This window comes from Notamacropus eugenii, chromosome 1 (genome assembly GCF_028372415.1).
Source record: "Notamacropus eugenii isolate mMacEug1 chromosome 1, mMacEug1.pri_v2, whole genome shotgun sequence".
Classification (NCBI taxonomy): Eukaryota; Metazoa; Chordata; class Mammalia; order Diprotodontia; family Macropodidae; genus Notamacropus; species Notamacropus eugenii.
In genome coordinates this window covers 438,849,926-438,994,104 of record NC_092872.1, presented here as the reverse complement: position 1 = coordinate 438,994,104, position 144,179 = coordinate 438,849,926, and the positions used below count along the sequence as shown (strand labels likewise).

Here is a 144,179-nt window from a genome sequence, read left to right as displayed (position 1 = left end):
AACCATATTTTCTCAAGTTCATTGCTACAGACTGTTGAAATCTTTTTACATCCTTCCTCTATCATTATGTTAGCAGTCTCTCCTAGCTTTGTGTTATCTAAAATTTATTAAACACAGCGTCTCTGCCTTTATCCAAGACATTTACAACAATGTTAAATATCAGAACAAAGACAATGCAACCAAGATTAGAAGGAAAGTAGGAAGCTGGAAAACAATCTTTATAGCAACTATCCCTGATAAGGCATCATTTTTCAAGTATATAGAGAATTGAGTCAAATTTATAAGTCATTTCCCAATCGACAAATAGTCAAAAGATACGAACAGGCAGTTTTAAGATAAAGAAATTAAAGCTATCTATAGTCATATGATAAAATGCTCTAGATCACTATTTTTTGCAGAAATGCAAACTAAAACAACTTTGAGGTACCATCTCACACCTATCAGATTGGCTAATACTACAGAAAAGAAAAAGTTATAAATGTTGGAAAATATGGGGGAAAATTGGAACACTAACACATTGTTGGTAAAGTTGTGAACTAATTCAACCATTCTGGAGAGCAATTTGGAACTATGCTCAAAGGGTAATAAAACTATGCATACTTTTGGATCCAGCAATACCACTACTAGATGAGCATCCCAAAGAGATCATAAAAAAGGGAAAAGGATCCATATGTGCAAAAATATTTATAGTAGCTCTTTTTGTGTTAGTCAAGAATCGGAAATTGAGGGGATGCCCATCAACTGTGTAAGAACTGAACAAGTTGTGGTATATAATGTAATGGAATACTATTGTTCCATAGGAAATGATGAGAAGGCAGATTTCAGAAAAACCTGGAAAGATTTACATGAACTGATGCTGAGTGAAGTGAATGGAATCGGGAAAACATTGTACACAGTGAAAGCAATATTGTACAATGATCAACTATGATTGTTTTTTCTCAGCAATGCAGTGATCTGAGACAATTCCAAAAGACTCATGATGGAAAATGTTATCCACATCCAGAGGAAGAACTATGGAGTTTGAATGAGGATTGAAGCATAATTATTTTTGCTATTTTTTTCTTTTTTTGTGCTTTTTCCCCTTTTGGTCTGATTCTTCTTTCAAAACATGACTAAAGTGGAAATATGTTTAATATGATTGTACATGTATAACCTATAACAGGTTGCTTGTCTTCTTGGGGAGGAAGAAATGAAGCAATGAAGGGAGAAAATAAATTTGGAACTCAAAATCTTATAAAAGTGAATGGAAAAAAAACTATCTTTATATGTAATTAGAAAAAATAAAGTACTATGAAGTGGAAAAAGACATATTAAATAGGAGAACCAAACACAGGTTCCTGGGTAGTCAATGGGCTCAAAGTTAACCTGGGATGAGAACCCATGACTTGTGACTTTTTGTTCAATGTTCTTTACTCTCCATCACAAATTGTCCTAGGACCAAATGTTTGCAAAATATAACAAATTCCTCTCAGAGACTGAGAGAGCAATACTTCTCTTAGGACATTGTGCCAAAGGGTTGATTTTGTCATTTGTTTCCTCACTTCCATATAATTCTTTTTGATTAATCTAGTATTTTGACACAGATTGTCTCATTTGGTCCTCAAAGTTCTCTTGTGAGTATAGGCCTATTCCCAAAATGATTCTAAAAACTAGGTTATACTTAAGTAAAATATACCTGACATAGTTTAAAGGGTATCACAATGGTTCCTTGCCCCGATATATGTCCCTCACCTAATTGTTGTGGAGTCTGAAATGCATGCCAGTAGAATCATTAGATAATCATTCACAGGATGTTAGATCTGTAAGGAACCTTAGGAACCATCTTTTGATTTCCACTTAGTTTGCACTCCTGGGACTAGACTCCATCATGCCCCCTTGAAAAACCTGTCAGACAATTTATCATCCTTTGAGATTGGTTGCATCAGCTTTGGTACTAACTCCTCCTCAGTCCTCTCAGTCCCATCTACCCCTCTGATTGGAGGACTGGAGAGTAAAACAAAGAACTCCTCCTAAAGACTCCATTTAAACAATGTTACTAGATTAGTTCTTTATTTCCTCTCAGCTTTCCCTTCTTGGACTGGACTCCACCATTCCCTTAGATGCCTTAGAAGATGCCATCTTCCCCAGCAGATTTTCATTTGTCAGTTTCCTGTTTGTGTACTGAATTTGTGTATTGAGGGCAAGGATTATCTTTCTTTTTTCATATTTCTATCACTATAACTTAGCCTTATGCTTGATACATAATAAACTCTTAATAGATGATTATTGGCTGACTGAGTCACTGACATTCAGTCATCTAATCAAAGTCAGAGCCACAGAACCTGAAGACAAGTCCTTAATTCTATTGCTTTGGACAAGCCATTCAACCTTTCTAGTTCGAAGTCTCCTCAATTTTAAATTTAAGAGGATGGATCACATGATCTCTAAATTTCCTCTAGCTCTAGGTCTCTGGTCTTTTGATACTTTAGACCAGGCAGTCTAAAGTATCACCTAATTGGTACAAAGTCATAGAGCAAGTTAGTGGCAGAGCTGAGAGTAGAACATAAATCTCATAGTTTTGTATTTTCACAAGATACCTTAGGTATGGGCTCTCCATACTTGAACTTTTGGAATAACTAGCTATGTACCTTTTTATCTTTTGGGTCAAACTTTTAAAATAATTTTTCCTTTAGAGTTTGATTGATGCTTTTTGATTTTGCATCATATTCATTTCCAAACATATTTATCTCTTCTCTCTTACCCAATTACCTTTCCCATTAAACAAGGATTTAAAAATGAAACAACAATCCAGCAAAATGAACCAACACATTAAAACTCTTTCTGATAGAGTACACAACATTTTGTGCCAATATACAACCTCTTCATGGAGTTGCATTTCCTTATGTCACTTCTGGAGCCAAGCCTGGCCTTTGTAATACAATATGTTGCTTTAGCCATGGCTAAAAGAAATGTTTTCATGGTTCTGCTTACTTCACTCTGAATCAAATAGATATATTTCTCCATTTCTCTGAATTTCTCTTCTTTGTTTCTTACTAAGCAACAATATTCTAATTAACATTCATATGCCACAATTTGTTTAACTATTCCCTGATTAAGAGCATATACTTTATTTTCAGTTCTTTGCTATTATAAAATAGTCTTGCTGTAACTATTTTAAAATACATGATATATTTATTTCTCTTACTGATTTTCTTGGAGTATACGCCCAACATGGAGATCTCTGAGTCAAAATGCTTTGGCACATTTAAGTATTTTTGCTCATAATCCCAAACTGTTCTCTAGAATTGCTGGAATAATTCACAGCCTCTAAGTTTATCCTTTAGGTCAGTCTTTCATGTAGTCCATTTCTCCCTCTTCATTTTCCCTGATCTCTTTGCAGCATCAGACATTGCTGATCACCCCCTCTCCTTTGTACCTTCTCTTATGGTTTCTGAAATTCTACACTTTACTGGTTCTCTTTGTCTCTGGTAGTTTCGTGTTTACTTCTCTAGTGACTTCTCTTCCTCCCATCTTTTAAAAGAAAACATTCACCAAGCATTGTTTATATCTGCCTATCCAAATTCTCCCCATTCTTCAGGACCCAAATCAAATGGAGTGGGATTGTTGGGTTTCCCAGAACCCCAGACCCAATCATTAAAATTCCTATTGCTGACATTCTAGCTGAATTGGAGGCTTAATAAATTCATCAAAGGTAATCTCCACAACTCGGAGGTTTCCTCATCACCAGGAACCTCATAAGCCTTCATGAATACCACACATGAGCAAAGGAAATTAACTTTCAATCACTGGGCAGATAATTAAGCATTAGACTCCCTGGCCTTTCTCCTTCATGTTTATTAGATGCTGTTCATTAATCAGATATGAACCTGATGGGGTCTGTCACTGTCAGTTGGTGAATGTTTCAGGAAAGACTTGTAAGTCTTTATATCAGATTCCCCCTCTTCCCCCCGTATATTAATGGTTTCAATAGCAAAAAACTTGGTGAGCATCAGGTCTCTCATGCTTGGTTTCTCTTGACTGGAAATCCATTTCCACCATGGCTAAGTCCTTTTTTCTTTCATGTGGTTTTCAATGAAACCTGTAATCTGGATTCATGCTACTTCATGAGGCTTACCTTCTACCACTTCAAGCTGACTTTGAAACAGAGAGAGAGAGAATCACATAATGTTAAAATTGAAAGAAAAGTTCATCTTGTCAAACTTTCCATTCTATGCTGGGGTCTCTTCTCTCATGTATTGCTGGCTGATGGACATCACTCATCTGCTGCTTGAACCTCGTTCATGTCAAAGAGCCCATTAATTTTGTTTGTTTGGTTTTCAGACTGGGTGTCCCTACCTCACCTGAGCTCTAAGACCTATGGCTACTCAAGTCCCTTTCTCAAAGCTGCTTGGTACAGAAGCTTTAAGCTGCTCCACTTTTCAGACCTGGGTTTGGTTTGCCCTTCTGTAGTTAATTTGGTGACCCTCAAAATATTGGTTCGAGACATAGTGTGGACACCCAAGTGGTCCACATGGAATCCTGAACATTCAAGTGATCCACTAACCACAGTCTTCTCCTATAGCAGGAAATATTAATGTGTCACTATGCTTAGTTAGAGCTTACTACTCTTGCAAGATCTTCCATCTGGGGTTTTAACAGCTCTAAAAGAAAATAAAGTTGAAAATCTGCTTCCCTATAACTTCCATCTATTGGTCCTTATTATGCCTCATGGAATTATATGCAATAAATTCCATTTCTCTCACAAAGACAAATATTCAGATATTTGAAGAAAAACATATTATTCTTAAGGTAGTCCCTATAGATGATACATCCTTCCTTTTTCCCCCAACCAATATTAATATGACTATTTTTAGACTCTTCACCATCATAGCGGCCCTTCGGTGGACACGCTCCAATTTGTCAATGCCATTCTTAAACATGGCACACAAAATTAAATACAGTTTTCTAGCAGTAGTAATGGAATCTCAGAAATTCAGTACGTCTGAGTTGTCAGGGACCTCAGAGTCACCTGTATTTGAAGAAAACCTACTACATAAAACATGAAAATAAGCATGAAGTGAGTGACTACTGGTGTTCTATCTCCATTAGGGTTAGAAGTCCAGAGACCTAACTTCAGGTTTACTAATTCAACGTGTAATTTTGGGAAAAACAAAGAAACAAAACCATCCAACTTCTGCCCTAGGTGATCAATTCTTAGAAGGGATACTTCATCCAGAAACAATCCAGTTAACTTTTTGGACATATTATATTTTTCACAAAATTATGATTTACATATGAGGAAACCTAGGGTCACATGGCTAGTAGTGTCTGAAGCAGAATTTGAACCAAGATCTTCCTGATTTAAGTCCAGTGCTCTATCCACTGTGCTTAACTTCCTCTAGATACAAGTGTTAGAAAACATTTTCTATGTGATATTGGAATCTGAATCCTAGCATCTTAATAACTCTTTCTCTGCTTCTTCTTCCCCAACTTCTGTCAGGTACCCTCTTTTGTTCTAGACTCCAAATTGATTGCAACCTAAAAGTGCATTTGCTTTTTGGTGACCATTTGTATTTTAGCTGAGTTAAATTTCTAGTTCTTCTTTTTTCATGTGGAATATTGTCCAATCATTGCTTCTTATGTCTCCTTTACTGACTTTTTTAGCCTATGTGTAGGACTTTGCATTTATCTAAATTTATAAGCATCTATAATCTTGTCAGTATGTATTTTTTTCCCCGTAATTTGGTAGGTGATCTGAGTGTTACTGTGACCAAAAAATTCATTGCCTTTTTGTTAGTTAGGCAGTGAGACCCCATGAACTTAACTACTTTGTTCCTTAGGCAATATGCACTGCTCATCACCAGACCCATATTTAGTTAAAACCTATCAGATTAGCCTGCAAATGTTTGTTTCAATCTTGATTCTTTCATCTAATTATCCCTGGAGAAAAAGAACTGAGTTTTTACAATTTAATAGTTTATTACCTGCCCATTCAGGGAGAGAGATGACCTGGAACTGGGGCATTTCAAAGAGGATTGCTGGCCCTCATGGGCATGAAGTGCATAACTACCGGTGTAGTAATGTCCCCAACCAAGTCTGGAAGCCTAACTGCAGGTCTACTAATCCAATGTGTAATCTTTAGGGGGTAAACAGCAACAGTAAAACTTGTGGTCTTTTTTTAATTGAATTTCTGACTTGATTCTCAGAACTCAAAGTTATTTTTTCCCCCTACCTCTTCATTTTCTACCAGAGAACATTATCACTTTGGATCTTTCCTCCCTCCCCATCCCCTGTCACTTACATTTTAATACGCTAATCTATAGAAATGTTACATTGTCTGTAGTAGAACAAAAGTTTCTTGAGGTCAGGGACCAGCATTTGTTTTAATCTCTAAGCACACAGAAGCATGAAGGTGACACATGAGACAGAACACTGGACCTGAAGTCAGGAAGACCTGAGCTTAAATCTGGCCTCAGGCACTTCCTGGCTATGCTACCCTGGGCAAGTGACTTAACCTCTGAATTCCTCAGTTTCTTTGTCTGTAAAATGGGGCACATAACAGCACCTACCTCCTTGGGTTTTTGTGCAGATATAATGAAAAACTATTTGTAAAGCACTTAGTACAGTGCCTGGCACAGAGTAAGTTCTTAATAAATGATTGCACCTTGTATAGAAAGATACTTCATAAGTATTTGTTGAATTTTGTAGTGTTCTTTTAAGGCTTGAAAAAAATTAGATGCATGATGACATTTTATAGTCGCCAAAATCCTGAGAAATAAATATTATGAAGTATTACTAATGAAGTAACAGACAAAAAGGTGAATGGATTTGTCTATGGTTACAGGCTAATAGATGTCAGATTTGAGACTTGAATTTTGGTCGTCTGACTCCAAACCCAGTTTTTTTTTTTCACTACCTCACTCTTCTCAAAGTATCAATATTAATTATTTCATAAGGTTAATGTGAGGATCAAATGAGATTAAGGATTAGAAAGTATTCTCAAAATTATAATGTGTTACATATAAGTATGACAATAATAAAACTAATAATAATAATGATAGCAATAAAAATAATGCTTCTTCCTGGAACATACATTTGACAGTGCTCCACCCATTGACAAGATGATCTCCTGGACAGATGAGGAGGAGAGCAGGAAAAGGGCCACTTTTTTCCAGGCAGGAGGTCAGATTCTTTTTTTCTTGCAAGACAGCACTGAGGGGAGGGAGGAGGGACACAACTGGCACAGGGATTTGCTTTCTTGGCTGCAGCAGGGGCCCCTGGGGGGATCCCAGGGAGGCATCTCCATTGCTTTTATTGGAGTTTTGGGCTGGTGCTATAAACCCTCAGAATGAGTAGAGAGCATTAGGAAAGCTCCACTGATCACTGATGAAAAAATATAGCAATTAAAGTCAGAGGCCTAGAAGTGGAATGGAGGGGACAGGCAGGGCAGCATTACTGGGGAGGAGAATGGATGGGAGTGACTCAATACTTAATAACAAATCCTAATAATGGCACAGTCCCGGACTAATTAGCAGTTTCTAAAAGGAGATATGGGAGAGCAGTAGAGTCCAATATACATAGTGTAGTTTGCTGTCTTATTCTTTCTGTGGAGAGAGGAAGCTGCCAGACTCATCACGCGTTTAGGCAGAATAGGTCGCTATGAACTGAGATTCTGAGAAGGCTTGCCCTACCAGCATGGCCTGGTGCTTGAAATTTTACCATTGGTTCTTTATTTGATTTTGTGGTTGTCTATTACTTTCAGTAGTGTCTGGCTCTTTGCGACACTATTTGAGATTTTCTTCACAAGTATACTAGAGTAGTTTGCCATTTCCTTCTTCAGCTCATTTTACAGATAAGGAAAACTAAGGCAAACTGGGTTAAGTGACTTGCCCAGGGGTCACGCAGCAGCTAATAAATGTTGGAGGCCAGATTTGAACTTAGAAAAATGAATCACTGTGACTCTAGCACTAGGGCTCTATCAACTCTATTACGTATCTGCCCAGTTATTTGATTTAGTTTGAAGATTTCTATTTCTAGTAGTGTCATATTCGAACAGGAATTTTAGATGAAGGTATCCCAACAAGTCACTATCAGCTGTTGATACCTTAGGAATTCTTTATCAGATAAACCATTAGCATCTCAGTGAGGATTAGTTTATCAGATAAAGTATTATTGACCATTAAGCATATTAGTAGGTAACGCTTTATGAGATAAGCCATTATCAACTATTAACACTTTAGTCTGTTTAGTATAACAAATGAGCCATTCTAAGTCATGAATCCTGGGGGTAATTAGTTTATCAGATAAACCACTATCAGCCCTTAAATTCCTTTGTGGGGATTAGTCTATCAGATAAACTAAAATCAGTCACTAATGTCTAGGAAAAAGTATATTTGTTGGAGAAGCCATAATATCTTAGTGGATATTCTGGGTAGATGGTCCATTATTTGCCATTGAACACAATGGTTAGAATCACTTTATTGAATGATTACATAATCATTAACACTTCAATCAAGCAAATATGTCAATATCCATAATTAATATCTAAGTGGTGATTGGTTTAGCCATTAATCATTAGCCATCATTAAATTTAATTGGGATTATGGGTACTGGATATCATTATCATATACTTACCTTTTAAAGGAGATTGTTTTATTAAGATGAGAATGAGAGGATAGTATGTGCTAGTCGTTGTGCTAAGTGCTTGACAAATATCTCATTTGATCCTCACACAAATCCTGGGTGGATTTTATTTTACAGTTGATGTAAAGGCAGATGAAGTTGAAGTGACTTGTCCAGGTTCACACAGCTAAACATGAACTTGAACTGAACTTGAAGATGTTTGAACTCAGATCTTCTTGAATACAGGCCCAGAGTTCATCCATTTCCACCTTGTTTCTTTATTCGGCCACAGAAACAAAAGAGGGAGGGAATGGGACATAAAGGAAATTATGTTTGAGGAGTAGGTCAAAGGAAAAACCTGTAGCATGGGGTTATTTTTGGAATGGTGAGGCATCTTAATAATGAGCCCTTGAAAATTATGAGAGGAGGGAGAAGTGGGTACGCGAGCAAATAAGTACAATGGGAAAAGAGAAGGGCATAGAAACATCAGAAGGTGGAGCAGAGAATGGCAAAGGCATATTTCATATAAATGAGTGTAAATGCCTTTAGATCAAGGGCACAATCTCAACTTTGTCTCCCCAATAGCCTAACACAATGCTGTTCACACGGCAAACACATTATAAATGATCACTCATTCATTCATAAGTGCATTCTCAATTTCTTGGAGGATAAAAACAGTACATATTTAATAAATATGTATTGTACCTGTAGAACTCCATCCCAGGCTTTTGGGCCGATAGAAAGCTGAGAAAAGAAATGAACTTTAATCTCAAAGGGGCTCACTCACCAGTGAGACCTCAGAAGACACATCTAGAGTCAGTCCATTTCGTTTGGGGAATTTAGGATGATCGGCCAGCAGGCTAGGAGGGATCAGGTCAATCTGTCAGTCATTCAGATTTGGAATAAACAATAAGCTTGATTTGCCTGAAGAGGATCTCCCCCCACCTCCCTTCTTCTTTCAGTGCTTAAAACCCAAACACATTTCAAGGGAAATTTAATCCCTATGCCTCTTACTCATTTACTCTTAAATCATCCAGATATTATTGGATGAAGCTATTTGATGTCCAAAGAGAAATATGAGAGAATCATAACAAGATTTTTTAAAAGCTCTTCTCTGCCAGAAAGGAGCTTCGTGTTGGTAAACAAACTTGTCAACCCACATTGAAATGAAGAATTTTTATCATCTTTATGTCTTTCTACCACCCTTGAGTCACAATGTTTTTAAATCACTTTTACAGTTTGTTTTTTTTGGTGGGTTCTGTTTTTTGTTTTGTTTTGGTTGGTTTGGTTTAATGAGGGAGGGTTGTTTGGTTTTCTTGTCCATCCTTTTATAAACTCCCTTAAACTCAGGTAGGTTTATTTTCCTTATTTTATACTTAAGGATGTAGAAATCATGTTTTTCTGACTGAGAAAAGATTGAGAAAGACTGAGGTATAGTGAGAAGCAAGGCCTCATTATGGAAAGAGAAACAGATCTGGAGTAAGCAAGATCTGGTTTGGAATCCCACTTTTCACACTTATTATCTGTGACCCCAGGTCTATTATGTAACCTCTCAGTGACTGTTTTCTCATCTATAAAAAGAGGACAGTAATATCTACCTCACAGAATTGTTGTGATCTAATAACAATAATAGCTAGAATCTATATGATAGTTTAAGGTCTGCAATGCAATTTCCACAATTTATTTCACTTGATTCTTACAAGACTTCTATGAAATAGCTAATATTATTATCTTCATTTTACAGATGAAGTCACTAGGAATGCAGGAGATTAAGTGATTTGTGCAAGATCACACCGCTAAGTAAGCGTTCGAAGCATGCTTTGAACCCAAGTCCAGCACCAACTGTGCTATTCAGCTGATCAGATATGATGATGATAGGAACATGTAGAGGAAAACTGAAGAATATCAGTCATTTCTTTATAATTTTTAAAAATTAATATCATATTTGCATAACATTTCTCAGTCCAGGCAGTGTGGTCTAATGAAAAGAGCCCTGGGCATAGATGGAGTTAGGAGACATTTGTTCAAGTACTGTGTTATGGGAGACAGAGAATTAGTTCTTTAACATATTGCAATCTTGCACACTCCTCTGAGGTCATAAAATTTAAAGAGAAAATAGATCCAAAATTCCAAAGATTCTTCAATGTCATAAAAACTAATAAACTTAGTGAAGAATCATAATCATAAAGAATCATAAAATAACAAACTTTGGGTTCAAATCAGGCCCCAGATACTTTATTTGTGTGACCTTGGGCAAATCAATTCACCTTTGTCTGCCTCAGTTCTTTTAAAAGTAAAATGGTGGTCTCCCAAGGTTGTTGTGAGGGTCAAGTGGGATATTTGTAAAGCACTTAGTGCAACGTCTAACATGGAGTAAATATTAGAGAAATCCTTGTTCCCTCTCTTCCTCTCTCTGTCCCCCCATTTTAAAGACAGGGAAACTGAGGACCAAAGAAAATAAATGGAACAGCTAAGACTGAAACCCAGATTCCTAACTCCTACTCCCATGGAAAACTTCCTAAATTATTTCATAATTGACCGGTAGAGCGATGTACACTTTTATTTAAGAAAGTTACAGAGAAGCTAACAATAAGCTAATAAGCATGTATCAGGTGTCTACTATGTGCTTGGCAATTTGCATGGAGGATACAGCATCAAGAAGTGGAACAGTCCCTAAGTTTACATTATACCAAAGGAGATGACAGGCATACATATAAATATTCACAGAAAATATATGCAAAATTAACATATGGTAATTTCAGGGGAGAAGATACTGGTACCTGAGGAATTAGAAAAGGTTTCATGTAGGTAGTGGCTTTGGAAACTACCTGTTCTGAAAGGGCAAGCTGGGGAGAGAGGACATCCCAATCCTGGGGAATCTTGCACAGCTTATGTAAAGGTACAGAATTGGGAAATAGAATGCTGAATTTGGAGCTGGAACGGAGAGTTCATGAAAAGGAGAAATACGCAGTATACACAGAAAGGTGAATGAAGACCTGTTGTGAAAAGCTTTAAATGCCAAGCTAAGGAGTTTATATTTTATCTAAAGGCAATAGCATAGGATAATCACGCAGGATGTCCGGTGTTAGACTCTGACAAGTTTTAAATATGAGAGTACCTATTTCTCCCTTCAGGGCACTTCAAATCTCTTTGGAAGTCTGAGATAAGAGCTCAAATAACAAACAAAGATATAAAATACAGCGTGAGAGCAAAAGAGATCCGCAAAACATGTAAGTTGGTATCTACAGAGGGAGGGAATTGGGAGCTGTGATAATGTGGTTGAGAAACAGTCAGAAAGTCATTTCAGCTGGATTTTGCGGAGTATAAAGGGGGTAATATGTAGTAAGCCCACATCTAGGAGCAAAACTGTATCAGAAATATGTAGAAGCAAACTGGTATAGGGAAAACACAATGGAATTGGAGCCAGAAGACAGAGGTTTTTACCCTGACAGTTATTAGATGAGCAAAAAAAGTCACTCAGTTGAGCTCTCTTGAACCTTAGTTTTCTCGTCAGCAAAATGGGCATATTTGCACTACCTACCTCCTAGGGCTGTTGTGTTGAAAGTGCTTTGTAAATTTTAAAGCACCGTATGTACGGAAGTTGTTACAATCTGAAAGCAGGATTCTCAGATGAGATGGAAAAACACTGCTGAGAGAGACCATTTAGTACAAAAGGGATGTGGTTTTGCCACTGACTTGTGCTTTCAGATGAAAACCAGAGAAACCTTGTTTTCAGCTCTTACAGGGTGGGAATAATAATGACCCTCCTCTCTGGAGTGTTGCTTGGGTTAATTAGTTAAGTGCACTTGGAGGAATGCAAAATCTACAGAAAGGGTAGAAGGCCAGTTAACTTTGGAAAGCAGAGAGAAAACTATATAATAATAGGGCTTTTTGGAGAATGTGTAACAGACTAGCCTGGGAATGAGCAAACCTAGGATCACACAGTTCAGAGCTTGAAGGAACCTTGGAGATGTCTTTTCCAGTCCTTTCATTTTAGAAATGGATCATCAATTTAGATCTAAAAATTATAATATAATTCAACTCCTGAGTTTTACAGATGGGGAAGATGAAGCTCAGAGAGCTGAGATCTCTTGCTAAAGATCACATTGGTAATAAGTAGCAGAATTGGGATTTGAATTTAAATGTTCGGACTATAAACCCAGTACTCTTTCTCTTTCTATTGCAGCATTTGAGTTTAGATTCAGCATCTATACGAAGTAGTGTGATTAGAATAAGTCACTTCACCCTTTTGGTCCTCATCTTCCTCAACTGTAAAATGGAAAGAATCATTCAGATATATATATATGTGTATTTACATATATGTATATGAATGCACACACATATAATATGTGTGTGCGTATGTATCTATCTAGATGTACAAATAAGTATACATATGCACATATATGGACAACATATATACTATATAATATATATGTATGGGGGTATGTAAAATCTATTCATCATGTCAACAGAATATATGCACATATAAGTTAACTGCTTTATAAACGACAGATTTGTATGGAAATAACATATTTCCTGAGAAGATGGAATGAAGACGGAAGGAGAGAGAGAAGCCTTTTCAATCTCACCACTGGCCTTTAGCCTGAACTTGGGGTGATGTTGTCTTCTCCTTTTTTCAGCCCTCTGTTTCCCCCTTCCTGAGAGAAGGCTTTTCTCAAAGAGTGTAAACTCCTCTGAATGCTATTTGAAAAGAAAACCTAATTGATTTTACAGCTCCTTGAACCTCTCCTATCAGGAATTGATTTTTTTCCTTCTGTTCTGTTTTACACACTTGAAAGTGGTTTGAGTGATGACAGAGAGAGAATCTCATGCATAATACCCTTCATTGCTTCCATCCTTCTCCTCCCCCACTCCCTTTCACTCTCCTCCTCCTTCTCTCTCTCTCTCTCCTCTTTCTTCTCTCCTCTCCCTCTTTCCTTGTTCTCCTCCCCCTCCTCCTCCTTCTCTCTTTTCTCTTTTTTCTCTCTCTGCTCTCTCCTCTCTCCCTCACCCTCTCTCCTCTCTCCGTCTCTCCTCATTGTCCTCCTCCTCCTTCTCCTCCTCTTCCTACTCCTCTTCTCTCTTCCTTTCCCTTCCCACACCCCCTTAATAGCCGCGGGGGGGGGGGGGAAGGAAAAGGGATTAAATTGGCATTCAAAACCATACTTCACAAAATCCCTCAGCCCATTAAAAAAGATGGGTTGGGCCAACTCCTGTGGATTCCTATAGCAATACGCTGCCACCAAGGCAAGGGTCCAGCTGCCAACCCAATATTAGTTGCCACTTCCTCAGGCAGAATAAGGATACCCAACTGGAATAGAGCCTAATTATCTGGCAACTAAGAATGGGATGGCCAACAATGCAGATGGAGCTGGCCACTCCTTTCGTTAGGACCAAAACTGTATCAGCTTGAGGATTAACTGAGCTATACTCTAATATCTGATGCTCCAAAGTGCCTTCCAAGTATTGCATTCTATATTCTAGGGTCTTTTCCTGACCTAAAACTATATGTTCAAATATTGTATTTTCTAATTTAAGTCCTCTTTCAGATTTATCACTCTATATTTTAAAGTTCTTTCTAGCATTCTGTGTTCTAAGATTTTTGCCAGATCCAACATTCTGTTTTTTGTGGTCCTTGGTATGTGTGAGTTGTGATATTTCTGAGTGACATCAGCCCCAGGTTTCTAGACCTGCCAATTGAAGTGTTGTGCCAACCAAGGCTGTCAGACTAAGGCAGGCTTTAGCACAAACATTCTCTCCCCCTCTCCTGCAATGTGCCCAGTGCCTGAAGGTGTGAGAGACAGGTTCATTTTCTATGTCAACCTGTCAGCACCTGGTCGGCAGCAACCTCAGGAGGGTCAGTCAGTGATGGTGAGGGTTGGCAGGGAAGAAGACAGGCTTATGTCAAAACAGGAACTAAGCCTAGAATGTCAGCTAAAGAAGCCTTTGAGTATGGCTGTTTTCCTATGTTGGGAGACAGGTGGGATGTAATGAGCCTTATGATCTTTTCCAAAGATAAGATTCCAAGTATAAGGGAGCCTAAACCTTCCCAGCTGATCACCAGGAGGCCAGGCCAGTGGGCAGAGTTTCTAGGAACTTTGTTGCTTTCTCCTTCACAAAAGAGTCCATAGACACAACAAGCCCAGGCCGAAGTGGAAAAGTAGTGCAAATTTATTGAGGGTATTGAAAACCAAGACCTTGGAGTTGGAAGGGAAAAATTATAAAAGTCTTCTAGCCTATGAAGAAATCCCTCAGTAAAGTTCTCCATACTCATTTGCCTCTCGTTCCACTCCTTTTCTAGGCTTCCTTTCTATGAGGTTTTAAATCCTTATTTTGTCTTGGGGCTCCTACTGTTTACTTCTACCTCTTCTTTCCCAATCAAAACATCTCTAACTCATATCAAGTGCCCTAAGTAACCTTCTTTTCTGAGGCCTGATCTGTTATTTTACCTTAAATGTTAAACTATTCTTGTTACCCTTCTCAGATTCCATATTTTCACTGTGTAAGAGGGCCTGTCCATGATTTAAGTAAGGTAAAGCAATGATTAATATTTCAGACTCTCCTAAAGAGTATAAGAAATTAGAATTGTAGTGTACTTCAGAAACCATCTAGTCAAACCCCAACATTTGATGATAGAACTGAACCCCAGGTTGGTTTACTGAGTTGCCCTCTTCTCTCAGATGCTGAAGCCAGTACATGGATTCCAAAACGAATGGATTTTGTTGGGAATACATACCTCCTTGGTGGACTGGTTGGGTAAGGTGGCCAGAATATTATTCTCTCCCACACACCCCACAGTTCAATTTCTACCAGTTCCTACTCTTAAGACTTGTCATGAAAGAGAAGTCATTTTGGAAAAGCTCTCAGAAAAAGAGTGAGGGAAACACCAAGTTCTCCAAAGGATAACCACAGAAAGCTTCTCTCTGAAGGCTTATAATACATTTAAGTGACTAAAATATTTGTTATCGATAATAGGCCTTAGGATATAAAATGTTAGAAATAATAAGAACAGCAACAGCAATAGCTAGTATTTATAGAATGCTTTAAGTTTACAAAGCCCTTTACATATGGTAAGTCAATTGATGCAATAATTCTGCAAAATAGATGTTATTATTCCCATTTTACAGATGAGAAAATTGAGACACAGGCAAATTAGATTAAGTGATTTACCTAGGGTCACAAAGGGAGTCACTGAGGTAGGATTTGAATTCAGGTTTTTTGTTTTGCTTTTTGACCCTAGTACTTGTGCTCTTTCCACTGAGCCACCTTGCTGCCTAAGATGATGAAAAGGAACTTGTATCATGAAAAGCTGGAACTGGAAACAACCTACGACCATCCATATGATTTAAAAACAGAATGTTAGAGAATAGAAAATGTGGCCAAAGAAGATGCTCAGTTTTGGAGGTTGAAGGGACCTTAAAAGTCAGCTAGTCTGACTGCTTCATTTTGCAAGGAAGGAACTGAAACCCAGAAAAATATAGTGATTTGGCCTCAGTTACCCACTAGTAAATAGAAGGTTCTGGTGCTACTGATTTCCAAAGCATCCATCACTCCATCAGAAGCAGATTATTATACTTGTATAGGTGTTTAATTTGTATAGGAGTGGAATACAAGAAAAGGGTAGAGGGGTAAAGTTGCTTAGAAGTAAAAAGGAAAGATAGGCAATAAAACTATACACATGAATTTTTTTTAATGTCTAAGAGGGTATGAGTGTCTTGTTATAAATTTAACTCCAAAGTGACTAAATTTAATAGAACACCCAACACCAGGCCTCATAACTACATTTTTGCTGGGCCTCTGGGTTGTTTTTTTTTTTCTCCCTCCAAAGGCACCCAGCCAGACCACTGGGCTCAGTCAGCCACTGAGGGCCATGAGATATGACTTCATTATAATGTGGTATTTATAATTCATTCACCATGTCAATGGAATGGTGACAAATGGCTGACTTACTTAGAAGGATCATTTCCTCACATTTCATAGGGAGAGTTTTTATTTTATTTTATTTTCCCCATGACGACCTTCCTCATTTCCCACTGGCTGAACATCAACATCATCCCTGAAGACTTTCTGAGCTCTTGCAGGGGATGTGTCATAGTAACAAGCACTCTGAGGCATACCAGATTTGAAGGAGCCCTGGTCCCTGCCTTGCTGGTATTTACAGGGTAGTGGAAGGAGAGAAAATATTGACATGAAAAATATAACATAAGAAAAAAACACCTAAAATTCAGATAAAATAAGAAAGGTAGCATGGATTAGTGAGAAAGAGTTCTGGACTTAAAGCCAGGAGACCTAGGTTCAAATTCTGATTGAGTCACATTATCTGAAGCAACTACTTTAAGTCTCATTTATAAAATGAGTATAATGCTACTCTCCCTGCCTATACCCCTATCGGACTCTAACGTAATCTGTAAGCATGCATTAGTAAATGGACAACCCAAGTACCACATTTATATTTTAAAGATATTAATAACAAAAACCACAAAACCCCAAGGAATGTTGAGTAGATTCCCTGTGCAATATGGCCTTGAAATCAGGAAGGCTTGGGTTCACAAGCCTAATCTTTGACCTCAGACATATCTTTTAATTCAGCATACCTCAGGCACCTTTCTAAGACAGAATAGTTGCAGACCTGCTTTGGTTTTCTTCATGAGTGAGTTCCCTATAATGATGAAATCATAGATAAAGACCAAAAACAGACAACAAAGAATGAGATTCACACAAGAAGGCAAGGCTATGGAAGAATTTTGATCTGTAATATTGAAATGATAACCAAGACCAAAGACATCCAAGAGTAACCCACCTATATAGTCAGAATAACAACAAATCATCTTTTTATAATGCTTTAAAGGTTTTAAACATTTCTCCCATCACAACCCTGTACAATATGTAGTTTATTTCCCCCACTTTCATGGAGAAATAGACTCTGAGAAGTAAACTGATTTCTCCATTGTCATACAATAAATAATCAGAATCCAGATATGGACACAGGTTTCCTGAATTCAGATTCAGGACTCAGTCTACCACAACATACTCCCTCACATCACAAAATCAAAACAAAATAACAACAATAAGACAAAATCAAATCTCACATAATGAATTAATTGCAGAGTTATAAGGAGAATCTAGACTTCCTAACTTGCAGACACATCATAGAAGTAATAATCTTCTTTGACACAATTTTTAAACAAAACAGTGTAGATTTTGGGAAGTGAATCCATTTCTTCATCAATGTTGCTTCCTCTAAGGGGACAATCAATTTTCCAGCCACATCTTTGAAAACTTTGTCCACTCCTGAGAAAGAGGTAAAAGTGTACAATGAAGTAGAAATCGTACTGGTTTTAGATCTAAAAAATAAAATAAAGTTTATTGGGAGACTCAGTAGGAGCAAACAATATGACCTTGTAGAGTCAGAACAAGACTTCTGAAGCCAATTGAGAAAGGAAGTCAGAGACCAATACCATGTAAATCAGCTGAGGAAAACAAATACATAATTTCCACTGCAGACACTGGAGAGCCAGAGAGATACCTGAACGATTTTGGAAAATCGCTGAAGGAAAAGGAATACTTAAGATAGTTAAAAGAGGTTTTATTCCACACATAGCTCTAATGTCTTAGTTAAGTTCTCTAACTTCTTTGATTTATCAAATTTAAAGGAAAAATTCTTCTTCTATTTTCACATACCCAACTGAATGAATCAGTCTGCTTCTTCTCTGCTCCCCCTTTAATATTGCCACCTGAGCCCATCTTTAGTAAGTGGGCACAGGAGTTGAATTAGGATGAAGTTATTCTTTTTTTTCATAGCTTATGACACATTTCTTTTCTTCACTGTCCCTCTTCTCTCTCTCCATGAGCTTTGCATTAAGTTATTCAACTTCACTAATGATTTGGAAAAGGGGACAAATTGCTGGCTAATTAAATTCATAAATGATACTCAATAGGGAGTCCTCAGAAAGATAGGGAATCACGTGAAATATTCAGAAAAGAGACAAAAAAACCCCCAAAAAACCATGAGTCACTGTGCAAGGTATAACTCATGAATTGGGGAGTTATGAAAAAAGATACTTTAGAAATAAAACTGACTTCTAAGTCTAAATGGATCTAAATAAATGTTTTCCTTTATCCCTTTGTGGAGGGTATCCATACATAGACACTGATACTAACTTTTCTTTTTTGCTTAGATTTTTTAAAATTATGGATTTTTAACATAATTTTTACAATATATCCCTCTTCCCCCCAACTACTGAGTAACCTTTGAAACAAAGAATTACACACACACACATACATACACATATATATTTAAAGAAAGTGGAAAAAGCAGTTCAACAAAACCAAACATCAACTGAAACTTTGAGTATATACAATATTCCTCACCCATAATTCCCCACTTCTGCATAGAATGGACAGAGGTACATTTTTCTCCATTCTTCTCCAAGGCTAATCTTGGTAAGGTATGTACACAATGTCAGTTGTGCTTTTCTTCTTGTTATTGTTTTTGTCATTTACTTTATTATAGAGGTATGCTGGAACCAGCTCAAGTCTACTTTTAAGAAGGGATTATAAGTTTTTTAGTCTTTTGAAATCAGCAAGCACCGCAAATCAGGGCTTGGTTTATTGTTTTGTTGACTATCAAGACTTAAGAAAATGATAGAGAAAGTGGTAATAATACAGATTAAAATTAAAAGTGTGTCCTTATTCCTCCACCTCTCACCCCTTTTGCCAAGCTAGAGTACCAGTTGTTAAATCCTTCTGGATAAGCATTATATATGTTATTTTTGTGATTCTGTTCTTTTTTGCACTATTATTATTTCATATGTCATCGAAAATATCTCGAAATTCTCCATATCCATCATTTCCTATGGTGCAATTATATCGAGTTACATTCATTTACTGTCCATAGTCATTGCTTAATTGATGACATCTACGTGGTTTATGGTACTTTCTTTCCCTTAAGGTGCAGCCAAGAATATGTTGGTGTATAAGGAAATATTCTGTCTTTGACCTATATAGAATATGTACCTATACTTTCATTTCTAGAGCACATATTAGGATGCTCTTTTTTTACCAAGGCCTATGAAGTAGATAAAAGGAGTTGCATTATGCCTCCATTTTACAGATGTGGAAATTAAGGCTAAGAGCCACTGTGTGATTTAGTCAAGGTGAAATTTCTTGCAGTGGTTCATCAGCACACAAACTCAAGTGTCTTGACTCTAGGGCTAATCTTTCCACTGCCTTTCTAAAATAGCATACTAAATAATTTCTGTTATTGTAAGGAATAAGAATAAACATTCCTTCTATAGGTTTTACAGTTTATAAAATATTCTCTCAGGGACTCTGTGAAATAGATAAGTAGGGATAGGGAGTGGACCTATGATTCCATGGTCTTGGAAATGTGCAGTTAAGGAAATGCCTTCTCTGCAATTTATAATCTTAGAGAAATTCCTAGAAGATGAAGAAGTTAAGTTCTTTGCCCATCATCTCACAGCCGATGTTTCAGAGGTGTTATTTGAAAACAGTTTACCTTGTTGCATCTTGTACGTGCAAGCTGTATAAATGTTGATATCCTCCTTTGACAGTTGAAAAAACTAAGTACCAGAGAGGAGATCAATATCTCTAGATTTGCACAGATAATAAGGCTCAAGAGCAGAATTCAAACTCAGACTTTTCTACTCCAAGTCTAGTTTACCAAGGTATAAAACTAATGGAACCATAAGAGTGATAGAAGAGCCCCTTGGATAGAAGGTCTACTTGGACTTGTAGTAGCCTCTAAATTAATCATCCTGTTTTCATTATCTACTTTATCCAATCAAACTTTCATGAAGTTAACAAATTGATGTTTCTTTAGTACACTCTTCTACCCATTTTTTTCAATAGCTCCTGGTTGCCTCCCAGATGAAAGCCAAATTTCTCAGGTGGTCTTGTAGAATCCTCCACAAACAACCTCTTATCTACCCTTGCATTCTTACCTCTTATTGCTCTCTTTACTTGGTTCCAGTCAAACTGGTCTATCAATTATTCAATGTAAATTCCATTCAGCTTGCTAACTGTGCCTTTCAATGGGCTATCCCTGAAGTCTGGAATGCACTTCTACCTTACCTCAGATATTTACTGTCTTTCAAAAGTGTAACTCAAATGTCTGCCAACTCAAAGTTTTTCCTGATCATACCAGGTAACAGTGTGTTCTACCTTCTGAAATTACATGCATTAAGTATATACTGTGTATTTCCTTATCTGTGTACGCAGTAGTTCACTGTACCCAGCTCAAACAGGCTCTGGAAAACTAATTGTTAAATTTTCAGTGGGTGCACTTACAACTTAGAAATTGGTAAATGCTATATAAATCAGGGCTTGATCTATTGTTTTGCTGATTGTCTAGACTTAAGAAAATGATGGAGAAAATATTAGTATTGCAAATTGAACTTTTAAAAATGTATCATGCATGCATTTCCCCACCACTACAACCAGAGATTCAGTCTTCAAACATTTACCAACACCCCACAATGTGAACACTTTGTATCATCAGAGAAGAGTGACAGTGGACCCCCAGGCAAGGTTTCTTGATCTTTTATCATGGATCCCTTTGGAAGTTTGGTGAAGTTTATAGAACCCTCCTCAAAAGTGATATTGTTGATTAATTGAAGGAAATGCTAAATTTCAGTTAGAAGTTAGTATAAATAATGATGTAATTCTTTTATCCATTTAAATTCAGAGGTCACCTGAAATCATTTCACATAATTCTGTGGATCCCATGTTAAGAATTGCTCTGTAAAAACATGAGGAAAGGGCAAGAGGGATAGAAGGCCTCTTAACTCTCAGACAGGAGGTGAGAATACCTGTTCTTCTGAGAAGGTTGTCAAAAGCCTTGGCAAATTAGGAGTGGAATCAATACTGTTGTTGCTTGGAACAAGCTCAGGTTTTGATGTGCAAAAAGAAATGCTCCAGAGAAGGAGTGGGAAGATGGAGAAAAGGACTCAGAACTTCTTTAAATTGAAGTGCCATGGGTTGTCATCCATTTAATAATAATAGGTGATACTATAGTATAATTCAAAGAACACTGGCTTTGGAGTCAGAGAACTGGGCTTCAGTCTTGTTTTTGTATTGATTGAAGTTGCACAAATTATTTATTCACCCTGAATTTCAATATCTTCATCTATGAAATGAGGAAGCTGGCCTCTGAGGTCCCTTTTATCTCTACACTCATATTTCAGGATATATGCTTTAAAGTGTACAAACTAATTCAATGAACATTTCCATCTAAATGATTCTCAGGTCATTATATCCAGCTCTAAACCCTGTCCTGAGCCCTACTCACATAGCTCCAGTTGCCTACTGGAATCTCCATTTGGATGTCCCTTCAATAGGAATCTCAAATTAGACTTCATTCTCTTTCTACAAACAAACAAAAAAAGATTCCTCCTTCATATTTCTTTCTCCTAAGGGCTCTTTCATACTGACTTGGAACCTTTGAGTCCTTTTCAAGCATTCACTCCACCTTACTGCTCAACTCCATATCTAATAATTTGCCAAATTTTGTTATTTCTGGCACTACAACATCTCTGTCCCCTCTTTTTTTCCTATTCATGTGATATAACCACCTTATTTCAGGCACTCATCACCTCTTGTCTAGGCTATTGTATCCTTCCAGGATAACATAAAGCTTTTGGGGATAAATGACAATTTCTTCTTCTTCTACTTCTCCCTTTTCTTCTTCTTCTTATTATTTTTTTCATTTGTATAATCAAGACCCAGTACAATGTCATTCAAATTTTAACTGACGTACCACATAGGATCTGGAACTGGGAATGATGTGTGAAATTTTTCAAAAATCTAAAATTTTTGGAATTATAGAACCTGTTGTCCAATACTGACTCTGCCATTTGATATTTGTGTTATCTCAAACAAGTTACACAAGATCTCTCAGCCTCAATTATTCCATCTGCAAAAACAGAGGCTTGGAATAAATTACTTTTAAGGTCCATTCTGGCTTTAAATTCTATGAAACTATATATTCCAGATCTTTTTTATTACACATGTGAAAGTAAACCTCTGTGAACTGAGACTTGTCCAAGGTTACAGAGCTACTGATCAGCAAGTTGGAACCCAATCCCAGCTCATCATCTTCTTCCAGTTTTTTCTCCCATTATATTTCACTGTAGTAGAGCCAGCAACTCATCCTAATCAGTAGCTCTTGTTCTGTCAGAAGGTGGAGGCTATTAAGGTACCAGGAATTCATTTTTTTCTATCTGAAAAGTACAATGCATTTGCAAAATAGTTTTAATAATAAAAAAAAACCACTGACCCAGAAAAAAAGAAATAAAAGGATAGGTAAGCAGTTTGGGAGAAAATAACATGTGACCTAAACTTCAAGTCCAAATGATAAACATGGTCTTATTTGAAAATAGTGGAAATAACAAGGATAGCCCTTTTAAATAGCAGTTTTAGTTTGTCAGTGACTTCCTGGCAATGGAGATCTTAAAGGCAATATGAGCAAGCCTTATAGGAAAAGAACCATTCTCATTGGTTGTGTAGTTAAAATGGAAGTGCTGTATTTGGAAAATATTCCTTTGGGAGACCAGATTTCTCCTTCTGAAAGTCTTGGCACTGTTGGGCTTAACAAAGACCCACTGGAACAAGAAAGAAGCTGCCATCACCACAATGCTCAGGTAGATGGTGATATGGAGCAGTCATCTAGTTAAGAGATCATAAAATCCTATACTCTTAGAGCTGGGTGGGACCAAAGAGGCCATCCTGCACAGTAGTACATTTCTCTGCCTTTCTAATGCAACTATTTCTGCCAGAGCTCAGCAGAATATGGAGTGATCTGCCTGAATGATCTGCCAGCCTCACTGAACAAAAGTGACCCTGAGCAGCCTGAGGCACTGACAGAGCAAGTATTTGGAGCAACAAGGAAACAGGCTGGACCTTAGGAGCCCAGGACAGAGTTCTGACCTTAGGCCACTGCCTCTAACAGTTCTTGGTAGAGGGAACTGGGGATGAGCTATCACATGGGTGTCTCAGGCAAGACACAGTTCCTGTTTTCACAGAATTTACTCACTAGTTGGGGAATAGATTGTAGGTATAAATAGTTATAGTCCACATTTATTAAGTGTGCAGAGAAGCATGTTAAGCGCTGGTGCTGGAGATATAAAATTTAGATAACATGGTCTCCACCTTAAGGAAGCTTGGGATATCTTCAAGTAACAGCTAGATTACTACTCAAGGGGCAGCTAGGTGGTGCAGTGGATAGAGCACCAGTGCAGGTGTCAGGAGGACCTGAGTTCAAATCTCACCTCAGACACTTGACACTCACTAGCTGTGTGACCTTGGGCAAGTCACTTAACCCCAATTGCCTCATCCTGGGTCATCTCCAGCCATCCTGATGAATATCTGGTCACTGGATTCAGATGGCTCTGGAGGAGAAGTGAGGCTGGTGACCTGCACAGTCCTCCCTCACTCAAAACAAAGTCAAGTGCAAGTCATGTTCTCTGATGGCATGGTCTTCTTCAGCAACGAAGGACGAACACACATACATTTCTGCCATGAAGTTCACCCTTGGTTGCAAACCATGTAGTCATCGCTGGTTCCTATTCCTCTCCCCAATAATATAGTCACTCACTAATCCTGTGAAGTTTCCTTCCACACAGTTTTCATCATTTTCTCTTCATCACCATTGTGACTGTATTAGTTTAGTTCCTTATCACCTTACCTTCAGGTCATTGAGAAAGCTTCCTGACTGGGCCTCTTACCTTCAGTTTCTTCTCCTCAAAGTGATCCTTCTACACAGGCTGCCAGAATAATCTCCCTCAAGCATTGTTTTTAGCATAGCACTTCTGTAAATTGACAATAATAGGAGCTATTTCTATAGCGCTTTCAAGTTAATAAACTGGTTTTCTGATGACAACCTTATGAAGCAAAGTACATATAACTGAGTCCATTTAACACATGATAAACTTGAAGATCCCAGTGCTTGGCATGTACCTGGCACACGGAAGTTGTTCAAAAAGCACTAGCTGATTTTTCACTGAAATAAACGTCTCAAGGTTACATGACTACTAAGTGCAGGGGCAAGATGTGAATTCACGTTTTGACTCCAAATTTTGTGGTCTTTTTCTGGGCTACATCCTTTTCAAGCTCCAAATCCTATGGATTGTAACTCAATTCAATTTTTTAAATATTAATTAAAGGCCAAATTATCTGCTTCACTTTGTAAGAACAAAAGGTGTCATATACTGGCATGAAAGCAGGAAAAGCCGAGACTGGGATTGAAGAGGTCAGGGTTTCTACACCAAGCACTGCCATAAAATAGATGTGTGGCTTTAGGCAAACCACGTAACCACTGTGATCCTGAGTGCCCTTCTGTGTAATATGGGTTTGGAATTGGATGAGGTGTACTACACAGACCTTTAAGGTCTTTTACAGTTCTAATATTCTGTAAGTGTTGAAGGCCAAGTACAAAGATTGACACTAGAAATTAACCAGTGTTCAGCCATTTATAACTGCATCTCAACTCATCAAAATAGGGTTGGACTTTAAGGGACAATATGTCCTCATTTAGAAGAGATAGGAAAGGTATCACTTGTTAATGTCTGCTTATCTTGTCTCCATCTCAGCTCCCTCTCCTGTCCTCCAACAGATACACTATTATGCTCAGTGTTTTGGCAGCACTGATGCAAACCAGCGCAAATGGTTGACTAGAACAGAGAAGACAGTAACCTTAATGGAAAGAATTTAGAAGCTGTGAGACAACAGATTGTATTAGAAGAAATGAAATAATATTTAATTTCTCTGGTCATAAATAATCTGTCTGCCCACGTTACAAGCACATCAGAGTTGACAGGGAAAATATTCACCAATGTGAAAAAAGAATCTACACCATTATTCCTCCATTATTATTTTTTGGGGTAATTTCAAGTATGACATTTTCTGACAGATGGAACTGCAGCTGATGATTGGCTCAGGGTGTCTGATAGTACTTGAGTGTGTGTCAGCAACAGGGTAATAATGACCATAGCCATAGTAGTTCCTATTTGTATAATGTTGAAGAGTTGATTATATATTTTCCCATTCATTTTTTCATTAGATCTTCAGAAGCATAATACGAGATAGATAACACCTACCCCCCAATTACACATGGGGAAACTGAGGCTTAAATTGAGGAAGTGACTAAATTCATATTACAGTTTAGGGGACAGACCTGAGGTCTCAACATAGGTCTTCTGACTCCCCATTGTCTCTTTTTTAAATAAGATTTTTATTGATACCTTCTATTTCTTGTATCCTAACTATCCTCCCCCTTCTCACTTTAAGAGTCATCCCACATAAAAAATATATAGTATTATTTATAGAGGAAAAAAATCAGGGAAACAGTTCAATACATTGAAAATAAATCTGAAAACATGTGCAATGTGTAACACTTGCGGACCTCCACTCTTCATGAAGACGTGAGTTGAGGTGTTCTTTCTTTTTAATTCATTTGAATCCTGCTTGATCTTAACATTTACCTTTGATTTCATTTTTTTTTTTGGTGTGCAGTTATTATTTCCATGTCCATTGTTGTACTTACTGTGTATATTGCCTTCTTACCTCTGCTTATTTCATTCTGCATAAGTTAATATAGGTATTTACATGCTTATCTGTATTTATCACATTCATCATTTATTATAACACAGTAATATTCCATTAAATTCATGTACCACAATTTGTTTATCCATTCCCCAATTGATGGGCATTTACTATGTTTCCAATTCTTAGCTATTACAAAAAGTGCTGCTATACATATTTTGGAGTATAGGGGACTTTTTTCTCTCTTATCAATGACTTGAGGTATAAGACCAGTTATGAAATCTCTGGTTGAAAAGTTATGAACACTTTAGTGACATTTTTTTTTTGCATAATTCCAAAATGCTTTCCAAAAGAATTGTACCATTTTATAGTTGAACCAAGAGTATATTAATGTGCTTATCATTCCACATCTCCAACACTGACTGTTGCCTTTTGCTGAAGCTAGTGTCATAGTTAGTAATCTTTTCTGATTCACTAGAATTTTTCCATATATACCATTAGATTATCAAGTAAGGATATTTTTATCTCTCCTTTATCTTTTTTCCTTTAATTTATATCTCATCATTCTTGCTAGTGTTGCTACTATTTCCAAAATTACATCAAACAGTAGTTGAGAGAGTGAACACTCTTGCTTCACTCCTGTGTTTATTATAAAAGATTCTAGTATATTTCTGCATCTGTTGAGATGATCAGGTAATTTTGGTTGCTTTGGTTTTTAATATGATTAATTATGTTTTTCTTCCTGATGCTGAACCATCCTTGCATTGTGGTCATAATAATTTCTTGGAAAAATCACTGTAGCCTGTTTGATAGGATTATGTTCTAATTTTTGAGTTAATAATTTTTAATGATTTTGGCCTAATTTGTGTGTGTGTATCTTTCCCTGATTTAGGCGTTACAACTATATTTGTCTCATAAAAGAATTCTGGTAAGATGCTTTCTTTTTCAATTTTTGAGAATAATTTCTGAAGTATGGATACTATTATTTACAAGTTTGATCGAATACTCTTATGGATCTATCAAGTTCACTTGGGATCAGTTCTTTTATTTTTTTAATTTAAAAAAATTAGCTTTTATTTAGTATTTTATTTTTCTCTAGTTACCTGTAGAAAGTTTTTAACACTCATTTTTAGAACTTTGAGTTCCAAATTCCCTCCCTTCTTCCCTCTCCACCCCATTTCAGTGAGAAAGTAACAATTCAATATAAGTTATACATGTGCAGTTATACAAAACATATTCATAATATTCACGTTGTGAAAGAACATAGACAGTCTCGGGGGCCGCCTCCAAGAGCTTGCGAGTCTGGCCCAAGCAGGTTGCTGCAGCTCAAGTAACTGCGACCTCCGTCTCCACGATCCGAGCTCCGGCGGCAGGGATGACAGGACCAAGGCCAGTTGTTCTCAGTGGACTGTCAGGTGGTGGGGAAAGCACCTTGTTGAAAAAACTTCTTCCAGAATATGGCAACATTTTTGGCCTCAGCTTCTCCCATACCACAAGGAGCCCGAGATCTGGAGAAGAAAATGGCAAAGATTATTACTCTGTGACGAGCGAAGAGATGCAAAGAGAAATCGACGCTGGAGAATTCACCCAACACGCTGAATTCTCAGGGAACATGGACGGGACAAGCAAAGCCGCTGTGCAGGCGGTGCAGGCCATGAACCAGATCTGTATGCTGGATATAGACCTGAAGAGGGTCAGGAGCATCAACAAGACCGAGATGCATCCCAGCTATATCTCCATCCAGGCGCTATCCCTGGACATCTTGGAAAAGCGACTGTGAGACAGGAAGACTGAGACAAAGGAGAGCTTATGGAAGAGGCTGGCTGCTGCCACCGCCCACATGGAAAGCAGCAAGGAGCCTGATTTGTTCGACCTGATCATTATCAAAACGACTTGGACCAGGCTTATTTGATGCTGAGGAAGGTCCTGGCTGAGGAAATCAGGACCCAGCAGTTCATCGACTCATGAACTACCTTCCTCCACCCCTTTACATTCCAAGAGAGACATTCCCTTTCATCTGACTCCTCCCTACTCCAAACCACAAAGGAGCCTGTGTGTGCATCAACTGGAACTTTGGGCATCTTGGGCCAGGGCAAAGGTAGGTGACTGCCCATTTTGGACCCCCACATCTTCTCTCACCATCAAGACGCCCAAGGGCATCCTCAGAGCACCACCACACCACCCAGGGAGAGACACTCTGTGCCCAAGGCTCCATTACCCCCTTTGGCTAAGGCTGGGAACCTCTAGGCCAGGTTGGTCATAGGCAACTAGCCCTAGAATGTCCTTTGGACCAGGCAGAGGGTGTACAGACCCTATAGAGAAAGGAGACTCTTAGAGCCTGGAGACCATTTGAGCCCTAGATCTTTGGATTCCTATATGCCCCATGCCACAAGCCTGATCATGTCAAGGTAGTCACTTAGATGCCAGTCAGTACCACAACGCTATTTGGATTGGAGGACAAGAATCTTGTTGTCCTTTGATCTCCACTATAGCTTCTCTGGGGAATCTGTCCACTCAGGTTCCTCCTTTGAGGGGAAGACCTGCCTTGTATTTGGCAGCGAAGGCTCACACCAGTGCATCGGCTGCCAGGTTCTGGAAAACATCCCCTGAGTGGTAAATCACTCTGGACTGCCAGCTTGACCCTCCAGCTTGGAAGATGCAGTGGGTTTATGAACAATTTGGAATTTGGGAAAGCATTCTGGGGACCAATGGCCACACATCCCCACATACCCACACATCTGCCCTCACACCTCAGACATTTGGACTCATTTCCTGACTCCTGTTAACCCATCGGGAGGATTCATTACCAGCCCATCCCTCCCTGCCCCAGTCTTCTCCACTCCCAGAAGACTAGAGCAGCCCAGACTGTGTTGAGCAGTACAGCCAGGTCATGACCACGTGTCCAGAGGTCACCCTAAAAGCAGTCATGAAGCTTTGTGTCCTGGTTCCTCACCATCCTGGTCTCTGAGACAAGAACCCAGCTTGTAATAAAATACATTTTATTTTTAAAAGAAGAAAGAAAACAGACAAAAAACTCAAGAAAAAAGAAGAAAGTTAAAAAAAAAGTATGCTTCAATCTGTATCTGTATCTGAATACCATTTTCTGGGAATAGACAGCATTCTTCATCACAAGTCCCTAAGAGTTGTCCTGGATCATCGTATTGCTGAGAATTACCAAGTCATTCACAGCTGATCATCCCACAATGCTGCTGTTACATTGTATATAGTCCATTTCAGTTTGCATCACTTCATGCAAGTCTTTCCTATTGTTTTTTTTTTTTCTGAGAGTATCTTGCTCATCCTATAGTAGAATAGTATTCCATCATAACCACACACTACAACTGATGGGCATCCCCTCAACTTTTAATTCCCTGCTTCCAGAAAAGAGCTACTATAAATATCTCTGCACACATTGATCCTTTTTGCCTTTTTAAAAATCTCTTTTGTGATACAGACCTAGTAGTGTACTGTTAGGTCAAAGGGCATACATGGCTTCATAGCCCTTTGGGTAAAGTTCTAAATTGCTCTAGAGAATGGTTGAATCAGTTTACAACTCCATCAATAGGGAATTAATGTGTCATTTTCTCTACATTCCCTCCAAAATTAGTCAATTATCTTTTCTGTCCTATTAGTCAGTCTAATAGGTATGAAGTAGTACCTCAGAATTGTTTTAGTCTGTATTTCTATAATGAATAATGAGTTAGAATTTTTTTTAATATGGCTGTACTTGATTTTGATTTCTTCATCTGAAAACTAATCATATCTTTTGATCATTTATCAATAAGGAAATGGCTCTTTTCTCAATTCTCTATATACTTGAGAAATAAGGCCTTTATCAAAGAAATTTACTTCAATTTTTTCACAGTTACTATTGATAACTGTATTTCCCTCTATCCTATTCCCTATTCCATTTATTTCATTCTTTCTCTCCTTTAACCCTGTCCCTCCTCAGAAGTGTTTTGATTTTGATTACCTTGTCCCCCAATCTACCATCCCTTCCATCACCAGCCCCATTTGTTTTATTCCCTGCCCCCCCTACTTTCCAATAGGGTAGGATAGATTCCTACACCTGATTTGGTGTGTATATTATTCCCTCTTTGGGCCAATTCTGATGAAAGTAAGTTTCATTCACTTTCCCGTACCTTATTTTCTCTTTCCCTCTACTGTAAAAGCTTTTTCTAGCCTCTTTTATGTAAGATGATTTACCCTATTCTACCTCTCCCTTTCTCTTTCTTCCTGTACATTCCTCTCTTACCTCTTAATTTTATTTTTTATATCATCCCTCCATATTCAACTCATACCTGTGTCCTCTGTCTATGCATACTCTTCTAACTACCTTAATAATGAGAAAGTTTCTATGCATCACAAGTATTATCTTCCCATGTAGCAACGTAAATAGTTTAACCTTATTAATGCACTTATTTCTCTTTCCTGTTTATTGTTTTATGCTTCTCTTGAATCTTGTATTTGAAAGTCACATTTTCAGGTCTGGTCTTTTCATCAAGAATTCTTGAAACTCCCCTGTCTTGTTGAATTTCCCCTTTTTGGATTGAAGGATTATACTCCTTTTTCTGGGTAGGTGAGTCTTGGTTGTAATTCTAGATTCTTTACCCTCTGGAATATCATATTCCAAGTCCTCTGATCCCTTAATGTCAAAGATGATAAATCTCATGTTATCCTTACTGTGGATCCACAATACTTGAATTGTTTCTTTTCTGTTGCTTGCAAATTTTTCTCCTTGACCAAGGAATTTAGCTATAATATTCCTGGGGGTTTTCTTTTTGGGGATCTCTTTCAGGAGGTGATCAGTGAATTCTTTAAATTTCTAGTTTATCCTCTTATTCTGTAATATCAGGGCAGGTTTCCTTGATAATTTCTTCTTCTCCTCCTTCTCCTTCTTCCTTAGCTTTGGGACTTTTATTGAAGTGTGCTTCCAGGTTGTGTGAATCTATGTTATTTTAGTTCTTGTGAGATAATGTCAATCCCAGATGTCCCTTAGAGTTCTTCTGACCCAAGCCCAGAATTCTGGTTCCTCTCTCACCCAAACTCCATGAGGTGCACTTGCCTCCTGGTGGCCCTGGACCTGGCAAGTGTCTGGATCTCTTCCCTAAAGTGCTGCTGTAGCTCCTGGAAGCCAGAGGGGGCTGGAGAGCAGGAGAGACCCAGGAACCTGTCTTCCTGCGATGGGCTCTGGGGTTCTACTCCAGTGTCTCAGCACACTCTTCGATATTGCTCCTGTAAAAGCTGCAGGAGCTCCCACAGCTGGCTCCATCCAGCTCAGCCCAGGGCTCCAAGCCAGCCATCCGAAATCATCCTTTTTCTCTGCTGTCAGTTTGTACCAGTGGCCACCTTCTGCAGAGGCCAGGATGGTGAAGGCATAGGGCTAAGTGGTACTGTCTCAGAGCTCCACCCGGCAGTTGTCTAACAAGATAAGACCCAGTAGAGTTCGATCCCCTCGGTGCTCCAGGTAGTAGAGGAGATTCCCACTGAGTATTCACAGCGGCATTGGTAGCTGGAATTGCAGGTCTCTTTCTTCAACAAGATTCCCTCCTGGTCTGGGGCCTGGGCTCCTGTTCTCCAAAGGTGGCTAAGCACAGGCTTCCAGTGTAGTTTCTTGGTAGCCACACCTGAGAAGAGACCATGGGTTCAAGGAAGGCGTGGGGGAAAAGTAATCATGGGATTGGTGGAGCAAGGGCAAAGGACATAATACAGGGGGAGCGCCAGCTTGTGCTGTAGTCTGCTCCGGATCCTCTGGGAAGAAGGCTGTCCCTGCCTTTATGGAAGTTCTAATCTAACACAAGACAGACTAGTTTTGACATTACGTCAGTAACTCCCACCAGTGCTCTGAGCTGTTCTCGGTACCCCCAGTGCTTGAGGCACCAGTGAGCAAGGTGGTCAGCGGAAACCTGAGGTGAGCCGGGGGCACTTCAAGGGCTACAACGGATGGAGCACTAGGCAACTGGGGCTACAGCCTGATGGGATGCAGCTGCAGAGGAAGCTGATGCTGGGGGACCCTGGCTCTACTCTGGGCCTACCTGAGAGAAGGGGGCGCAAGGGTGGCTGTGGGCTGGGACCGTGGGAACAGGTGTGGGGGCAGGGCAGTTGTCCTAAAATTTCTTGAAAGATGATGTTTAGGCTCTGTTTTTCTTTGTTTGTTTTTATCATGGCTCTCGGGTAGTCCAATCCTTTTAAAATTATTTCTTGTGACTCTATTTTCCAGGTCAGTTGTTTTTCCAATGTACCTCTTACATTTTGGTATATTGCTCATGATTATAATTTTTATACAGCAATTTTTTTTGTTTTGATTCATATTTTGAAATATTTATGATTCCATTGTTAAGTTGTCATTTGGGTCAGTATCTTTTTTTTTGTGGTCCCTGAACCAACTGCTATTTTTGTTGTGTTATGGTCTATAAAGGATGTCTTGACTTGTTTGCAATATCACTATGCCCTAGTACATGGTCAGTTTTTAGTAAGATTTTCATGTGCTGTTGAGAAATCGATATGTTCTTTTGCTGTCCCATTTAAAAGACACTATAGGTCTTTTAACTCTGACTTCTCCAGAATTTCACTCCGTTTCATAATTTCCCTTTTCTTTACTTTACTGTTAGACTTCTCTAAACCTGAGAGAAAGAAGTTGGAGTTTACTATAATGACTGCATTATAGTCTATAACTTTTTGTAGATCAAATAAGATTTCCTTCATGAATTTGGATGCTGAGACATTTTACACACACACACACACACACACACACACACACACACACACACACACATACACACAGAATGATGTGTTTTAAATAGCAATGAAGCTCAGGATGCAGCATAGGGTGTCTGACCTGACCTGAAAATCCGAGCTTAACCATCCTTAAAAACGATGAATGTTCAGTAAAGAGATATTTAAAATACTTTCTAGAGACATATTAAAATATTTATAGGAAGAATACCATAATTAAAAACATTTTTGAACACACTAAACAACAGAAATATAAGATTTCTAAAAAATGCAACAGCAGAGGATAGCAGCAAGAGTGACAGCAGAGAGAACAGTAACAAACTTCTTTTTAAATGTACACAAGGAGAAAGGGTGAGAATATATGTTATATGTGGTTCCTTTCAGCATAGCTCAGTTTCTTTGTTTTCCGCTTTTATATTTTTTGTTCATTTGTTTTTGCTTTCTAAGATTGCATGATTACAATTCATACTTTTTAAATTCAGTTGATATATAGTTTTTCTCCCCATATGCTGTTTTATATTTTTTTCAAGCACCAAATCTCCAAGGCTACAGCCACAGGAAGGTCCCTATCTGCCTTCACAGACTTTCTCTCTTCATCAATTGGTCCATCCATCAGTCAAACCCTCTCCCCCAACCAAAGACTTCTTTTTTCCCCTGCCCAACTTTTCATTCATTCCTCACTCTTCTTCTACTCTTCTGTAGGTTTTTCTCTTTCTGGGATCCCAGGGATCACTTTCCCCTCATTGCTAGCTCTTGATTTAACCCCAGCACATCACATATTCCTCTCTATTCCCCTACCCCCCTCCCCACTTTCATGTACTTTCCATGTTGTAATATAATGCCACAAAAAGTAAGCAAAAGCAATAGTAACAACAACAAAATCTTTAATTTACCTGTAGGCAGGGTATTGTTGGGTTATGTTCATAATGTCCCATGTCTACATCTTCACTGTTACCTCCACTAAATATTTCCTTTCACCTCTGTGTACATTTAAAAAGAAGTTTGTTATTGGTCTCTCTGTGTGCTGTTACTGTCCTTGGATGTTGCATTTTTAAAAATCTTCTTACATTTCTGTTGTCTGGAGTGTTCAAGAAACAAATAGTTTCTTTAATTCTGGTTTTCTTTCTAGAAATGTTATAAATACGTCTTCATTATTGAATATTCAGCATTTTACAAGTATGATTCTGCTCAAAATTGCAGGTCGTTTCACCCAATGATATTTAGGACAAATCATTCCATTCCCTCCTACTTTGTCTGGTGACTGTAGAATCAATCTAATTTCCTTTCCTTTCTATTTGAAGATCTTTCTCCTGATCACTTGCAAAGCTTGCATTTCTGAATTTCAACTGTTGAGTTTAACTACTATGTATCTTGGAATGTGTAGCTTCTTTTGTTTGTTTACTTCTTTTCTGATGATGATGTGTTAAGTCTACCAAATGATATATCATCAAATGATATATCTCTTTATATGTTCATAAGTTCTTAGAAGTTTTTTTCTATGATTTCTTACATTATAGCTTTAAACTTCCTATTGTGCTCTTCTAGGAGATTTTAGTTCTTAGATTTTTCTCTAAGCATCGTATCTTTTAAGAACAATATCTTTCTGTTTTTTGGATAATAGACATATTGTCTTTTAATGTTAGTGTTTTTACTTAATTTTTTGCCTTGATTTTCTTTCTTGTTTTTTTTATTTGATTTTCTTGATTTTCCTGCCCTTATGAGTATTTGCATTTCTAATCTCCAGTTCTTTTTTTTTTTTCTTCAGGAGACTCACTATTAGAAATTTAATATTTTTTTTTCTATTCTGTCCATTATTTTTGCTCTGTAGGCCACATATTCTGCTTTCATAATTTTCATTTCTTTTTTGAAACGCTCAGGTATAGTATGTTGTAGTTCTACATTCTCCTTGAATTCTACTGGGTCTTCTGTCTTATCAAGTGTTGGATTGTGTTCCTTTGTTTTACAGTATTTATTCATAGATTGCTGAACAAATTGACTATATCTTAAGGATATTTTTCATTCTGTTGTTCCTGTTTTGCCTTTTGAGTTTTCTACTTATATTCAAAATCATTGAGCTTTCTGTTTTCTGAGGTCTTTGGTAATTTCAGTCTTTTCTCCTTCACTCTCTCCCCCGCCCCCCAAATTTTACCCCATTCACTCTTTGACTTTGTCTCCTGTGATGTTGGTTTCCTAGGCAGCTAGATCTCAAAGTGTCTCAACCACTTCCCATGTTGGGAAACTTTTGGTTGGTTACAACTATCCCTAATGGATATTGTGCTCTTTTCCTCAGATTTAGTAGGGTGTTGAGCAGTGTGCCCCAGTTCCTCCTCAACCCCCAACACACATCACACACACTCAATGTATTGTCCTGGTGTCCTCTCTTGCTCTCTTGGGTCCTTAGTTCTTTGTCTTCACAGCAGTAGAATTGCTGTGCTTATGTCCCACAGTTGTCTGCCCCCTTCATAGCAGTTCCAATCTTTGCACAACTGGCATTGTGGGGTTGAAGTGTCCAGGTAAGCTTTTGCTCCTCAAGGACTATGTCAGTACTATTTGTATGTCATTACCTGAACAAATTTCCACCGCCTGAAGCTGGAATCTACCTGGCATTGGAAAGAGGAAGAAAGGACTGGACTGTGGGGGTAGGTTTTTATTTTAAGCTTGTGTTGGGTCCCTGAGTCTGCCAGTGTGGCCTTCATACTAGTAAGCATGGGAAGTATGTGTATGTGCTGAGTGAGATTATCATCAGTGAGCATAAGTTCATGTTTTTTTTTTTAATGTTATTTTTAATTTTGGGTGTCCTGGGACACGGAGATATAGATTGTTTTATCTCTAGTACATACATTCTATTTTGGACAGGTTTGAGAGGTCATGAGGATGAGAGAAAATGTCTAGTTCTTCATCTTGTTTCCATTGACCCTTTATTTCTTCATTGCATTGAAGGAATGAGATTTAAGTTAAAGGCTTGCTTTTTTTCCAAGAAGAAATGATCCTTTTTGTAGTTTCAACAAGCTTACCTGTCTATATTCTTGTAATTTTCAGGATAATTTCTGATTTTGAGCACTTCCATAAGAAGAATAAAGTAGTCAGCAGTCAGGCAGCTGATCAATTTCTCAGTCAATCAGTTGCCCAGGCAAGCATTAATTTAGTACTTGCAGTAAGAGGGTACAATTTAGGATCAGAAGGAGATTCTAAAATGTTCTATGACTTGGTCCCTCTGCCCATGGAACTTACAGATTAATTGAAAGGATGAATCACAATTGGGGGCAAAGCAATCCCACAAGAGGACAACTTGCTGATAAGTGGCAATAAAATCTAATAAAGCACAGAGAGCTCACAGCTTCAGAAGTCCAACGAAAACAGTGGAGAATAGTAGGGTTTCTCAGGAAAGTTTTCTTCTTGCCCACTGCACTCTAGCTGAAGTCTTCTACGTCTTTCAAAAATAGGAATGGTGGCTATGTAGAAAGTCTGGTAACTGATGGCATGGTTGATTTTATTGACACAACTAGACAAAAAAAGATGGTGCTCCACTTTCATCAGTAGAGATTGCCATCATCGTTGCACATATCATATGATCTTAGAGTAAAAATGTACAGAGCTGAAGGGAACCTAAGAACAAAGAGTAGTAGGGTCAGAAGGGACCTTCAAGGTCATCCAGTTTTTTCTTATCTTAAAATATGGAAAGTGAGGCCTGGCCAGTGGAGAACAGGGGAAGAGGGAAGTACTTGTCCAAGATCACACGGCAAGTCAGTGACATAGCTAGTACTCTGACAAGACTTCTTCCTATTTCATTGCCTTTAAAATTGCATTTTGCTAATCCAACTTTTTCCCAGAGCTATTAGTAGAACAAGGTCACTGGAGTTATAAGCGTGCTGGCATCTGCATTGAGGGTTTTTTTGTTTGTTTGTTTTTGTTTCTTTCCCCCTATGGCTTCCTCCTTGTGCCAGGTTGTTTGTGCCTTGGGATGTAATTTTGGTACCTTGCCTGGCCCCACCCTAATCCCTGCTGGGGTATAAGTAAAACAATGGCATACCAGCCACTTTATCTCCCATTGCAGCTGCACTCTTGGTGTGTGCCATCACTCCAGTTATTACTGCCACTTACTCTCACCTCTCGCTTACATGCCTTCCAATTCCTAATTGTGGTTCTGGTCCTACCTCACTTCCCTAAACACATATGCCATTCTTTCTTTAGAGGAAAACAAAACAAAACTAAAATTGTGAAAGGAAATGAAATCTGAGTGTCAAAGATCTCTGTCTGGAAAAGAAATACGTAGATCGTCTAATCTCTCTTACTGTCTCCTATAATTACTGATTAACCAAGTCTCTCTTGCTATTTTCTTCCCTGGTGGCCACAGCATTATCTCATTCCCTCCCATGCTAGATTGAGACATCAAGGTCACAAGCCCTTCCTTCCCCATCCGTGTAAATGTATTTCTTTCATTTAACTGACTGCTCTTCCCCATTTCTACTGCTCCCTAGACTCCCCAAAACATCCTCCTCCTCACTAATGGCATCATAACCTTTCTCTCCAGATTGTTTAACAGATACTTTTGATAAATTCTGAAGCAACTGAAATTCTGTAGGAAATGAAGCAAGGCCTTCTAATATCTGTGGTTACTGGTAAAGGATAGAAGACACTCACAAGGTCTTTAGAATATGAATCACTTAGAGTGTTGCAGCACAGAAGATGGTTTGCGGGTGGTTCTGGGAAGCTAGAAAGGTGAGGGATGAAGTGACTCTAATAAATCTGGGTAGGTACACAGAATCCACTTGACACCTTAAATCTTGGTAGAAAACTCAAGAATTTGGTTCATGTCAGTGAGAGAGTTAAAACACTACAAGTAATTGTTGTCATTATTCTTACATTCTTGACTAAGTTCTACTCTTGCAACTTATTGTAGTATAGAGGTAGCACTGTTTTTATTGGTTATATCCATGAACATAAACGTTGATATATCCTAGAACCTGAAAAAGTTTCAAGTATAAGTCCAATGACAGCATGTCTACTGTTTGAAAATGAGCTTAGAAAACATTTAATCAATGTTTATTGAATTGATTTGGCTAATTTATCTGAATATGACTATAACAGTCCCTAAAGACAATCTTTTGATCTGCATTAGTGCAAAGAGTACCTTTTAAAAATCAGTTATCATGACAGTGATGACGATAATCATTATTATGAAAGAAAAGAAGCTGGAGAGGAAAAAGGAGGAGGAGGTGGTAAAAGAGAAGAAAATAGAGGAGATAAAGGAGGAGTAGAAAAAGAAAAGGAGAAGAAACAGAAGCAGGAAAAAAAGGAGAAAAAAACAGGAGGAGGAGAAAGAAGAAAAGAAGGAGGAAAGAAGGAAGAGAAGAAAAAGGAGAAGGGGAAGAAGAAGGAATAATAGAGGCAAAGGGGCAGGAAATAGAAAGACCAGTTCAGGGAAGGGCTATTGGGTCAGCTTGTCTGGAACATCAAGTACTTGAAGGAATTGTAGGCTGAAGCCCACTTGTGCATTTAAATGGCAAACTGGGGTATTACAGTCAGTTTTGTCTGTAATATTTTAAGGATATTCAAAAGTTAAGATCACAGAGGTGGGCAACCAGATAGTGAAAATCTTCAGTAAGTTAAAAGGGCTCAGGTTCATACCATTAAAGAAACAGTTGAAGGACTTGAGGTATTGAATATGGTGAAGAAAATATTTAATGGGGACTTTCATGTAGAAGTAGGGTAAGATTTACTTTAGAAGATAGAGCTAAGAACAAAGGATAAAAATGGCAAAAATAAAAGTATGGACTGATACAATTTAGGACAAGTTATAATTATCACAGGTACCTATGATTTGCCTCTTGGGGCAGTAGGTTCTCTCTTACTGGAGGGCCTCAAGTGAGAAGGTATTGCATATTGAGGTATGGACTGGACTAACTTTCCTCCGAGGTTCATTCCAACTCTGAAAATCTTTGATTTATGAAAATATTTATGAAACTTCTAACATAGCTATTGTTATATCCACTTTATATATGTGGACACTATGATGCAAGAGAAGCTAAGTGTCTTTAGACTCAATTCTTCTAATTCTAAATTCAGAGATATGCCTTTGCCTGTGCATTTCCTTTGCTTCATGTTCTGTGCTGGACATGACTCAGGTTAGCCTGATAGTAGTTTGTGTTTCATATTAGGATAAAATGAGACCTTTGTAGGTCTTTCAGCAGTTAACTAAAGAAGATTTACTTTGGAAGAGTAGCAAAATGATATGCTACAAGGGCAAGTATTGAGGATACTTTTAGTTCATTAGGGTTAGCTTTAAAACTCCAATTCCTGAGCTGGCCATTTTCCCCACAAGCACCAGAATGCTCTTGAAGGTCATTTTGCACTTAGGTGACTATAAAGTGATGTGAACGACCAGAGGCATATATACATACACACACACACACACACACACACACACACACACACATATGTCTGTTCTCTGGTGAAAATTGTAAGTAAGGAGAGGCTGGTGATTATTATTTACTAATTTTGCACTATGGTAGACATCACTGAATTTTTATTTGAAGAGTGAGAACCTTGAAAGGATTCTACCACATGTTCATGAAAACAAGTGATCATGGCACATACCTGGGATTATGGATGGAGATTGTAAGAGTTTTGGAATAAAATTATGGGAACCTGGTTTTGACTAGAGCTGTGCCCTTAACTCTTTTTTACAGTCTAGGATCCTCACTTTCCTCATAATTAAATTGACAGAATTGGTTTAGATAATCTCTAAGATTTTTTACATCTCTAGCATTCTATTCTCACACAGGTGTCCTAAATTTAACTCCAGCTCTCTTTCTTCTGGATTGTAAGGAAATTCAAATCATAATAACTGGTTTTTAGGGATAGAGGAGACATCATAGTTTTCCTCAAGTATTTGAAAGGCTGCCATATGGAAGAGGGATTTCACTTGCTTTATTTGAGCCCAGATGAAAGTTCTAGGAGCAATGAGGGGGAAGTTATAGAGAGGCAAATTTAGGATCTATATAAAGAAATAGTTTAGAGCCCAGCATGGGGTGGAGTGGAGCACAGCCCAGCATAGGTGTGGAGCAGAGAGCAACCCAGCATAGGCACAGAGTAGAGCACAGCAGCAAGAACAGGACTGGAGTGGGCTTCAAGGTACTGTGTCACTGGCAGAAGCTGTGGGTCCCAGATTCCTCAAATCACAAATGCCAAAGACAACTTCAAAGGTCAGTGAGAATACTCTTTCACTTGGGTGAGAAGGGAATGCGGCACAGAGTTCTAGCCCTGGCCCCAGGCAGAGGCAGCTTCCATTGTTGAAGCCCTGGCCTAAAGCCCCTGAAGAAAATTGAGCAGCTGATCTGAATTTCAGCCTTGAGTGGGGGTGCTGGGGTGAGGAGAATTGCTGGCTGGCATGGTAGAGTTGGTGGAGGTTCTGGAGAGGGGATCCTGCAGGCCAGGAGAGAAATAAACTCCTCTCCCTTGATTGTGCAATGTTGGAGGAACTGAGAAATTGCAGGTCCCCAGAGTATACTCTCCCCTTGACAAAGAACTCAAAAGTCAGGTAACTGGCTGGGAAAATGTCCAAAAAAGGAAAAAAGAATAAGACAATAGAGGATTACTTTCTTGGTGAGTAAGTATTTTCTTCCATCCTTTCAGATGAGGAGGAACAATTTAAGTCTTCCTAAAATGACTAACCCAAATGAAGAAAGAGGTCCAAAAAACCAATGAGGAGAAAAATTCTTTAAAAAACAGAAATTAGTCAAATGGAAAAGGAGGTTCAAAAGCTCACTGAAGAAAATAGTTCTTTAAAAATTAGAATTAAACAGATGGAAGCTAATGACTTTATGAGAAACTAGGAAATTACAAAACAAAACCAAAAGAATGAAAAAAATGGAAGATAATGTGAAATATCACATTGGAAAAACAACTGACCTGGAAAATATATCCAGGAGAGATAACTTAAAAATTATGGGACTACTTAAAAGCTATGATCAGAAAAAAAGCCTAGACATCATCTTTCATGAAATTATCAAGGAAAACTGCCCTGATATTCTGGAGCCAGAGGGTAAAATAAATATTGAAAGAATTCACGGATCACCTCCTGAAAGAGATCTGAAAAAAAAAAAAAAACTTCTAGGAATTTTGTAGCCAAATTTAATAGTTCCCAGGTTAAGGAGAAAATATTGCAAGCAACCCGAAAGAAAGAATTAAAGTATTGTGAAACTGCAATAAGGATAACACAGAATCTGGCAGCTTCTACATTAAGGGATCAGAGGGCTTGGAATATGATATTCCAGAAGTCAAAGGAACTAGGACTAAAAACAAGAATCACTTACCCAGCAAAATTGAATATAATACTTCAAAGGAAAAAAATGGTCATTCAATGAAATAGAGGACTTTCAAGTATTCTTGATGAAAAGACCAGAGATGAACAGAAAATCTGACTTTCAAACATGAGAATCAAGAGAAGCATGAAAAGGTAAACAGGAAAGAGAAATCATAGGGGACTTACTAAAGCTGAACTGTTTACATTCCTACATGGAAAGATAACACTTGTGACTCTTAAAACTTTTCTCAGTATTTGGGTAGTTGGAGGAATTATATGCATACACACACACACACACACACACACACACACACACACAGGGGCACAGGATGAGTTGAATAGGAAGGGATGATATCTAAATAAATAAAATTAAGTGATGAGGGAGTAATATATTGGGAGGAGAAAGGGATAAATGGAACGGGGCAAGTTATCTCTCATGAAAAAGGCAAGAAAAAGCTTTTTCAATGGAGGGGGAAAGGGGAAGGTGAGAGGGAAAAAGTGAAGCTTACTCTCATCACATTAGACTTAAAGAGGGAATAACACGTACAGTCAATTTGGTATGAAAATTTACCTAACACTACAGGAAAGCAAAGGAGAAAGGAATAAATGGGGTGTGGGCAAGGATGATAGAAGGGAGGGTAAATGAGAGGAGGAGGGTAATTAGAAGTAAACACTCTTGGGAAGGGAGAAGGTCAAAAGAGAGAATAGAATAAGTGGGGTGGGATAGGATGGAGGGAAATATAGGTAGTTTTTCACAACATGTCTGTTATGGAAGTGTTTAGCAAAACTTCAAATATATAGCCTATATTGAATTGCTGGCCTTCTTAGCAGGGATGAGTAAGGAGGGAGGAAGAGAGAGAACTTGAAACTCAAAATTTTCGGTATGAATGTTGAGAATTGTTTTTGCATGTAACTGGGAGATGAGAAATGCAGGTAATGGGGTATAGGAATCTATCTTACATTTCTTCTCTCCTCTCCACTCACATGGATGCCATCTTTGCTTAGACCCTTCTCACCTTACTGAGAGGATTGAAATAGCATCTAAATAGTAACCTTACATTGAGTCTCCGGGCTATAAAATCCATTTTCATATAGCTGTCTAAAAAGTATTATAAAAGTACAGGACCAACCCTGTTACTCCCCAGTTCTAAAATTTTCAGTGGCTCTGTTTCCTCTAAGACAACATCCAAATTCCTCATCTGGACATTTAAAATCCTTGATAGTTCTGCTTTTACCTTCTTATTTTATATTACTCAACTATACTTAATGTTATGGTTGAAGTAGCATGCTTTTTCTTCTTTGAACACAACTTTCCATCTCTCACTTCAGCATCTTTCCCCAGGACATCTCAGATGTTTAGAATTCTTTCATTCTTCACTAAGCAGTAGTTTAGAACTCCATAACTTCTTCAAGTTTCAAGTCAGGTGCCATCTTCCAGGGGAAACCTTTTCTGATTCCCCAAGTGCTCTGTTCTCCCTTGAGTTATCTTGTATTTATTTTACTGGTATGAATTTTGTAATCTCCAAGTAGAATGCGAATTTCTTGAGCTCAGGGGCTATTTTTTCATTTTCTTTTTTAAACCCCAGAATCTACTAGAGTTTTAAGCTTATTGTATTTATGAATGATCAAACAAATCAAACAAATGAAAATGGAGTGGTGTAGGGATGAATCCTATTTTACTGTAAGTTAGACTGAATATTGCTCACCAGGGTGGTTGAATCAGTTCACAAATCTACCAATACTGCATTTCAATTTTCAATTGAATTTTTTCATTTCTCTCCAATATTTGCCATTTTTTCTTTTCTATCACATCAGCCAGTCTGATAGGTATTGAGTAGTACCTCAGAGTTGTTTTAAATTGCATTTCTCAAATCAATAGTATTTAGAGCATTTTTATATAACTATAGGTAGCTTTAATTATTTTGTCTGAAAACTGCTGTTGGCTCTTATTTGACTCCATTCTCTATGTATTTGAGAAATGAGGACTGTATCAGAGAAGTTTGCCATAAAATGTTTTCATAGTTATGATTACTAACTGTATTTATTTCTATCCTGTTCACCCCTTTTATTCTACTTGCTCTCTCCTTTCACCTGTCTATCCTCAGAAGCATTTTGCTTCTACTCTTACCTCCTTCAATTCACCCTCTCTTCCAACCACCTCTCTTCTTCTTTTATCCACTCCCTCTCCTATTTTCCTGAAGGGTAAGATAGATTTCTATATCCAACTGAGTGTGTATGTTACTCCCTCTTTGAGCCAACTCCAATGAGAGTAAGGTTCATACATTTCCATATTCCCCTCCACTGTAAAAAGTTCTTTTACATTTCTTTAATATGAGATAATTTACTATATTCTATCTCTCCAGTTCATTTCTCTTTGTCACCCTTAATTTTATTTATTTTAGATGTCATGTCATCATACTCAGCACATACACATGACCTCTATCTATGCATTCTCTGCCTACCTGCCCTAATAATGAGAAATTTTTTAAGAGTTACAAATATCTTCCCATGGTAGAATGTAAACACTTTATCCTTATTGAATACCTTATGAATTCTCTTTCCTATTTACCTGTTTATGTTTTTGTTGAGTCATATTTGAAAGTCAGATTTTCTAGTGAGTTCTGGTCTTTTTCTCAGGCATGTTAAAAGTCCTCTCTTTCACTGAATATCAGTTTCTTTTCATCCCCCATCCCAAAAGATTATATGGATAGGTGAGTCTTGGTTTTAATTCTAGTTCCTTTGCCCTCTGGAATATTATATTCCAAACTCTGTGATCCCTTAATGTAGAAGGTGCTAAAGCTTATGTTATCTTCACTATGGCGACACAATATTTGAATTATTTATTTCTAACTGCTTGCAGTATTTTCTACTTGACCTGAGAGATCTAGAATTTGGGTATAATATTTCTGAGAGTATTCATTTTTGGATCTGTTTCAAAAGGTATTGATTGGATTTTTTTCAATTTCTATTTTACCCTCTGGATCTAGAATATCTAAGCAGTTTTCCTCAATAATTTCATGAAATATGCTCTTTAGCCTTAATTCTTCCATCATGGCTTTCAGGTAGTCCAAAAAATTCTTTAATTTTCTCTGTTCTATTGTTTTTCCAAGTCAGTTGTTGTTCCAATGTGATATTTCATATTTTCTTCTATTTTTCCTATTCTTTGGATTTCATTTCTTTGTTTTTTATGGCTTCTTGCTGTCTCGTGGAGTCATTAGTTTCCATTTGTCCAGCTGTAATTTTTAAAGAATTATTTTTTGAATGCTTGCTTTGCTCATTTGTTTTTAGCACAGCATCCATCACAGTGTCATGAAATGAAGCACTTAGATTGTTTAGGATAAGGAATATAATCATTATCAGTAACTGAAGACTGCTTAGTTAAAAATCTGAACCGTCCCAATTCAATTATCATTTTTTGTGCCTATTTATTTATTTTTTCTTTAAATATATAATTTATTTCTTTTTCAGTTTTCAACATTCATTTCCACAAGAATTTGAATTCCAAAATTTCTTTGCATCTCTTCCCACCACCACCTCAAAACACCACCCCATCCACTCCTTCCTCCAGTCTGTCCTCCCTTCTATCATTCCCCTTTTTCCATCTCCCTCTCCTTTATTTTCCTGTAGGGCAAAATAGATTTCTATACTCCATCACCTGTACATCTTATTTTACAGATGCATACAAAAACAATTTTAACATCCAATTTTAAAGCTTTAAGTTCCATGTTGTCTTCCTTTCTTCATCCCCACCCACCCTCATTGAGAAAGCAAGCAATTTGATATAGATCATACATGTGTAGCTATGCAAAACACTTCCTTAACAGCTGTGTTGCAAAAGACTAACCACAATTTCCTCTGTCTTATCTTTCCCTCCACTTATTCCATTCTCTCCCTTGACCTGTCTCTTTTTGCTTTTAATTATTGATTTCCCCAATTTGCTGTTCCTTCTGTTATCTTCCCTCTCCTATCCTCTTCCCCCCTGCCTTCCTGCAGTGTAAAATAGATTTCCATACCCCATTGAGTGTGTTATTCCCTCTTTAAGCCAAATCTCATGAGAGTAAGGCTCACTTATTCCCTTTCATCTCTACCCTCTTCCCCTCCATTATAGAAGCTCTTTCTTACCATTTTTATGCAAGATGATTTGCTACATTCTACCTCTCCCTTTCTCTTGCTCCTAGTATGTTCCACTCAACAGTAAATTTTATTTTTTAGGTGTTCTCCCTTCCTATACAGCTCACCCTGTGCCCTCTATGTGTACATATATATATAGATATAGATATAGATAGATATGTACACATATATGTATATTGATATGTACACACATGAACAACACACCAATATACATACCTACATGTGTACATACACATGTGTAATACATACATACATACATACCCATTTGCACCTATATATTTAGATTTCCTCTGATTGATCTAATACTAAAAAAAAGTGTCCTGAGTTACAAATGTCATCCTTCAATGTGGAATGTAAACAGTTCAGCTTTGATGAGTTCCTTATGGTTTCTCTTTCCTATTTACTTTTTCATGTTTCTCTTGATTCTTGTATATGAAAGTTAAATCATCTACTCAGCTCTGATATTTTCAACAAAAATGCTTGGAAGTCCTCCATTTCATTGAAATTCCATTTTTTTCTCTGATGTATTATATTCAGTTTTGCAGGGTGGGTGATTCTTGATTTTAATCCTGCCTCCTTTGACCTATGGAATATCATATTTAAAACCCTTCTATCCATTAGTTTAGAATCTGCTAAATCCTGTGTCATCTTGATTGTATTTCCACAGTACTTGAATTGTTACTTTCAAGTTGTTTGTAATATTTTCTCTTTGCCTTGGGAACTCAGGAATTTGGCTACAATATTCCTAGGAGTTTTCATTTTTGGGTCTCTTTCAGGAGATGATCAGTGAATTCTTTCCATTTCTGTTTTAACCTCTGGTTCTAGAATATCAGGGCAGTTTTCCTTGATAATTTCTTGAAAGATGATGTCTAGGCTCTTTTTGTTTTATCATGGTTTTCAGGCAGACCAATAGTTTTTAAATTATCTCTCCAGGATTTATTTTCCAGGTCAGTTGTTTTCCAATGAGATATGTAACACTGTCTTCTTTTCCTCTATTTTTTCTTGTTTTATTTTATAATTTCTTGGTTTCTCTTAAAGTCATTAGCTTCTATCTGTTCCATTATAATTTTTTTAAAATTATTTTCTTCAGTAAGCTTTTGGACCTCCTTTTCCATTTGACCAATTTTTCTTCTTAAGAATTCTTCTCATTAGCTTTTTGGACCTCTTTTGCCATTTGGGTTAGTCTATTTTTAAAGGTACTATTTTCTTCAGCAATTTTGTTGACTCTTTTTTCATGATTTTCTTCCATTGCTCTTATTTTTCTTCTCAATTTTTCCTCCACCTCTTTTACTTGATTTTCAAACTCCTTTTTGAGCTTCTCCATGGCCTGAGACCATTTCATGTTTTTTGGAAGTTTTGGATATAGGAGCCTTGACTTTGCTGTCTTCCTCCAGTTGTATGCTTTCCTCTTTTTATCTGAAAGGATGAAAGAATATCTTTTCATCAAGAAAGTAGCCTTCTACTGTCTTATTTTTCCCCCTTTGGGGGCATTTCCTAGCAAGTTACTTGACTTTTGAGCCCTTTGTCAAGTGGAGGGCATACTACGCCAGGCTTCAGAGGTTTTGTGCAGATGCTTTCAGAGATATCTCTAGAAATCTATAAGTTCTCAGTTCATTCCAGGTGGCTTAATCAAGACAGAGGTGTTTACTCCTTTCCTGACCTGTGCTCTGGTCTGTAAGCAGCTGCAGGCACTCTTTTCTGTCCTGGAACTGTGAGCAGGATTCCCTTTCCAAAGCTGCCACTCGTTCTGCTATGCCAATGCTCCTCCTCACCTCAGGACTGCCACTCAGGACTGAGACCCAGATCAGACACTCAGTTCCCTCACTGTATGTAGGCTGAGAGCTACAGAAGTGGCTGCTGCCACCCTGGGGCTGGGGCTGAGATTGGACCATATTCTCCTTTCACCCATGTGAAAGAGCTTTCTCACTGACCTTTGAAGCAGTCTTTGGTGTTTGTGGGTTGAGTAATCTGAAAACTGCATCAGGATCTTGTTTTTCTTGTTTCCTCATTTTATAGCCTTCTTCTTGACTTGTAACTTGATGTTAAAATTGGGCTCTGTTCCTGGGGTGGAGGGGACACTGTTCCAAACTTCAAGCTTTGATGTTGCTGTTTTCAGAGCTAGTTCTTGGAGATTTTTAAGTTTTCAGTTCTTCTAAGGTGTTATTTTCTAAGGAGCAGTGTATTTACTATTCTTTTGGCCTTTGCTCTGATCTGTGAGTGACCATGAGAATTCTTTTCTGCCCTGGAACTGTGACCACGTTTTTTGTTCCTCTGAAACCACAGGGTTTGGTGTGCTAGTTCTTTGTTGCCTTTAAACAGCAACTCAGGACCATAACCTGGATTCAAGTCTCTGCAAAGCAACAGAGTCCTTCACCCAGTGCTAGCAAAAGAACTCTTATAACTTCCTTCTGACTGGTGGTAGGAAACCGTTATTCTTTATGATCTGAGAACTCTGGAAGTAGTCACTAGCCCTGCAATTCAGTAGCCATACATGCTGCTACTGGTTTGCTTGGCACAGTCTGTGTTGGCATAGCTTGTGCTGGACTGTACTTAGCTCTAATTTGTTGAGACAGAAATTTCTGCTGATCCTCCAAGTTGTTTGGGTTGGAAAACTTTTTCACCCCATTCTTATTTTTGGTCTTGCAATTCTAGAATATTTTAAGGCACTATTTAAAATTGTTTGGAGGAGAATTTGGGAAAATTCAGATAAGAAACTGCCTTTTTTAAAAAAAAATATTGATTCCCTCCCTTTATAGTTATTTTCATATTGTCTCCTCAGTACTCTGTGAGCCTTTTGAAAGCAGGGGTTCTTTTTTTATAACCTTGTTTATAAGTCTATTGCTTAGCATGGTGCTTGGCAGAAAGTAGGCACTAAAATGTTTGTTGACTGACTGATTGCAAGTAAGTTACTTTTCTGAGGCTCAGCTTCTTCATCTCTATAAAAAAGAAATTATCTGTCTCACAAGATTGCTGTGATAATCTAATTGGGTGTCATATATGTTTGGAAATATATTCTGATAATATCTTCAAATATCAGTCTTTCCCCTCCCTTTCCATCTTCTTCTCCATGCCCTCTTTTCCCTTCCTCCTCTCTTTCCCCTTCTTTCTATTTTCTTTTCCTTCTCTTCTGTAGTCTTTATCTTTCCTATAATCCTACATTTTTCTCTTTTTCTCTTTCCTTCCACTCGAATCTTTCTTCTTTCCATATATCTTTCTTTTAAAAAAAGATATCTAGACTTCTTTCCAGGACCTTTGTTTTTCCCAATGTGTCTACACCTTTCACCTTTAAAAAAACCACTCAGAACTTATGTCCCTTTCTTACTCTTCCCGATTTTACCCAGACCCCACAGGTCCCAGAGTTTTGCTCCTTTCTAATCTGCTATAAACACTATTTCCAAACATTAACAACAAAATGAGGGCATCTAATGTAGTGCAGGCTCCTGGATGGTCAGAGAACATACACCCAGTCATGGGGCTATTAGTCACACAGTGGAAAGAGAAGATGAAGTATGTGAGAGGCCCTGGGTGCTGGCTGGGGGAACAGTCTTGAGGCCAACCAGCGAATGAAGTGTTTGGAAACAGAGAGGGAGGCAGTGTGTAATGAAATGGAAATAAAATAGGTGAGAGAAAATGAGATGGAAAAGGAGAGATGTAAGACACAAGAGAATTTAGTCGAAATGAGATTGTCATCAAATCAGCTGGGGGGATAGAATGGGAAAACAAACCTGTTAAAGTGAATTCTTTGTCATAAACACAAACCTTTTATTCTATGTCCTCTTGCTCGCTCTTCTGTACTCTTTCAAATGCATTTATTTTGATCCTTCCTCTCTTGATTCCCTTTTTTGTTCTCGCAGGCTTGACCTTATCTCATTTGTTTTTTTCCAAATTTTTGAGTTTCTGTGTTTGGGGTCTCTAACATCCTTTGCAGTTTTAAAATTCTGTGACTTTTTTATATGGAAGCAACATGGTATACTGGAAGGAATTTTCAATTGGGAGTCAGGACACCAGGGTTCTAGTCCGGGAGCTACCACTAACTCCTCATATTACTTTGGAGGTCATACAGCTCAACTTTTTAGTCAAAAGGAAACTAAGGACAAGTTATTGAAAATAACTTGCTCAAGTCAGACTAAATTATTGATAGTGCCAGAATTTGAATACTGGCATCCTGTTTTCCAATCCAGTGTTCTTCCCAATGTACCATGCTGCATTCCTATGTAGGATTTTACAGTTAAATATAAGACCATGAAATGTTAAAATTTAAAGTACATCTTATAACAGGAAAAGATCTTAGAACAAAGAATATTAGAGAATGTTAGAAACAATCTTCTCCAACGCCCTTATTTACAGATGGGAAACTGAGGCCCTATGAGAAGTGTGTTTCCAGAGTGTGTACAGTGAATGAAAAGTGGTGATGGCAGGATAAGAACTACTCAGTTTTTCTGACTCCCAATCTAATCCTCTTTCCACTAAATCTTGAATCCCTTGTTGAATAGAGAACCAGAATAAAATATAGATCAAATATCCACCCTTTCCCCTCACCCTTCACTCCAGGGTTGTTTTGATTATTTTGTGATAAGAATCTCATCACAAAAATCTTTCTTCATTTAAAAAAATTCTTACTCCTTTTTCTCTTTTCCAGTCCCGTCATCTCCTAATGTCCATTGGCAGTACTCCTTTCTCTCACCTCCTGCCTGTATCCCCAACATTATAAGAGAACAGCTCAGCTGGGAACTTCCAAAGACACCCTTCAATCACATGGCTTCAGCCAACTCCAATACTGGGGAACAATGCATCACCAGAACCGAAGGCAATGCAGCCCTCTAAATATAATAGATATCCTGCTTGAAGCTTCCTACTCTGCAAGAGACTTAGCTGCCTTTCAGATCATAGCATGCAGGCTACAACATGTATGTATGTCACCTCCTAAATGGATCCTGAGTATTGCAATCCTTTTGAGGTATGAGTGAAGATCAGAAAGACAGAGAGCAGGAAAAGAAGTGATTCTGGGACAAGTATATGGGGAGGGCTCAGTCACAATAAGTAGTTTCTGTTCTATGAGGGGGAAATATAGAATGGTGGAAAGAGTCCTGGCCTTGGAGATAGGTAAGTCAGCATTTTACTTATTGGCTATATGGTTCTGGGCAAATCACAAAATCTTGAAGCTGAATAGGCATCTCCTCTAAACCATGATAAACAAATTGTTTTTAGATAAATATTTAATAAACAGGTATATGCCAATGACTATGTGCTAACAAGTTTTGTAATAATTACTAGGGTTTACAAAGAAATGTGAAATCAGTCTGCCCTCAAGGATCTCACAGTTTAGTGGAGGAGATAACATACAAACAAATATTTGCAGACAAGATAAGATGTATACAGGATAATCAGAATGTTTCTCAGAGAGAAGGCACTGGAAAAGGCTTCTTGCAGAAGATGGGAATTTAGCTGTGGTTTGAAGGAATCCAGGAGGGAGAACCAAGGAAAGCAAGAGAGTTCACATATGAGGAATAGCCAGTGAAGATGTGAGAATTAGAGGGGTGGAGGGTCTTGTTCAGGGGACAACAAAGAGCCATGTCCCTAACAGCAGTAGAAGCAAAGGAGGTATAAGAAGACAGGAAGAGCAGGAAGGGGGCCAGGTTATGTAGGTCTCCAATATCCAAACAGAGAATTTTATATTACATAGATCCTGAAGCAAAGCGGAAGGAGTCACTGAAGTTTATTTAATATAGAAGTGACAACAAGCATGCACTTTGCTTTCAGCAACCTTCTTTTCTGTTGCTATGACATCATCATCATCATCATCATCATCATCATCATCATCACCACCACTACCACCTCCACCACCACCTCCACCATATTAATTAACATTTATATAAAGGTTCAAATTTTTCAAAGCATTTTACATAGGCTCTCATTTGATCTTCACTTTACTTTCCTTACTTTATCCATGAGGAAACCAAGACCTATCAAGGGATTTACCCAGGGTCACATAACTAAGTTAGTGCATGAAACAGGTATTCCTGGTTCTAAATTGAGAATTCTATTTCCTATACCACCTTGAGGTACCAACACCTTATCTTGGAGTACTTGAACTTTCCATGTCTGGATAATCTGCCCTTCTTTCCCTCTCCCTCTGTCTTCACCCTTCAATCCTAACTGATAAATGCCTTGAATGGCCCACACCATCTAAGTAGTATCCAGTTATGGTTTACTCTCCAGTCACCTTGTAGCAGTGCTTCATCCTCTCTTCCTTTATGCCTGGTATCAGGATATGAAAAGACAATCAGATTAATACTCATATTATTACTCAAAATAATGTATAAATATGCTGCTATAAAATTTTGCTTACCCCTATCATATTATCCCACTCTGACCAATACTCCTTCATGTGAATTGGCTTCCCTATTAGAATGTAAGATCCTTGAGGGCAGAAACTGTCTTTGGTTTTCAGTATGTGTGTGTTGTGTGTGTGTGTGTGTGTGTGTGTGTGTGTGTGCATGTGTGATTGTGTGTAGTATTTATGCACAAAATGTATTCTTAATGTTTAGGGCAATGATTGGTACATAGTAAGTTATTTATTAATGCATTTTCCTCATTTCTTTTCTCCTTTTTTTATTCATTCATTCAATTTACATAATCTGAGTGAAGGAGAACTCAGTATCTTGTAAGATAGCCCTATTTATATTTTTTATTATTAGGAATATTTTCTCCTTTTCCTTATATGGGGCTAAAATCTGTTCCCTCAGTCAACTCAGTTTCAATTTTACAGTACTCCCCCCATGCACTCTAAGTAGGATAGGGTCATCAGGGCACTGCAATTTAGAGAGTATTGTTAGGTCCTGTTCTCCTTTAGGAGGAAGGAAGAAGAAAATCTGAATTTAAAACCTAGCTGTCTAGAATGATCATTCAAAACAGTAAGCTACCAAAGGGAATGATCCCCTGTTAACCTCCAACGTTGCCAAATTTTTCTCTTCTTCTGACAGTGAGCAGTGTTCTGGTGTCTCTTCTTCACAATGTGCCTTATGTCTTAAGTTCCAGATTTTGTGCCTCCTCCCTTTTTCCTTAAAAGTTCATTTGTGGATACCTTTTCATGTCACTTGATCCAGACATGTTTTGTGGCCATTTATTCCAGTCATCATATATATATATATATATATATATATATATATATATATATATATATATATATATATATATATATATCCATATTTCAATGTCTCTTCATTTTCCAGGGTTCTCTTTTTGTAGCCTGTGCATCCCACTGGTGTGCTCTTCATTATATATCAACCAATAGGTTGCCATAAGCCTTTTTTAGAAGGTATAATGGTATAATGGTAGCAGTTGACAGAAAACACCGCCCCCCCCCCCCCCATCACCAGAGGAAATATATACTCCCTTTATACACGCATAAATTCCCTAAAGACATTTGGCTCAGACCTAAAGTTCAAAGGTACTGAGGTGTGTAGAAAAGGTACCTCCTGGAACTGGGAAACCTTTTTTCTCTATGCAGAGGCCTCTTAAAGTGTCTCTGATGGGCTCTGAAGATCAGTGCCTTTCCATACATAGTACTTTTCTTCTTCCCAATGTAAAAAGCTATCACTATCCTTGGGTGAGTGTCTTTCAACATCCGTCTTCAGGTGCTTCTCTCTTCAGTTATAGCTATTCTTGGTGTCATTGTAGTTGTTTCTGTTCAATTCTGCTACTAATTCTGGCTGCCAGTGGGATATCTGATGGGACCTCTCCATTTCCTGAACTCACAAAGTCAATTCCTAGACATGTACATTTTATACTACTCATTCTTGCATTATCATAAAAGCATAAACACAAAAGAAATTTAGTTATCATGTGCTCATGTACACATGAAAGCTAAGTGGGTGATGTAGTTTAGGACTAAAATCTCAGAGAAGCCCTTTCATTACTTGCCACTAGGAAGAAAAAAAAAGACTGACAGATGCATGGGTTGCATCCTTTGTACACACATGGTCCTGGCTCAGTTGTTCCTTTATTGTTGGCTCTTCTGGCTCTGTAATCAATTAGGAAATTTTTCATTATCATATTGTAGAGAACTTAAATCATCATACTTGGAAACAAACTCCCAAAAGTCTCCATATCGACTGAATGGAGGCGGAGAATATTTGTGTATGCTTCAAGGAGAAGGACCTCATTGACCAATATCCCCATTATATAAATCTAACACTTCTGAATGATCTCAAGATGAAGGGTGTGACATTCACATGTACACTTCAGGTGGCATAAGGAAATAGATCATTGCAAGTTGAGTAGATTGAAGAACTGAAATTTTAGTGCCATCGAGGAAACATAGTCATGATGCAAGAATTGGTTGGGGAGGAGGGAAAGATTTTGAATCAAGCCATGAAATCACTAAGAAAGAAGGGAGAATGCTCTGAGTACTAATAGATATCAGTAACTAGACCTGGCTTGGGTGATAGATTTGGATACAAGAAATGTCTAAGATTTCTGAATTACTGCAGTGAAAGAAGAGTCTACAAGTGGTAATGGGGACAAAGAAGTTCTATCTTTGCAGTCAGTAAGTTGGTATTATACATGAAAGTGCAACTAATAATCAAAAGGATGCCAAAGATATAGTGTTATCTCTGTTGAACCAAGTCTTAGTGAGTGACAGAATATGGAGGGGACAGGAGATGAAGAGGTTCAGAAAGAAGTTTTTTGTTTACAGTTTCAGAGTTTGAGAGGGTACAAAAAATGGGCAAGCAGAGTTGTGGGGTGTGAGGTTGAGATAGAAAAGATAGTAGGCAGCATGAATTGGAGGAGAGTATTGACTCTAAGACAGCTGGAGATGCATTATCACAAGTATTGGGAAAGTATCCAGGAATTTGCTAAGCCCTGGAGAATGGGTCCAAGAAGAGTATAGGTGGATGGAAGGCTCTTTGCTGCAAAAATAAGGTGAGTAAAATATTCAAGGTAATGACTTAACCTTAAGGTCTTCTACCTGCAACAACTAACTGCTTTTCAAATGAAATAATATATATCAATGCTTTTTACACCCTAAAGTGCTAAGTAAATGCTAATAGTTCCCAGGAGAGTTGGCTCTGTCCTTCACTCATCTGCTGTTTCTGTTGGGGTTGGGGGTGGGGAGGGAGGTACTACAAATAGCTATCTGCATTATGTATCAGAAGTGGTTAAACAAACAGCTCCCCTTACCTAAGGTCACATAACAGAATCAGAACTATAACTCTTGAGTCCTCTGTAGAGCTTGAAAATTCACATATTATGGCATTCTTCCATCTTTTGCTTCCCCCATTCTTCTGCCCCTTCATTCATTTCTCTTTCTGTGGTTCCATTTACTTTTTAAATTTTAATTTTTAATAGTATTTTGTTGTTGTTGTTTTTCTAGGTTCCATTCACTTTTATTTCTCTTTTGTATTGGGAATGGAAAAAATAGCAAAAAAGGATCAGAAGTCAAGGAACTAGTAAACAACCTGCCTTTGGCTCTTCTGGGTTTCTTGTTCCACATTTTGTTTTGCTCCAGGACAGTGTCCAACATTTTAGTTCACTATAGCTCTGGCAGCTTTTATATGGGCAAATGTCCTAATAAAAGAGGATATACAGCTCATTTGCTTCAATTTACCAACAAGATCAATTTCACATTTGTTTGCACCCTGTAACATCTTTCCCCTACAAGGGCTTGTCTAATTCTTTTTAAACACTCTATATTCTCCAGCACAGTTTCCATTTCTGCCTTTGATAGGGTCTTTTCTACTCACTAATTGCCCTGCGGATAAAATCTCTTCTCTTAAACTCTCCCATTACATTAGGGTTATTCCTTCCACTCAGTTGTCCTTCTCTTAATGCTCATTTCCTGTAGCAGTGGAGTACCTCTTAGAATTGTATACACTTTCTCTGAATCTGCTGCTCATCTCCCCTTCTATAGCTTGGACACCAGAGTCTATTAGTCTTTTCTGAGTTTTAATATGTCTGGTAAAGGTTGAATAACCACTTGTCACTTATGATGTAGAGGGAATTTTTTCTTCAGATATGGTTTGGGATAGATAGCCTCTGAGATTCATTCCAACTGTGAGATTCTGTGACTCTTTTGTTCCATGAACTAACTGGGAATGCTTACATGGCCAGAATAAAGATTCATTCATCCACGCATCTATCTATTCATACATACATACATACATATATACATCCATCCATCCATTCAACAGAAATCAATTAAGCAGTTGCTATTTGCAAATTGCTGAATGAGATGCAGACTAAAATATCTCTGTGTTCATTATTTACTAAATATTTATTAAATGCTTCTTACAGAAAAAAATCCTTGAGGCAGGTTCTGGAAATGAAAGACAAAAATAAAACAGACTCTATCTTCAAGGAGCTTACATTCTATTGGTTGCTGTTTATGTTGTTTGTGCTTTATTCTAGATGAGAACCTTGACATCAGCAAAGTGATGCTTTGACAAGTAAGTGAATTGGATTTAAGTGAAGGAGGGCTGTGCAAACTCACCAGCCTCACTTTCTCTTCCACAGCCATCTGTGTCCAGTGGTGAGATATAGATCAGGATGCCTGGAGATGGGCCTGGATGCAGGGACAGTGGCAGAATACAACAGATATTCAAATAAGTAGATACAATGAAATTTGAGGGGAAAAAACAGTAACAATTAGAATAATCTAGATATGCTACAGAAGAAATTGATGCCTTGAAGATAAATAAAGATTATGAGATGGAAACCAAGACGGCATGCATTTCATTAATAGGGGAAAACTACAAATGTACAGAGGTAGGAAATGGAATGCCAAGTTCATGAATTGTAGTAGAATAGTCTGACTGAAATATAGAGTGTTTATTCAGGTCCCCATGGACTCTTGCCTAAGTCAATAGTTTCCTAATTGGCCTCCCTGCCTCAATTCTTGTCTTTGCATTTATCCTCCACACAGCTGGCAAATTAATTTCCTAAATGATGTTTTGGCCATATCTTTCTTCTACTCAATAAACCTAAATGGTTCCTTATGAACCTATTAAACTTTGCTGTCATTTGAAGTCATTCACAACTTGGCTTTAATCCTTTAATAATCATTTTTATTCATGTATAGTCAGAGGTATCACACTCCTAGAACCTTCAGAAGACAATCTCAAACAAAAAATAACTGAAAAAAGTTTGACAAAATAAATAAAAATGCAACCTAGATAATATTAATTTGTGGTTTTCTAAATCATCATGTGGCTGGCAGATATGTTTCTATTTGAGTTTGACAACACAAAGATCTTTCTGTTCTTCCCACATGACACTCAATTCTTACTTCCATACAATTGCATTCACTTGTTTTGAATGTACCACCTCCTCATCTTTGTTTCTTAGAATATCTAATTTCTTATGATACAAATATGGTGCTGATACCTAAACCAGGAAGAGTCAAAACAGAGAAAGAAAATTATGGACCAATTTCCCTAATGAATATTGGTACAAAAATTTTAAATAAGATTACAACAACTTATCACAAAAATAATACATTTTCATCAGTTAGTATTTATACCAAGAATGCAGGATGGCTTAATATTAGGAAAACTATCAGCATAATTGATCATATAAACAAAAAAACTAACAGAAACCATATGATTATCTCAATAGATGCAGAAAAAGCTTTTGACTAGTCGCAACACCTATTCCCATAGAAAACACTGGAAAGCATAGGAATAAATGGAGCCTTCCTTAAAATAATAAGTAGCATGTACTAAAACCATCAGCGAGCATTATATATAATGGAGATAAACTAGATGCATTTCCAATAAGATCAGGGGTTTAACAAGGATGTCCATTATTGCCACTATTATTCCATATGGTACTGGAAATGTTAGCTTTAGCAAAAAGAGAAGGAAAAAGAAATTGAAGGAAATAGAACAGACAAAGAAGGAACTAAGTTATCACTGTTTTTAGATGACATGATGATATACTTAGAGAATCCTAGAGAACAGGTAAAAAACCACTTGAAATAATAAAAAACTTTGGCAAAATTACAGGATACAGAATAAACTCACATAAATCATCCTCATTTCTATATATTACTAACAAAGCCCTATAGCAAGAGCTAGAAAGAGAATTCTATTTAAAGTTACTGTGGACACTATAAAATATTTGGGAGTCTTCTTGCCAAACAAACCCCAGGGACTATATGAACACAATTACAAAACTTTTTTCACACAAATAAAGTCAGACCTAAATAATTGGGAAAAACATCAGGTGCTTATGGGTAGGCTGAGCTAATATAATAAAAATGACAATTTTACCTAAATTAATTTAAGTATTCAGTACAATACCAATTAAACTACCAAAATTATTTTCTAGAGCTACAAAAAATAATATCAAAATTCATCTGGAAGAATAAGGGTCCAGAATATCAAGAAAATTAATGAAAAGAAATGCTAGCGAAGGTAACCTAGCCGTACCAGACTTTAAATTGTATTATAAAACAGCAATCATCAAAATCACTTGGTACTGGCCAACAAATAGAGGGGTTTGACAAAAACTGCTGTGAAAATTGAAAAATAGTGTGGTAAAAACTGGGCATAGATCAATGTCTGACACCATATTCCAGGATAAAGTCCAAATGGGTACATGACCTAGATATAAAGGCTGATACTATAAACAAATCAGGGGAGTAAGTAATAATTTTTTTGTCAGATATATAGAGAATGGAGGAATTTATGGCCATACAAGAGATAGAGAACATTATGAAATGAAAATAGATAACTCTGATTACATCAAATTAAAAAGCTTCTTCACAAAGTCAATACAACCAAGATTAGGAAGGGAGAAGAAAATTGGGAAAGAATTTTTATAATCAATGTCTGTGATACAGGTCTCATTTCTAAAATATATAGAGAACTGAGTCAAATGTACAAGAATAAAAATCATTCCCCAATTGGTAAATGCTCAAAGGATATGAATAGCCAGTTCTAAGAGGAAGAAATTAAAGTTATCTATAGTGATATACAAAAATGCTCTAAAGCAATATTGATTAGAGAGATGTGAATCAAAACAGCTCTCAGGTACCACATCAAACCTATCAGATAGGCTAACAGGACAAAAGAGAAAAATGATCCAAGTTAGAGAAGATGTGGATAAGTTGGAAAACTAATTCATTGTTGGTGGAACTGTGAGCTTATTCCACCATTCTGGAGAGCAACATGGTCTGTGCCCAAAAAGCTATTAAAATGTGCCTTTGACCTAGTAATACCCCTTCTAGGGCTGTATCCCAAAGAGATCATACAAGTGGGAAAAGGATGTACATGTACAAAAGTATCTATAGTGGCTCTTTCTGAGTGGCTAAGTACTGCAAATTGAGGGGATGACCATCAGTTGGGGAATAGTTGATCAAATTGTGTTATATGAATGTAATGGAATATCATTTTGCTGTAAGAAATGACAAACAGGTGAACTTCATAAAAACCTGGAAAGACTTATATGAACTGATACTAAATGAAGTGAGCAGAACTAAGAGAACATTGTACACAGTAACAGTCACAGTGTGCAAAGACTGTTTTGGATAGACTTAGACCTTCACACAATACAAGGACCTAAAACATTTCCCAAGGACTCATGATACAAAATGACATCCACATCCAGAGAAAGAACTATGGAGTCAGAATGCAGCATGAAACAGACTGTTTTCTCTTTTGTTATGTTTTCTTTTGTTTTTCTCATAGTTTCTCCCATTTATTTTAGTTCTTCTATGCAACATTACTAATGTGAAAATGTGTTTAATAGGAATGTATGTGTAGAGCCCATATAAAATTGTATGCCCTCTTGGGGAGTAAGGGGGAGAAAATTTGGAACTTATGAAAGCAATCATTGAAAACTGAAAACAAATAAATTAATAAATTTGGAAAAATGGAAGAAAAAAGAATCCCTAATTTCTGTCAGAACAGTCCTAGAACTACTTTCCATGTGTACCCTTTGCAGATTCAGTTTCTGCAAAATTAATATTTTATGTACACTTATATATACATCTACTAGTTCCACCAATGAGATAGAAACTCTCTCATCATTTTTATCTCTGTATCCCTAGTATTTTGCACAATCACTGGCACATAGTAGGATTGAATATGCCTGGCATGTAGTAGGTGCTGATTAAATACTTGTTGAATGACTGATGAAATAAGATTAAAAAGATAGATCAAAGTTGCATTTTATCTTGGAGGTGGTACTGGATCCTTTATACTGATAATTTTGCCTTCCAACCCATATAGCCAAAGTCTAGGAAAGACTGCTTCCCTACCCAGATATATGCACATGTACACACACATGCATACATATGCATACACATATATACATATTTCCAGCACTTCTAGCTTTTACAGTACCTGATATTACTTGATGTCTCATCATTAACTCTCTCCTTTGAATTAAACACTACATTTTGTAGACTTCTCCTTTAAAGTGAGGCTACATAGATCATTAGTATATAACGAGAGTTTAAAATTTTGAATGTTAGAGTTGGGAGGGACCTTATACCATGAGGTATTAGAACAAAGAATTTCAGAAGTAGGTAGAACATTACAGAATCTTAGATATAATGCTGGAAGCAATTTTGGAGGCCATCAAGGCCAATTCCCTACTTTGAGACAGATGAGAACATCTCACTAGGCCCAGGAAGTTGGGATGACTTATCTGAGCTTATTCCAATAGTAACTATCAGAGTGGGGTTTAAACCCAAGTCTTCCCTAGTCCTCTGGTTTTGAAGCTTCAGATATAATCCCATCCCGCTGCCTCACAAAGTTTTAGAACACTAAACATGGAATGTTTAAAACAAAAGGACTTTAGAGGTCATCTAATCAACTCATTCATGTAACAGGATAAAAGAGAATATGAAATATGATAATAGGAAATAGAGTTTGGCCTGTGCAAGCAACCCTGAAAATCAGCACTGGCTGCTGTGCTTGGCAAAATGGAATCTTAATGACTTCATGCATGTTTATCTCATTTGGTATCCAAAACAATCCTAGGAGGTAGTCAGGGCTACCCCATTTATTCCCATTTTCTGGATGATGGAGCAGAGACCAAGACCGGTAAAGTTCAATGCTTATGAGATCATGGGCTCATAAATATTTGGAACTATAAGAGACCTTAGAAATCATTCAATCTAATATATTCATTTTACAGCTGAAGAAACTGAGTCTCCGTGAAATGAGATCTTCTGACCTCTCAAGCCAGTATACTTTCAATTGCACCAATTGCTGCCTATGATGTGTCCAATGTCAAATAGGAAGTTAATGATATAAGTGATGTTAGAACCAAGGTCTCCTAACTCTTAATCCAGTGATCTTTCCTGGCCTCTGGCCTATTAAAAAGGGAAAAAAAACAAACAAAATTTTTATACCTACTTTTCCTCCTCAGACAATTCCAAAGTTAAAAGAATTTTCCTTGACATCCTATGGACCTAGGTCACTTATTTAACAAATAACCTGAATGATTGACAGAGACATGGCTATCTATTTTGGCACTTATAAAAAACAAAAAACAAAAAAATGATTTGGAGCTAGTATGTGGTGAAGGAGGGAGGGAGAGCATTGTGCCATGGATGGTCTCCACTTATGACAGCAACTACAGATAATAGCCTAGTTTCATGAAAGGAAGCAGGAACACTCATGTTATGCATGTGCAATATATTGTGAGTGGATGGTGGGCAACCATGGAGTCACGGGGGATATACCCTGGATGTTGGTAACCTGAGAACATTGTTGGTTGTTCCATTCAAGGTATATCTCTGGTTTGGCTATTATTTTGTTCTTTCTACTGAATTCAACTGCCTTTGTCTTCACCGGACTCTGGAGTCTATCTCTCAGAGAAAGCCTAGGCAAGAAAGGTAGGCTGATCCCAAGGTCAAACAGCTGCCATTCACAAACAAAGGGGAGGCTTAATGAAGCTGATCCCCAGGAACAGAGGGATCAGGGGAACAGGGGGGCTGTTTATTTCCATTTCCTAATGTACAGTGCTGCTGTGATAAAAAGTCTTTATAAAGCCTCGAGTGCTACACAAATGTTGAACGATTGCCTAGCCAAAAGACCCTCCCATTATTGTTCTGAAGCAACATCCAAAGAGGTCATTAGAGAACCAGGGAATCCTGCCCCTCATGGTCCTGCAAAGTCCAGCCAGATTAATTCATATGCACATTGGTCAAGGTAGATTTTTCACAAGAACCTGGTTAAAAAGTGAGAGAGAAAAAAGAAACAAAGAAAAAAAGAGCATGAAAAACCCCACCACCCAACCAGTCCTACAATTAACTAAGGGCACAAGGGTCACTGGAAATGGTTTGACAAGAGCATCCAAGAATAGTAACACTTGGCTCTCACAGGAGGAGTTGTGGCTCTTAGTGACTCAAGGAAGTATTGAGGTACTGCCATTATGGGGAACGATACAGGGAGAGCTTTATTGTATGATGACCTCCCTCTCCCAGCTCTGAGACTCTCTTCCTCATTTATTTTCTGCTTTCTTGGTGATCTCTCTCCAACTCTCCTTCTCTAGCATTATAAGATAAATTTCAGGGCACCAAACTGACCTTCTTATTAGAAACTAGTTACATCGCAGTTGTTTTTTGCTATGTGTACTTGAAAACATAAAATGAGGGAATGTTAGAGTTGGAAGGGATCTTAGAACTCATCGAATCCACCTCGTAATTTTACAGAGGAAGAAACTGAGTCACAATATAAAGGGAAAAACAAGAACTAGACCGCCTCACCCAGTCTTTTGACTTCTGGGCCAGCATCCCTTACATTAAATTCATGTTATTTCCAAAATAAAAGTGACTTCTCCAAGGTCATAGAGCTAATGGATGGCACAACTGAGAAAAGAAACCATTTGTTCTGGATTTCAAGGCAATTCTCTCTTTCAATTAACCCTGCTAGCTTTTAACAGGATATGCCAAAATTAGAGGTATGAGAGACTCTACCAATTGTTGGAGTTTCCCACAAAGAGCAATCAGAACAAGGGAACTAGAACTAAAAGGAACATTAAAGCATAGGCTAACAGATATGAAATGAACATTAGATATCATATATTCTAATCCTCTCATTTTACAGAGGAAGAAACTCAAGACCAAGAAGAAGTGAATGGCCCTGGATTAGATTCTCATTATAAGAATCAGTGATAGAGCAAGGATCAGAACTCAGTTCTTCTGACTCATCAAGTCTCATGATCCTTTATGACACCATATTTCTTATCCTTTATTTATATTACTCCTAATGCATATTGGATGACAATTCAAGAAAAAGAGAAACTAAACCTTTTACTTATCTCTTAGCATTGCTCTCAGCTTTTTACACCATTGTTCAGATTTCTTTGAGATGGAATCATCATCATCATCATCATTATCATCATCATCATCATCATCATCATCACATTTATCATAGATTATATCTTGCCCATTTTATAGTTGAGAAATTTAAGTACTTAAAAGGTTAAGTGACTTGTTCATGATCTCTTAGCCGGAAAACATCTGGAACCTGACTCTTGGGTCCAAGGTTTGCACCTTTCTACTATGCTAAGCTGCCTCTCAAAAATGTCATATAGACTTACATTACTCTGGGCAAGCAATAACAGGTATTAATATATAGACATTGATTCTCAATGTGTGGTTAGGAACTTTGGGAGTCTCATGACCTTTTTAGGTGGTTATGAGGTCAAAATTATTTTCATAATACTAAGATTTTTCAATGCCTAATAAAATAAATATTGATAGTTATGACCCATATAACAAAAGCTCTTTGGGGCTTTGTGGGGTGGGGTAGTCCCTTATTTTTCAGAATATGAAGGAATCCTAAAACCAAAAAGTTTGAAAAATACTAATCTAGCCTAACAATGTGTTATGATAAAATGAGATTTTTCTAAACCAATTTCTATCTTCTTTCTCTTTGTGTGTCTCTCTCTGACTCTATCTCTCTGTCTCTGTGTGTATCTCTAATCTCTCTTTTACTATTTTTATTTCCCTCTTCATTCCTCTTTATGTCTCTGTGTCTCTCTCTTTCCTCACTGTTATTCTAATCCATTTTTCTTTTTGATTCCTGAATTCTTCTTTATCCATTCCCACCCCCTCCATCCCTTTCTCCTCTTGTTTCTTTACATGGCCACAGATGACAGTTACCCCCAGTGCTGGTAGCTGTGATTTCTGCTAACTGCTTGGCCAGGGTCAAGGAGTTTTCTTCATTATCTTTTTTATTGCAAACAGCTTCTGCATGCAAGAAGCTTCATTAGCAAATATCGACATCGACCGGGCTGGGTGTGCATAGATTACCTCAAGCCGTCAAACAGCCAGAATGACAAATTGTCAGTTTGGCGGCTGGCACGAGAGAAGCCATGTTCGTGGGGAGAAGAAAACAGAGTCAAATGTAACCAAAAGAACAAGCAAACAAAGCCATCCACAAAGTGGGGTGGGTGGGTGGGTGTGTGGGGGAACCTGACATGAGACCTCAGAATGTGTTGTTATGTAAAAAAAGATATAATCTTTGAAAATTTTACTCTGTGAAAAAATAAAATGATGAAGTTCAAAGATGTGGGATGGTGAAGGGCTATTCAAGCAATACCAGTGTTTGGAGGAACCTTAAAACATGAATTGCCTGAGGAAAAAGTAGCCTTTAGTTAATTTCATTATCATCAGATTAAATTAATATCACAGTCAATTTATCATGATATATCATCATCACCACCACCACCATCATCATCATCATCACCACAGTAAATCCATGTGAATGGTAATTCACATTTTTAAGGTTCCTCCTATGACCAGGCATTGTACTCAGCTTTGGGGATGCAATACGGAGTGAAACACCCTGTCTTTGAAAAATAGGATTTCGGTTGTATGCAGGTTACATATAAACATGTGTATACACATGTATATATGTATATATTATGCATGTTTTGCATGAAAGACAGGGTGGTAAGGAAAAAGAGAAATGTGATCATGAATGTTGGATAAGAGCAAACAGAATATAGACTGCCATTGTTGCTGAGAGGAAAACTTTAGAATATAGAATATTAGTACAGACAGTTATGGCTAGAAAGGATTTTAAATCTAGTGTCAGAGTGGGAAGGACAAATAAATACTAAAAAATAGAATGCAAGAGTTGGAAATTTCCTTAAAGCATAGCAAGGTCTCAGGGACCTTATGATTTCATTTTATGAATGAGGAAGCTGAGTCCCAGAAAAGTTAAATGCTATGAACAAAGTAGTTAGTTGCATAGCCAAGACTATAATTCAGGTGTCCTAAAGCAGTGTGCTGTTTTTGTTGTTTTTTGCCCCAGTATGTAGTCCTTAAACCCCAGGCCTGTGCCACCACAGAGTAGATCAGGCATTCTTAACCATTTTGGTTTCAAGGACTGCTTTGGCAGTTTAGGGAATCCTTCTCAAAATAATGTTTATTATGGATATTCATAATTGGAGGAAATACTAAGTTTAACACAGATATTATTGAAAATAAAGATTTATTGTTCCCCATCCAGGTAGACAGGCCTGCTACAATCTGTCAGGAGGGCTATAGGGAGCTGAAATTAAGAACTGTAATAGATGTTTAATAAATATTTCCTGACTGATAACACAAAAGTAGCTAATAACTTCATGTGTTAATGACATTTACAAACAACAATATTCTTTGTATTCGTTCTGGGGAAGTGTTTTTGTGTTTTCCTAGCAATTAGTAGGTAATAGTGACTTGTGTAAAGGATACATTGGATCTTTGGTTGAAAGATATAAGGATCCCCAGACCAAAGTTTGAGAACTATTACCCAATAGAATCCCTATGGGAAATTTAATAGAATCTGTTGCAATGCCTTTGATATTGTAAGGGCTCAAAATCTATTTTTGAGTATAAAAATGGGAATAAATAACCTCATTAAATAATGAATTCCCTATCATTGAACCATTCAGGTAGAGGGTATATTGTTGCTTATAAGAGATGCTATGAAGGGGTTTTTATTTTGTCTATGGGCTAGTTTAGATGACATATGAGCTCTATTTCAGTGCTAGAGTTCTATAACTTATACAAACTGTTTTAAATAAAATTGATTCAGTCCCTTGAATAAGGCAGTATGATTCAATAGAAAGAACACTGGCTCTGGGATCAGAAGACTTCATTTCATATTCTGATTCTGATAGTTATTACCTACATGACTGTTGCCATGTCATTCACTTTCCTGCACCTCAGTATAATAATTTGAACATTGTAGGAGGGTAGACAGACTAGGAAACCATTGAAGTCCCTCTTAATCATAGAACTATGGATTTTAGAACCACTGTAGAGGAGACATTAGAGATAATGTGGTCCAGTCTCCTCATTTATATGTTTATACCTAAAGACTATATACTACATACATACATACATTTATACCTAAAGGCTATGAAATCCAAATTTTCAGATATTAAAAAAAAAAACCTCACCAAACAAAAGTGAGTCTCAGAGAAGTGACTTCACTGTTGCAACTAAAGTTTTAGAAAAACTGTAAAAGTCCTCCCCCCAATGTGATTTTGATGATAAGAGTAGCTCCCAAGAAAAGGAAAATGTGGTTGCTTAGTCCCTCTATGAAATTATTTGGCTCATTGACATTCTACCTCCCCCTCCCCCCTTTTCTTTTCATTTCTACTTCATCACTGTTGTTGCAAGCACACTTTCAAGCAGAGGAGCCAAAACATATCTCCAAATAGCCTGACGTGAGGCACAGTAGAAATGAAGCTTCTGGGAAGATGGCACCAAGAACCATATGACCCATGCTCAGAATCATTAGTGAACCCTCTTTGATGTCTTGGATGTTAGTTCTGTAGAGGCGTTAAGCCCATTACCCAAATCGCTGGACTCCTCCCTACTAATGTGACTTCTGAGAATCCTGTCTCCTTTGGCAGCTCCACATTTGCCCTTGAACTGACTTTTTCACTTATCAATTTTCACTTTTTTACTTTGTCTTGGTAAATGGCAGAAGACTTGGTTTTGAGTATATGTGAAGAAGGTAAAGACAACGAATGAAAGTGAGATATTCTGTGGATGTGTGTGTGTGTATGTGTGTTCAATGATGTATCACCATCTTTCTTCTATGACTCATATCTTGAATCCCATGTCTACCCTTATTATGCCTTTGATGCAAGTGGAAATTGTCATACCAGAAGCCAAGGATGAGAGTCAAAGTTATTGCATGGTAAAGCAAAGTTACTTTGGCAAATTTGTAAGAGACATGCCACTCTGGGAATGGGAGAGCATCTGGTCAGCCATGGGAAAATCTGATTAAGAATCAGGTCTTCTATTCGCAAAGATGGACATCACAGTCTAGCAAAACAATCATCCTTTTGAGGAAATCATGAATTAATTTGTTGGAGAATGAATTACATGGTTCAAGGTTTGGTCCATCAACCCTCAGATTTTCATGATATTAGGGTTACCCTAATGGTATCTTAGATATTAGAGTTTGTTGAGTAAACTCAGACCTTTGTTAACAAGCTTTCAGATTTCTGTCTTCCAACTCCAAACCAACCAACACTAAAGTGCAGGGTACTTGATGTCTAGACCCAATATAGATTACAAAGTTTCACCCAATTTTAGGGCTGAAAGGCAACATTTCTGACAAAAGGTTATTAATTTGTGGATTTCCTGTGATGACCAATTTGCTTTTTCTAAAACATCCTCTTCTGTCCTTGGGAATTTCCCATTTCAAAGACATTCTTCCTTAAATGTATCCATAATTTGTGTCCCTTTTACTCTCCCCTCTTTTCCCACTTGGTCTTAGTTCTAGGATATGAGGCCCCACAGAATAAATTAATTCTTTATTCACTTGACATTTGTAAGATAGCTTATATATTCCGGAGTTCTTTCTCAGACATATTATCATGTGTGATCTTCATAACTACCCTGTCAGGGACAGGGAAGCAAGGCATTTATTTATTATCTTACAATCAAAACAATTAGAACTAAACAGGACCCTAGACATCTTCCAGTTTGACCCCTTTATTTTCAAAATGAAGAAACTGGGACTCAGAAATGCTTTGGTCACTGTTGCAAAACTATTTAGTAGAAGATACTGGGTAATAATCTGTGTTACCCACCACATGCAGAAGCTCTTTTCACTACATCACATTGTCTCTCAAAAGTTCCCATGAGGACAAACTAAAAATTAAGAGGGATTCTGTGTTGATCAATGTAAAAACATATGAACAAAATGCAATAGCTTTCACTTGGAAACCTCCCAGTTATAAACTGTGTTTGTGTTTTATTTTTACAGTGCTGAAATATTTTATGACACCTTCTTTCACTTATGTAGTATAGCAGAGTTCTGGATTTTATGCTCTACTTTGGACATTGAAGTCAGTGGGATCCAAAAGAAATGGGAAAATAGGACCTATAGGACACCTTAGAAACACTGGAACTATTTAGCTCAGAGAAGATGAGGTGGATTGGGAAATTAGTAATAATCTTCAAACTTTATTAAAAAAAAACAGCTGTTACCAATCTCCACTGAGGGACATAAGGGAGGAAACTGTACCCAGGAAGACTTAGTTTTGACACAATGAAGAATTCCATTTTTAGATTGTAAGGGCTGTTAGACAACAAAAGAGCTTTACTATGAGAATTTCTGGATTTTTGTACCTCAGATATCATACTACTATCAAAATAAAGCTGTAGGAAAACAGAAATGTAAGACAACCTCCTTGTTTTACATATGAGGAAATGAAGGGAGAGGGAGCATCTGAGTTCCCTTTTGAGAGGGAACTAAGTTCCATTTCTCTAAGTAAATTTGATGTTCCTTAAGGACTGAATCTCCTTATAGTATCTAGTGAATTGTTAGGTAAAATTAGCAGTCAGGACTTGAAACTAGAATCAAGAAATGAAATGGGAGAATTGTAGTTAAAATCCAGGTTTTTTGATGCCAATTTCAGGGTACTGCCAACTATATCATATTGCCTCTCTATCTTGAAGAATAAGGTATATAGCCTGTTCTGTATAAGTGTATTTACTAATGTCCATAACAATGAATGAATCTTGGACTGGGAGTTCAAAGACTTAATCCCGCTCTGCTCAGTCACTAATATTGCTTGTGACCTTTCTTGAGTCATTTCCCTTCCAGGGTCCTCAGTTTACTCCTCTGCAAACTGAAGCTGTTGAATTAAATCATCTTTAAGGTCCCTTACAATTGTGAAATTCAATTATTCTACCCTAAGGACATTTGGGATTAAATAATAACTCTACATTCATATAGCCCTTGTGTTTTACAGACATTATGCCTTCTGATTCTGATAAGAACTCTATCCAGTTAATAATGCAAATATTACAACCTCTTTTTGCAGAAGAGGAACCCAAAACTTAGGAAGGCACCTAAGGTGTCCACTTCATCCCAGGTAACTAAATGTTCTAAACTTCACACCATTTAAAATAATGAATTTCTTTTTCCTTTCAGGATGCCCCAAGTTATGATATAAATAATTAAGTGCCAAGGATTCACAAGAAAGAAAGAGATGAATGTTTTGGGATTCTCTAGAAAGTTTCCATGGACTGACCTTTGAAAAATAAGTTGGACTTTGTAGAATTTTGCCAATATGGAGAAAGAGTGTCTCAAGAAGAAAGAAAGGCAGAGAGCTTGAGAATCTGGGATAAGCATGACTTCTGTCTACATGTCCTTGTGTATATTTGTGGGGGATAGTGAGGGAGAAGACAGTGAAAGCTAGTCTGGAAATCATGGAGGGTGAACACTGAGATCTAGTGGGAAAAAAGTATAGAGAGACAAGATGGCATCAGTTATGAAGAACTTTGAATGGCAGGATTTGGTTCTTCTTCAAGAAAGCTGGCATAGAAGAATTCATGATTTAGTGGGAAAAAATAATTTGGAGTCAAAAGATCTACTTTCAGATCCCTGCACTGCTACATATTGTCTCTGCAATGTTTTTGGGAAAAATATTCTTTTGGTCCTCATTTCCTCTTCGCTTTATCCTTCTATCTCTTTTCCTTACCTATAAAATGAAGTTTGGAGTAGTTAATTTCTAATGATCTTTCCAACTTTAAATCTTATCATACTATGCTAAGGAACCTCCTAACACTAAGTTTCAAATAAAATCATCACAATGAAAATTCAATTCATTTAAATAAAAAACCTTCTTAGTTTCAAGAATTATGCTAGATGCAATGGATTCAGACTATCTCTGAATGTGTATTTCTCTGTCTCTGTCTTTCTATCTCTCTGTCTCTTTGTTGTCTCTTTCTCTTTACCTGTGTCTATGTATCTGTTTATGTTTTTCACTCTCTCTTACACACACACACACACACACACACACACACACACACACACACACACACATACACACATACACACACACACACAATAGCTCCCTGAAAAAGTCCCTGACTTTGAGGAGCTTACATTCTTCTGAGAGATAAAATATAAGGATATAAATTGAAGAAACACACAGGAAAGAAAGAAAAAAAATGTATGCTAGTTAGTGTGTTAGTGTTCAGTAAGCTACAGATTCTAATTTGCAGAGGTGAAGGGGGAGATCATTCAAAGAATAGGGTTGGATGTGTACAAAGGCATGGAGGCAAAAGACGGAATGCCAACCTAGGGAAACAGCATGTCCTAGAGTTAAAGAAATGTATATGTATTGTGCAATAAAATAATGAGATCTGAGGGGAACCCCTGACTGACTCCACTTCACAATTGAAAGATGGGACACAGTAGGCCTGAAGGAACTCTGTGATCATTTGTGCAAGTGGCAATTTTTGTATTTGATCTCTCATATTCATAAACATAAAGTGGTGGAGGCTGACATGAGTTACGGTGAGGCCCTCTCCCAGGAGTCTTCATGCCACTTTGATACAAAGCTGAGTCTGGCCAAGATCTGGAGAATGGCATTGGCTCTGTTCCAATCCCTCTGTCTGTGAGCTCTGGGGCATATAGGCATATACAGTCTGATGGCAGATAGGGAGAAGGGAACAAATAGGACAGCCGTGGTGGAACGAAAAGAGTTTCATAATCAGGAACAATGTGTTTGTATTTCAGATTTTCAAAATAAATTTTTGTTGGACATTGGGTAAATCAATTTATTTCTGGGTTTCAATTCTCTATGTACTAATGGGGTTGAAGGCAGGTTGGGAGGTAGGTGGATTAGATCCTCTATAAAGTCCCTTTCAGGTATAAGTTTTGTGAAATTCACTTATCATGTTGACATAGTGTTTCCTTACAATATCTGTCTATCTATCTATCTATCTATCTATCTATCTATCTATCTATCTATCTATCTATCTATCTATCTATATCTATCTATCTATATGCATGTATGTATGTTCCTCTTATTTTGGTCCATATGCATTGCTCATATAAGTGTGAGTTTGAGTTAACATAGACATGAGGCAAGATTTAGCATTAAATAGAGTTTTAAGATTTGAAAACTCCCTAGTATGCCTTATTTCATTGGATCCTAAATAATCCCGTTCTACAGATTAAAAGGTAAATAGAGTAGGTTTGGAGTCAGGAAGTCTTGAGTTTAAATCCTGTCTCAGATAGTTACTCACTTTATAACCCTTGGCAAGTTACTTAACTTGTCTGATTCAGTTTCCTTATCTATTAACAGGGATTATAATATCTCTTACCTTATAGGGTCATTACAAGGACTAAATAAGATCCTTAGAAAACACTGCTCAAACCTTAAGACACTATGTAAATGTTCACCACTTCCTCCTTCTCCTCCTTCACCATCATCATCATTATCATCGTCTTTGACTAGGGTCACATGATTATTAAGCATTTGAAGTGCGATGGAAACCTAGGTTTCCTGATTTCAACTCTTTCCCTCTATTCGTTATATGCTAATGCCTCTATAATAGTATTTACAAATGAAAAAAAACTTAGAAATCATCTGTTTCAACCCTCTCATTAGGTAGTACAGTGCTCAACACAGAGGAAATGTTTCATAAATGTTTGTTAACTTATTGGATTGATTGATAGATGAGAAAGGATAAAATAATTAGTATTAGGGTCAGTATTCTAACCTAAATCCTTTGCATACAAATGCAGAGCACTTTCCACTAATACACATTTCCTTTTGCATATATGCAGATACATGCGCACATCCATATGTATACGTACCTATGTGTGCATTTGCACAAAAACATTCATATATATGTATGACATACATACATACACAAATACATACGTACACAATTTAATTTTGTAATGCCAGGCAACATATTCAGAACCTAACATGAAAGAGGAAGAAAACACTCCATAGGATTAATCTGGAGACTAGAAACATGGATACGTGCCCCTCTTCTTCCCCTGACTTTCAGGATGACCTTTGGGAATGTTAATTCATCTTCCTCAATGCCTTAGTTTCTTCATTAGTAAAACAAAGGAGATGATTTAGAGCGGTCTCTAAAGTGCTTTCTGAGTCTGATAATCTGTTCTAATTTTCTATCATGTAAAGATAATTTGGGCCTAAAATTTATGTTATATATACATACATATATATTTACATATGTGTGTATTTACATATACATACATACATACATACACAAAACAACTGCCAATAGCCTCAGTGCTATAACATTTAATATTTCCTAATGGGTCCCTTCATACTCTTCCCTCCCAGATTGTTATCCCATATTATTAAGAATAAAAAAATAGGAAAAAATAATAGCTCAGCAAAATGAACACATTAACACATGTGTGATATTAGACATAGTACTCCAATCTGTTCAGCGAAGTTCAATGAATAGTTCCATAAATCTTCAATGAAGGCAGGGAGGTATATTCTTATATATATTCTTTGTGGTCAAGTTTGGACACCATAATTTCAGAACATTTGGTATTAATTGCTTTGCTTTTACTGTTGTTATTTTTCTCACTTACATTGTTGCAGTTTTCATGTTTATAGTTCTTCTGATTCTTTTAGTTTTGTTTTGTATTACTCCAAATATATCTTCACATACTCTTGTGTATCTCTCTTTTAGTAGAGTGTTATTCCATTATATTACAGCAATGTATTTAACCATTACCCATATTACGGATATCTACTTTGTGTACAATTCTTTGCAACTCAAAAAAGGCTTCTCTAAGTATTTGATTGGATATGGAACTTTCCTTTCAATCATTATCTTTCTTGAATTATGTACCAAACAATAGAATCTCTGAGTCAAAAGGTACTGATGTTTTTCAAAATTTCTTTTCAAATTTTTAAAAAATTGAGTTCTAAATCCTCTTCCTCTCTCCAACTCCTGTGCCACCCACTGTGCAGGCAAATAATATTATATTCATTGTACATGTGAAATCATGCAAGTCATACTTCAATATTAGCCATGTCACAAAAAAAAAAGGAAAAAAACAAAGTGAAAAACAATATTCAATTTGACTCAGAGGTGGATAGCAATTTTAATCATGAGTCCTTCCTGAAGTGTCGTAGATCACTCTTTTTGATTAGATAAGTCTGTCATGGATGATCATCACTATAATATTGCTGTTCCTGTGTAAAGTGATATTCTGGTTCTGCTCATTTCACTTTGCATCCATTTTTATTCATATAGGTTTTCCCAGGTTTTTCTGAAACTATTCTTCTCTTTATTTCTTATTTCAAAATACTATTCCATCACTATCATATACCCCAACTTGTTCAGCCCTTCCCCAGGTGATGGTTGCTATTGTTTAGTTGTGTCCTACCTTTCATGACTCCATTTGGGGTTTTTCAGCAAAGATACTGGAATGGTTTGCCAGGTTTTTTTTCCTCCAGGGAAACCTGTGGATTCATTTTGTTAGGAAATCAGAGGCTAAATGTCTTGCCCAGGGTCACATAGCTAGAAAGTCTCTGAGGACTCCGGGCTTAGCGCTCTATCCACTAGATGCCTCTAGGCAGCCCCCCAAATTCTTTCTTTCTTTCTTTCTTTCTTTCTTTCTTTCTTTCTTTCTTTCTTTCTTTCTTTCTTTCTTTCTTTCTTTCTTTCCTTCCTTCCTTCCTTCCTTCCTTCCTTCCTTCCTTCCTTCCTTCCTTCCTTCCTTCCTTCTTTCTTTCTTTCTTTTCTTTCTTTCTTTCTTTCTTTCTTTCTCTCTCTCTTTCTCTCTTCCTTTCTTTCTCTCTCTCTTTCTTTCTTCCTTTCTTTCTTTCTTTCTTTCTTTCTTTCTTTCTTTCTTTCTTTCTTTCTTTCTTTCTTTCTTTCTTTCTTTCTTTCTTTCTTTCTTCCTTTCTCTCTCTCTTTCTTTCTTTCTCTTTCTTTCTTTTTCTTCCTTTCTTTCCTTCTTTCTTTCTTTCTTTCCTATTTTTTGCCACAAAAAGAAGTCCTGTAAGTACTTTTGTAAACAAAGGTTCAAGGTTCTTTTCCTTTTTCTTTGCACTCTTTTCCATACTGACCTAGTGATGGTTTTGCTGGCTAGCCCTTTAGGCATAGTTCCAAGTTGTTCTCCAGAATAGTTGGACTGATTCATAGTTCCATCAACAATTCATTAGTTTACCTATTTTTCAATATTCTCAGCATTTCTCATTTCTGATATGTGTGAGGAGATACCTCAGATATGCTTTAATTTGCATTTCTCTAATCAACAGTGACTTCGAATATTTTTTTTATGACTGTGGATAGTTTTTATTTCTTCTTCAGAAAACTTCTAGTTAATATCCTTTGACTATTTACCGATTTGAAAATGATTCTTATTTTTTACAAGTTTGTCTCATTCTTCTATATATTCAAGAAATTAGGCCTTTATTTGAGAAAATTGTAATCTTTTTCACCCTCTATATTACTTCATTGTCTATGGTACCTTTGATCAAAAGTAGTATTCCTGATTATCTCTTTTAATTATTTCTGGTTTGATTTTTTTCTTTATCTGATATTATGATCACTACCCATGCTTTTTATACTTCATCTGATGCATATACTGAACCCTATTTTAACTTGGGTTTGTCTTTCTGTTTCAAGTATGTCTCACATAAGCAACATATTGTTGGATTCTGGTTTAGGTTTTTTATATTTATAATTATGATTACTATATATTTCTCTCCATCTTATTTTCTTCTTATTATCTCCTCTCTATATTTCTACCCAGTCTGTCTTCAAAAGTCTGTTTTGCTTCTGACCACTACCTCTCTTAATTGGTCCCCCTTTTATCATATACCCCCTCTCTCTTACCCTCTTTCTTTCCTACTTCCTGACAGGTAAGAGATTTTTATATCCAACTGAATGTGTGTGTGTGTGTGTGTGTGTGTGTGTGTGTGTGTGTGTGTGCTTTCCCTCTTTGAACCAAGTTAGATAAGAATGCGGTTCAGGCATTGCCTTCTCTGACCCTCAGTTGTTCTCTGATGTAAAAGCTCTTCCTTGGATATACATACATACATACACACATACATATATATATATATATATATATATATATATATGTATTATACACACACACATACACACACACATACACACACACGTGTGTGTGTGTATTTTTTCCTACTCTTTTTACCTTTCACCTTTTCCCAGTACCTTCCTGTTTCTCACTCCCTGTTTTTTGAGATTTTTGAGATCATCCCAAAATAATTATCTCAAACACATGCCCTCTGACTATGTAGGATCCTTCTAACTGCCTAATAATGGTATATTTCCTAGAAGTTATATGTATCATCTTTCCATATAGGAATGTAAACAGTTTAACTGTATTGAGTACCTTGTCATTTTTATTTCATGTTTAATTATTTTTTTTGCTTCTCTTGGATCTTGTGTTTGAATGTCAACTTCTCTATTCGACTCTGGTCTTTATATTAAAAATTCGTTAAAGCTCCCTGTCATGTTAAATATTTATTCCCCAACTCTGATCCCCAAAGTATTACATTTAGTTTTACAGTGTAAGTTATTAATTCTTGCTTCTTTGGTATCTGGAATATCATATTCCAAGTCCTCTGCTCCTTACTTACTAATGGAAGCACATAAATCTTGTGTGATTCTGACCATGGTTATATCATATTTGAATTGTTTCTTTCTGGCTGCTTGCAATATTTTCCTCTTGATATGTGAGCTCTGGAATTCAGCTACAATATTTCTGGGAGTTTTTTTTTTTTTTTTGATGATCTCTTTTAGGAGGTAATTGGGACAGCTCTAAGATAGCTCGGCAATTTTTCTTTATATTTTCTTGAAATATGATGTCTCTTTATTGTTGTGATTTTGGTCATGGCTATTCCATGAATTCTATCTAATTCTAATTAAGGAATTATTTTCTTTTTTTTTTTTTTTTTTTTTTTTTTTTTTTTTTTTTTTTTTTTTTTCTCTTTTTTTTTTTTTTATTATTAAATTTATTTATTTAACTTTTAACATTCATTTTCACAAAATTTTGGGTTACAAATTTTCTCCCCTTTTATCCCCTCCCCCCCCAAACCCCAAGCATTCTAATTGCCCCTATGACCAATCTGCTCTCTCTTCTATCATCTCTCTCTGCCCTTGTCTCCATCTTCTCTTTTGTCCTGTAGGGGCAGATAGCTTTCTATACCCCTTTACCTGTTTTTCTTATTTCCTAGTGGCAAGCACATTACTCGACAGTTGATCCTAACACTTTGAGTTCCAACTTCTCTTCCTCCCTCCCTCCCCACCCCTTCCCTTTGGAAGGCAAGCAATTCAATATAGGCCATATCTGTGTAGTTTTGCAAATGACTTCCATAATAGTTGTGTTGTATAGGACTAGCTATATTTCCCTCCATCCTATCCTGTCCCCCATTACTTCTATTCTCTTTTGATCCTATCCCTCCCCATGAGTGTCGACCTCGAATTGCACTCTCCTCCTCATGCCCTGCCTTCTATCATCCCCCCCACCCTGCTTGTCCCCTTATCCCCCACTTTCCTGTATTGTGAGATAGGTTTTCCTACCAAAATGAGTGTGCACTTTATTCTTTTCTTTAGTGGAATGTGATGGGAGTAGACTTCATGTTTTTCTCTCACCTCCCCTCTTTATCCCTCCACTAATGAGTCTTTTGAGTGCCTCTTTTATGAGAGATAATTTGCCCCATTCAATTTCTCCCTTTCTCTTCCCAATATATTTCTCTCTCACTGCTTGATTTCATTTTGTTTTAAAGATATGATCCCAACCTATTCAATTCACTCTGTGCACTCTGTCTCTATGTATGCGAGCGTGTGTGCATGTGTAATCCCACCCAGTACCCAGATACTGAAATGTTTCAAGAGTTACAAATATTGTCTTTCCATGTAGGAATGTAAACAGTTCAGCTTTAGTAAGTCCCTTATGACTTCACTTTGCTGTTCACCTTTTCATGGTTCTCTTCATTCTTGTGTTTGAAAGTCAAATTTTCTTTTCAGCTCTGGTCTTTTCATCAAGAATACTTGAAAATCCTCTATTTCATTGAAAGACCATTTTTTCCCCTGAAGTATTATAGTCAGTTTTGCTGGGTAGGTGATTCTTGGTTTTAGTCCTAGTTCCTTTGACTTCTGGAATATACTGCTCCATGCCCTTCGATCCCTTAATGTAGAGGCTGCTAGATCTTGTGTTATCCTGATTGTATTTCCACAATACTTGAATTGTTTCTTTCTAGCTGCCTGCAGTATTTTCTCCTTGACCTGGGAACTCTGGAATTTGGCCACAATGTTCCTAGGAGTTTCTCTTTTTGGATCTCTTTCAGGCGGTGTTCTGTGGATTCCTTGAATATTTATTTTGCCCTCTGGTTCTAGAATCTCAGGGCAGTTTTCCTTAATAATTTCATGAAGGATGATGTCTAGGCTCTTCTTTTGATCATGGCTTTCAGGTAGTCCCATAATTTTTAAATTGTCTCTCCTGGATCTATTTTCCAGGTCTGTTGTTTTTCCAATGAGATATTTCACATTATCTTCCATTTTTCCATTCTTCTCTCTTTGTTCTGTGATTTCTTGGTTTTGCATAAAGTCATTAGCCTCCATCTGTGCCATTCTAATTTTGAGAGAACTATTTTCTTCAGTGAGCTTTTGAATCTCCTTTTCCATTTGGCTAATTCTGCTTTTGAAAGCATTCTTCTCCTCATTGGCTTTTTGAACCTCTTTTGCCAATTGAGTTAGGCTAGTTTTTAAGGTGGTAATTTCTTCAACATTTTTTTGGGTCTCCCTTAGCAGGGAGCTGATCTGCTGTTCATGCTTTGACTTCATGTCTCTCATTTCTCTTCCCAGCTTTTCCTCTACCTCTCTAACTTGATTTTCAAAATTCTTTTTGAGCTCTTCCATGGCCTGAGCCCATTGGGTGGGCTGGGACACAGAAGCCTTGATTTCTGTGTCTTTGCCTGATGGTAAGCATTGTTCTTCCTCATCAGAAAGGAAGGGAGGAAATGCCTGTTCGCCAAGAAAGTAACCTTCTATAGTCTTATTTCTTTTCCCTTTTCTGGGCATTTTCCCAGCCAGTGACTTGACCTCTGAATATTTTCCTCACACCCACCTCACCTCCTGATCCTCCCAGCCCGTGTTTGTGGTCTGAGATTCAAATGCTGCTTCCAGCCTCAGGGCTTTTGGCGGGGGCAGGGCTGCTATTCAGTATGAGATTATGATCTGGTGCTGAGATCGGGGCAGGGCCACCTCTCAGGCTCAGTTCCCTCAGGGGGTTTATGCGCAGACCTTCCGCAATGGATTCAGGCTCCCGCCCGCTTGGGGAGCCCCTGTCTGCAGCCGCCTCTCAGCTTCTACCTCCCGGGGGGGGGCCTGAATTATGGGGGCACCCCACTCCCCTCTCGACCCGCCAAAGAGACTCTCTCACCCACCCCTGTCACCTGTGGGTGGAGGGACTTGTGCGGCCGCTGGAGATCCCGTCCCTGAAGCCTGCTCGGATCTATTTCTCTCGGTGCCGCAGCCGTGGCCGCAGCAGGTCTCGGCTGAGCTTTGTGTCTGCAGCGCGACGGACCTTTTGCGAGAGGTTTGCAGATCCCTCTGTGGGTGGAGGGACCCGCGTGGCTGCTGGAGATCCTGTCTGTGAAGCCTGCTCGGATCTTTTCCTCTCGGTGCCGCGGCCGCGGCAGGGCTGCACTCAGCTCCCAGTCCCGGCGCCCAGTCCGCAGCGCGAAGGACCCCCCGGCGAGAGGTTTGCAGGTCTCTCTGGAACAGAAATCTCCCTCGCTCCAATATTCCGTGGCCTCTGGGTGCGGAATTCGCCGTGAGTTACTTCCCTGTAGCCATTCTATGGGTTGTGGGTTCAGAGCTATGTGTATGTGCGTCTTTCTACTCCGCCATCTTGGCTCCTCCCCGGAATTATTTTCTTGAGTGAGTTTTTGTACCTCCTTTTCCATTTAGTCAGTTTTTCATTTTAAGGGATTCTTTTCTTCAGTGAAAATTTTGCCTCTTTTATATGTAGCCCATTCTGTTTTTTTTAAGATGTCATTTTCTTCAATATTCTTGTGTCTCTTTTACCAATTTGCTAATTCTTTCTCTCTCCTCTTCATATATATGTATGTATATGTATATATACACACACATATATACATACATGTACTATATGTACACACATACACATATACATACATATATGTATATATATATGTGCATATATTTCCATTACTTGCACTTCTTTTCTCTACTACTTTTTTTACTTTCTTTAACTCTTCCAGAAATTCTTGTTCCGCTTGTGTCCAATTAACTTTTTTTTTTGACACTTTGGCTGTAGCTCTTTTCACATTGCTATATTCTTCTGAGTTTGTGTCTTGGTCTATCTTGCCACTGTAGTAATATTTTTATGGCCAAGTTTTGTTTTTGGTTTTTTTTTTCTCTTGTTTTGCTTTTTTTTCCCAGTCTGTTACTTGATTTTGAACTTTATGTTAGAAGTTTGGTTCTGTTCATATTGGGGTAGGGAGGCATGGTCCTAAGCTTCAGTCTTTTTCAGGTTTCTGTTTTCAGAATTAGTTCTGGGGGTCTACAAGTCTTCAGTGCTTCCAGGGTAGTGTGATCTAGGGAGAGATGTGATCACTGCTCTCCAGGTCTGTTCTCTGGTTTAAATCCAGGAAGGGCTTCTATTCCCCAGCAGCTACAAATACTAACACTCCTCTTGGCCCTGAAACTGTGACCAAGTCCCCTGTTCTCCTACAACTACAATTGCTCCTTTTTACTTTGGAAGTATGACCAAAGTTCTGCTCCTCTGAGATTGAACACAAACACTCTTCTCTGCCCTGAAACAGTAACCTAGAACTGTGTATGGGAAATAGAATTGCCCAAGAATGCCAGGCCCTGTACCCAGTGCCAACAAAAATTCCTGTCCAATCTGTTTATGACCAGTTACCCAACCCCTTTAATTTTGGACTAAGAGCTCCTAAAGATGTTGCTGTTGCAACCACCTTCAATTCAGGGGTGGGGAACCTGCGGCCTTGATGGCCACATGCAGCCTTCGAGGTCACATGCAGACCTCTAGGTCATCAAGTGCAGCCCTTTGATTGAATCCAAACTTCACACAACAAACTGGGGATTAATCAAACCCTACTATGGTTGCTGAATGGGCTCCACATCAACTCTACCCTGGAGTCATAGAGCTCTCCTGCTTATCTCCTAAGTTATCTTAGGCTGGAAAAAAATCATACTCTGAACTTTTAATGGCTTTGACATTCTACAATTTGATCTGAGGCATTATTTTAATGTTTTTTGGAGGAGTTTATTGGGAGAGTTCAGCTGAGTTGTTACCTCTTCTTTTCCACCTTGTCTCTCTCCCTCCCCCCAGCATTAACATATTAAATGCTTTCTTAGCATAATTCCATTCCTGCACACCCCTCCTCGCATTAGATCAACTAACCATGTAAAGATGTAATAGTCTTTTCCACAATCTCTTTCACATTGAATTTTGTTTCCTTTTCTCACAATTTCCAGCTTTTGGGCAAAAGGTGAATTCTCTGTTTTTTAATTTGCATTGCTCTTAGTAGTGATTTTGAGCAATCTTTTATATGGCTATTAATGATGTGAAATTTTTTTTTTGAGAACTGTTTAAATAATATTTTTTGTCCTTCATTTAAGAGGTCTAATGACATTAGGCAGGTGATGTCTTGACTTGCAGAGGAATTGGATTTAAGAGAGGCAGAGCTGTGCAGAGTCATCAGCCTCACTCTCTTCTTCAGAGTAATCAGAATCCAGTGGAAAGACATAGGTCAATGTGACTGGCGATGGCCCTGGATACAGTGAGAGATTTTGGCATTTTTAAGCTAAGGCCTATCCCAGAGCTCAGTTTGTCTGAGGCAGCACCCATTTCATGATTAAAGGCTAGGTAGCAACTGAGGCAATCTACCTAGTTTTACTTCACAAAAGAAATATCTGAGTGGTGAAGACCCTCATTTTTTTTGTCCAGAACAGAAACAGTTGCTATTCATACTCTTTCTGAGCCCTCAAAACCCAAACAATGAGCAAGTGCAGCTTGAGTTTGAACCTGTTATTGACCAATCAATGAGAACCACAGTGATTTGGTTTTAAAGGCATAGTTAAGTATCTCCATTTGAATCCCAATGGACTTTATCAAAGCCTCCTTTACCTGAGCTTTATTGCAATAAATCATAAATTGAAAGTACATGAGACAAAAGAGTTTATTGTCCTAATTTTAAAAAATGGTAGAATAAATAGGGAAGGAAAAAATATAGCTTCCAAACCCTGAATTGTCTTGCAAAGTATTAGAGAGCAAAATTTATATTCCTTTGAACAGAGCACCCACATGTAAGGTATGATTCCACACATGTAAAGAAAGAGAAGAGAATGTGGAGGGGGGAGAAGAAAGAGAGGGAGTAAAAGGAGGAAGAAGAAGGAAGAAATTGCTCAACATTGCTCAACTGGAACTGGACAGTTGGGTTGCCCAAGGGGGATCTGCTACTATTCACAGTTGTTATTCAGCCTTCATTCTTGAAGAGGATCAATGACTTCAGGAAGATGATGTCTTGACTTGCAAATGAATAACAATTTGCAAGAATAACGAGTAAGAATAGCAGTTTTTGTTTTAAACCACTAACACTTTAGTAGGAATTATCTTGTGAAAATGGAACATGGTGAACGACAGTAAGTTTTAAGAGTGTTAGTGGTGACCATTACAGTCGTGGTGGGATAAGGTTCAGAGCATGTGTCAATACTATGGAAGGCACTTCTGGGTTTATAACCAAACTGCAGCAGTTGGGGTTAAGGACAGGATGAAGTCTTGGACCACTTGGGAGAAAGGTAAATTTCAAGTGGATATTAACAGATATTTAAAAAAAAACTTTGTTTTTATCACAACATTGGTTCCTTGCTTAGCCTGACCTGGCCCTGAGGCATGTAATCCTGAGGATCTCACCTTTCTGAGTGTTTTCCAAAAGGCTATTTTTCTATATGCATGACATTCAACCGGTATGTATTTGAAGAGATAGATGCTGTGGCTCCCACCACCAACAACTCACAATCAACTTCTTTCTACAGAGTCCCATAGCTCAAATCCAAATTACAAGCAAAGACAGTTTTGTTGAAGGATACTAACTTTGCCATCTGCCACCAAGAATAAATTGCAGCTATGAGTCTTTTGTTATTCTGGCCATTTCTCCTTGTTTGTATCTTTCACGGAATAAAAGGACGGGGTCTCAGGAAGCATTCAGGTTCATTCTATTTGTGCCATGTCAGGAACCACCCCCTTTCCTTGCGCTCTTATTCCCTCACCCCAAGTCTCTTGAAATAGTGGATGGCTACCCACAGCCCTTTGAAAAGAGCTCTATAGGAGCCCTTTGGAGTCAATGAGGCAGTTCCTGGCCTTGGTCACACATGAGAAATTTCCATTAAAGCCACTAGGAAATGCAGATGCTTCCTCAAAATTGGGAGCTGCAAATGTACACATTTTATGCAATGTTCAAATTCATTTGGGAAAAATGATGAACTGAAAAAATGGAGTAAATGTCTATTTTCAATTGGAAGAGAAAAACAATTGAAGAATGGAAAAGAACACATTTCATTAAAAAAAATATTACTAGGTTTGATTCTTTTCCCCACTGGTCTCTCCCTTCCCCCTCTCTTCTAAAGTCAAATTAAAGGCTCTAAATTGGTTGGAATAGCTTTCCTTAATGCTGATACTTGCAGGGCCAGCTCGAGCTCATAGGAAGGTGAAGAGAACTATGTAGATGAGATCAAGTTTGATAAAGGGCTGGTTTGGAATCCATTGGCAAGGTTAGGAGGTTGTCTGGGTACGTTATATTATATAGGGAATGATTAGGCTCCTATTAATAAGGTGATAGATTGTGGAGTTGAGATTAAATCTGTTGATAGAACATCTAGGATGGCATTAGGTAGGTTATAAGGTTATACCAATAAGATTAAGTTAGGGAGTGAGAAAGTGAGGAACCAATTACGAAGGCAATGAGGTTATATAGATGGGGCTGTGTTTGATAATACAATGATCAGTATTTCGTTAGCTGTTGCTTGCAGTGTTAGGACTTTTCCTAAAAGTAAATTGGCATTGTTATTTTGTTTAAAAATTTCATTAATTATTTATATTAGAGAACATATAATGTGTAATATTACAAGATATATTAATCTATAGGTAAATGTATATTCTATAAATTATGTTTATCTCATAAATTAATTTATATATTTATATAATAAAATTATGCCTGATATATAAATTTTACATACACATGTATATATTTTATATAAACCATACAATATATGTATATATACATTAACATATACGTGCACACATACACATATAGATAATTTATATGCAAGGAAATATATTAGGGTGGATGGCTGTCCTCAGAATCAGGAGGACATAGGTTCCAATACTGACCCTGTGTAATCCTGGGGAAGTTACTTTACCTCACAGGCAACATAAATTCCTGAGTAAGGTACTAACCTGCATTGATAAGGGGGATTTTCTTATTTGGAAGTTCCTGTACCAATGAAATTATATATCTGGTCCAACAATTTCCAGACTAGAATGTCCACCATAGTTTTTCTTTAATGTCTCTTCTTGGGATATTTGTCACTTTAGATTCTTGAAGATCAGGTCAATGACATGCAATCTCTGAATAGTACTATGAAGAACATGTCTCCTCCCAACCCCAATAGACTCTGTGTCACTTGTCCAAACACTCCCAATGTAAGCCAGAAGAATCTCATCAGAAGTTTGATTGCCGGATGATGAATATTTTTCAGGCAAAGAAACTCTTGAAGACTATCTTCTAAAGTAGAGAGACATTCCTATTTACAGTAATGGAGTGACCAAATATACACATTTGTACATGATAAGATATTTGAAGTCTGGAAGTTTACAATTTATAGTAGTCATTATAAAATGATAATATATTATTTTATATAGTGCTCTACAATTTACAAAATGCTTTCACACATGACCCTTTAGTAAACCAGTTCTACTCTACATTATTCTCTAGATTTGAATTAATTGTTCACTTGTTACCTTTGTTCTATAACCTTGATATACCTCTACTTGGGGTTACTTATTCTATCTTCTTCATTCCAATCCACATACTGTTGAATAGCACTAGAAGAAATCACTAAAGCATGCTGACTAGGGCCACTAGCAATTTGTGCCAGCTGATCTCAATTTAGCCTTCACTACAATAAAACACTCCTCCTCCTTAACTGGCTCTCTATTCCACTCACCACAGAAGTTGTTCAAACCTTTCTCTCCTCAAATTTCTAAAGCCATTTCCTTAATTTGCCCACCTTGCTGATCAATTTGCCTCATATAAAATATTTGAAGTAATTTTCTAAGAGCACCTTCTCCCCTCTTGATCTCAAATCTCTCTGACATCACTCTCTACCATCTTTCCTATCACTTCAGTCTCTAAAGATAAAGTAGCCTTTATTCTTTCCAAGACTAAATTTTCTATGTGTACCTTTAATCCTATCTTCTCCTGACTTATCCAGGAGAATGCCTTCATGGTCATCTCCACTCTCTACTCTTCAGCCTCCTTATCTTCTGGCTTCTTCTCTACTACCTCAAAACATGCCCAATTTTCCCCTAGGCTTAAAAATCCTGGCTATATCCTTGTTAGCTACCTTTATCTCTCCTCTCCTTTTAAGCTAACTTCCTTATGAAAACCATCTCCATGGGGTGACTCCATTTTCTTTCACTCATGTATTTCTAAACCCTCTGCAGTCTGGCTTTCAATTTCATTATTCAAGTGAAAGCTGCTCTCTAAAAAGTTATCAATAATTTCTTATTTTCCTTATCTTGAACTCTCTAGAGTATTAACACTGTAAATGATCATATTCTCCTTGAAATAATTTCTTTTCTAGGGTTCTGTGTGACACCATTCTATCCTGGTCCTCCTTGAACCTTTTTGACAGCTCCTCCTCAGGCTTTAAAAAAGTTATGTTCATATCACATCCAATAACTGAATCTATTTCATCAAGGTTCTGTACTGAAACCTTTTATACTTTCAATTTATACTCCCTTATTTTGTAATCTCATCAGTTCTCATGGATTCAGTTATTTCTATGCAGATGAGTGTTAAATTTCCTTATCCAGCTGTAGTATTTCTTATGAGGTTTAATCCCATATTATCAATAGTTTTTTGAATATGTAGAAGTGGTCTCCAATAGGCATTTTAAATTTAACATGTTCTAAAAACCCACACCTTTCCCCTTGACCCTTCCTTTATTCTTCAGTGTTAATGTTGAAAATACTATCATCCTTCTGATCATTGAAATACACAACCTCGGTGCCATCTTCAACTTCATTTGCACTCATCCCACATATCGAAGCAATTGCCAAATCTTGTGTTTATTTTTCTACAACTCTTGCTTACATGTATCCCATTTCCTCTTCTTACCCAGTGATCACCCTATGTTAAGACATAGTAATTGGACATCTGGAGTGTTAGTCTCCATTCATCAAATCTCATCTCTCCTCACTCAAATCCATGCTCCACTAAGCTGCCAAATTGATTTTCTAAAGGCCAGGTCTGACCATGTCACTGCCTGGCCTTACCTAACTCTAATCTACAGTAGATCTCTTTTCTTTCCATGATTAAATGTAAAGTTCTTTGCTTGGCATTAAAGCACATCCAAACCTGGTCCCTTCATACCCTTTAGAACTACTCATATTTTCCTCCTCTCCATACATCATATGTTCTAGCCATACTGGTCTACCTGGTCTTTCTTCTGTTTCATCTCTTTTTTTCTGTGCCTTTCCACTGATTGTTATCCATGTTTGTGGGTGCTAATGTATACATGTTATCTCTCTCATTAAAATATTAGCTGCTTAAGGGCAGGAATTGATGTTGCATCCCCAGCATTCAGCTCAGTTCTTGAAACATAGTAAATGCTTAAATTTTAAATTTTTATTGCTTCCCTGAGAGTTAAAATAAAATCACACAGGTGAAGATTTAAATGAAGTTAGAAGTCATTTGTTCCAATTCCCTTCTTTATTTTTAATTGAAGTTTTAGTTCTTCATTATCTCCTTTCTTTTCCTCTCTTTTACCAATTGAAAAGGCAAGAAAAACAAAACCCATTACAAGTATTATAGTTATGAAAAAAAGTCTAAATTAGCCATGTCCTTCCTCTTCTCTGACCAACAAAAAAGAGAAAGAAAAGAAAATACACTTCAACTGCACTCCAAGTTCATCATTTATCTACCTGTAGGTATCATGCACATTTCATCAGGAATCCTTGGGAATAGTGGCTAGTCACCTTTACATATTGTTTTTATTGTATGAATTGATATCCTGAATCTACTCACTTCATTTTGCATCAGTTTCTAAATGTCTTTCTAGATTTCTCTGAAACCATTGTCTGCATAATTTCTTATAGCATAATAGTAATTCATTATGTTAAATACCATAACTTGTCTAAATATTACTCAAATGATTGGCATCTTCTCAGTTTCTGATTCTTTGCTAACACTAAGAACTATTGGGTTTTTTTTTTTAATTTACTAAGTCTTTCCTCCTTTCTTTGATCTTTTTATCACTGGATTATCATGGTTTAATAGCTTTTGGGGCATGGTTCCAAAGTGATTTCTAGAACCCAACTCAAAACTGATGAAAATGTGGCCTAAAGAATAAATATGAATTGTTAAAGGTAACATAGGTTGTAACTGGCAAAGTCAAAATTCAAACTCTAGTCCTATGATTATAGATCCAGTACTCTTTTCTGTTCACTAATTAGTCCTATAAAGGAGTTGTGGTGGGGATTATTACCTCTACAGAAGAGAAAACTAAAGGCAAAAAAATTAACTACTTGATGAAGATCAGGTGTCAGTCATGACACAGGACTCAAACCTTCCTGTTCGAAATAATTGCTCTTTCTACTTCAGCATGTTGACTTACAAGAGAGATACAAATCTTGGGGAGGCAGCATAGCATTGTGGGAAAGAGGATGAAGCAGTAATTGGAATAATAAAATGACATTTATTACACACCTATCATGTTCCAGGAAGCTTCCTAAGCATTAAAGAAATGAATACAAAAATGAAAGAACTCTTCAAAGAGCAAAGATTTTAATGACGTGTGTGTGTGTGTGTGTGCGCTCATGCTTGCATGCACACACACAAGCACCACAGATAGAGAAGTGGAATTTAAGAAAAGGAGTTTCTTTTTTTTTCTTTCTTTTTTGTCTAGGTAGTAACAGGAATTATAATCAGTAGAATCATAGGCAGTAGATGATTACTGTCTTTCTAGTGTCAATTGTGATATTTATTTGGCTATTGTACAGAAAGCAAGAAGATGGGAAGCTGTGGGAACCTTTTAGTGAAAGTGGGGGTTGGATGAAATGAGAAGGGGACAGGGCAGGTACATAGAAGTGGTAATTGGACAGATGGTGAAATGCCAGCTCTGCATAGACCCTGATGTTTCATAAACAGATCTATAAGCTCTTTTTTCATTTCCATGACAGTGCAAATTTTGAACCAATCCTTATTTTCTATTCCCTTATCCTGCATAAGATAGTAGTGCCTATTGGATAATTTTTTAAATGTTTGAAAACAAAATTTCATTAATATGCTGAGTCTGAGCCTGGGGTGAGTTTCTGTTATGGCAGTAGAAACCTGTGAAAACAATGGGTTTGGACTAGAAAAAGCTGACAGACCCTTAACTATAGCATCATGAAGGAGGTGCCCCCATAATCATCAGGTATATTTATAAATCAGGAACAACTTTCCCAGCAAGATTACCTTCCATCAACTCCCACCACATTATTGTTCCCTGCCAAAACTGTCAGCTTCTGCTTGCATTGCTAATTAAGTGTCCCACTCAGAACAGGTGGATGGCTAGAGGAAACAACGGGTAATTTTCCTTTGGAGCGTTCCTGCCTCTGGAGCGTTATCTGAGCTGGGGCAGGCACTCCATTACACATGGCTGGCCAAAGGCTACCTGTTCCCCAAATTGACAAAGGCTCCTTGGGGAAAATGAAGGTGGAAAATGTTCCTTCCAGAGGGGGATAACCATAGGAACCATATGTGAACTTATACTAGAGCATTGTTTAGGCTGACTCCAGTCTACATACAGAGGGGAGAGATGAAGATGAAAAGTGAATCAACACTTACTGAACTGAAAAATCATATAACAAAGCACCACAACTCTACTGGTTAGAAATAAGAATTATGGATTATCAGAGTTGAAAGAGACATTGGATAGCATTTACTCTATTATTTACTTGAACAACAATTTCCTCTATATGTTACCAGTAAGTAGTCATCCTACCTCCACTTAAAAAGTTCCATTATTGGGGATCCCATTACCTCTTGGTAATGACACATTCCACTCACTATGATTGCTTAGATATGTTTTCACTTACTTGGATCTGGAATCTTCTCATCTGTAGCTGTCCTTTTCTACCTCCTCTCCCACTCTTTTCTTTCAATCCCTGCTACATCCTAGTTGTGTGATCTTGGGCTAAGCAGAACAAGTTTAATCCCTCTTCCCTATGACAGTCCTTCAACTGTTTGAAAGACAACTATCATGTTCCTGCTAAATTGATTCCACCTCCCCCCCAAAGAAACCCTAAGTGTCCCCACTCTCATCTGTGGATTCCCATAAAATTGATTTTCTTCATACATATATCATCTCAAGCTGAAGAAGCAAGAGTACAGAGGAGGGGGAAAAAGGCTATGAAGATAAAGTTTGTACTCCTCACTCTATTCTATTTGGCTCTGCGTGACCTTGATCAAATCACTAAAACAGACGACAGTCCCTTCATCTGTAAAGTAAGGCTCAGGAGGAGAAAGTGATGCTGGTGACCTCGCACAGCCTTCTCTCACTCAAAACAAAGTCAAGTGTAAGTCATGTCGTCATTTCCCTGATGTCATGTTCTTCTTAGAAAACAAAGGATGAACACAACAACAATAGCAACAAGTGAAGTTATATTTAGTTTTCACATCTAAGTAGGGGTGCATCAGATTTGGTTTCCACATCTATACAGTTAGGGGTTTAGATTAGATGGCCCCTAAGAACCCTAATAATACCATGGGCATGAATTTGAAGTAAAACTTGCCTTCTTTCCAATTCAATGAATAACTATCAAGCACCTAATATGAGTTTTATTTCAATGGTACATTCAATGGACAACATACCCATGATGAGGAATGCAAAAAACAAACAAAAAAGAGCTTATTTATTCAATTAAATTCACCAAGTTGCAACTGCTGCTGCTGCTGTTGTTCTCTTCTCTTCCTGCTCCTCCTTTCCCTCCTCCCCCTGCTCCTCTTCCTCCTTTTCCTTCTTTTCCTCCCTTTCCTTCTCCTCTCCCTCTTTTTTTCCTTCCTCTCCCCTTCCTCTTCATCATGGGCTTGATTATACTATGATCAGTATGGGAGCTTTGATCTGCTTCATTTACAACTAGGTTGATTTTTCTTTAGTTATCTTGAAGGGGCTTACCATATAGGTACCAGCCATAGTAAGAATACCCAATCAGCTTTGCACACTGTGGCTAAGAACTCCCATGCTTCAGTAAGTAAATGCTTCCTCCACTCCACCATTTTTACTCCCCCCTTGCTAAACTTTTGTTCCTTAGTCCTCCAATCTTTGTCCATTCCTGCATTTCATGGTACTAAATATTTAGCCTTGCAACTTGATTTATAATTTCCTCCTTTCTTCCTTCCTTCCTTCCTTCCTTCCTTTTTTCTCTGAAGATCATCAAGTATCTGAATGATTACAAGCTGCAATTATGTAGCAGCTTTTACAAAAGTTTAATATACCATTTAATTTTATTTTTTCAGCTTCTATATAAGGTAGTAGTTTAAGCATTATTATATAGTTTAAGTATTATTATTATCCAAGTTTTCCAGATAAAGAAGCCAAGGTTCAGAAATTCACAGTGATTTCTCTAAGGTTACAAATATAATTAAATGTAGAACTGAGATTCTAACCTAGGTCTTTTAAATCCCAATCATGTGCATTTTCAGCCATGCATTTCATAGATTTTTTTCCACATGAATACTTGCATTTTGCTTTATCTAGTGACATCAAGTTGCTTGTTGCCACAAAAGCACACCAATATCCTTCCAGGATTCAATATGGATATAAATCATGAGATATCATTGTCTTAGAACACCATTGCAGGTTATTTGAAGGACAATGAAAAGATACGTGATGATTATAAGTAGCACTTATGACTTTCACACAAGTGGAATAGAAGACATATTCAAATATATATATATATATATATATATACATATATATAAAATCACTGAAGGAGATATGCTGATCAATTAATTATTGTTAAGAGTGACAAATGGACAGTTTAAGTTACATTCTTCTTTGTAAAATATTAAAAGAAACAGGGAAGGTCGTCAAGACTTAGTGCAGATCATGTGGGAGGATTTATAGTAACTCAAAAAGAAAACATATAGGTACTGAAGGGGTTATAATTACAAACCACTACAGTAAAAACTAATGCCTCTTAATTCGTTTTTTTTCTTCATCACAATGTTGCTAGTCCCCAGGTATATTTGTTATCTCTTTAGAATATTCTTCTTAATCTCTTTCATGTCTTAGCTATTAGTATCCTCCCTCCTCCTTCTCCTCCTCAATATGTTATTCATTAGGATAAGACCAAAATCTGGCTCTGACATCCTACTAATAGGTGATCTACACACTATTCTGAGATACTGGCTTATGATACATCATTCCTCCTATCCCCTGCATTATTTGAATTCCCTTGGGTCTATTCCTGATGTCATTTCCTTCCTTTAGAACTAGGATGTTAAAATTCAAGTTGTCTTCTAACAACCACTCCTGCAATTAAGAGACAGAGCATGTGTCTCGATGCTTCAGAAATAAAGTAATTCAGGAAACAGCTGTAGCACGAAATGGAGCAATTCTCCGCTGTCCATGGTCCTGAATGTGATTTTGCATGGTTATGGTGAGGCATTAATAGCCAGGCCATGAATCCTAACAGACTTTAATTTCTCCAAATCACATGCTCCAGTCTGGAATTTAAAGCATCTAAATAATAGGGGATAAGATTTTTTTAAGTGCCATTAAACAAATTAACAACAATTTTAGTTTTTTTTACCTCTTTACTTTGATAAGTTTTATGGGATATGTTAGTTTTTTTTTTTAATTTCCAACATTAGTGGGAAAATATTTCTTCATCATCTCAATAATAACTCAACTTTTTAATGGCACTTTAAAGCTTATGAAACGTTTTCAATACGTTACCTCATTTGATCCTTCTAGCAGCTTTGTGACTTAGCACGTGTTAATATATTGATTTTAATGATGAGGAACAGAAATTTAGATAATTAAAATGACATATTCAAGATCACACAGCAAGTGAATAGTATTTTAAAGATTTGAATGCAGATCTTCTGACTAAATTCACAACTATGCTGCATTGTTTCATGCGTATTGATGATTCACTTGCCTTCTTACAAGACAATGTAGAACTTGTCCTGCAGCAAAGCAACCTCTCACCTCCCTGCATAAACAAAACAAACATACATCCTTGCATGATAGTTATTTGCTCACTTATTCTAACATGCCCTGTTAAGTAACAAGTTTTTTGAGAGCAAACCTTATCTATTTTTTTGTTCTCAGCACCAAGGATGGTGTCTTGCTTTTTGTAGGAATTTAGTCAATGTTTGTTTAAGTAGATTGAATGCTTAATTAAAAGAAAGCATGGTGTAGTATAAAAGCACTGAATCTAGCTTGAGAAGGCCTGGGTTATAATCTTGACACTACTGGTACATGACCTCAAGAAAGTATCTTTATCATTTGGGGGCCTTAAATTTTTAATTTGTAAAACAAGAGAGTTGCACAAGTTGATCCTCAAAATCTATTCTCATAAATTTTGGGGGCAACTAGGTGGCACAGTGAATAGAGCATCGACTCTGGAGTTCAAATCCAACCTCAGACACTTGACACTTACTAGCTGTGTAACCTTGGGCAAATAACTTAACCCCAAGTGCCTTGCCTCCCCCCCTTCAAAAACAAAAACAAACAAACAAAATAAACTCTATTCCCACTCTATATCCTCAGAGAGGATTAATACTTAGCATCACCTTTCAGAGACATGGAGAGAATATGTGCATGTCCCCAGGAGATCAAATGTCTTAAGGAATGTTGGATGATTGTCTCTACTCATGGGTTCCTTTGATTTGAATTATGCTTCTATGAAGTTGTCATCTGCTGGATGCAATGAGAAAATGACAGAGAGAAAGGAAACAGTTTAACTTTGTCTAAAGTTTGTGGAAAAGCTGTCACATGAAATGTGGATTTGTCTCCTCTCACTCTTTTTTTTTTCCTTACTAAAATAAAACCTTTAATAATTCATATTTGTAACTAGTTACAATTCAAATATGCAATTATTTTTTTCTTTGTCATTATTTTTATTCTTTTTTTTATTATTTTTTAATGTTTAACAATCACTGCCATACAATTGAGATTTTATCCCCCCCACACCTACCCCCCACTACCCCCCTCCCTCCCCATGACTGCATGCAATTCTGTATAGGTTCTACATATACTTTCCTATTGAGTATATTTTCACTATAGTCATGCTATGTAGTCAGACTAAATTAAATGAAAGAAATCATATAACAAATCAAAACATGATACACAAACACATACACATACACAAACATGATCTGCTACATTTTGTGAATGACTTCCATATTTCTTTCTCTGAGTGTGGAAGGCATTTTGCCTTGAGAACCACCTTTGGGATTTTTTTTTTTTATAAGAAGTTCTTGCGTTATTACAAAATTCCAAGTCTACCAGAAAAAACTTTCGCACACTGTGGTCATTGCTGTGCACAAAGTTCTCCTGGTTCTGCTCCTTTCACTCAGCATCAGGTCACATAAGTCCTTCCAGGCCTCTCTGAAGTCTTCTTGTTCATCATTTCTTATGGCACAATAGTACTCCATTACATTCATATACCATAATTTATTCATCCATTCCCCAATTGATGGACATCCCCTTGACTTCCAGTTTTTGGCAACTACATAGAGTGCTGCTATAAATATTTTTGTACATGTGGGACCCTTTCCCATTCTTATGATCTCTTGGGGATATAGTCCTAGTAGTGATATTGCTGGGTCAAAGGGTATGCACATTTTTATAGACCTTTGGGCATAGTTCCAAATTGCTCTCCAGAATGGTTGGATGCACTCGCAGCTCCACCAACAATGAATTAGTGTTCCAACTCTTCCTCTCACTCTTGTTAACAGCCTCTAAATCACTCTTTCAACTCATTACTTCCTACCATGAGGACAGCAATGCATGGAACATGAGGAACTGCCATCATGAAAGGCTTGGACAAGTCTTGCTTATATGTGCTTTGTATATATTAAAAGAAGGACTCTCTTCACTTATGCCTGATTCCTTCATCTCCCAGGATGTCTGGCCTAAAGGTCATCATCAGCACAGCTTCCCTGCAGGAAGAGGGGCCTAATTAACTCCCATCTTTATTATATGGTAGGGATTGACCTCTCTGAGTTCTCTAGTCTCATTTGAAAAGGGAGAACAGTATCAGTTTCTATTTTCTTTGGACTCAATGAAATGGCCTGTCCTCTTTATTGATTCATTCTGGAACTAGTGGATTTACTCCCTTATGAGCAAGATTGGGTATCTCAGTGTCAGCAACAGGATGGTAAGTAGATATGGGTGACAAGGGCAAGTCATGAAGGCAAGGTTAGAACAAAAGGGGCATGTCAGGGTCATACATCCCAAACCCAGAAGGATACCTACTGCAACAGATCAATTTGAAAGGCAGAAAAACCAAAATCAAGATAGATGAGAAAACTGAAGGTCAGAGTCAGAGGTGAATTAGAAGCCAGGTAGGTTAACAAGATGAAAGTGGACACAGATAATGATAAGTAAGGTAAAATATTTGGTCAAAGTCAAACTTTCCAGTCTGGAAGGAGACAGTTAATGCATGGAATCCAAGAGTTTCCAAAGTGGTTAATAAATGTAGATGTAATATAATTCATTGAGAAGAATATTGGAGTGGAAATCTGGGCATTTCATTTCAAATCGAAGCTATTTTATAAGTGGAACCTTAAGCAAATAATTTCATCTCTTTAAGGAAAAATTGTTTTTGAACATTCCTCTTTAAAAGTGAAAACAGGAAATATAAATTTATTAAATAACAACTATGTGTCAGTCATTGTACCTAGCACTTTAAAATTAATATCTCATTTATTTTTTTTCTTATTTTTATTTTTTGAAGGGGGGAGGCAAAGCAATTTAAGTTAAATGACTTGCCAAAGGTCACACAGCTAGTAAGTGTCAAGTGTCTGAGGCCAGATTTGAACTCAGGTTCTCCTAACTCTAGGGCCAGTGCTTTATTCACTGACCACCTAGCTGCCTCCTATTATCTCATTTAAACCTTACAACATCCCTGAGAACTAATTGCTATTATTACCCTGTTTTAGTTGAAAAAACTGAAGCAAACAGAAATTAAGTGACTTGTCTAGGGTCAAACTTCCAGTATATATCTCAGGATGGATTTGTACTGAGGTCTTCCTGATTCCAGGCCTAGTGCTCTATCCATTGTGGTACCTAGATTCCTAGAGAAACAATTCAGTCTATGAAATTTAAATTTGAGATAATGCTCTTTATGGAAGAGAGAAACATGATCCCTTGTATTTCATTCACCAGTGAAATCTGCGTGGCTTGGTATAGAAGCCTTTGACATTTTCTAGTTATGTAGCCAAAGGGAAGTCATATCATTGCTCTGCTTCTCATTTTCTCTTCTGACAAGTGAGTATACTCATAGTCATGCCAGGTTTTATCTCTCTTTTTTCCTTTTAAATTCTTTATAACAAGGAATGATTCTGGGAGAAAGAAGGGAAGAAACATAAAACAAAATCTAGGTGATGTAAAATATATCAGTAAAATCAATAAAAAATAATAGCTACCCCCAAAGTTACGGGGAAGGTGCATTTGATAAGTTAAAATTCCAAATACATATGACTTATTATCATTAGGCAAAGTGACACCAAAAAAAATCATACCTGAGGCTTTTCCTCTACATACTATAGATTTGGTATGGATATATTTAGACTAATATCTAATGTCCAATCAGCACCTGCAAAATTTGGAGACAGATAAGTGAGAAATGTCAAGGTAGGGAGCATGGTAGAGTCATAAGTTTAGGAGTTTAACTTTATCTAATCTAATTCCTTCATTTTCAGGTAAGGAAACTCAGACTCAGGGAGGATGTGACTTTTCTAAAGTCACATAATTGCCTAATATAAAATACTAACTAGAATCCAGATGCTGTGATGCCATGTCTGGTATTCTTCCCCTTATACCACAGTACATTTCTTATGTTTGTAACACAGGAAAAGAGAAGATTCAGTTTTACAAATACACATTTTCAATCTTCAAGTCTCCTTGGGCTTCAATCTGACAGCAAATTGACCCACCTGGACTTCAAGTGTAGTTAAAAAACAACAACAACAACAACAACACAGTGACCAGAGCATCATTTGTCTCTTCTTTTGGAGCTCTGAGTTGCCACATCTCTGGAGTCTAACAGTTACCAAAAGAGGGAAAAAAGACCTAAGGGTGTTGAAGCTAAAATTGCTTCCACTTGCAACTATTTATCAATGTGCTCATTCCAGTGGTGTAGCTCCTGTTCTCTCTGGCTGTCTTTTCATAATGCAAATATCTCTAAGCCATCCCTGTAAAACCCCAAGGATCTAGACAGATGCATCCTGTGACATATAACATCACATAGAAAATTTGAATCTGAAGGAGACTAAGACACAGGAGGATTTTTCTCCTCCTTTATTACTATGATACATTGAGAAAGGCAGTTCCATACAGTGAAGAGGCCACTGGAATTATAATGAGAAGACTTTGGTTTTGTCAGTTGCTTGTAGTGTGACTTTGGGAAAGTCATTTTTAGGTCCTGTTGTGCTCACTATGCAGGATTGCTGCATAGATAAAATGCATCCTACAGGAAAAAATTTCCTCATCTCTCTTATTTCTTCATCTTATGATGAAGAAAGCTGAGGTCTAAAGAAGTTATGTGACTTGCCCTTGATCAACTGAGAAGGAATTAGCAGTGCTTAAATTTTAATCCCAGTCTTCTGAATTTCTGTGGAAATTGTGAGTCTAAAGATCTTAATAACCATAAAGTGACATCGAAATGTATTAGAGCAATGAAAAGAGAGGGAGATACTTAATACGTTCTTGTTCTACACATTCTACCATAATTGTTCAACAGACTGACTACTTTTCAAGAACTGTTGAAGACACTGCTGTGTGCCAGTCTGTTAAAAGCCAGTGTTCTCTCTACCTTGGGTTCTTTTTTTTTGGCAAGGAACAATAGGAGGGTTGAAAATCTTAGTCCTAGTTATAAAAAACAGTTAGTTTGCTTGAAAGAAAGAAATTAATTGAGGACTACTGGTCATCCTTGTGAGTTATTAAAGAAATTTATGACCTAGAAAACAAACATATATATCCATAAAAATACCTTCCAGACATTATAAATATAATTGATAACAATAACTTCAAAGATTAAAATAAAAATTATTTTAAAAGACAGATGAAAATTAATTACTGTTATTGCATGTTCTAGATCAGTGATATTTTCCATGCAAATACTATCCCAGTGGACACTATCCCAACTGAATTCCTATACTCTACCTGCAGGGAGAAATGAAATGGAAGCTAAGAGGGGAACAGAACATTAACTTATTTTCCTGTACAGCATAGAGGAGAAAAAAAGATGAGAATAGAACTAAGATAGCATCTCTAGAAGAACTAGACTTTTAGTCTAATCAGGTGAAATTTCTCCTTCTGTGTTCTTTCTTGCTATTGTCTACACCTTAGCTACCCTAACATTTGGATGAAACATGATACCTTCTGAATCCCAAGTTATGAGGGCCCGTACATTATGCTCTGTGTTTCTACCTTGATTGACATTCTCAGGAGATCAAACACTTTAACACTTTCAAATCAACAATGAACCCTTCTGCGCTGACTCCTATCAGTAGCAATTCTTTCAGCTCATTGACCAGTGTGGCCTTAATGAGAATAATCTACAGACATAGTAGAAGTTACGCAAACAACTGAGTAAAATGTAATTTTGAAAGAGCAAGTTTGGTATTACCATATCACTTGACCTCACTAAAAAAAACTTTAGGAATTCAACTCCACAATAGGACTGTGGACCATTCACTTATTTTTCACAAGTCCACTGCTCCATGTTTTTGTTACCTGACCAACACAAAGTTGTGATCATCAAAACAGTTTTGTACTGGATAAGAAAAAGAGTGACTGATCAGTGAAACAGATTAGGTACACAAACTATAGAAGCAAATGAGCACAATAATCTAGTGTTTGATAAACCTAAAAATTCTAGCTATTGGGGTAAGGACTCACTAGTTGACCAAAACTACATGGAAAACAGGAAAGGACTCTGGCAGAAGCTGGGCATATACCAACATCTTACACAATATTTCAAGATAAGCTTAAAATAGGTACATGATTTAGATATAAAGGATTTTATCATAGGTGAATTAGTGGATCATGGAGGAAATTACCTGTCAGATCAACAAACAAGGAAGAGTTTGTGATCAAACAAAAGACAGAGAAACTTCAAAAGAGATAAAATGGAGAATTTTGATTACAAAATTTAAAAGAAAACCTTTTTGCACAAAAAGCAGGAAACTAGGGGGAAATGTTTGCAGTAGATTTCTCTAATAAAGGTCTTATTTCTCAAATATCTAGGGCACCCAGCCAGATTTATAAGAAGAGCAATTCCTCAACTGACAAATTATCAAGGGAAACAAATAGTTTTCAGAGATGTTACCAACAGTCTTATAAAATGCTATAAATCAATAATAATTAGAGAAATTAAAAGTGAAACAACTTCAAGACACAAACTCAAACTGGCTAAAATTATAGAAAAAGAAAATAACAGATGTTTGAGGAAATGTGGGAAAATAGGTATGCTAAGGCACTGTTAGTGGAGATACGAACCAGTTCAATCATTCTGGAAATCAATTTCAAACTATACCTCCAAAGCTGTTAAACTCTGAATGACCTTTGACCTAGAAATCCTGCCACGAGGTCTGGAACTCAAATAGATAGAGGAAAATGACCCATCTGTATAAAATATGTATAGCTGCTCTTTTTGCAGTGGCAAAGAGTTGAAAACTGAGGAGATGCCCATCAATTAGGGAAGGGCTGAATAAGTTGTGATGTATGAATGTGACAGAATACTATTGTGCTCTAAAAAAATGAAGCAGATATTTCAGAAAATAATGGGGATATATGTATGTATATGTGTGTATGTGTGCATATGTATATGTATATGTGAACTGATGCAAAGTGAAGGGAGCAGAACCTGAAAAACAATTTACACAGTAATTATATTGTAAAGATAATCAACTGATGGGTTCAGATAGCAGATGAAGGCATGTATTTTCTTTTTTTTTTTTAATGAGAACATGGCTATTTTGGACATTTATTTTGCCTTACTTCATATTTGTAAGAAGTTTTGTATTTTTTGCCATAGTGAACAGAGGAGCCTGAGAGATTAAGGAGAGAATCTGGAATTAAAAATAAAATAAAAATGAATTTAAAGAAAAGATCACTGCTGATTTTTGAGAAAGCAGAAATTTTGCCTGAGAAAAAGAGGAGAACAGGATCATCTTTGGAGGAGTTGATAGGATATAATCAAATTTTATTTTAATCTGAAAAATTAGAGAAATTTTTGAATGGAGCCCAGAAAGATGTAGTTAAAAGAATAAGATTTAATATTCAAGGGAAGGGGAATAATTGAGCCCACATTGTGCTTGAGAAAATAGGAGAGGAGGGGGTCAAGAATAAATGTAGAGTGATTGGCATTGGCAAGGAACAAAGTCACCTCTTTTTCAGAATCTAGGTAAAGGAGGAGAGAGAGAAATAATGTCAAGAGATTTTTAGTAAGTCAATTAATAGACATTTACTTGAGATAAAGAATATGAAAGAAGAAAGAGTTCATATTAAATGGCTTCATTTATTTCCTTTAAGGCAAAATACAACATCTTTAGTTGAGGAGGCAGGAAAAGAAGAACTCTGAGGGACTTGAGGAGGGAAGAGAATATTTACAATAACTGCACTAGGGAGTAATATATGGAATCAATTAAGAAAGAATAAAAGGACTGTGTTGCTACTGTGGAGGTTGGATAACATGAATTTATAATGAATCCAGTCAGCATGGTTATAGGACTTCTTCTAGCCTCATTAAGTGGCATAGGAGCAAGAAAAGAGGAGGAGAATGACAGGGATATTCCAGGGCTGAGGTTTGGGAATATAAGACAGAGACTGGACAATGGGGCAAAAAATTTTAAAGTGCAATGTAGAATAGAAGTTTCTAACTTTTGGTTTGAGGATTGAGAGGGAGAAAAATTGTTTACTAAGAGGAAGATGGTAGGACTATTCCAGGGCTGGGGTTTGCTAATATTAGGCAGAAGTTTGGACAGTAGGACAAAAGATTCAAGAGGACAATGTAGAGTAGAAATTTCTGTCTATTGAACTGAGGTTTGAGAGGGATAAAAACAATATCAGAGTAAGAGTAATGACCTGAGAAAGTAAAAAAAAAAAAAAAACAACATAGGAGGAATAGAGGTCTTATATGACAGCAAAGAATAAGTATAGGATTGGGTGAAATATAATAAAGGATTATGGTCAAATAGGGTAATGTCAGGGTTTCTAAGTAGGGAATGTAACACTTGTTAATAGTGGTGAGATACAGAGTGTAATCATCCCTATATGTGGCTGAGGTGGAATAGATCATCAAAATAAAGGTGAGGAAGTTGGAGGTTATAGAGGTTGAAGGATAGTAAGGGTCCTTGTAGAAGAGTAGGAGTTAGGAAGGAGAGAAAGGTGGTGATCCATGAGCTACATTCCTTGAGAAAGTATGGGAAATTGCCACCAGATCTATATAATATAGCTACTACAATTTTAATTAGTTGGAAAATTTTAATTGAATGGACTCCAAAAAAAGTGTAATGTGCAAAGGATGCTGGGAAAGGATCTGGAAGTGATAATTTGGAAGACTGGCCATTGAAAATTCCTTTCAGGATCTAAGTGAAGAGGTATGTGAGAGAGGATAAAGACAGTGCTGAAGAAGATAGTAGAGAGTAGTACTGTCAGAGCAAAAATGTAAAGAGAAGAAAAAGGAGCCTACGAATGCTTTAGACTATGCCCAGAGTTAGTGGGTGAGAGATGGATGATGATCCAATAATGAAAAGTGAAAAAGAATTCAAAGAAGTTGAAAGAACCATGCAAAAAGTAATGTCACAGAAGCCAAATGAGGAGATGAAAGGTAGGAGGAGATGATACCAAAAGTAGTAAAGAGGTCAAGAATAATGAGGACTGTGAATTTTTTTTATTGAATTTATCTATTAAGAGAGTAACGTGGGAGGAAAAATTTCTAGTAAGGAAATGAGGTTGTAACCCAGATTGTAAGAGGTTGTTTAGTGAATTCTAGGTAAAGAGAGAGAGCCAAGACATTGGAATATAGAAGGCTTTTTTTCCCCAGCAGTTTGACCATGAAAGGGAAAAGAGAAATGAGATAATAGCTTCAGTGTATGATGTCAAATGATTGGTTTTTATGAATGGAAAAGTCCATTGTATGTTTATGGACAGTGGGTAAGGGGGCTGGTAAATAAGAAGAGATTACACATGAGAGTAAAGACTGTTTTTCCCAAGTAAAATATGTAATCCATGAAGGGAAAGACAGTTTCTATTTTTATTTTTGAATCATAAGAGATTAGCACAGTTCCTGGCACATAATAATTAACGAATATTTACTGAATTAAGATGAATAGCGAAAGGAGGGAAAAGAGCTCAAGTTCAGTAGATTAGTATAACAATGGTGTAGGTAGCAGTGTAAATAGATTACAATTCAAAGGAAAATAGGAACAAATATTAGATGGATTTCCTATACTGGACGCAGATTGAGATGAGCACACTCTAATCATAATTTCATTTCAGGTCCTAATTCCAAACACTAAGTGTTGGGGAAAATGAGTAGACTTAAGTCTACTGTAGAGTCAGTGAAATTGGTCTTTGGCAGGGTAATGTAGTGAAAAATACATCAAACTTCAAGTTAGGAGATCTGTATGCAAGCTGTGTTATTTACCATATAGTAACATCCAGTCAGTAACTTCACCTTGCTAAGCCTTAGTTTCTTTGTCTGTAAAATGGTATCTTATACTATCTACCTCAGTGTTTTGAGGAAAGTGCTTTATCACTATGTAATGTTGCAGAAGTCTGTTTTTATAATGGATACATTTTTCTTCCCATACATTCTCTTCTTTCCCACATACGTACCTTTTTCTCTCAAACATTTAACCCCTTACCAACTGTTCAGAGCCCCTTTATCAGTTAGCAGTCATTTGATCAATTCATTAACACTAAGGATTTAGTTCCAACTTGCAAGAGTGGCAAATGTACTATGTTAGGAGGAAGAAGGCTTGGGTTCAAAATTTAGCTTTCCTACAAGCTGGTTATAAGATCTAGACAAGTTACTTCTCTCAATCTGTTTATTATTTTGTCAAGTGATATGATAGGACCAGGTGATCACTAAGGTCCTTCCTTTCCTGTTACAAAAGTTCACTTATGCCAAACTGAATGGATTACCTCAGCTAGGAGAATTTGCCTTTTAAAGAAGTTTGCAGGGAAAGGACAATGCTTAATCAGTAGTGATTTCTAATGGAATTTCAGATATTTTCTCTGGCTTATGGAAGATATATTTTGTGTGTGTGTGTTGGGGGGAGGGGAAGTGGGCTTTTTGATACCTCAAAAAAACACGTCACACAGGTAACTGACTGAAATCACTAACTGCAATGCGTTTCCACTTCTGGTGAATTTCCAGACTACATGAATGCAGAAACCATACATGCTCAATCAATATATGTTGTCAGAGAGATAGTAACATACATACATGCACCTAGCAACAACATTGTATTCTCACTCACAAATAGACGCACACAGCGACACATATATACACACATAAAAATTAAAACATATGCATCTCATAGGTTTTGAAAGTCCAGAATCAACATTTCTCAGTAAGTTCTTATAGATAATAGAACTGATATATACTCTAAGGGGGATTATTGCCCCCTTATTACCTCAAATCCTGTCTTCTTTCAGCTGGTCTCCACATTCTGTAATTCCCCCACCCCCATCAAACTCTCTCTCTCTCTCTCTCTCTCTCTCTCTCTCTCTCCCTCTCTCTCTCTCTCTCTCTCTCTGTGTGTGTGTGTGTGTGTGTGTGTGTGTGTGTGTGCATGTGTGTTAGCTGAGCCAGCCACATCACGTCAGGGTCAGCCCAGCCTGCCTTGTGAAGTGGGCTGGGAGACGGTTTCCACAGAGACATGTTATTAAAGAAACAATGGTTTAGTCTCCACAGCAGCAAGCCTAAGTGCTGTTTATTTCCAGATGCTTTCCTGTAAGGAAATGGAGGAAGTGCAGCTGTGCATCACTTTGTGGGGCAGCTGGAACATCATGGATTGTAGCACTAAAGAAGGGATAATAGTCACAATAATGGTAATAATAATAATAATCGCTCATACTGCCCCCCCCACTCAATGCTTTAGAATTTCCAAAGTGCTTTCATATCTATTTTCTCATGTTATTTTCATAGCACCCCTTTGAGATAGGTAGTGCAAGCATGGGTTTCCTCTTTTTATAGATGAGGATGCCAAGATTCAGAACAGAAGAGTCACACTGGGAGACAGTGATGGAGAGAACCCTTGAACATAGGTCTTTTGGGTTCACAGCCATGACTCTAAGAATCTACTAGATTGTGAATTTTATCAGGAAAGAAGCTGTATTTTGTCTATTTTTTAAAAAGTCTTCTTTAAAAGCCAGTGAAGTGCTTGGCACTCAGCTGTTGTTATTCAGTCATTTCAGTTGTGACTGACTCTTCAGGGGTTTTCTTGGCAAAGATACTGGAATGCTTTGCTCTTTCCTTCTCCATCTCATTTTACAGATGAGGAAACTGAGGCAAACAGGGATTTGCCCCAGATCACACAGCTAGTAAGTATCTAAGGTTGGATTTGAATTCAGGTCTTCCTGACTCTAGGCCCTGGGCTCTATCCATTTTGCCATCTAGCTTCTCTGTTGGCATATAATAGGAACTCAACAAAATGTTTCTTTTTCTTTTCTTTTTAAAAATTTTAATAAATTTTAAATTTTCAACATTCATTTCCATAAGATTTAGAGTTCTGAATTTTCTTCCTCTCTCTCCCTACCCCACTCCAAGAAGGTATGCACTCTGTTTAATCCTTCCTTCAATCTACCCTCCCTTCTATCACCCTCCTGTCCCCATTATCTCTTTCTCCTCTGCTTTCTTACAGGGCAAGATATATTTCTATATCCTATTGCCTATATATCTTATTTCCCAATTGCATAAAGAAACAATCTTTAACATTTGTTTTAAAACCTTTGAGTTCCACATTCTCTCCCTTCTTCCCTCCCCATCCTCCCTCATTGAGAAGCCTGTCAATTCAATATAGGTTTTACTAATGTAGTTACGCAAAACACTTCCATAATGCTCATGTTGTGAAAAACTAACTATATTTTCCTCCATCTTATCATGCCCCCCATTTATTCTATTCTGTCCTTTGACCCTGTCCGTTTTCAAAAGTTTTTGTTTTTGACTAACCCCTCCCCCAATTTGCCTTCCCTTCTTTCACCACCACCCCTTTATCCCATTACCCCTTACTTTCCTGTAGGGTAAGATAGATTTCCATATCCAATTGAGTGTGCATGTTATTCCCTCTTAAGCTAAATCTGATGAGAGTAAGGTTCACTCATTCACTCTCACTCCCCCCTTTTCTCTCCATTGTAAAAGCTTTTTCTTGTCTCTTTAATATGATTTATTTTACTCCATCACATTTCTGCCTAACTCCTTCTCCCAGTATATTCCTCTCTCACCTCTTAACTTTATTTTTGAGATATCATCCTTTCATATTAAACTCACTCTGAGTCCTCTGTCTACATCTCTCTCTCTCTCTCTCTCTCTCTCTCTCTCTCTCTCTCTCTCTCATATCTATTCCTTCCAACTACCTTAATACTGAGAAAGGTCTCGAGTTACAAATATTATGTTTGCATGTAGGAATTTAAAAGTTTAACTTCAGTAAGTCCCTTATGATTCATTTTCCTGTTTACCTTTTCATGCTTCTCATGAGTCTTGTATTTGATGCTTGAAAGTCCTCTGTTTCATTGAATGTTAATTTTTGCCCATAAAGATTATACACAGTTTTGCTGGATAGGTGATTCTTGGTTCTAATCTTAGTTTCTCTGACTTCTGGAATATCATATTCCAAGCCTTTTACCCTTTAATGTAGAAGCTGCTAGATACTGTGTTTTCCTGATTGTATTTTCACAGTACTCAAATTGCTTATTTCTATCTTCTTGATGTATTTTCTCCTTGACCTGGGAACTCTGAAATTTGGCTACAATATTCCTAGGAGTTTTCCTTTTGAAATCTCTTTCAAGAGGTGATTGGCGGATTCTTTCCATTTTTACTTTGCCCTCTGGTTCTAGAATATCAGGACAGTTTTCCTTGACAATTTCTTGAAAGATGATATCTGGGCTCTTTTTTTTTTTGGTCATGGCTTTCAGATAGTCCAGTAATTTTAATTCCTTGGTCAGTTGTTTTTCCAATAAGGTATTTCATACTATCTTCTATCTTTTCATTCTTTTGGTTCTGTTTTATAATTTTCTTGATTTCTCACAGTTATTAGCTTCTATTTGCTCCATTCGAATTTATTTTTAGTTTTCTACGATCACTTCCATATATCTTAGATTTTTTCCCTCCTTCCCCCAGTTGTCCCCCTCATTCTGCACTCCCTTACTGAGATGACATGAAATCTTATATAGGTTCTGCACATACATGCTTATTAAATATATTTTCATCTTAGTCATGTTGCATAGAAGAATTAAAACGAATGGGAGAAACCACAAAACAAAACAAAACAAAACAAAACAACACAATTCTGATCCAAATACATAGTTCTTTCTCTGGATGTGGAAGTCATTTTGCTTTGAGTCCACTGGAAATTTTTTAGGTCCTTGCATTGCTGTGAAGAACTAAGTCTACCAGAAAAATTCCTCATACACTGTGGTTGTTGCTGTGTACAAAGTTCTCCTGATTTTGCTCCTTTCACTCAGCATTAGTTAATATAAGTCCTTTCAGGCCTCTTGGAAGTCTTCTTCTTCATCATTTCTTATAGCACAATAGTATTCCATTGCATTCATATACCATAACTTGTTCAGCCATTCCCCAGTTGATGGGCATCCCACTGATTTCCAGTTTGGGGCCACCACAAAGAGAACTGCTGTAAATATTTTTGTACATGTGGGACCCTTTCTCATTTTTATGATCTCTTTGGGATACAGTCCTAGAAGCGATATTGCTGAGTCAAAGGGTATGCACATTTTTGTAGCCCTTTGAGTATAGTTCCAATTTGCCCTCCAGAATGGTTGGATGATCCACAGCTCCACTAATAATGAATTAGTGTTCCAACTCTCCCAATCTTCTCCAGTATTTGTAGTCTTCCTGTTTTGTCATGTTAACCAATCTGATAGGTATGATGTGGTACTTTCAGAGTTGTTTTGATTTGCATCAATCGTTATTTAGAACATTTTTTTAATATGACTATAGTTAGCTTTAATTTCTTCCTCTGAAAATTGCCTGTTCATATCCTTTTACCATTTATCATTTGAGAAATGACTTGTATTCTTATATTTTGACTCAGTTCCATATATATATATATATATATAGAGAGAGAGAGAGAGAGATAGATATATCTATATCTATATATATGTGTCTATCTATCTATCTATCTACCTATCTATCTATCTATCTATCTATCTATCTATTAGAAATGAGACCTCTATAACAGACACTAGTTGCAAAAATTCTTTCCCAGTTTTTTGCTTCCTTCCTAATCTTGGTTGCACTGGGTTTGTTTATGCAAAAACTTTTCAATTTAATGTAATCAAAATTATCCATTTCTCATGTCATAATGTTCTCTATCTCTTATTTGGTCAAAAATTTCTCCATTATCCATAAATATGACAAATACACTATTCCTTGATCCCCTAATTTGTTTATTGTATCAATCCTTAGACTTAGATCATGTATTCATTTGGACTTTATTCTCATGTACAGTTTCAGTCATTGGCCTATGCTCAGTCTCTGCCACACTGTTGTCCAGTTTTCCTGTCAACTTTTTAAAAATTTTTATTTAACTTTTAACATTCATTTTCACAAAATTTTAGGTTCCAAATTTTCTCCCCTTTTGTCCCCTCCCACCACCCCAAAACACCGAGCATTCTAATTGCCCCTATCACCAATCTGCTCTCTCTTCTATCATCCCTCGCTGCTCTTGTCTCCATCTTCTCTTTTGTCCTGTAGGGCCAAATAACTTTCTATACCCCTTTACCTGTATTTCTTATTTCCTAGTAGCAAGAACAGTACTCAACAGTTGTTCCTAAAACTTTGAGTTCCAACTTCTCTTCCTCCCTCCCTCCCCACCCCTTCCCTTTGGAAGGCAAGCAATTCAATATAGGCCAAATCTGTGTAGTTTTGCAAATGATTTCCATAATAGTCGTGTTGTATAAGACTAACTATATTTCCCTCCATCCTATCCTGTCCCCCATTACTTCTATTCTCTCTTTTGATCCTGTCCCTCCCCATGAGTGTCAACCTCAGATTGCTCCCTCCTCCCCATGCCCTCCCTTCCATCATCCCCCCCACCCTGCTTATCCCCTTATCCCCCACTTCCCTGTATTGTGAGATAGGTTTTCATACCAAAATGAGTGTGCATTTTATTCCTTCCTTTAGTGGAATGTGATGAGAGTAAACTTCATGTTTTTCTCTCACCTCCCCTCTTTTTCCCTCCACTAATAAGTCTTTTGCTTGCCTCTTTTATGTGAGATAATTTGCCCCATTCCATTTCTCCCTTTCTCCTCCCAATATATTTCTCTCTCACTGCTTGATTTCATTTTTTTAAGATATGATCCCATCCTCTTCAATTCACTCTGTGAATTCTGTCTCTATGTGTGTGTGCGTGTGCATGTGCACGTGTGTGGGTGTAATCCCACCCAGTACCAAGATCCTGAATAGTTTCAAGAGTTACAAATATTGTCTTTCCATGTAGGAATGTAAACAGTTCAACTTTAGTAAGTCCCTTATGACCTCTCTTTTCTGTTTACCTTTTCATGCTTCTCTTCATTCTTGTGTTTGAAAGTCAAATTTTCTTTTCAGCTCTGGTCTTTTCATCAAGAATGCTTGAAAGTCCTCTATTTCATTGAAAGACCATTTTTTCCCCTGAAGTATTATACTCAGTTTTGCTGGGTAGGTGATTCTTGGTTTTGGTCCTAGTTCCTTTGACTTCTGGAATATCCTATTCCATGCCCTTCAAGCCCTTAATGTAGAAGCTGCTAGATCTTGTGTTATCCTGATTGTATTTCCACAATACTTGAATTGTTTCTTTCTAGCTGCTTGCAATATTTTCTCCTTGACCTGGGAACTCTGGAATTTGGCCACAATGTTCCTAGGAGTTTCTCTTTTTGGATCTCTTTCAGGTGGTGATCAGGGGATTCCTTGAATACTTATTTTGCCCTCTGGTTCTAGAATCTCAGGGCAGTTTTCCTTGATAATTTCATGAAAGATGATGTCTAGGCTCTTTTTTTGATCATGGCTTTCAGGTAGTCCCATAATTTTTAAATTGTCTCTCCTGGATCTATTTTCAAGGTCAGTTGTTTTTCCTATGAGATATTTCACAATATCTTCCATTTTTTCATTCTTTTGGTTTTGTTTTGTGATTTCTTGGTTTCTCATAAAGTCATTAGCCTCCATCTGTTCCATTCTAATTTTGAAAGAACTATTTTCTTCAGTGAGCTTTTGAATCTCCTTTTCCATTTGGCTAATTCTGCTTTTGAAAGCATTCTTCTCCTCATTGGCTTTTTGAACCTCTTTTGCCAATTGAGTTAGGCTAGTTTTCAAGGTGTTATTTTCTTCAGCATTTTTTTGGGTCTCCCTTAGCAGGGTGTTTACTTGTTTTTCATGCTTTCCTTGCATGTCTCTCATTTCTCTCCCCAGTTTTTCCTCCACCTCTCAACTTGATTTTCAAAATCCTTTTTGAGCTCTTCCATGGCCTGGGCCCATTGAGTGGGCTGGGATGCAGAAGCCTTGACTTCTGTGTCTTTGCCTGATGGTAAGCATTGTTCTTCCTCATCAGAAAGGAAGGGAGGAAATACTTGTTCACCAAGAAAGTAACCTTCTATAGTCTTACTTTTTTTCCCTTTTCTGGTCATTTTCCTAGCCAGTGACTTGACTTCTGAATATTCTCTTCACATCCCCTTTGCCTCCAGATCCACCCAGCCAGTGCTTGGGGTCTGAGATTCAAATGCTGCTTCCCAGCCTCAGGGCTTTGGGTGGGGGCAGTGCTGCTATTCAGTGTGAGATTAAGTTCAGGTGCTTGGGTGGGGGCAGGGCAGCCTTACGGGTTCAGTTCCCTCAGGGAGTTTATGCAGAGACCTTCAACAATGGACCCAAGCTCCTGCCTGCTTGGGGAGCCATTGTCTGCTGCTGCCTCCGCTGCTGCCTCCCAAAGGGGCCTGAGTTATGGGGGCACCCCTCTCCCCTCTCGGCAAGCCGAGAAGACCCTCTCACCAACCTTTGGGGCCCGTGGGTGGAGGGACTTGCGCGGCAGCTGGAGATTCTGTCCCTGAAGCCTGCTCAGATCTGCTCCTCACAGTGCCGCGCAGCCAAGGTAGGGCTGGGCTCAGCTCTGGGTCCACAGTGTGATGGACCTTTTGCGAGAGGTTTTCAGGGCTCTCTGGAATAGAAATCTCCTCTGCTCTGTTGTTCTGTGGCTTCTGCTGCTCCAGAGTTTGTTGGGAGTTCTTTTTTACAGATATTTTATGGGCTGTGGGTTCAAAGCTAGCAGATGTGTGTCTTTCTACTCTGCCATCTTGGCTCTGCCCCCCCATCAACTTTTGTCAAACAATGAGTCCTTATTCAAGAAATTGGGGGTCCTTGGGTTTATCAAACAGTAGACTGCTACATAAATTGCCTACTGTGTCTTGAGTACCTAACATATTCTACTGGTCTACCCCTCTGTTTCTTAGCCAGTGCCAAGTGGCTTTGATATTGCTGTTTTATAATACAATTGGAGATTTGGTAGGGCTAGGCCACCTTCTTTAGCCTTTCTTTTCATTCTTCCCTTGATATTTTGTACCTTTTGTTCTTCCAGATGAATTTTGATATTTTTTCTAGCTCTAGAAAATAATTATCTAGTAGTTTGATTGGTATGGCCCTGAATAAGTAAATTAATTTAGGTAGAATTGTCATTTTTGTTGTATTGGCTTGCCCTACCCATGAGCAACTGATGATTTTTACACTTACTTAGATCTGACTTTATTTGTGGGGAAAGTGTTTTGTAATTGTGATCATATAGTCCCTGGGTTTGTTTTGACAGGTAGACTCCTAGATATTTTCTAGTATCTACTCCCATTTCAATTTGTAAGAAAATATTTTCTTCATTGAGCTTTTGGACCTCTTTTCCATTTGGCCAATTCTGCATTTTAAGGCATTCTTTTTCTCATTGGTCTTTTAGGCCTCTTTTGCCATTTGGGTTCTTTCTTGGATCTTCTTTAGCAAGCTGTTGACTTGTTCATGGTTTTCTTGAATCACTCTCATTTCTCTTCTCAATTTTTCCTCTCCTTCTCTTACTTTATTTTCAAAATCCTTTTTGAGCTCTTCCATGGCCTTTGACCAACTAATATTTTTTTTTGCAGGTTTTTGATGTAGGAGCTTTGACTTTGTTGTTTTATGGTTGTATGTTTTGATCTTCTTTGTCACCAAAGTGAGATTTTATACTCTGAGCTTTTTGTTTTTACCCTGTTTGCTCATTTTCCCAGCCAAATATTGAGTTTTAACCCTTTAGGTAGTATTCTCCTTCCATTATGGAGAGTTTACTCTCCCAAGCTTCAGTGATTTTGTGCAGTAATTTTCAGAGATACTTCTAGGGGACTGTAAATTTTCAGTTCTTCCAAGGTGGTATGATAAAAGGAGAGGTATTTACTCCTTTCTTGGTCTGTGCTTTGGTCTGTGAGTAACTACAAGCACTCTTTTCTGTCTTAGGACTGTGAGGAGGATTTCCTCTCTACCACATTCACAATCTCTGCCAGCACTCCTCCTGGCCCCAGGACCACCACTCAGAACTGCAACCCAGATCCAAGCAAAGCAAAGCAAGGGAATCCTCCCTCAGTGCCAGCAAAGGGATCCCTGCATACCCTCTCTGATCAGCTAGTCGATCCCCCACCATCTGTGGGCCAAGAGTTCCAGACGCAGTCACTGTTGCTGCTGCTGCTGTTGCTATCACTTCTACCTCCCTATGGTTGGGTCCCAGACCACACTCCTCTCTGACTCAGGTCTGACCAGATCTTTCCCACTCACCTTCCAAGTGGTCCTTGGTGTTTTGGTGTTGAGAAGTCTGGAAACTGCCATAGCTGCCAGTGATTTAGTCCCCTGAGGTCAACTCCAGTTCCATCTGTGCTGGTATGACCCAAACTGAACTGTGCTCCTCTCCCAACCCAGTGTAATAGATTTTTCCTGTCAACTTTCTAGGTTATGGAAGGAATTTCAGTTGGAAATGTGTTTTACTCTGTCATTTTGCGAGTTTTGAAGCTCTAGAATGTATTCAGTATCATTTTTAACAGATATTTGTAGGGGTTTGGGGGAGACCTCAAGCAAGTCCCAGCTTTTACTCCACCATCTTGGCTCCTCCCCAATAAAATGGTTCTTGATTGTATAAAGGAAGAAAGGAAGGAAAGCATGACACAATAAATGGTGTTCAACTCAGGGCTGGGAATTGTTGGTAGAGAGAAGGAATTTTTTTTTTTAAGCATCAATTCCCAATGGTCTGCACAAATAATTCAGTTATAGAATGAAAGAATTTCAGAGTTGGAGGGGATTTCACAGGTCATCTAGTCAAACTCTTACCCCAAAGGGAATCCTCACTATATATACCTGACAAATGGACATCTGTTCAAAGACTATTAAGGAGGTGGGAAGGAGAAAATATCCTCCAGAGGTAACTCATTCCCCTTAGAGAGAGCTCTAATTGTTAGAAATATTTTCCTGACATCAAGTCTAAATTTGCTTTTTTGAAATTTCCATCCATTGCTCTTGATTTTGCTTCTGGCACCAAACTGAGCAAGTCTAATCCTTCTTGTGCATGAAAGCCTTTCAAATACTTGACAACAGGTATCATGTTGCCTTCTGGGTATTCTCTCCTCTAGGCTAAATATCCTCAGTTCCTTCAACAGATCCTTGCATGACACAGACTCAAGAACCTTCTTCATCTTTGTTACCTTTATTTGGATATTTTGGAATTTATCAACATCATTCCTAAATTGTGGTACCCTGAATTAAACATAATCAGTCAGGAGTAGTCTGATTAAAATAATTGAATTGTAATTTCTTTATTACTGAAAATCATTACTCATATCTCTCTTCAGTCTAAGATTGTATTAGATATTTTGGCTGCCATTTCAAACTCCTGAGTCACAATTTTGAGGTCACAGTGAAGGTGATTTTATTTAAACACAACTGTAACAGTATGGTTATGGGCCAGGGTTGAATTCTTTCCTCCTTTAAAACATTATTTTTTTCCAGTTACATTAAAATAATTTTAACTTTTTAAAAAATATTTGAGTTCCAAAATTTCTCTCCCTCACACCTTCCCTACCTCCTTGAGAAGGCATGCCCTTTGATCTAGTTTATACATATTCAATCATACAGCACATATTTCCATATTAATCGTGTTGTGGGGGGAAAAAACCCACAGGCCAAAAACAAAGTCCCAGAAAAATAAAGTTTTTTTTTTTGAAAAAAGGATAATTTTCATCTGTATTCATCCTCCTTCAGTTCTTTCTATGGAGATGGATACCATTCTTCATCACAACTTCTTTGGAATTGTCTTGGATCATTGTATTGCTAAGAATAACTATAATTAATTGTTAATAATCATACAATATTGCTGTTACTGTGTGCAATATTCTCCTTGTTCTTCTCATCAATATATGTAAGTCTTCTCAGGTTTTTATGAGAGCATCCTGCTCATAATTTTTCATGCAAAAATAGTATTCCATCACAATCATTTGCCACAACTTGTTTGACCACTTCTCAATTGGTAGGAATGCCCTCAGTTTCCAGTATTTTGTCACCAGAAATAGCTTCCATATGTATTTTTGTACATGTAGTTCTCTCTCCTTTTCTTTTAAAATCTCTTTTGAATACAGACCTAATAGTGGTATTGCTGGTTCTAAAGATATGCAGAATTTTACAGCCCTTTGGGCATAGTTCCAAATTGCTCTCCAGAATAGTTGAATCAGTTCACAACTCCACCAACAGTGCATTAATCGCTCATATGCTCCACATTCCCCCTTCAACATTTGTCAGTTTGTTTTTCTGTCATATAATCCAATCTGATATATGTGGAGTGGTATCTCAGAGGTTTTTGTTTGTTTGTTTTTGTTTTTTTGAGGCAATTGGGGTTAAACAACTTGCCCAAGGTCACAGGAGCTAGTAAGTGTCAAGTGTCTTTTTTTAAAAAGAAACCTGTGTTGGAGGTTAAACAATTATGAGAGTATTGAGGAATTATTTCATAAGGTATCTGAAGGAAGAAAATATTCCATAGGTATGGAGAAAAAAATCACAGGACCTATTAAGGAAAAATAAAAGTCTATCAAGTGATCACCAGGAATTGCCAACCTAAATATACCTATTTTCCCATGTATATAAAATATTTGGGGGATTAATATATATAAGAATAAATGATATTCTCAGTGAAAGTGCTAATAGGGAAGAAGCATGCTTTAGCAAGCCACATTCTACAACAGACCACATTTCATTATTTCATAAAACAGTGCTTCTTAAACTGTAGTTCACAACTCCATATGCGATCATGTAACTGGATGTGGGGGTTGTGAAAAATTTGGCAACAGTAAAAGGTTTCTGAACACAAAACAATCAAAAATTAATTGAAAATCAAATGTATGATGAATCTGAGGTTTTTCTGGCAGTGCTTGTCTGTGTTGCATTGTGTGACTTTATTGCAATCTTGGCTCTGAACACAAAACATGCTCACTTTGAACTACACATGCCATCATGCCATGCAATGGCAATAAATGCTGCAAAAATACCTTAGCTGAGATTTGAGACTATTGAATGTTATGGATTGCAGTGTTTTCACTGTGCATACAAAGTTTTCTGCTCATAATAGTTAAATTATGGAAAAGAAAAACTTTTAATATTTTCCAGCATCATTCTTCAGCATGTAAGTGTCAAATTAGTGTATATTTGTATTGTCTTGTGTTAAATTGTTTGATTTTAAAAATGCTTTCATCTCCTTTTACAGAAACATAAATGTTTACTTGCAGCAAGTTAATGACAAAAGCCTTTTAATAATATTTCTTCACTATCACTGCTGTATGTTTATGTAAGTGTGAAAATCATTGTAAAAAAATTAACCACAACTCAATACAATTTCATAAACTGAAGTTATTATTTGAGAAATTATTAGCAACATTTATTTATATTTTAGGAAGTAGTATTTTTTGATCATAGATAAGTGGCTAAATTTAGACAGAAGAGGTAAATAATACCAATAATGATGTGGCACAGTCTTCACTATCAGGTTGTAGCACATGTGAATTGATAAGAAAAGGAAAACATGTTGAATTATTTTTTGCAATATGAATTTACTTCTAATTATGATAATGGTGTGGGAAAACCTCGTTGCTTAATTTGTAATGAAGTTTTGGCTGCAGAGAGCATGAAGCCAGCTGAACTAAGATGGCATCTTAATACCAAGCATACAGCATACTGCAATAAACCAAAGGACTATTTGGAAGGCTTTTAAAAATCTCCAAATAAAGAAAAACAATATTTTGAGAAATGTGTTACTATAAATGAAAAATATTTACTTGTATCTTATAAAACTTCTTATTTAATTGCAAAAACTAAGGCCTATGCAATAGGAAAAAATCTCATATTATCTGCTGCTATTAAAATGTAAGAAATAGTTCATGGGAAAAAAAGTATACAGATGAAATTTATAAAATTCCATTATTGAATGATACTGTTTCCAAAAGAATTTCTGAAATTAGTAATGACTAATTTCAGTAGCTTATTACCAGACTTAAGTACAGCCCAAAGTTTGCAATTCAGTTAGATGAAACAACTGATATTTCTATCATGGCACAGTTGCTATTTTATTTAAGATATGTTTATGAAGGCAGCATACCTGAGTAATTATTGTTTTGTCACCTTTTGGAAGGATGCACAAGAAAGGAAGACATATAGCTTAAAGCTGATGAATTTTTTTCACAAATGAAGGTTTACAGAGGAAAAAATGCACCAGAGTACGTACAGAGAGTGCTACAGCAACGATGGATAAGAATACTGAATTTGTAGTAAAAATTACACCTGGTAATAATGAACATATCATTTTTATTCACTGCACGATCCATCAGGAGGCACTTGTGGCCAAAAAATATCACCCCAATTATATGTTGTGTTCTGTGACACTACAAAAATCATCATCTTCATTAAAAGCCATGCCCTTAACAACTATTTGTTTTCAAACCTTTGGAAAGACATAGGCTCAAATTACAAAAGTTTATTACTACACACAGAGGTAAGGTGGCTCTCAAGAGGGCAAGGTCTTTAAGAAGATCTTTTTTGCTTGTTTTGAAGTGTTGCTGTTTTCTTCCCACTCCAGCCATTTTCGTCTTGTGAAGTAGATTCCTTGGATCCAAGTAAAGAACATTATATTCCTCCCCATTGAAGTTAACCTTATTAGAATCGACACTCTGTTTTAGTCTATTGATATCTTTTTTGTCAGATTGTATTATATAGTGTGTTTTGTGAAATTAGCAAATTTGATATCCATACATTTTATGGTTTCATTCAAATTATTGATAAAAATTTTGAACAGTATAGGACCAAACACTGATTTGAGGGCCATTAGTAATAGATAATATTTGGGTTGATATATTCAGCTCACTCTTAATCTATAGAACTATAATAACATCTAAGCTGCATGTGTCCATTTTGTCAGAGACTTCTCTAACAATCTGCTATATTTAGTGACAGTTTCTTCCCCAATTCAGTTAATAACTATGATTTTAAGAAGTTTCTTGGTTTCTGTTTTCTAGTGTGTATTAGCAAGCACTTTAGCACATCTAGGATAGCATGCTAGTACAGGTTCTTTTATCTACTTTTGAAGGAAAGACTACTCAAAAAGGGGTTAACAAATCTACTTTTAATTATATTTACTAGTTCAGGGGAAAGGTCAGCATCCTGAACTTGGAGAAAATACAAGCAGACACATTAGTACAACGACCAACAGAAAAGGCTCCAACTGTCTGAATAAAGCAATATTGCTATACACTTTACATACATCAAGGATCGAGGGGGCACAGACATCTCTGCAGTCAGGAGGCTCTAAACATATGACTACTCAGCATCTTGACTGGGAAATCAAAGTATCCTTCTCATGAGTGAACCCCCTAAGCAAAATGCCAACATCCAAGAATATATAACAAAGACTCAGCATTTGACTAGCTGAGTGCTGAGAATGCCCTAGCACCAAATTGTAAACTCACCTGGAACCTGATTAGCTCTGGGCCAGGGCTCTATATGCTTGTTAATGGACAGGGAAGATATTCAAATTTCCTTAATATTACACAATGTCAACCACCCTTTACTTCTGAAATATTGCTAGAATATTTAAGCCAGCATCAATAAAGTCTTAACTCCTTGGAGAGGCAATAATAATAGATAGATAGCTAACTAGCTAATTAGCTAGCTAGAAAGCATTTATACAGTGCCTGCTATATGCCAGCCACTGTGTTAAGACCTTCACAAATATTGTCTTATTTGTTCCTTATCACAACTCTCAGAATTAGATGCTATTTCTTCCCCTTTTGTACAGTTGAGACAACTAAGACAGATTGGGGTTAAGGGATTTGCCCAAGGTTACACAGCTAATGTCTGAGAACCTGACACCAGATTTGAACTCAGGTCTTCCTAACTCAGTGATTTCTCTCTCCTGTAGCATTCAGTCTCCTGTTTTGTGGATTAGCAGAAAAACATGAAATGACATATCCAACTGCATATTGCTAATGGGAGACTAGGGTTCAGATTCATGCTTCTTGCCCATAAATCTAGTACTCTATAAGCTCTATGAGATATAATCCCACTTATTTCTAAATTCTTCCCTGGAATGACTTATTTCATTGAATTTGATATTTATCAAATAGGCCATTATGTAATCTAATCCAAATAAGATTTACATCTAGAAGATACGAATTTGATGTCTCCCTCGTCCAAATTCATCAGGTAATTGACTCTTGCACTTACTTTACCAGATACATTCACCTATTTTTCCCATTGTCCTTGCTGCCAACATGATCCAGACCTGATCCAGGGCCTTTAATTACTTCTCTCCTTATCTCCAGGTTTCTTTTGATCTACATGTCATTTACTTATCACCTTTCTCTAAAACACTGAAGTCATTGTGTCCAAAAGTTTTTAAGATCACCTATTGAACTGAAAATAAAAAAGGAAACCCTATAACCATGCAGTTCTTTCAGGTCTTCCTGAAACTTAACTCTACCCTATCTCAGCAGTAGTAGATTAAAATTACTTGAGTTTTGTATTTAAAAAAAAAAAAAGATGTCTTCTACAATGCCTTTTTTATGGTATAGATGTTATAATATAAATCTATAGTGTAAATTACAATGTAAAATAGTGGTGCTTTGAGACCCTCTAATGTAAGTCGATGGTCATTTATTTTCATATTTGTCTTCTGCTGTTTCTTCAGAAACAGAAAAAAATTAGCACTTGACATCTATGACAATAATGATAAAATGTATACAGTAAGTTCTTTGTATATATATACACACACACATATATATATGTTATTGCATTTGATTTTCACAATAACTTTGTAGAGTGGGTGTTACTAAGACCTCCATTTTGCAGGAGAGGAAACTGAATCTTAGGGAGGTTAGCTGTGTAATACATTACTTGGGTAGTAAGTTTTTGAGGTAAAATTCAAACTCAGGTCTTCTTGCCTTCAACTTAGGCACTCTATCCACTGCTTATCTGGCTGACAGTATATATGATACCAAAATGAAGAAGGCTGGTGAGGTGGCAAGAGAAAGAAACAACAGATAAGAAATTGAAGTGCTAAGTAATTCTCCATGAAATATTTAAGAGAACTGAGGAAAGTTTTCAGAGCATCACATGGTGATTTCATGAATAAAATAAAATTAAAGTTAAAAAAAAAAGTCTCATGATGAGAAGGTTTAGTCAGGTGGAAATCTGAGTCCATGGAAAGAGTAGTCACAATGATGAGATTACAAATTCATTACTGGAATTTACAGCTTTAAGGAATTTTGGAGACAATGTGGCCCAAACTTTTCATTTTATATTTCAGAAAACCAGGGCCTGGAGACTGCCTCAGTTCACTAAAATAGGAAGTATCAGACTTGAGATTTGAATCCAAATCTTCTGACTGAAATCTTTCACCTCTTTTTGTGACACCAGTTGCCTCTGCTATCCATCAAACCTTGTTTGCCAGCATTCTATCTCTTATTAAACCTACTGGCACCAGGCTTATTCAGATTCTCATGGTAAGAAGTACATTCCCATGTTCAGCATCCTTTCCAGATGTTGCTGTACTGAATAAATATTGTCAGTTCCTTCTCTACGCACAGTTACAGCCAAAACACTATTTTTCTTTCTTTCTCATCACCATATTCCCCTGTGGAACCATTTCAATTTAGTGAAGTGGAGAGGTACCCAGCAGTACGCATCTTCTGTTATGAATGCCGCACTTTAAATGGCTGAATCAATGACATGAGACGCAGGGCTTCATTACTCCCTAGTTCACCCAGACTCAGTGGCTTTCCAGGACCCAGGGATAGTTTGCTGCCAGGAAGACACATTTGAAATTCAATGTGTGGAGTCTTTCTTCTGGAGTTGCTCAGTGTTGTTGGCTTCAAAATGCTTTTAGAAACCTTCAAAAATCTCTTTGAGTCACTCAGCTTTCCTCTTCTATTACAGCTTTCACTAAGGTGACATATTCCATCCTAGAGCTTTGCAGGAAATAGAGGACCAGATCTTGGAAGTGGGAGGACTGGGGAATTTAAAGGTCTGGAAACCTATTTCAAGAGGGTAAAGAATGTCACAGTGGCTATCTTTCATGTAATATATGAGAGTGGAAAGAGCTCTGAACTTGGGTTCTGGATATGTGGATTCACATATTAGATCAGTATTTCTACCTGCAAGATCCTGATCTGTTTGGGTCTCATTTTTCTCATCAGTAAAATGGTAGTATTAGATGATTTCTAAGATTTCATCCACCTCTAAATGTCTAGATACTTGTAAATACCACTAGCAAGTTGTTTGATATTGGGTAAGTCAACTCATTTCTGTGACCTGGAAAATGGCCATCATAGTATCTGCACTAAGGATCTCATGGGGCATTGTGAAGACTTTCAAGTGCCATAGAAATGTGAATTTGTGTTATTATCTAAATGGAATGCCAGTCATAGGAGAAGTGATTCTTCTTTAGAATGTGTGTGTGTGTGTGTGTGTGTGCATGTGTGCGTGCATGTGTGCAGAATAAAGAGCACCTAATTTTTTTTTGTTTTTTTAAAGTTCTAATAAGTATCTATTGCATAAAAAATTGGTAACCTTAATGCATTCCATTTACAAACATATTTAGTACACATCTGGATTACTATTAACTTGATAGTAATTAGTGGCAGGAAGACAGATGTTTCTCAAAGTTCACTGTGCATAGACATGGAATATTGATTTTAATGCTATTTACTCATTTGATTCTCCAACCTCCCAGTCTTCCCCCATAAGTGGATTTTATGCTTCTTCAAGAGTTCTTTCTTCTCTCTCTGGTTCCCAAGATGTCAAATCAAAGTTCATGCCAGGATCCTGCTGAGGATTTCATGGAGAGAGAAATCCCTCAGACGTGGAATGATATTAATAGTCAGCGTTCTGCAGCTGTCAATCAGAGGTAAGTTGTTTCTCAGAAATAAATTAGAAATATTCCTCAGGACTTGGTGCTGTGTGTATAACAACTAGAAAATAATAACTACTGCTAATAATAGATGAGCTAATATAACAAAGATTAATATAGATTTCGAATTTAGATTTAATCCATCTAATGAATAAAGAATCGCAGGAAGGGTGCAGTTGGAACTCATGGTATTTAGAGGTAGGAAGGACCTTGGAGATAATCTAGTCAACTATCTGATTTTGCACATAAGGAAACCGAGGCCCAGAGAAAGGCAATAATTTACAGTTGATAGTTGGCAGAGCCAGTACCTGAACCTATGTCACCTAATTCAATTCAGTGTGCTTCTCATTCTACCTTCTTTTCTACATATTCATAAAAAAGAAAGCACAGTTAATGTAACCAGCTATATACTAATTGGGTGTATCTAATGCACCATGAATAATACAAAATCATTCATATATGGTCTGGAAATTAAGACAGATACATACACACATGTAGTCATACTTCAGTGGTTACAGAATTCTCTATGCCAGGTTTGCTATTTCCCTCCTTCTGGGTAGGCTATTGGGAGGAGAAGAATCCTGGTAAACTTCAATTTTAGGGAGGCTGTGGATACCTAAGGAAATATCAGTTATTGATTGCAAAATAGTATCTCCCCTTCTAAGCATGAATAGCCTCCTCATTACCATGAGAGGGGGCCAGTACTATGATGTAGCTTGAATGGCACTAAAGGTCTCACTTGGCTATTAACATTTCTCTCAAAGGGCCATATTACAGTGCTTGAAAATCTTCCTTCGGGTAGGGAATGTGAAGGTTTCATTGGTGAGGAGGGGAAGAAATATATCTAGATATAATCGTGATATAAAAATATAGGACACAAATAAAACCTTTTTAAAAGGTGAGAATATTTTTAGGGGAAAGGAAGGAGGAAACTTGGAAGAACATGCTACAGTGGGAAAAAGATAGTGACACTGAAGTCCAAAGACCTGGGGTTAATTTTCCTTTGGATATTATTTACTATTGTGATTTTGGGCAAATAGTGTAAACTTCATGGGTCTCAGTTTCCTCATCTGTAAAACAATTGAAGGTAGAAGGGAACTAAACTAAAAGGGTTCAATTCAATTCAATTCAATTCATTTATTAAGTTTCAACTACATGTCATATAATATTTGAGTGCAGAGGGTACAAACAAGTAAAAGGAAAGATAGCACCTGCCTTCATGGAGTTGATAATCTAATGGGAGAAGACAATATACCCAAGGAATTTACAAAGCAGAGGAGCTTGCCAGGGGCAACTAACATGGGGACATATGTAGTCTTGGGTCCAAACCAAGCAGAGCTGCTAATGGAAAGTGAAGAGTTAGGTGGAAAGCTCAGATCCTAGAACTCTATAAAGGAAAGCTTGGGAAGGAGTTTGGCTTCTGAGGTCCCTTTCAGTATTAGATCTGTGCTTTTATCATGTCATCATCAAATTTGGATTAATTCCAGTCTTCTTATTGGACCTTAGAGGAATGAAATACGCAAATTTTGGTGGATTAAAGAAAAAGGAGGTTCTGCATATGCGACATTGTCTGGAGAAGACATATATGATCTACCCCAATTATGCCTTCATTCATGTAAATGTATCCAACTGTAATTAATTTTGCTTCACCTTTGTGAGAAAAGTAGCACCAGCACTGTTGTCATTTTATAAATGAGGAAACTGAGGATTAAGGAAGAAAAGGGATCTGCCCTGGATAACACAGCACCCTGACTCTAGAGCCAGCATATTTTCAACTATCCTAAAATGCCTTACCTTTTTTTTTTCACTTTTAAAATAATAAATCCCACAGAAAAATTAGAAAGTTTGTCTTTCCAATTATCTTCATGTCTTTTTCCAGTGTGCTGATTGTCACCATTCATTATAAAGTATGCAGTCATAGGATTTCTGAGTTGCCAATGTCTTCAGTAGTCATCTAGTTCTACTAATATCCTTTAAATAAACTTTACTACCACATAACCAGTGAGTGATCATACCTTTTCTTCAAAACCTACAATGAGGTGAATGCTGCTACATTTTTTGTGGGTGGGAGGGCATTCTATTCCACTCAAATATTACTAATTCTTAGGAAGTTTTTTTTTTTCTTTCTCCTGACATGGAATTTGAGCATGTTTTCCCTGACATCTTCGTTGTCCCTAGTTCTACTTTTCAGGGTCAAGCAGACTAAGTCTAATCTCTCTTGCACATGATAATTCTTTAAGTGTTTTGACATATGGTACTTCTATTCTTATCCCAGCTCCAGCCTTCTCTTCATCAGGAAAGACATTCCCATTCCCTTCAAAAAGTCTTACATGACATAGATTTACAGCCATTCACCATTCTGATTACCCTGTTTTCAAAATTCTACAACTTTTCAAGAGATATATGTAAAACATGAAGGAGAATAATTTGAGAAAAAACTGAAAAAATATACTGGAGTCAGATTATAGGAGCCTGAATATGAGGATCAGGAATATACCTTATAAGGTAGACAATGGGGAGTCATGGAAAGCTTTTGAGCAGATAATAATGGCTTATATGAAACTTTCAATTGTTTGCATCTCCATTTGGTTGATGCATTCAGTTCTTTTGAATTTCTTCCCTCTCTAACTTTCTCCTACCTACGTCTAATGTGCCTTTTTTTCCAGGGAATTGATATTTGTTTGTCACTGGTACAGAGTGCCACAAAGTGACTAATTAGCCTTTGAGAGGGAAATATCCAACTTAGCCTCCCTATCCTCCACCCCTTGCCAGAACCAGATCCTTCTCCTACGTCAGTCTGCACTCCCTTTGTGCTCAGAACACAAAAGTAATTTTACTAAGTGGGGATTTTGGGGGGTATTGTTTTTTTGTTTTATAAAAACCGTTAATTTGCTATTAAATCTCTTGTTGAAAGACTAATAGCTTAATGAACGCATTAAACATGTGCAAATTAGTTTTTTTGGGAATGCATTAGTTAGTTTCAGATTGAAGGGAGGCGATACATCATCGTCATCACTGCAGGAATTAATGAGGCATTAGGCCATCTTCTGTCATGGAGGCCAGACTTATGAATGATCTCCCCCGAACGGCACACACAGACCTTGTCACACTCTTTCATCTCATCCACAACATACATCTTACCTCAGCCAGTTCCTTCCTCAGCATCAGGTGATGTACTCAAAATAAAAATGTAGGTTCCCCATCAGTTTGGAAGTGAAAGCCAGTCCATTGCAGGTGATAAATGATGTTTACAGTTGCTAGAAGAGGGTGGAACAATGAAGGCATATATTAACAGTGGCAGAGATTGGTTTGGTATTCATTCAGTTGCTATTTTGCCCTGTGAAGACATATAACCTCTCTTGATTTTCCTCCATCACCCAGTCACTTTCAGATGTCTACATTAAAATAAAGAGCCAATGGCAAGATGCTATATCTTAACTATAATAAGAGGAGATGGCATTCTCAACCCAAAAGCTTTTGTCATGAACATCCAATCCCTCACCATCACACTTATGGATGTCCTAGTTATAACATTTACCTTCCCTTGAAGATTAGAGACCACTGAATCTCAGTTTTCTTGGAAACTTAAGAAATCACACATGTTAGAGGATAAAGATAGTAAAACAAACATTCATTATAACCACCTAACTTAACAAATGAAGAAACTGAGGCTTATGGAAGAGAAGTTACTTGACTATGGTCATAGATTCATAAGTGGCAGAGTCCCTACTTGAATCCAGGTCAGGTCTGAGTTCAAAACTAACATTCTTTGCATTATACAAGGCCTCTTATCTCCCTCTCCCCTTTCTTCCATTGCATTGCATTACAGATTTTTAGTTCACAGTGAATGGGACTTAAATTTAATTCTATATAGACCATGTAGCAAGAGTGAGGCATAACAGATGGGCTAGGTGAGTACTACACTGGCATCCATGGAATATTAAATGAACCACAGAAGGACCTCTAGTACATTGGATATATTCTCTTTGGGGGACTTATGGAAAGATATGAATAAGTATCTGGTAGGTTAAGAAGTCATTGATGGTTTACAATATACCTTAATGAAGTCTTCACTAGATTATCCAAATAACTAAATTTAAATCTATGTGAAATACTTGTCAATATTGCCTTATGCTTGAATGGACATCTCAATAAGTAGTGAATTTTCCATCACTAAAAGTGTTCAAGTGGAGGCAAAATGGTCGTTTGTGGGGATACTGTAGAAAGGATTCATATTTCAGGGTAGTTCTAAGCTAAATGACTCTAAATTACCCTTCTAGTATGCTATAGTAACTGATAGTACTCTGGGGAAAGTGAAAAATAGGGTTGGGTATCACCTCCACACACATGGCAATAGTTAAGGAAATAAAATTTAAAATTTAGAAAAAAGTTTCATAAGTACATTTTTTCCCTTTACAATAATTTTTGGATATACTAACCTGCCATATCCTGGTAACACTTCCTTTACCATTAAGGGGAAAAAAAGAGTAATCAAATTCAAAGGACCTAGTTACCATATCTGTAAACATATACAAGTTTTTGCATCCGTACCTAGCCAGCTTTCCAAAGAAAGGAGGTTCAAAGAAGAAATAGCATTTGTTATACATGTGGCAGCAAATTACAGAAATCTTGCCACACCAACTGGAGGAGTCTTAGACCTCATATTGGATTGATGTTCCTATCTTCTCTCATAACACAGGGAATATAATCAAAAATGGTATGATGAAATTGGAAAAGCACTGAACTTGTTGATACAGGATCCAAGATCTTATCTTGGTTGGTCCACAGATTCACTATGTGACCTTGGGATGATTATTTCTCTTATCTCAGGCTCAGTTTTCCCTTCTCTAGAAGGAAAGGCATTCATGGGAGTAGGAATAATTTTCTGACTAGTCTATATAATAGTAACAGCAACAACAGACTAACATTTATGTATAGGCATACCATGTTTTGTTACATTTTGTTTTATTGTGCTTCACATGTATATTTCATTTTTTTAATAAATTGAATGTTTGTGACAACCCTGCATAAAGCAAGTCTATTGGCATCATTTTTCTAATAGTAGGTCCTCTCATCATGTTTCTGCATCACATTTTGATAATTCTTATAATGTTTCCAACTTTTTCATTATTATTGTATGGTATGTTAGTTTTTGATCATTGATCCTTGATGTTACTGTTGTAATTGTATTGGGGTGTCATCAATCACTCTCATGTAAGATATTGAACTTAATTGATAAATATTATGTGTGTTCTGACTGCTCCATGCATCTTCTGTTCCTTCATCTCTTGCCCTCTCCTCCAGCCTCCCTACTCCTTGAGACACAACAATATTGAAATTGGGCCAGTTAATAACCCTACAGTGGCCTCTAACTTGTTCAAGTAAAAGGAAGAGCCAATCGATGTGGCAAACTTCATTGTCTTTATTTTAAGAAATTGCCACAGCCATTCCAACCTTTAGCAACCACCATCCTGATCAGTCAGCAGCCATGAATGTGGAGGCAAGACCCTCCACTAGCAAAACAGATTATGATTTGTTGATGACTCAGATGCTGGTTGGCATTTTTAGCAATAAATTATTTTTAAGTTAAAGTACATGCTTTGTTTTTAGACACAATACAATTGAACACTTAATAGATTATAGTATAAACATAATTTTAATATGCATTGGGAAGCCAAAAAATTAATGTAACTCACTTTATTGAGATATTTGCCTTATTGCAAAGGTCTGGAACCAAGCCTGCAATATCTCCCAGGTATGCCTGTGATGCTTTAAAGTTTGCAAAGCACTTCATAAATTTATCTTATGTTGTCCTCATAACAATCTGGAGAGGTAGGTGTCATTATTTCCCCATTTTAGAGATGAGGAAACTGAGGCAGGCAGATTAAGTGACTTGTCCATGGTCACACAGTTTATAAGTACCTGAGGCTGAATTTGCCTGAACTCTTAGACCCAGCTCTTTAGTCAAAGGGAACCAAGTTGCCTGTAATACTTAACTAAAGTCTTTCAGCTCTCCTTATTTAAGTAGTGTACTTATGGAGCTGAATATTCAAGTATTCAAGGTAAAGACTTATTATTCATCCAGAGTTATTAGATTATTAGTTCCATGAAGGCAGGGACTGTCATTTACGGCTTTTTGTATCCCCAGTGACTGTCAAACTGTAGGTACTTAATAAATGTTGATTGATTAATATTCAGTTGGGCAGTAATTAGATAGCAATGGACAAGCAGACTAGGGTAGAAGACATTAATATATGCGGAGGAAGGGCAGGGAAGAGGTAGAGATATGTTTATATAGAAAAGCATAAAGGTGAAGTTTAAAAACAGTGGAATTGAATTCAACTGAAATGAATTAATTTCAATTTAATTCAGCAAACACTTAAGTACCTATGATTGTCAGGCACTATACTGACACTGGAGATATAGAAGGAAAGACCAAATAAACAGCTCTTGCCTTCAAGAGACTTCTATTATATTGGAGACAATTTACATGTACCTAGAAAATTAGATCCAATCTGTATACAAAGTAATAACTGACAGGTCAGTACTGTGTAGTAATTGGATGCTTCAGAATAGGTTTCCTTTAGGAAGCAGCATTTGGTTGAGCTGTGAAGGTAGCTAGAATTCTAGAGTTCTGAGAATATTAGAAATCCAGGCAGTACTTGGACGCTGAAGGTCAAATTGGAGCAACAAGTCAAAAGTCAAGCCAACAGGCAGGAATCTTAGAGTCTATGGAAGACAAAAGAAGAGGCAGAATACTAGGTAAAATCCTGCCAAGCCAAAGCAGACCAGCTGCTGGAGATAACTTATAAGTAAGACATCAGCAGTACCCAGGAAGCCCTTTATACTCTTCCTGCCATTGCACAATAAAATGAAGTACTTCCCAGGGCATGATCTGCTGTACAACTGAGCAACTCAATATGCATTTCTGTTTCTAATGTTCAGAAAACTGGGGCTCATAACTATGTGTATAAATAATGCATTCTCCTGAGTAGTGGCAGAAGAAGGTCCTCCATCTTCTTTTATCTTGCATTCTCTTCTTTCCCAGGTCTATGCCAAGGAATAGAAATAATGATTTGGTTGTGAACAGTAGAAGCTGATGTGCCTCTCATCTCACTTTTTTCACTGTTGCATTTTCTATATTCATATGTAGAGTCTAATTCTACTGATATTTGCAAATTAAGTATTTAGCCAATAATTGTTCTAGTAGTTAGGCAGCTGAATCCCCAAATCAGAATCATCTGCCTTCTCCCCAAAATGGACAAATGGAATCCCTCAACCCCTCCCCCCACCAAATGAAAGGAACAAAAGAAATGGACTAAATTAAACAAGATAATTTTTAGAGGTTTTAGATGTGCTTTGGTGGACTATTTTCATAAATGATCTTACTTGTATGGGCATTCTTTAATAGAATGACACCAATCTTCTTGTTGTTCCACAAAACAAGACCTTCTATCTCTTAGTTATGGGTATTTCTATGACTGTCCTCTGTTACTGGAATGCTCTTCCTCCTCTGCTCTAACTACAGACCTTCCTAAGTTCCTTAGACCCAACCAAATACCTACCTTCTACAGAAAGCCTTCTGCAACTCCTCTTAATTCTGGTGCCGTGTCTCTATTAATTATCTCCTATTACCCTGTACGTAGCTTGCCTTATATATTACATTATTATATATAATTATTATAGATGGTATATAATATATAACTATATATTATACATAATATTAAAATATTATATATTTGCATTTTCTCCTTCATTAGATTGTATGTGTGTGTATATGTCTACATGCTTGTGTGTGTGTATTATCTTAGACACAGCCTATTAGAATTGAAAGGGTCCTCAGAACAGCAACAACAAAAAGTTTGAATATACAATGTTAGAGCTCAAAAAGAATATAGAACATGAAAGTATAGATTATTTAAGTTGGAAAGGGTCTTTGGTGTGATTAAGGCCATTTCCTTTATTTTGACAGTCTTGAGGGTCAAGGACTGTCTTTTGACTTTTTTTCTGGTATTTCCAGCACTTGGCACAGTGATTGATTGATTCAGATGCCTACTTTCACTCTTATTAGAATGCTTCCTAGTGGCAGGACTGTGAGCCAGTTCCATTGTCTGCAGTCTTTGCCAGCAGAGAGCAAGCTCTGACCAGTTCTACAAAATTGGAAATATATTCAATGGGCGACATGCCTATGACCAAAGAAGCAGATTAGCTATTCTTAGAGAATACTCACCAGCGTGTGAGGTACAAGGTAATGGTTTACTTTATTAGTCAAAATTACTGTGAATGACCATATGCCACATGATATAAAGTAAGTTCCTTCTGGGCTGGTAGAGAGAGAACCTGCTACTGATAAAATCACCAGTTCTTAAGGCATTGAAAGCATTTAGTTAGGGAATGAAGATGAAATGGAGATAATTTTCAATACCTTTTACCTTTGGTGCTATCTACACCAGCTTTTGAAATAGTATGGCAGTACAAATGATTAGACAATTGAGAATGCCACCATTCACTAGAGTGTAATTATGATGGAATGATGATCATGACGGTAATTGAGGAGTATGGTGACAATGATGCTAAACTCATAACCATTATAACTATAATGAGAAAAGGAAGGCTATAGATGTTCTTCTGAAAACTCTTCTAAGAATTCAGGCCATTTTAAATGAATTCTATCAGAAATCAGGAACTGCATGAACAATAATTCTTGAACTGTTTTATCTTTTGTGGCAGGTACCTTAGAATCTAACATGCTCACAAAGAGCAAGAAACCTTAAACCTCACATATACCTAGGTCATTCTTTAGCTCTCTTGGTCCCTTAATTTTGACTCTTTCAAAAGTATGAGCCTAATGACAACTCAAGAAAACCCTTCCAAGATCAGAAAGTGAGAAAAGTGTGGGAAAAAAACAAGTTTCTCTTTCAAGTTATGTGAGAAGGTCCCCTTTTCTGTCTCCTCATCTCCATTCTCAGCTACAACATTACCATTCTCTCTGTGGACCTCCTAGGTATACTCACTTTACAGATGAACATTGGGATTATTTTAAGAAGCTTTAAAAAATACCTGGGGAGGTACCTTCATCACTTATTCATGTATGATCTCTTTATTTTTTATTTATTAATGAAGTAAAATTTAGTTCCAAGTGGTTTTTCTATAAAAATAAAATATGACCACCCTAGGCACAAATGGGTTAGGTGGCAGCTTTGTGTCAGGATTCACCTCTGAGAAAGAACTTACCAGGTAAAGAAGTTGTGGCTTTTCTCTTCATGGATCACAAAGTACAATCATTCTTAAATGGGACCAGTAGTTGAAAATCAATAGAGACTTGCCTCAACTAGACACTATCAACTTATACACACATAGATGAAAAGGAGGGTAATCTCATGTTAGGAATGATGAGATTTTGGAAGGTACGCTAAATTCAGAGTCGGGAGACCATGTTTACATATTACTTGTTCCACTAATAACTAGGTCTCTGGACAAGTCAATTTGCCTCTCTGAGCTTCATTTTCCCCAATGTCAAAATAAAGGAAATGGACTTAATCACATCAAAGACCCTTTCCATCTCAATTCATCTATACTTTAATGTTCTATATTCTTTTTGAGCTCTAACATTGTGTATTCGAACTTTCTGTTGTTCTGAGGACCTTTTCAACTCTAATATGCTGTGTCTAAGATTGTATATACACATATAGACATATATATATACACACACACACACATACATACATACATACACACACACACACACACACACATATATATATACATACATATATATATATATATATATATATATGACTGAAGTCATTTCTTGCTTTAGTTTTCCAGAATTCTAATATCAGAAATTTCAGATTTTTGTCAGGCCAATGTTCCATCTAGCCTAATATTTTGTCTTGTAGGATTCCACACAAGAAAACTGGAGAAATGACTTTATAATGACCCTCTGTAGCATCATATTCCAATGATGGAAAGTGGCCCAAATATTCCTAGCTTCCCTTTGTAGCTTTATGTTAATTCCTGAATGTTTAGCTTTATGCCTGTGACTTATACATTCAGATAGAGAAACGTAGACTAGATCACAATAAAATTTTATGGCTTGAAAGTATATTGAAGGATCAGACCAAAAAAGCAGTGGCAAATGAATGAAACATTCAGAAGAAGATCTCAAGTATAATATTCCAAGGCTTGCCCTTGACCTTGCTGTGTGATTTTTTACCCAACAACTTAGATGAGAAATGTAGATGTTCTATCAAATTTGTGAATGACAGTTGGAGAGAAGTGCTGACTTGCATTGGTAAAGGTAGTTTCTTCATCTGATAGTTTTCTACATTGTTGAACTAGTGGACTCAGTCCCTTTCTCCCTCATTGTGGATCACATGAAACAGTTATGAATGATTATTGTATTGGTCAACAGAATCTGAATCCAAAAATATTTCAACAGTGCAAGACCATATTCTAATTAAAAAGAGAAAAAAATGTTAGGAATAAGTGTAAAATTCTAAATTTGAGTTAAAAAAATCATCATCCATATCATCATTGCTGATATTTGTTTATGTTTACCTAGCATTTTACAAATATTGGCTTATTTTATCCTCACAAAAACTCAGTGAGGTAAAAGCTATTATCTCCATTTTATAAATGAGTAAGCTGAGACAAAAAACATGTGACTTTTCTAGGGTTACACAGTTAGTAATCACTTCAGGCTGAATTTGATCTCAGGTCTTCCCTATTTCAAGTCTAGCACGTTATCCATCTCATCATCTCACTGTCTGTATTCTACATGAGTACAGGATGGAGGAAATCAAGCTAAATAACAATTCATTTTAAAACATCCTAGAGATTTTCAATGGATTAGGTGCACAGTATGAATCAACAGTATGATAGTCAATAAACTGTGTGAAAATTTTACTATGTTATCAGAAACATGGTATATGGAATGAATGGCAATGGTCGATCTGTACTCTTCTCTGGTTAGACTAGATATGGGGTATTGTGCTCAATTCTGAGTACCTCACTTCAGGAAAGATTTTAATTAACTAGAATACATCTAGAGAAAGGAGACCAGAGTGATAGGAGAACTAGATATGAGGCCATATAGGATCAACTAACAGAACTGGCACATTTTAGCTGGAAAATGGAAAGCTGTTTGGGGGCAAGGCAAGATCTTTATCTTAAAGTAGTTTAGGGATGGCCCTGGGAAAGGGAGATTAAAGTATAGAATGTTCCTTAAACTAGAAGCAATAGACAGAAGGTACAGAGAAATTGATTTTGGCTTAAAGAAAAAAATACTAACAATTACAGAAGTCCAAAAGTGAAATGAGTTGCCCCAGGAAGGAGTGAACACTCTGTCACTGGAAGTTTTCGGAGAGGCTAGATAGACATTTATTAGAGACATTCTAAAGGAGATTCTTACTGAGGTTCAAGTTGAGCTTGATAACCTCTGAAGTCTGTTTCAACCCAGAATCTTTGAATAAACTGACAATTAAAAAAGAGGAAATCACGTTGCTTTAAACCACATCTTCATCCCATTTGATCCTTTGCATAAATGTCTGCACAGTCCAATGTTTGTACATTCCAACACCAATGCAACTGTTGTATCAGTTCATTAGTTAATTAGGGCATTGACGCATTAAGTCATTGTCACATTAACACCTAACACCGAACTCTATTTATATGCCATCTTGTAGCCCCAGAGTCTCTGCTGATCAGATGGAAATGACACCCCTTCTGAAGTAAACAAGGACAAGCATACTATGTGAGCATTAAATCGCCCTTTAATTTGAAAGGAGAGTTTCCTTGATATGGAGGTAAAGGCCAGGTGACTTAGAAAGCATCATGTAAATATCAGTGGTGGTGAACGGCTGGAAAGGCTGAAGTCAACTTCTGGGTAACAGTAGAAGAAAATTAGTTGAGAACAAGATCAGCTCATCAACCCACCAATTCAGCAGTCTACATTGGGAAAATCAGAGGCTCAGAGTGGAAACTGCCATGCTTGGGACAGCTCTGGCTTTGCTTTTGTGTTGACTTCAGCATGAAATCTCAGTGGCAGCTGCTTTGAGCATAGGTAAGGGACACTTGGAGGTGAGTTTCCAGCTCAGAGGCCCAGTGGTGTCAAGCCTCTTTTTGCAGCATCAAAAGAGAAGCTATAATCCCAGGGGCACCTTTTTAGAGATCAAGGCAATGTAATGGTGTGGAAATCAGTTCCATACTTTGTATCAGTCAACTTGTGTTCAAATTCTTGCCACCTACTAGCAGCATGCCCTTTTAATTCATCTTCTGAAAAATGGGGATAATATTACTTGCAATAAGTATCATGGTTGTGAGGAAGCTCAATGGGATTTAAATCCTAAAAATGCTACAGAAATGAAACTTTATTATAAGTGTAATATAGAGGAAAGAAGGTTGGATTTTTAAGTGGAGGACTTGTTAGAATCTTGCCTCTGCTGCTTACTTCCTATGAGTCATTTTAGTTCTCACATTCCTTTTTCTATAAATGAGGGAATTGGACTGGTTGACCTTTAAAGTACCTCTGAGTTTGGGATCTATGATCTTATGATTCTATTATTAGGGATCACTTGTAGGGGAGTTCCACTCTGAACCCTTATCTCTCCAAGACCCCTTGCTCCTTTTTTAACAGAAGACTGTTACACCTTTTCTTCCCTGATATTTATGAGAGTTAATGGAAATACAACATCAAATCTATTTGTGAGGCAAAGAAAAAAAAAGTCTCTTATCACTGATACCAAGCCAAAAATAAAATCACTGAGGTTAGGAGCCACAGGGATGATAATAAAGGAGAGGCAAAGCTTTCCATTCACTTCATCCTAATTTCTATTTCAGCACATATTCTTCCTATTTAGTACCTCACACAGGATGACATTAAAGATTAATTTTTAAGTTTTTAGTGTGAACATTTACAACTCAGAAACTGACACAAATCAAGGCTTGAATTATTGTTTTGTTGATTGCCTAGACTTAAGAAAGTAAGGGCAAATATAGAAATAATGCAGAATTAACTTAAAAGTGTCATGCAGCCTAGACCTTATCTTTCCTGAAATTATCAAGGAAAACTGCCCTAATATTCTAGAACCAGAGGGCAAAATAAATATTGAAAGAATCTGCCAATCACCTCCTGAAAGATACCTGAAAAGAGAAATTCCTAGGAATATTGTGGCCAAATTTCAGAGTTCCCAGGTCGAGAAACTATTGCAAGCAGCTGGAAAGAAACAATTTAAGTATTGTGGAAATACAATCAGAATAACACAGGATCTGGTAGTTTCTACATTAAGGGATCAAAAGGTTTGGGATAGGATATTCCAGAAGTCAAAGGAACTGGGATTAAAATCAAGAATCACCTACCCAGCAAAACTGAGTATAATACTTCAAAGGAATAAATGGTCATTCAATGATATAGAGGACTTTCAAGCATTCATGATGAAAAGATCAGAACTGAATACAAAAATTTGACTTTCAAACATAAGAATCAAGAGAAGCATAAAGAGGTAAACAGGAAAGAGAAATCATAAATGACTTTCTAAAGTTGAACTGTTTACATTCCTACATGGAAAGATGATATTTGTAACTCTTGAGACTTTTCTCAGTATTTGGGTAGGTGGAGGGATTACACACACACACACACACACACACACACACACACACACACACAGAGAGTACAGGTTGAGTTGAATCAGAAGAGATCTATTTTGCCCTACAAGAAAAGAGAGAAGATGGGGATAAGGGAAGGGTGCAGTGTAATAGAAGGGAGGTACACTGTGGAAAGGGGGTAATCAGAATGCAAAGTATTATGGGGTGGGGGGAGGCGAGAGATGGGGAGAAAAATTGGAACTCAAAATTTTGTGGAAATGAATGTCGAAATCTAAAAATAAATAAATATGTAAAATAAAATACAAAAAAAGTGTCATGCACACATTTTTCCCCAAAAAGAAAGTTTTCCAGAGAAACATTTACCAGCCCACCATAAAATCTCCATATCAAGCCAACCTCCACTCAATGTATTTAGTTAATTGTACATTGGCTCCACAAAGCAGATTTCTCTTCTTGTTGGTTATCTTGCTTCATGATCTATCCATCTCACCACTTCTATCATTACTACAAAGCAATCCATTGTCCCACTTCTAAACTCCAAAGATCTACCTAGGTGAATTAGTATCTAATTTATCAAACAGAAATTAGAACCTAAAACTCTCTGGTTATATTGGAGGGGAAAATAATGTTAGAGAGCATCACTTTTATTGTCCTCTTTCAACAAATGAGGAAACTGAGAAATGAAGGAACCTGCCTATAGAAAATGATAGAATCTCAACAAAGAATCAAGGTATCCAAACTCATAGTGCTGACTTTTTTACAATATACCCCTTGAAATACCTTCTGTATCCTGGGACATTGTTTCTGGGTCCAAGTCTACACTTTTCTACTTAGATTAGAATAGAAATAAAAAGCAGTAGCTTATTGACCGAAACAATAATGATCATAAGAATAATATTTATTCTGGTGCTTCTAAGAACCATGATTTTGGCAGTGTTGGTATTCCCTTGGCGGAGGGAGCTGCCGAAGATCTTCATCCCTCTGTGGCCTTCCTGATTTTCAGTGAGGAAGTAATTGACTTTGCAGACAACATGACAATGAGCTTCTACATATTTAGGGAGACTAGTTTTCATACAGTAATATAAGGGCATTGCCAGGCCTTTAGTTGAAACCTTTAGAGCTAGGTATGAGCTGTAGGACTTTTTGTAGTGGTAATTGTTGTTGTTCAGTTATTGTCCATAATGTCTGACTGTTTATTTATTTTATTTGTTTTCAGTGTTCTACAATCACTTCCATATGTCTTAGATTTTTCTCCTCCCTCCCTGTATTCCCCCCTCCCTCCCTACTCCCTCCCTAGATGGCATACAGTTTTATACAGGTTCTACACATACATTCCTATTAAATACATTTTCACCTTAGTTATGTTGCACAGAAGAATTAAAATGAATGGGAGAAATCATACAACAAACCAAAACATAATACAAAAGAAAATGATCTGCTTCATTATGCGGTTGAATTCCATAGTTCTTTCCATGAATGTGGAAGACATTTTGCCTTAAGAGACCTTTAGGAATTTTTTAAGTCCTTGCATTGCAATGAAGTACTAAGTCTACCAGAAAACTTTCTCACACATTGTGGTTGTTGCTGTGTACAAAGTTCTCCTGGTCCTGCTGCTTTCACTCAGCATCAGTTCATATAACTCTTTCCAGGCCTTTCTGAAGTCTTCCTGTTCATCATTTCTTATAGCACAGTAGTATTCCATTACATTCATAAACTACAATTTATCCAGTCATTCCCCAACTGATGGGCATCTCCTTGATTTCCAGTTTTTGGCCACCACAAAAAGAGCTGCTATAAGTATTTTTATACATGTGGGACCCTTTCCGATTTTTATGATCTCTTGGAGATACAGTCCTAGAAGCAGTATTGCTGGGTCAAAGGGTATGTGCATTTTTGTAGCCCTTTGGGCATAGTTCCAAATTTTTCTCTAGAATGGTTGAATCAGCTCACAGTTCCACCAACAATGAATTAGTGTTCCATGCCTGACTCTTTGTGACCCTATTTGTAGTTTTCTTGACAATGATACTGGAGTAGATTGCCATTTCCTTCTTTAGGCTGTAGAATCTTACTCTTTCCTAATATAGCATTTGAAAAACCCAAGGACAACTACAGGCCAGAGTGGGATATTAAGGGAGAATTTTATGGCACTTCCTAGTATGATGCAGGTAATAAAAATGTTGAGATGATTACCATTTTACCCATGAAGAAACTTTGGTCCACATTAGCGAAGTGAATTGGCTATAGTCATATATCAAAACCAAGTTGAAGAACCAGGCTTCAAATTTACATATTTAAATTGTAAGATGAGAAATTTTACACTTATTTTGCTTTCTTTACCATATCTTTCCAAAGTAGACCTGAGTAACTTATGGAAAATATGTATACTATCAATATCAAAACATCAGCAGTACTACACTGAGTCATTCTCACACTCTATATCTAATGGGGTCACTGATGTTAGTGTGCTAGTAAATGTCTAATACTTGATTCTCCACAAAAATGTATACAGAACACATTTTTAAGTTTAATATATAGGTTATGAACATTTTTTCTATTACTTTAAGACTGGAAACTAACAAAACAATAAATCAAGCCCTAATTTGTAGCATTTGCTAATTTCTATTCGTTAATACTTCCGTTGAAAATTTAATAATTGCTAGAGCTGGTTCCAGCACATCTCTGAGTTTATCTGAGAGGTTAATAGATAGTCTCCATGATGCCAACATTCTGAGTATGACCTACCCAAATACAAGAAGTCATTAAATAGAACAGTTACCCCTTTTAGCCACCTGACCAAGAAGCACGGCAAGGGATACATTTGACATTAAGGATTTCAAATGTGGTGCTTACTTTCAAACAGACACAATTATTAACCTCCTTTTTTCCAGTTTAGGGATGTGGGAAAGAGGAAAGATTTCTTTTTTTAAAAGGACAACCCAACCAAAGAATTCCTCATGAAAATATTGCTTATAATCTATAATGGCTATGCAACTAGAAAGGTGTACAAAGGGGTGTCTGTGTGTGTGTGTGTGTATGTGTGTGTGTGTGTGTGTGTGTATGTGAAAGAGAGAGTGAGAGGGGGAGAGAGAGAGAGAGAGGAGAGGGAGAGAGAGAGAATTGGAGTGAAGGAGGAGAGAAAAAATCAAGAGAGATTAAAAATGTGTGTCTTCAAAGTAAATGAGACTGAGTAACATACCTTATATTCAGACTCAGAATCCCAGTAACATTCCACATTATACTTCATTGCACTGGCTCAACCCACAGCAGATGTTTCAAATATTAAATCAATTAAGACACAGGACATGCAGAGGAAGAAATGGACCCATAGTTTATTTGTCCACCCTGTGGACTTCAAAGAGTGGTAAAATTATAGTCTTGTTCTATGATTGTGCCAACCTCAAAACCCCTGTATTAATCACAGACTGAGCTAATAACAGGCCGAACAGAACAGTAGTGAAGGGTAGAGAGCTGAGAGGCAAAGCTGCATCCAGGTCACTGGTGGTGCTGTAGCAATCCCAGAGGTGAGCTTCTGCTTCACCAGTTAATGAACAGAGGGAGTAGGACAGTCAGAAAATCACCAGAGCATGCAAAATACTTTGTGACTTACTCCAGTTCCTTCTCAATGGTTCACCAATGCGGATTTTCAATGTGCTCTCTAACCTTGCTACATGGCATGGAATCATCAGCCAGATGTCCCTTCCCTATCTGAGACTTAATACGTGCCATCCTCTCCTAGGAATCTAGAACTTGATCATTAGAAGTGACACTGGAAAGTCACCTCCTCCTGTCCTGTTTCTTCAGGGAAACGATTAGTTAAGAAGACAGATGATCATCTATTTTGTTCTTGAATATCTTGACTCTCTCAAGAAACAGATACTAAACCATTTCCATTCAACAGCATAAGCTCTTTGTTGCCATAGGTCTAAATAAATAGATTTGTCATCAAAGGACACTCTCTGACTCAGAATTAGCCACCCAACAAACTTTTATCTTTGTGATCCTTTAAGAAACAATTCTCCCTACTTTCCCCATGATATTTGATCCTTTAAATGCATTTTCTTTCAATCCTTTCTCAGGATTCCAAGTCTTATATTTGCTTTTGGTTTATTCAAAATAGATCTACTTTTTTCAAGAGACATAGATCATCTTTTCATTTATATCACAGATGTTAACACACACAAAAAATAACCCAGTCTCAGTGGGTTCAGATCAAGCCAAACACCCTTCTAGTGACCTATGTTATTCTATTTCCTACTCCCTGATTGATTAGACACAACATGAATATTACAAGGAAAGTCCAAATTTTAGCTATTGACAATATAGGTAAGAAACTAATCATTAGTTGAAGAGGTCAGTGTAATTCCGTCATAAAAAAGCTAATGCATTTATAACGCTTTTTGTTTTTTACTGAATTATCTCATGTGGAGGTGGCACAGCTTTATTCTATATAATAATCCATTGTTCTTTGGTATTTACAAGATTTTATATTAGCTCAGCCTGCTTTTTAGATAATATTAAAATTCACTAATGCTGATTTTATTTAGATTGTGAGCCTTAAAATTTATGTACAATTACCTGTCATCTTCTCCTCCTCTTCCAATTCTTCCTCATTTCTTTTTTCTACTCCTACTTTCTCCAGATACATGCGAATAGACATTTGTATAGTCCTTTCCTTTTTGTAATTAGGCAAAATGTCTCTCAATTCCACACAATCTTCTTCATGGGTTATATTCAAAAGCCAGTACTCTTTAAAGAAATAGGCATGGGAAAGTACCAGCAATGTTTGTACTAATACATATGTTTAAAATATACATATCTTTTATTCTATATATAAATATGTATATGTGTATGTATGTGTTTGTGTGTCCTGAGGAAAGCTTAGAAATCATTTACTAAAGTTATCCTTCTGGAACTCATCACATAATGAAATGACCCTGGATTTTTAAAGGCTATTCCAGCAACATGAAAAATGTGTTAGTTTTTAACCAATACACAGAGCCTCCATTGTAGGCACAGTGACAAATCATGTGTGTTAATCAAGATCTGATCTAGTTAAGTACAAAGAGCCTCATGACCAGAAGTATGTCCAATGGAATTACTTCCTCATCCCCCACCCAAAAAATGATTTCTGAAATATAGAGAAGTTATGATATGTATCACTGGAGAGAATAACCAGACCAATTAAAGCATGGATCTTTCAAAGCATCTGTTTACACACATATTTATAGATATTTCATACTTTGGAGGCAACACATTCTGTAATGTATCTAACATAAGGAAGACAATGTGATGTAGCAGAAAGCATACTCTGACTCTGAATTTAAAGGAACTGGATTCAAATCCCATTTCTGATTCTACCTGGGTGACCATGGACAAATTCATCTCCATGGGCCTTGGTTTCCTCACCTGTAAAAAGAAGGATTAGATTTGTTAACTTTAGGGGTCCCTTTCAGTAATATGGCTATGAACCTTTAGTCATCTCCCACAAAGCACACCTTGATGTCTTCATCAGCAACAGAAAACAGTGCCAGATAGGCCCAGTTCAGGATCTGTCATCACTAAAATAAGGCTAGATCAAGGTCAAACTCAAACTGACCCATCAGATGACACAGTATCCATCCTGACCAGATGCTTCTCTGTTAGATCCAATCAGACACTGTCCCTGTCTTCCTCAGCCAGTATTGACTTTCCAGGGCATGGCATCCTCATGGCCCTCCAGAGTGGTATTGAGCAGCCAGGAAATCATGTTTACCCACGAATGTTTCCATCATCAGGCCCCAGTCTCTCTAGTGACGATTTACCACACATCGTTAATATGTTTGTTATATTTTGTTGACTGGATATGAAAGTTCATCAGGAACGAGGCAAGCAGGGACAGCATATTGAATCCAGCATTACAGATCTATCGTGCTCCAGTTTATGGCCTTTTCTCAGTACTGCACAGTAAGTAAAACAAGCTCTGATTGAATCAGCAGCCTCTTGGGCCCTCATTTGCCTTAGTGTATGGAATATTAATGCTAAATATCTCTGTGTGTGTTAGACAGGGTGGAGGGAATGAGGTGGGCAGATTACCCTGGCTTATGGGTATTATACACGCACCTGCAACTTCCAAAGACACACTGAGAGGGAAATATCGAGGGGTTCAGTCTCTTATCTACTTACAGTCTTAGAGATTTTGGAGATGTATTGCCCCAGAGTTTTAATACTCAGCTCCCAAATCCTTCTTTTAAAAGGAAGTGTGTTGAATTTAATAAGAAAGTGAAATTAGCACACAGAGTATTGGCACTAGAATAAAAGGAGATGAAAGAGAGACAGACAGAGAGATAGACAGAGAAAGAAAGAGCCAAAGGGTTTCATTTAAATCCCTGGCTGCCGTGAGCAATGGATGCAAATGTTTTCACACCCTTTTTTTTTTTAAATTTTCCCTCCTTTGCAGCTAACTTCTACAGAGGGTTCAGTCCCACTCACTAGGGAATTGGGTTCCTAGAATAAGACTTTGTAGCTGCTGCTACTGTCTAAAGGGATTACAGAGCTTTGTAAATCCAAATTAATGCGCTGAGAAAATGAATTTGGAAACAAGATTTCTGTGTCTTCTTCTGGGAAAATTCTGACAAGGCAGAAATATGGAGAACGGAGTTCTGTCCATGGATCCTGAATTGTTTAGATGATGGGAGGGTGAGAGGTTGCTCAAGGGACTTCCTAGGGAAGCTTCCCTGAATCTGACTTTGCATTATCCAGGACATCTCATACTAGCAAAACCAATCACATACTTCTTTTTTCTTCTTTTGCAAGAGGCCTGGTATCTTGCTCCTTCCATTTCTCATTATTAAAGGTGTATTTGGTATTCTGGAGGTGCAATGCTGCTTCAGTGTCTAGCACGATGCAGCTGTGGGCTGTCTGGGTGCTGCTCAGACCATTCTGCATTCCAGAGGTGTGTAGCTGTGGTCATTCGGCATTCAAGAAGCATCATGCAGCTGCAGGTCATTCATTAAGCAAAGGCCTTCACCAAGAGGTGAGAGTTTCATTCTGTGCCAGCTGAGGATAGAAGTTAAAGGAAAGATTTAAATCCAATCAAGAGAGAGACAGACAGAGAGAGAGCGAGACAGACCGACAGAGGCAGAGAAAGAGAGAGAGAGAGAGAGAGAGAGAGAGAGAGAGAGAGAGAGAGAGAGAGAGAGAGAGAGAGAGAGAGAGCATTAGGAAAAGAAAGAAGGGCTGAATACAATGTTATAGAATCCTTACAACCATAGAACATTAAAGCTGGAAAACACCTTAGAGAACATCTCATCTAACATTTTCATTTTAGAGCTGAGGAAATTGAGTCCCCAAAAGGGGAAATGACATATCCAAAGTCACACAACAAGTTAGAAGAGCCAAGTTCAGAGCCAGGTTTCTTAACTCATTTTCAGGGTTCATTCTATAAAATCACAATAAATCTTTACTGTACTCTTGTTATTGTGGTGGGAGTGATTCTTCTAATATTTATGATGTCCAAGACAATATATATTTAAGGAAGAAAAGAAAAGAGAAGAACTTTTGAAACTAAGAAATTGGTTTATTGGCTCTGATTTTCCAAGTGAAGCCACTCAGGATTAATGTGTGTATACATGTGTGTGTTTGTATGTATATGTATGTATATTTATATGTATATATGTATGTGTAGCAGCAAGCACTCTGACACATCCAGGATGGTCTACAAGCACGGATTCTTAGATCTGCAAGGAAAGCAACTTTTGAGGAGTCAACAATCTTCTTTAATTACATTCACCAACAGCGAAAATACAAGAAGAGAAGCAAAGACCAACAGATAGGGCTTCCAACTGTCTGACCACAAGTAATACATGCAGTAGATCCACAGACAGATCCAGCTGTCTGACCATTACATACACAAATAGTTACCAGAGAGAAAAGCACCAACATCTGGGCTGTCAAAGCCAGGGGCTTCTTAATGCTTACCCTGAGTCCCATCTGGCACAGGAACCTTCTTCCAAAGAGTAAACCTCAAAGAAAACTTCACCTCAGAGTATATATACACTTTTCAGAGCCAGATTGTATCACAACCCTCATGACTCAGTTCATCATTAGAAATTAACAAAAAGTGTGGACTTTCCTACAAAATAAATCTCCCCTATTCAAGCTTCCCTTAATGAGGAATATATATGTATAATATATATTATATACAAACATGTACATATGTATATGTATGATGTATATATACACATATATACATACATCATACATATACATACTTGCATATATATGTATATAATTTGGAAATGCCACATATAACATCTAATACATCCCTCATATTTTACAGAAGGGAAAACTAGGGCCAATGAAGTAACTTTCTCAAGGTCACAGACATGGTAGGTGGAAGAGACAGTATTAATACCCTATCTCCTGACTCAAATACCTTGCTTTTTCTCCATTTCCTAGTTGCTCTCCTCTCCATTTCCTACACTATAATGTGTTTTGATATAAACTCAGTGAGGCTGGTGACCTTGCACAGCCCTCCCTCACTCAAAACAAAAGTCAAGTGTAAGTCATGTCATCATTTCTCTGATGTCATGGTCTTCTTTGAAAATGAAGGATGAACACAATCTGTGAGTAGACTGAGCTGACTGAATGGGAACCTAGCTAGCTGGGTAACTCAGTTCATCCTCTCCTTTCTATCTCCTTCTCCCCTTCCTTCTTGTCTCCAAAGGAAGGTAAATTTGATTGTCCAGAGACTGCTCAGTTAACTTGGGGTTTACTGGCTAGATTTCTCTTTCTTTGTCTCTTTTTTTCTTTTCATCTTTCTTTCCTTTCTTTCTCTTTCTTTCTCTCTTTCCTTCTCTCTCTTTCCTTTCCTCTCTTTCCTTTTCTCTCTTTTTCTCTCTTCCTTCCTTCCTTCCTCTCCTTTCCTAAAACCTTAAACCCAGTGCACTCTGAAGCCCATAGATTGGACAACAATGAATCTCTGCCCAAGCTCCACTTAATGGCTGTTTTCTGGACCATCCTGGCTTGCAGTGATTATCACTAGTAATTGTTTTTCTTTCCCTCTCAACTTGATTTAATTATTTTTTTCTATGTCTCATTAAAGGGGCCATTCCCTGACTACTTCATAAAGAGGCCTATTCATTGAATGGACACTACCTCACTCTAAGTGAGTACCTGAAAAGGCCTTAGCCTAAAAAGACCAAGGTCTCCCATTGCATCCTGGGTCATCTCCAGTTCCTGAATTCAGATGGCTCAGGAGAAGAAAGTGAGGCTGGTGACCTTGCACAGGCCCCCCTCACTCAGAACAAAGTCAAGTGCAAGTCATGCCATTTCTCTGATGGTATGGTCTTCTTTGAAAACAAAGGATGAACACAACAACAACAATGTAGATGATGGTGTAGGAATTATGGATTGACACTAGCCACTTAATAGAATTTAAGTTTGCCAATCTAAGAGACACTGCTGTATCAGAAGTTAGGGGTATTCATGAGGAAGTTGATAATAGCTACCAATATGTTCTATATTCATCTTCTCTGGTTTAAATAATGGTTGGTAACCAATGGTACAAGCACTTAGGCTAGCATTTGTGTAAGTGACACTTCACCAACTCTCTGTCCTCCTGATTATTTGTGCCACCCTGGGAAATGCAAATGCCCATACCTGAATTACTACATAGACAAGTGTTTACTTCTACTAGGGAGTTAAGTTTCTATATGGGTAATAGAAACCCAGTATATTAGAACTAGGAGAGACTTTGTGAAATACCTAGTCTACCCCACCCCATATTAATAATATATTGCAAAGACATATGATATTCTTCACATATAAGTTTATCTCATAAAAACTCTGGGTATCCTCATCCCAAATCACTGATAAGTTTCACCATAGTAAGGTCAAATCACCTCTTCAGCGCTCTAAGGAAATCCCTGAAGATTTGAGATGATATCTTCTCTAATGGTATGGACTTAAGCCCCAGTTCTGGTATGCTCTCCCTAACATCAATAACCAGGGGTTAGTGCCCTTATATCATTTAAATAATAAATATCAGTTATCATTTCATTCAAAATACTTCCATCTAAAATTACTAATTATATCTTATTACCCAGTCCAATTACCTTTTCTCTAACCTCATTCTCCTTGATCTCCTTACAGCCTTTGACAGTATTGATCACCCTCTTCTCCTTGACAATTCTCCTGATGTTTTAGAAAACTAGTCTCTCCTGGTATTCCTCCTACCTATCTAATAGATTACTTTTCCTTGCTAGATTGTCTTTGACATTATGCCTTCTAAATTAGAGGTGTCCCTCAGGATTCTGTCTCAGGTCTTCTTCTCCCTCTAAACAACTTCATTAGATGATCTCATCAGTTCTCATGGATTTAATTACCATTAGAGAGCTTAAACTCTACATCAATAATGGAACTCGTCATCTTTCTCCCTAAATTCTGCCCCATTCCTACATTCCTTATTACTATATAGGGCAACATCATCCTCCCAGTTTTTTAGGCTTCCAACCTAGAAGTTATCCTGGATTGCTCACTCTCACCTCACCCCATATTCAAGCTGTTGCTAAGGTATGTTGATTTCACCTTTGTGACATATCTTAAATACTCTCCTTCTCTCCATTGACACTGCCACCACCCTCATAACCTCATGCCTGGATTTGTGGGTCTGCCTGCCTCATGTCTCTTCCCACTCTAATCCTTGCTCCATTCTACCACTAAAGTGATTTTCCTAATATGCAATTCTGATCATGTCACTCCACCAAAAACAAACAAAAAACTTTAATGGCCTCCTATTGCCCTGATAGCAAATACAAAATGCTCTGTTTCTCATTCAAAACCCTTTATAACCTAAGCCCTTCCAAACTTTCCAGTTCTTAAATATTAGTCTGCAACATATACTCTTCAATCCAGTGACACCGTCCTTACTATTCCACAAACAAGACACTCCATTCCTCAGCTCTGGGGATTCTCTCTGGCTGCTCCTTAAGCTGGCAATGCCTTCCTTCCTCTGAGCTGACTACTGAGCTCCCTGACTTCCTTTTGGGTCCAAATAAAATCTCACTTTCTACAGGAAGCCTTTCCCAATTTCTCAGAATTTCAGTGCCATGCTTGTCAGTTATTTCCAACACACACACACACACACACACACACACACACACACACACACACACACACACATTTGCATGTTGTCTCTCTAATTACATTGCAAGCTCCTTGAGGGAAGGAATCTCCTTTTGTTTCTTTTTATATCCCCAACACCTAGCACAATGCTTGGCACATAGTGGGCACTTAATAAATTTTTATTGATCGATTAATGTAAAGGGATATTTGACCTTACTTCTCATGATGTCCTTTTGTTTTAAAATGCAGCTCAGGCACCATCTCCTGCATGAAGCATTTATTATTCCCTCCAAATGCTAGTGCCCTCCCTTCCAATCTACTTGTATTTAATTACTTTGCAAACACTGGATTTTTTAACTTAGTATTTGTGCTGTATATATTTTATATGTGCTTACTATTTCCTTCATTAGAATGTCAGTTCATTGCCAGGACTGATTCTTTTATTTTTTGTACCTGCTAGCACATAGCACAGTTCCTGGAATATAAAAGTTTCCTAATACATACTTGCTGATCGACTTGTTGATCAAACAAATGGCAATAACAGAAGTTACAAAAATACCTACCCAATGCCTGGAGGAGCACATTCCTCTAAACCTTTTTGGCCCCTTGGGGATTGGGTTCAAATTTTAATTAGTATCTTCATAGTATTTGTGCTGCTAAGTTCACTTCTAAATTTGGCTTAGCCAGT

At 37.3% G+C, this 144,179-nt stretch overlaps 2 pseudogenes; one reads left to right on the top strand and one right to left on the bottom strand.

The window, feature by feature from the left end:
- Positions 1-27,463: 27,463 nt before the first annotated feature.
- LOC140526558 (guanylate kinase pseudogene) lies at positions 27,464-28,128 on the top strand (annotated as a pseudogene).
- A 3,069-nt stretch (positions 28,129-31,197) lies between these two features.
- LOC140518164 (uncharacterized) lies at positions 31,198-139,312 on the bottom strand (annotated as a pseudogene).
- Positions 139,313-144,179: the final 4,867 nt, after the last annotated feature.